At 42.9% G+C, this 123,968-nt stretch overlaps 4 protein-coding genes across 6 annotated transcripts; 1 reads left to right on the forward strand and 3 right to left on the reverse strand.

The window, feature by feature from the left end:
- The first annotated feature begins 6,434 nt into the window (after window positions 1-6,434).
- Window positions 6,435-36,393, forward strand: LOC111953048 (ELKS/Rab6-interacting/CAST family member 1-like). 3 transcript variants are annotated; one of them, XR_002875805.1, is made up of 20 exons: window positions 6,435-6,625; window positions 12,455-13,226; window positions 13,473-13,661; window positions 19,575-19,866; window positions 19,957-20,084; window positions 20,239-20,313; window positions 20,393-20,548; window positions 20,813-20,980; window positions 21,073-21,240; window positions 21,364-21,501; window positions 22,372-22,512; window positions 23,782-23,922; window positions 24,015-24,208; window positions 24,708-24,843; window positions 26,205-26,336; window positions 28,021-28,181; window positions 28,398-28,545; window positions 29,115-29,210; window positions 30,799-30,876; window positions 31,440-31,528. XR_002875805.1 is itself a non-coding variant. In XM_023972135.2 (20 exons), exons 2-20 carry the CDS (start codon window positions 12,681-12,683, stop codon window positions 31,975-31,977), a joined length of 3,333 nt encoding a protein of 1,110 aa, XP_023827903.1. In that variant the 5' UTR covers window positions 6,435-6,625; window positions 12,455-12,680; the 3' UTR covers window positions 31,978-36,393. The 3 variants fall into 3 exon arrangements, 2 of the variants coding, with proteins under 2 accessions (XP_023827903.1, XP_070291340.1); XM_023972135.2 differs by lacking the exon at window positions 30,799-30,876 and adding an exon at window positions 31,840-36,393 and having other exon boundaries at window positions 31,440-31,625; XM_070435239.1 differs by lacking the exons at window positions 6,435-6,625; window positions 30,799-30,876 and adding exons at window positions 8,012-8,207; window positions 31,840-36,393 and having other exon boundaries at window positions 31,440-31,625.
- An 874-nt stretch (window positions 36,394-37,267) lies between these two features.
- Window positions 37,268-39,971, reverse strand: LOC111953051 (F-box/LRR-repeat protein 14). Its single transcript, XM_023972137.2, has one exon. It carries the CDS (start codon window positions 39,401-39,403, stop codon window positions 38,192-38,194), a length of 1,212 nt encoding a protein of 403 aa, XP_023827905.1. The 5' UTR covers window positions 39,404-39,971; the 3' UTR covers window positions 37,268-38,191.
- Window positions 39,972-65,731: 25,760 nt separating this feature from the next.
- Window positions 65,732-69,592, reverse strand: LOC111953049 (E3 ubiquitin-protein ligase TRIM47). Its single transcript, XM_023972136.1, has 6 exons — window positions 68,964-69,592; window positions 68,463-68,558; window positions 68,059-68,217; window positions 67,646-67,720; window positions 67,383-67,542; window positions 65,732-66,928 (listed from the first exon to the last, which is right to left on the reverse strand). Exons 1-6 carry the CDS (start codon window positions 69,540-69,542, stop codon window positions 66,339-66,341), a joined length of 1,659 nt encoding a protein of 552 aa, XP_023827904.1. The 5' UTR covers window positions 69,543-69,592; the 3' UTR covers window positions 65,732-66,338.
- A 23,278-nt stretch (window positions 69,593-92,870) lies between these two features.
- On the reverse strand, window positions 92,871-115,673 carry LOC111952100 (putative adenosylhomocysteinase 3). The gene is made up of 17 exons (XM_023970577.2): window positions 115,249-115,673; window positions 102,290-102,395; window positions 101,638-101,781; window positions 101,153-101,253; window positions 100,918-101,020; window positions 100,637-100,731; window positions 100,412-100,518; window positions 96,838-96,954; window positions 96,659-96,722; window positions 96,471-96,558; window positions 96,143-96,214; window positions 94,422-94,516; window positions 94,067-94,165; window positions 93,918-93,986; window positions 93,662-93,740; window positions 93,441-93,561; window positions 92,871-93,302 (listed from the first exon to the last, which is right to left on the reverse strand). The coding sequence occupies exons 1-17, from the start codon at window positions 115,321-115,323 to the stop codon at window positions 93,296-93,298; spliced, it is 1,542 nt and encodes a 513-aa protein (XP_023826345.1). The 5' UTR covers window positions 115,324-115,673; the 3' UTR covers window positions 92,871-93,295.
- Between the last annotated feature and the right edge of the window lie 8,295 nt (window positions 115,674-123,968).

A 123,968-nucleotide genomic window follows, 5' to 3' on the forward strand; every position in this document is an offset into this window, starting at 1 on the left:
AACGCCTTAGGATCACTTAGAGGTCAGAGGGAACGCCATTTTCCTTCGCCCAGACACCATCCATGAAGTTACCTGCGGCTCCAGAGTCTACCAAGGCTTGAAGGGGAAGCTCGTGGTTGTCCCAGGAAAGGGTAACTGGAATGAGCAGGCGGGAGTTGGATGGATGGGAGGAGGTTATGTTTCCCGTTAACTACGTTGGATGGAAGCCCTTTGGGATCTGGACTTGTCACTCGTGTCACTACCCCCTTGCGACTTTCAGTTTCCCAACACCAGGAAGTGATGAACTTTCATCTGACCTCGTGTTCCGAGTTCCCTCTCGTCCTTGGATACCCCTGGCTTCACAGCCATAACCCTCACATCGACTGGTCTGTGGGCACTATCAAGCAGTGGGGTCCTACGTGCCAAGCCACTTGTATCTTCCCAAGTTCCCCGAGTTCCCCTCCCGAGTCTCTAGAATCCATCGACCTGTCCCGAGTTCCCGAGTGTTACCATGACCTCAAACCGGTATTTAGCAAACAGAGGGGTGAAGACAAGAGGCTTCATCCTTGCGCCTTCTTCTCTCACCGGCTTACCCCGGCCGAGAGGAATTACGATGTGGGGGATCGTGAGCTCCTAGCGGTTAAGATGTCATTGAAGGAATGGAGACACTGGCTCGAGGGGGCTTCTCAACCGTTTCAAGTGCTTACGGACCACAAAAATCTGGAGTATATCCAGCAGGCGAAGCGGTTGAACTCCAGACAAGCTCGATGGTCTCTTTTCTTCAGCCGATTCCAGTTTATTCTCACCTATAGACCCGGGTCGAAGAATCTCAAACCGGACGCCTTGTCACGAATCTACTCTCCTGCCATTCGAAAAGATACTGACATGACTGTCCTTCCGGCCGCTAAGATCGTGGCTCCGATCTCGTGGCAAGTGGAGGATACCGTGAAACAAGCCCAAGCCATCGAACCGGGCCCTGGAGGAGGTCCTGCTAATCGGTTGTTTGTTCCCAAGGCAGCAAGGTCCCAAGTCCTTCTGTGGGGGCACTCCTCTCGCCTCACCTGTCACCCGGGCGTAGGTCGCACCTTGGAGTTCATCCAGCGTAAGTTCTGGTGGCCCACCATAAAAGAAGACGTTGCCACTTTCGTCAAGGCCTGTTCCGTGTGCTGCCAGGGCAAATCTTCTCACCTCCGCCCTCAAGGACTCCTTCACCCTCTATCTATTCCCCAKKGACCCTGGTCCCATATCTCATTGGACTTTATTACTGGCCTTCCTCCGTCCCATGGTAATACTWCTATCCTAGTCATCATCGACAGGTTTTCTAAGGCGGKCAGATTCGTTCCCTTGACTAAGTTACCTTCTGCCAAGGAAACAGCTGAGTTGGTGATTAACCATGTGTTCCGAGTCTTTGGTATCCCGCAAGATATGGTTTCCGACAGAGGTCCCCAGTTCGCCTCAAGGTTTTGGAAGGCCTTCTGCCAACTCATAGGGGCCACGGCCAGTTTATCTWCAGGGTACCATCCGGAGTCCAACGGCCAAACTGAGAGGATGAATCAGGAGCTGGAAACCACCCTCAGATGTATGGTTTCCAACAACCCGTCCACATGGTCATCCTTCATTGTTTGGGCCGAGTACGCGCACAACACCTTGTGCTCCTCCTCCACTGGTATGTCTCTGCATGAGTGTCAGTTTGGCTATGCTCCGCTATTGTTCCCGGACCAGGAGGCAGAAGTCAGAGMGCCTTCAGCCTCGAGGTTCATCAGACGCTGTCGGCTTACGTGGAAGAAGGCCCGTCTTAATCTTCTGCGTTCCTCACAGCAGTACCAGCGACAAGCCAACAGACGTCGCCGTCCCGGTCCTACCCTGTACCCCGGCCAGAGAGTATGGCTCTCAACAAAAGACTTACCGCTAAGGGTGGAGTCTCGCAAGCTGTCCCAGAGATTCATCGGTCCCTTTAAGATTGCCAGGAGAGTCAATCCCGTTACTTTTCGCCTGCACTTACCCAGATCCCTTAAAATCAATCCCACATTTCACATTTCTTTATTAAAACCTGTTGTTTTTTCTCCCCTTATCCCGGCAGGCAGACCTCCCCCTCCGCCCCGTGTCATCGGAGGCCAGTCGGCTTATACCGTCCACCGGATACTGGATTCCCGCCGGGTGCAGCGGTCCGGGCAGTATCTGGTGGACTGGGAAGGCTACGGTCCCGAGGAGCGCTCCTGGGTTCCTGCCAAGGACATACTGGACCCTGACCTCATTCGTCAGTTCAGGGTCCTCCACCCTGAGAAGGCTGGTAGGAACGTCAGGAGCCGTTCCTAGGGGGGGGATTCTGTCAGGTTTTGGCCAGGACTGTTTGGTTTTGTTCACTAGATGTCCCCCTTGCACCTTTTTTGTACCTTTTGTTTTTCTTGCCCTAATTATTGTTTGCACCTGTAAGTCATTCCCTTGTTAGTATTTAAACCCTGTGTGTTCCTTAGTTCCTTGCTCAGTGTTTGTATGTTAGCACCCAGCCCCAGCCTTTGTGAACATTTTTCTCTTGTTGGATTTTCCAGAGGTTCTCTGGTTTTGTTCTCGTGTATTTTTGGATTGGTCTTTTGAGGTTTGTTTTTTCCCTTGCTGTTTTTACCACTTTGTGGATTTTCTTTTGTATTTTGGAAGATATCTATTTTTTATTAAACCACCATCTCTAGTACTGCTGTGTCTGCCTCATCTTCTGGGTTCTGCCAATTATTAGTGACTGTTTCTCGCACCGGGTCCTGACAACTCTGTGGTCCAACTCATCCCAAACCATCTCAATTGGGTTGAGGTTGGGTGATTGTGGATGCCAGGTCATCTGATGCATCACTCCACCCCTCTCCTTCTTGGTCAAATAGCCCTTACACAGCCTGGAGGTGTGTTGGGTCATATTCCTGTTGAAAAACAAATGATAGTCGCACTAAGCGCGAACCAGATGGGATGGAGTATCGCTGCAGAATGCTGTGGCAGCCAAGCTGGTTAAGTGTGCCTTTAATTCTAAATAAATCACAGACCATCACACCATGTCCTCCATGCTTCACGGTGGGAATCACACATGCGGAGATCATCCATTCAACTACTCTGTGTCTCACAAAGACACGGAGGTTGGAACCAAAAATCTCTAATTTCGACTCATCAGACCAAAGGACAGATTTCCACCGGTCTAATATCCATTACTCGTGTTTCTTGGCCCAAGCAAGTCTCTTCTTATTATTGGTGTCCTTTAGTAATGGTTTAGTAATGGTTTCTTTGCCACAATTCGAATGTAATGGCTTCTGTCGGTAGAAGGAGAGGAGGACCAAAGCGCAGCGTGGTATGTATCCATATTTATTAGAATATTTCTTCTATAATGAACAAAACAAACAGACGAAAAGCCAACGAAGCTACAGTCCCGAACTAGAGAACACAAAAACAGATTGTCACGATCGTCTTTATGTGGACCAAGGCGCAGCATGATACGAATACATCTTCTTTAATTATAACGAAGACGAAACAAACACTTTTACAAACTAATACAAAAACAACAAACGTGAAGCTACAAACCTACGTGCACACATGCAACATAGACATAGACAATTACCCACAACCTGTCTAATACCTATGGCTGCCTAAAATATGGCTCCCAATCAGAGACAACGATAGACAGCTGTCTCTGATTGAGAACCACTCAGGCAACCATAGACATACCTAGACACCTACACTGAACACAACCCCATAAACTCTACCAAAACCCCCTAGACACTACAAACACCCTCGACTAGACAAAAACACACAAACATCCCCCATGTCACACCCTGACCTAACTAAAATAATAAAGAAAACAAAGATAACTAAGGCCAGGGCGTGACACAGATGAACGCAAGAACAGGAACAATCACCCACAAACCAACAGTGAAAACAGGCTACCTTAATATGGTTCCCAATCAGAGACAACATAAAACACCTGCCTCTGATTGAGAACCATATCAGGCCAATAAGACAAACCTAAACAAAGAAACACATAATATAGACTACACCCACCCAGCTCACGTCCTGACCAACTAAATAAAGACTAACCAAAGGAAATAAGGTCAGGAACGTGACAATGAAGGCCTGATTCACGCAGTCTCCTCTGAACAGTTGATGTTGAGATGTGTCTGTTACTTGAACTCTGTGAAGCATTGATTTGGGCTGCAATTTCTGAGGCTGGTAACTGTAATGAACTTATCCTCTGCAGCAGAGGTTACTCTGGGTCTTCCTTTTCTTTTGCTGTCCTCATGAGAGCCAGTTTCATCATAGTGCTTGATGGTTTTTGCGACTGCACTTGAAGAATTGTTCAAAGTTCTTGAAATTTTCTGGATTGACTGACCTTCATGTCTTAAAGTAATGATGGACTGTTGTTTCTCTTTTCGGCCCTTCTCCCCGATTGCTCAGTTTGGCCGGTCGGCCAGCTCTAGGAAGAGTCTTGGTGGTTCCAAACATCTTCCATTTAAGAATGATGGAGGCCACTGTTTTGCTCTGACATGCACTCTCTACTGTGAGACCTTATATAGACAGGTGTGTGCCTTTCCAAATCATGTCCAATCAATTGAATTTACCACAAGTGGACTCCAATCAAGTTGTAAAAGCATCTTAATGATGATCAATGGAAACAGGATGCACCTGTGCTCAATTCCGATTCTCATAGCAAAGGGTCTGAATACTTATGTAAATAAGGTATTTCAGTTTTTTATTTTTAATACATTTGCAAAAATTTCCAAAAAACAGTTTTTGCTTTGTCGTTATGGGGTATTGTGCATAGATTGCTAAGGATTTTTTATTTATTTAATCACCCTACCACTGAGGGGATTAGATTAAGCTGCCCCTCCTGCCCGTGTGGGTGGAGTTTGCACCGGGTGGACAAAAATATAAACGCATCATGTAAAGTGTTGGTCCCATGTTTCATTAACTGAAATAAAAGATCCCAGAAATGTTCTATATGCACAAAAAGCTTATTTCTCTAAAATGTTGTGCACACATTTGTTTAACTCCCTGTTAGTGAGCATTTTTCCTTTGCCACGATAATCCATTCACCTCAAGAAGATGATTAAACAGTATGATCAGTACACAGGTGCACCTTGTGCTGGGGACAATAAAAGCCCACTCTAAAATGTGCAGTTTTGTCACACAACACAATGCCACAGATGTCTCAAGTTTTGAGGGAGTGTGCAATTGGCATGCTGACTGTAGGAATGTCCACAAGAGCTGTTGCCAAATAATTTAATGTTCATTTATTTACCTTAAACCATCTCCAACGTCGTTTTAGGGAATTTGGCAGTATGTCCAACCCGCCTCACAACCGCAAACCACGTGTATGGTGTCGTGTGGGCGAGCGGTTTGCTGATGTCAATGTTGTGAACAGAGTGCCCCATGGTGGCGATGGGGTTATGGTATGGGCAGGCATAAGCTATGGACAACGAACACAATTGCATTTTATCGATGGCAATTTGAATGCACAGATATACCGTGACGAGATCTTGAGGCCCAATGCAAGGCCCATTTTTAAGCTATTTGTGACCAACAGATGCATACCTGTATTCCCAGTCATGTGAAATCCATAGATCAAGGCCTAATGTATTAATTTCAATTGACTGATTTCCTCATATGAACTGTAACTCAGTAAAATATTTGAAATAGTTTCATGTTGCGTTTATATTTTTGTTCAGTATATTTTATGGAAAATAGATATTAGTATTTTATGGAAAATAGTATTACCGTGCGGCTCAGATTACTGTTCGATTTAAACTGGGAAGGCCTCCCTCACCGGTTTTGCCCCCTTACGTTACAGGCCATAGCCCAGTGCAACACGGGCTAGCTCAACAGAATCCCCTCAGTGCCTCGGCATCAGTTGAGTCGACCCCCTCTATCTTACTCTTTCTGGTTTTTCAGATGTCCATTTTAACCTGCCCTAACAAGCAGTTCATGAGGCAGTCCATCTGCCTGTTTGCCACGCTGTACTTGGGCCCCCCAACGTACAGCTGCAGGGTCCGCTCCATGCCCAGCCCCTCACACCATCTATCTAGGACCATGAGCGAGAAATAGAAGGAGAGAGAGTTAAACAAAATGTCAAATAAGATGTACCTAGCATAGGTCTAGACCTATCCAAGGAGAATGCCCACTGGCTTCATAACCAAACTGAGGAATTATGTCAGGTATCAAACATCTGACTCAAACATTTATTTAAAGGAAATTAATTCATTTTTACCATCCTCCTCTTGGTGATTGCAACCCTAAAATTGGTTCTCAAACACTTTAGGCCTATCTGGTGAAACAGTTCTAGGCTACACAAAATAACACACTTAGGTAAAAAGGCTAGTAAATTAATTGTAAAGTAAACCGACTTTCTGTACGTTATGGTATGTCGTCGGGAACACGCCTTTGGGATTAAAGTGTAGCGATGACAGTCGTGAACGCGCATCGCGGGCTTGACGTCACTGAAGCGCCCAGGCTCTCCAGAGCGAGAGCCGCTGGTTGTGTTGGCAAAAAATATGGGAAAATTAGATAGAGGTATGCTGGGGAAATAAGGGAAAATGTCCGTATATGTTGCCGTTTTCCATTTGACGCAGGATACAACAAACTGACTTGACTGACCCCCATCAGACAGAGCTACAGCACGGTAGGCTAGTTCACTCTATAAGTGATTTTCGTCATCATTGTGTTCATTTCTAAGGATTCTGCTTGACCATATCATATTTATGAATATGTATGCATCAGAATATTATGACATTTTTGGCAAAGAAAATAACGGCATTATTGTTAGTTTTTTTTAGGGGGGAGCAAATTTCTTTAAATGAAGGAAAACCCCGTAAATGATGTTCAGCCCTACAGCAATGGAGGAGGAAAAGAAAGGGATATTTGAGAGGGAGCGATTGGGTGGCTCCTGTATTTAACGAATATATATATTTTTAGATGTTGTCCATTACTAAAGATTTTAGACGTCTTGCAACCCAAGTTGACAATCGTATTACCTTCAGACCATTTATCAGTTTTGTTAGCAGTCTATCTTGCATCCATGAGGTTTTTATTCCCCAATGTTTAAATGGCCAGCCCTTTCAGTCATAGCTAACGTAGCGAACAAGAAACAATGTAGCACACTACCTTGCGCGAAATAGGCTAGTGCAAGATCCATCAATCTACATTCAATTTCGGAACAGTGTTACGTTGCAATATTTCTTTTTCGATATTGCAGCAAAACGTTACATTGTAACGCTTGATAAGTCACATTAGCTTTTAGCTAGGCTGCCATTTGAAACTCCTACTAGCTATGGATACATTTATGAGGAGTCTACAATCGAAATGGTCCGTGGTGAAATGTATCACGGATAAAGATAGTAAGTGGGGTTTCTTAGGAAATTCTGTACTATCGGTCGCATTTTTGGGCCCACAACTCGCAGTCATTGGATACAATTGAAAAGGGGCGCTCCTCCCTACATTAGCCAGGTGACGTGACACATACAGTACCATAACGTACCAGCGTCCCTACATGAAATTCTATCTTTGACGCTGAACGTAAGGGAAAAAATCTAAATTATCTATACAAAACGGTCTTTGCAGAGCCTACTATTGAACTGTAGGTGTAGCGGATTTCACATATGTATTGATACAACTGTCCATTCATTCATAGGAGCAATAGGCCTACATTAACACGGCGATATGGGAATTATTCCATAGTAGCCTTTATACATTGGCTAGTAGAAATAAAAATGTTCAACTAACCTGTTCTTGCCTATACTTTCTTCGTCTATTGGGAAGAAACGTATTTTACATGTACGTGTTCAGTTGCAGGTGGTTCTCAAAAAATCTGAGAATATTCAGAAAGATAGTGAAATTCATATTTTTCCAACAAGTAACGGGAGTTCCCTCCTTTAATCATTAGGACATCTCGCATTTCCCAAAATATTTTCAGGAACAAGTCGGCGAGAAGTCGGAGCAAAACAGGAAAAATAACATGTAACAGCTTTATGAAACATAATACACAACATCCGGGACTAGCATTAGCCACTGTAGCATGGTGGGGGAAAAGGGTGTTTCATAAAGAAAGTATGCATATTTTCCCCGTTTCTTTTTGCCTTCTCGCCATTAAGTCGAATGAAGGCGAAAACCAACGCCTTTGCAGCCTGAATGGACAATGTTTTATGTACGAACCGGTCCAAGGGGGATACGAGTGTATAGCTGGCTGCATACATTCCCTTTGAATGGTAAGATGACATGACTATCGACATCGTTTCTATGCGACACAGCCGTGGCCATGTGTAGAAAGAAGTAGATGACAGTGCAACCAAAACAAAAATCAACACAAATGCAAGAGGGGCGCCCTAAAGCTCAGGTGTGAGTGCTACGCCACTGCTTATAAGTTAATTTATTTGCCACATCTTAGATAGTTATCTCCAGTTCAGGGTTCCAGCTATATGGTTTGCTAACGTTCTATCTAAGTGGCAAGCTTGCTAGATCAAGTGTCTTGGTTACAGCAAATCCCTCTTGGATCAAGATCTCTGCTCCCTAAATTAGTTTTGTGTGCACTACTGGTAATACTGTATACCCTGGTATGGTAAAGGAATGGTATGAATATCTGGATACCGCCCAACCCTATTTCTCACTCCATACAAAATGTGGATTTGACAATTTTTCTTTATATTCTCTTGTTTTTGGAGAACCYCCTGCYACTGAGCACAGACAAGATACATGCTTTGTTCTCGATTCGGTAGAAAAGTGTATCGGCTAAAACAGGTTCATAGAAAAATTGCTTTAAACACTTTTTACTAGCCACGGTATAATGGCTACTATGGAAGAATTCCCATATCACTGTTTTAATGGATATCTACACCCAGTTGGTGGGCTGTCTATATGGGAATTTCTTACTGGACACGCTCAAAGCATCTGCCAAAATGCATTGGCCCTTTGAAAAACCTTAGAGCAGGTTTTATTGCAAGATTATGCCTATGGTTGGTAGTGTGGTTTCCACTCTGGTTTCTCCTTTAATCAGCTTGTCTTTGTTGTATTTGGAAAGGCAACAATGTAGTGTTGTTGAATGCAGAAACATGAGTATGACCTCTTCTGGAGTGTATGGTACAGACTCATCTAGAGTCTGCTTCTTCCTAGTTCCTGCCTACTAAGTTTTCTTTTCTTGCCACTATAACCTCTGCTTGCTCTTTGGGGGTTACGGTCTGCATAGTTGTGACATTTGAGGTACTCATCCTACACACTTGGTGTAGGGACCCTGGATGTACAGTCGTGGCCAAAAGTTTTGAGAATGACACATATTAATTTTCACAAAGTCTGCTGCCTCAGTTTGTATGATGGCAATTTGCAAATACTCCAGAATGTTATGAAGAGAGATCAGATGAATTGCAATTATTTGCAAAGTCCCTATTTGCCATGCAAATGAACTGAATCCCCCAAAAACATGTCCACTAAATTTCAGCCGTGCCACAAAAGGACCAGCTGACATCATGTCAGTGATTCTCTCGTTAACACAGGTGTGAGTGTGGACGAAGACAAGGCTGGAGATCACTCTGTCATGCTGATTAAGTTCGAATAACAGACAGGAAGCTTCAAAAGGAGGGTGGTGCTTGGAATCATTGTTCTTCCTCTGTCAACCATGGTTACCTGAAAGGAAACACGTACTGTCATCATTGCTTTGCACAAAAAGGGCTTCACAGGCAAGGATATTGCTGGCAGTAATATTGCACCTAAACCAACCATTTATCGGATCATCAAGAACTTCAAGGAGAGCGGTTGTTGTGAATTTTCAATTGTTGTGAAGAAGGCTTCAGGGCGCCCAAGAAAGTCCAGCAAGCTCCAGAACCGTCTCCTAAAGTTGATTTCAGCTGCGGGATCGGGGCACCACCAGTACAGAGCTTGCTCAGGATTGGCAGCAGGCAGGTGTGAGTGCATCTGCACGCACAGTGAGGCGAAGAATTTTGGAGGATGGCCTGGTGTCAAGAAGGGCAGCAAAGAAGCCACTTCTCTCCAGGAAAAACATCAGGGACAGACAGATATTCTGCAAAAGGTACAGGGATTGGACTGCTGAGGACTGGGGTAAAATCATTTTCTCTGATGAATCCCCTTCCCGATTGTTTGGGGCATCCGGAAAAAAGCTTGTCCGGAGAAGACAAGGTGAGCGCTACCATCAGTCCTGTGTCATGCTAACAGTAAAGCATCCTGAGACCATTCATGTGTGGGGTTGCTTCTCAGCCAAGGGAGTGGGCTCACTCACAATTTTAGCTAAGAACACAGCCATGAATAAAGAATGGTACCAACACATCCTCCGAGAGCAACTTCTCCCAACCATTCAGGAACAGTTTGGTGACAGCTTTGCGTGACGAACAATGCCTTTTCCAGCATATGGAGCACCTTGCCATAAGGCAAAAGTGATAACTAAGTGGCTCGGGGAACAAAACATCGATATTTTGGGTCCATGGCCAGGAAACTCCCCAGACCTTAATCCCATTGAGAACTTGTGGTCAATCCTCAAGAGGCGGGTGGACAAACAAAAACGCACAAATTCTGACAAACTCCAAGCATTGATTATGCAAGAATGGGCTGCCATCAGTCAGGATGTGGCCCAGAAGTTAATTGACAGCATGCCAGGGCGGATTGCAGAGGTCTTGAAAAAGAATGCAAATATTGACTCTTTGCATCAACTTCATGTAATTGTCAATAAAAGCCTTTGACACTTATGAAACGCTTGTAATTATATTTCAGTATTCCATAGTAACATCTGACAAAAATATCTAAAGACACAGAAGCAGCAAACTTTGTGAAATTAATATTTGTGTCATTCTCAAAACTTTTGCCCACGTCTGTACAGTACCAGTCAAAAGTTTGGACACACCTACTCATTCAAGGATTTTTCTTCATTTTTACTATTTTCTACATTGTAGAATAGTAGTGAAGACATCAAAACTATGAAATAATAAAAATATATTTGAGATTTGAGATTCTTCAAAGTAGCCACCCTTTGCCTTGATGACAGCTTTGTACACTCTTGGCATTCTCTCAACCAGCTTATTGAGGTAGTCACCTGGAATGCATTTAAATTAACAGGTGTGTCTGTTTTAAAGATAATTTGTGGAATTTATTTCCTTCTTAATGCGTTTGAGCCAATCAGTTGTGTTGTGACAAAGTAGGGGTGGTATACAGAAGATACCAATTCCATGTTATGGCAAGAACAGCTCAAATAAGCAAAGAGAAACAACAGTCCATCGTTACTTGAAAACATGAAGGTCAGTCAATACGGAAAATTTCAAGAACTTTGAACAATTCTTCAAGTGCAGTTGCAAAAAACCATCAAGCGCTATGATGAAACTGGCTCTCATGAGGACCGCCACAGGAAATTAAGACCCAGAGTTACCTCTGCTGCAGAGGATATGTTCATTAGAGCTCCCAGCAAATTGCAATCCAAATAAATGCTTCACAGAGTTCAAGTAACAGACACATCTCAACATCAACTGTTCAGAGGAGACTGCTTGAATCAGGCCTTCATGGTCGAAATTTTGCAAAGAAACCACTACTAAAGGACACCAATAATAAAAAGAGATTTGCTTGGGCCAAGAAGCACGAGCAATGTACATTAGACCGATGGAAATCTGTCCTTTGGTCTGAGTCCAAATTTGAGATTTTTGGTTCCAACCTCCGTGTCTTTGTGAGACGCAGAGTAGTTGAACGGATGATCTCCGTATGTGTGGTTCTCACCGTGAATCATGGAGGTGCGGGTGCTTTACTGGTGACACTGTCAGGTGATTTAATTAGCATTCAAGGCACACTTAACCAGCATGGCTACCACAGCATTCTGCAGCGATACGCCATCCCATCTGGTTTGCGCTTAGTCCCACTGTCATTTGTTTATCAACAGGACAATTGTGTGCTGCCCTATGGGACTCCCAATCACGGCCGGTTGTGATACAGCCTGGAATCTAACCAGGTTCTGTAGTGACGCCTCTAGCACTGAGATGCAGTGCCTTAGATCGCTGCGCTACTTGGGAGTGAAGGAAAAGCAGCCAARAAGTGCTCCGCATATGTGGGAAGTGGGAACTTCTTCAAGACCGTTGGAAAAGCATTCAAGGTGAAGTTGGTTGAGTGAATGCCAAGAGTGTGCAAAGCTGTCATCAAGACGAAGGGTGGCTATTTTGAAGAATCTCAAATATAAAATATATTTTGATTTGTTTAACACTTTTTTTGTTACTACATGATTCCATATGTATTATTTCATAGTTTTGATATCTTCACTATTATTCTACAATGTAGAAAATATTAAGAAATAAAGATAAACCCTTGAATGAGTAGGTGTGTCCAAACTTTTGACTGGTACTGTGTGTTAGTGATATTCAACTTGTTCCTCATTTCATGCATCATGGCTAGACCGATATTACAGTAAAGCAGCGATGGTATGCTTTTGCCTTTCGGTGTATGGACTTTCTCATTTAGCCAACTCTGTTCCTTCCAGATCAGTCTCCTGTGTATCGACCCTCTGAATGGTCGTTATCTAACTCCAAGAGCAGCTGTCACTCAGTCCCTTCTGAGATTGAGAGAGCGCTCAGCTGTTTCACATGAAACAAGCGCTCACTTACTTCAGTTGAGTCCGTTACACACTAGACAAGGCTACATCTCCACGTTTCGGACACTGCACCTCTTCCCACCATCCAGCCGTCCACTCCTCTGCTTCAGCAAACATGTACGGCAGCGCCCGTTCCGTTGGCCGAGCGGATGCCAACCACAGCGGAGGAGGGAGAGATGGGGGGAGCAGCCAGGGTTCTGGGCGCTCCCCTCYTCTCCCCCGCTCACCACGGATGGGCCACCGTCGCACCAACAGCACGGGGGGCAGCGGAGGATGTCCAGGCGGAGCMGGGGGTAAGACCCTCTCCATGGAGAACATCCAGTCCCTCAATGCAGCCTACGCCACCTCAGGACCCATGTACCTGAGCGACAACGAGGTCGCCATGTCCGACCGCGTTAACAAGAGTGGTCGGGAGATGACCACAATGGGGCGACAGAGAGTGACATACGGGTCGAGGGCGAGCGCAGGTGGGGGTGGAGGCGTGGCAGCCAGCACGCCAAACATCGCCACGTCGGCCCCAGCCAACGCTGGGCTCCCTGGGGGTATGATGGCAGGTGACTCCCTGGCTTTTGGGGATCACCACATGGCCTCTACGGTGCCCCACTCCCTGAGACAAGCCCGGGACAACACCATACTGGACCTGCAGGCCCAGCTCAAAGAGGTCAGTAGCCCCAGTTGCAGCTATCTAATTTACTTATTTGCATATTTTAGTGAGATTGGAAGCTGTGATGTCATAAGGACATTTTGCAATGACACGTTTGACATGACCGTATTTTGAGCAGCGCATCCAGTTGGACTTTTACGGAGTGTCTGCCATACAAAGGTTTGTGTGAGAACGATTCGGTGCAGAGTGTGTGAGTGAAAGTCAGATTGTATGTTTGACTGACTGAGTCTCCTGGTCCCTCAGGTACTGCGTGAGAACGAGTTGCTGTGTCGTGAGGTGGAGGTGAAGGAGAGCAAGCTGAGTTCCTCCATGAACTCCATAAAGACCTTCTGGAGCCCTGAGCTGAAGAAGGAGAGAGCCCTAAGGAAGGACGAGGTGTCRAAGATCACTGTCTGGAAGGAACAATACCGCGTGGTGCAAGACGAGACACAGGTTGGTGTGGGTGATATTTTTCATCCATGTAATTGTTAAAGAAAGAATTGGGGGTTAGATAATCTGATCCCAGATTTGTGTTTAGGGGCAATTTACTACCACGAGCAAAGGGCAGGTTAGAGCCTATTGGCTGTGTGTGTGACAGGGGAGAGATGTAGGCTCTAACCTATCCTGTAGCTATCGGCTGTGTGTGTCTGGGGGAGGATGTGTAGCTTTAGCAACATCAGCTAATCCTCTTATATGCAGCTATGTGCTCATGCTACATACTGCAGATGAAAGAGGGGTGTTAGTTTAATGGCTGCATAAYTCTGTACACAACATCCCCCTTTTGTTAAAGGAATGGGAGGATGTAGTGAGCAGATATGAGAGGAAACCTGTGAAAAATGAGCTTCAGATTGAGCTAGGGGGATGTTACAACGCTACTGTACTGTACCTGCCATAGAGAGAAAATAAATAATGGAAACAGCAGAACAGCCTCTTGGGGATAAGACATAAAGTAAATAGCAGGCTCTTGGGGGAAAGCATATAAAAGCAAGCGTTTAGTCCCCCCCCCCTGTGTGTGTTGTGTGTGTGTGTGTGGTGTGTGTTGTGTGTGTGTGTTGTGTGTGTGTGTGTGTGTGTGTGTGTGAGAGAGAAGACTTTTAGTTTCCTCACATTGCTGTCTTATGTGGTGACGGCTCACAACTCGGCATACTGAAGACGAACTTGCTAATCAGAGACCAAGGGCTCTATTTTTGGCTGCCGCTACGGCGGTGTGAGTACCAAACACACGTTAGTTTGCATTTTCAGCATGTAAAAACTGGCCCCATGCACCAGGTTCATGCCTAATATCAGCTCACTTGTGCTGAGGTGGGAGAGATGGCAATATTTGAGGTGTGTCCTTGAAAACAAGCACAAAACGGAATTTAATGCGGCGCATATCGGAAGATTTAAGACCAATGAAAAGCAGGTAGCTCTTAGCAGTAACGCGGTTGTAAGGGCATGGATTTTGTGAGCGGAAGGGCAACCAATCTAGCCGTGACGCACAGTGCCCTTATGCTCATTGAACAAGAGAGGGGATGTGCTTTTTGTTCCGGTAACCCTCGGGGCGGTAGGTAGCCTTGTGGTTAGAGCGTTGAAAGGTTGCTGGATCGAATCCCCGAGCTGACAAGGTAAAAATCTGTCGTTCTGCCCCTGAACAAGGCAGTTTACCCACTTCCCTAGTAGGCCGTCATTGTAAATAAGAATTTGWTCTTAACTGACTTGCCTATTTAAATAAATAAAGGTTAAATAAATAAAATAATAAACCAAGCATATAGCCTCCCCTCAATTAATTCTGCTTTCAAGCCTGAAAGGGTTTGACTCGTGAGACTGCTTTGAAATGAATCTTAATCTCCAACGCTTTATTCAAATATCAAGTTTGGGAGCAGCAAAACAGTGAGCGAACGTCCCCTTTTTATGTATTGTGTAGGCCTACATTATTTTAGCCAGCTCTCGTTTTGGGTGTGCGTAAACCACCTCCAAATAGGCTACATGTGTCCATATGCCCATCACGAAACGAGATATGAGATGATGCTGGTGCCCCTTGTGTTTAGAACTTATTTTCCTCGAACAATTGCTTGTTTTCCTTTTCACATGATTAAAAACCATTCCCTCCGTAGGCTACCCTTACCCTAGACCTATACGCTGTAACAAAGGCTGGTTCAACAGCCATCCTTCATGTCTTTTTTTATCCTGTTGGTTTTATGATATCATGGTTCTGACCCCAAGCTATTTAGAAATATTGTTGTAAAAAAAAAAAACAGTGATTTTAATTTGATTAAAAAACCAACTTATTAGAATGATTCACCGTRCTAGCTTTGTGATGAGATCGTCCAGCTCGCATGCAGTGGAATTTAGGAACCGTCTGCTATTTCTGGAGAAGTGTGAATTCCATCTGTAAAATGGCTCCATTATGTTTCTAAAACATATTTGGGAGCAGTATAACGGTTGACATTCTCTTTATATTGGAGCTTTGTCCAGCTTCTGTGAAAAGTTTGGATGTGTGTAAAACCTTCCATTGTCTGCATTGCCTTATATTATGCTCATGGGAACAATTATGGTGCCTGTAACTATATCTATGCATAGCCTATTTTAAAACAAGTTTTGATTTTAATTTAATTAAAATGTTTTGCTCTTTTTAGGCCTTATAGTGAATTCAATCTTGCTTATTGACTACGTTTGGCATGTCCTTGGCTCAGACATAATGCAATTTACAGTAGTCTTATCCCCTGATTCAGAGGGGTTGGGTTTGTATTATGTATTTATTTATAGACAACAATAATTTTTTTGACCACACTGACCTTACGAATTCAAAAGTACAATTCTTGTCTTTCATAATTTGGTCCGTTATACTTGGATGTGTGGTGTCAACGTTTGTTGCTGGCATGTCATCCCTAAGTTTGCTTATCTTGCCAATGAAAAAAGTCATTAAATAGTTTGCAATATCAGTGGGCTTTGTGATGAATGAGCCATTTGATTCAATGAATGAAGGAGCCGAGTTGGCTTTTCTCCAAAAATGTCATTTAAGGTGCCCCAAAGCTTTTTACTATCATTCTTTATATAATTTATCTTTGTTTCATAGTGTAGTTTCTTTTTCTTTAGTTTAGTCACATGATTTCTTAATTTTCAGTATGTTTGCCAATCAGTTGGGCTGCCAGACTTAATTGCCATACCTTTTGCCTCATCCCTCTTAACCATACAATTTTTTCTCATCAATCCAAGGGGATTTAACAGTTTTTACAGTCATTTTCTTAATGGGTGCGTGGTTATTAGTAACTGGAATAAGTAGTTTCATAAATGTGTCAAGTGCAGCGTCTGATTGCTCCTCAGACCAGCAAATATTCTTTACATCATCAACATATGAATCACAACAAAACTTCTTGTATGACCTCTTATACACTATATTAGTCCCAGCCTTTGGAACTTTGGTTTTCCTAGATATGGCTATTATATTGTGATCACTACATCCATTGGATTTGGATACTGCTTTAAAGCAAATATCTGCAGCATTAATAAAGATATGATCAATACATGTTGATGATTTAATGCCTGTGCTGTTTGTAACTACCCTGGTAGGTTGACTCATAACCTGAACCAGGTTGCAGGCAATGGTTACAGTTTGAAGTTTTTTCCTGAGTGGGCAGCTTGATGAAAGCCAGTCAATATTTAAATCACCCAGAAAATATATCTCTTTGTTGATATCGCATACATTATCAAGCATTTCACACATGTTATCCAGATACTGACTGTTAGCACTTGGTGGTCTATAGCAGCTTCCCACAAGAATGGGCTTTAGGTGAGGCAGATGAACCTGTAGCCATATTACTTCAACGGTATTTAACATGAGATCGTCTCTAATCTTTACAGGAATTTGGTTCTGAATATAGACAGCAACACCGCCGCCGTTGGCGTTTCTGTCTTTTCGGTAGATGTTATAACCATTTGTTGCTACCACTGTAACATCAAAGGTATTATCTAAGTGAGTTTCAGAAATTAATCAGAATATGAATGGCATCTGTTARAAGTTATTGACTTCATGGACCTTGTTTCTTAGGCTACATATGTTAATATGGGCTATTTTTAGCGCTTTTCTGGGTTGTTTGATTGTTTTTAATGCTTTACTGGGACGCTTATCAGAGGTAGACTTACTCATGTTATTTACATTGGAGCTGATAGTGCAGGGTGAGCTGCATAAAGATATCTTCCTACTAGGGCACATCGCCTCAGTGCTAACAGTGTAACTCTGGTTTATAGGCTCATGATTAAATGCGGAAGACACATTTCAGTTGGACAACTGACTATGTATCCCACTTTCCTTTCCCTATATTAGTAGGAATGCTATGTTTTAACAATAAATTTCCATATTGAAGCCATTCAATTACTTAGAACAATGTGGACCGCAAACTTGGTCAACATATTATGCAAAGATGGGACAGGCCCACATTTTGTTTCTGTAGGCTATTTAACAAACTAGGCTATAAAAGACTAACATTCGAATTGGAGTTGATGACAACACGGTACATAAGACTGTAAATACACAAGTTGAAGCAACTGCATATTTAGCCAAGGAGCACATTCTGATTGGCCAGTGAGGGGTCAAGCCTCCAACTTATTTATTAATCAAAACTCCTACTTTAGCAGTCAATGGCATTTGATTCTTACCCCCTCCTGTCTCCTTTGGGGTTGTGCCAAGTTCAATTCCACATCAGGTGCTTTAAACACAGGTACCCACCTCTCTGTCTCTCCTGCTCTTCAGAGTGAGTGAGAGGAGACGCTGCCTCTGCGTTTAGGATAATGCTCAGCTCAGCACCCCATCACTGCGTGTGTATAATGTGTGAATGCTGGCAGGGGGATTTTCTGCACTCCAACCTTCTGTCATCGTGTGTGTGTGTTAACTAGCAACAGGATATTAACTGTATGAGAAATGGGGATCAATTCTGTTTCAGAACTAGTGTATTTAGGAAATCATCTATAATCCAGATGTCTGGAAAACATCGATGATTTTTCACTTCATGTTTTGGACTTCACTAATCAAATGAATGTATTTCCCCTCTGAACACTGGCATCCTGACATAAGGCATGTCTTTAATGATTAATGGCCTGATCTGGATAATTTGGTGTTTCTTTTCCTGCCCATTATGCCCTGCTGAGTCACACACACACACACTACGGGAGAGTGGCTGTGTGAGGGGGCTGACGGTTAGACGGACAGGGTAATTACCCAGATGCCTGTGCAGTGGGGGGCTGACAGTCTGAAAACAGCCATCTTTAAATTAGAGCACCCGCTGATTAGCCCTACAGTAGTGAGGCTACCTCACACAGCCACTCTCCTTGTGTGTGTGTGTGTGTGTGTGTGTGTGTGTGTGTGTGTGTGTGTGTGTGTGTGTGTGTGTGTGTGTGTGTGTGTGTGTGTGTGTGTGTGTGTGCGCGCGCATTGGTTGCAGCTCTTGTCATCCCAGTAGAAAATAGAAGACATTGATCCCCTTCATCCCCAGTGATAAGTGACTGCTATTAGTCTCAGAATGTGACGCGAGCGCTGTAAAATGGCTGTCATCTTCCATCTCCTACAGTAGTACGACTGATACTCAGCTATTTAACATCGCCTGTTACTCACTAAACACCACTCCCCTCTCCACTCAGATACACCATTTGTCATGTCAGAATGTTAAAAATGCTTAATTGGCTCATATTAAAGTGGATGTATAAGATATTTGTGGTAAGATAGGGAATGAATACAAATGGGAGGGAGGGATAAATATATAAAGAGAGAGGGAGGTAGTGTCAGTGTTGATATGTTAGTGTTTATCGTACGTTTGACCCATATATAGCATTGTACTGCAGTGTGTTGTGCTGCAGAGCTTTGCTTACTGTGTGTGTGTTCTGTTTAGATCAGCTTGCTGTATCCAATCTCTTAAACGCCTCTCTGTTGTCTCTTCTCATGAGGGAGAGGAATGGAGCGAGGGATCAGTGAGTCAGACTTAGTCACTGGGTCTGGGAGGGGCGAGGAGGAGAGAAAGAGGATGAGGGAACGTGTGAGAGAAACGGGAGGGTGAGGAGGGGAGTGAAAGAGACAGAGCGAAGGAGAGCGCGAGTGGCAAAGGGATGGGGCGAGGGATACAGACACGGACTTGTCTTTGTGCTGTTGTCTGAAACACCTCCCAGCTGATCCAAAGCAGAGAATAGAGCACAGCATTGTATTTCTGTCACATAGCTACTCTGTCAAAGAACTGTGGCAGTACAGGCTGCAAACAATGAATGCTGGCTGATTGTGCTTTTGCTCTCTGTATTTCACTACATGGGAATGCCAGAATGTCCTGATTGAGTAGGTGGTATATTTGTTGCTGTACCCACCGATCCTTCTCTTCTCCCCCCTATCTCTTGCTCTCTCTCTAGCACCTCCACATGACGGTCCAGGCCTTGCAGGATGAATTGAGGATCCAGAGAGACCTGAACCAGCTGCTCCAGCAGGACCCTGCCAGCCAGGGTCGCGAACTGGCTCTGAACTCTGAACCAACGGAGGAGAACTACCGGCGACTTCATGGGGACCACGAGCGTCAGGCCAAGGAGCTGTTCCTGCTCAGAAAGACCCTGGAGGAGATGGAGCTGAGGATAGACACCCAGAAACAGACCCTGGGCGCCAGGGACGAGTCCATCAAGAAACTGCTGGAGATGCTGCAGAGCAAAGGTGGGTTACTGGGACACACACGCAGCGACCCATATTAGTCATTTTCCAATGTTAACGCATCTTCTAAATGACCATATTATTGTATTCCAGGGCCGTCGGCTAAGGCCTCAGAGGAAGACCAGGAGAGAACAAGGAGACTGGCTGATGCTGAAATGCACAGACACCATCTAGAGTCCCTACTGGACCAGAGAGACAGAGAGACGGCTGCTCTACGAGAGGTGAGGGACACTGGGAGAGATGAGGAGGAGAGAGGGGAGACGGAGGAAGGTAACACATAGAGGGGCTTTAGTTGGGTCACAATACAAACCATTTGGGATTGAGTGTTGTGTAGTAGACAATGTGTGTGAGGTGTGACAACCTTGTTCTCTTTAGGAGCTGCATCGTCGATATGAGGGAACCCCAGAGTCCACCAAAACCAAGGCTCTACAGACAGTCATCGACATGAAGGTACCCGTGTGTGTGGCTGTATCTGTAAGTGTGTTTATGTCTGTGGCTTAAAACCCCTTATCTCTCCGGTGTGTGTCAGGATGCTAAGATCAACTCTCTGGAGCGAGGTCTGAGGGACATGGAGGAGGAGGTGATGATGCTCAAGTCCAACGGCCTGCTGAGCTGTGAGGAGAGACAGGAGGATATGAAACAGATGGAGGTCTACCGCAGCCACACCAAGTTCATGAAGAACAAGGTTAGATGGTCACTTCCCCTCAGTTCCCATTGGTCTGAATTCAGTTGCCCTTGGTTCTGATAGGTCAGAATTCAGTTCCTTCCAATCAGCTCAATATCAATCTGTTCTATAGTTGTACGTGTTCTCATTATGTTCTCTTCATAGCCATGCACTCCTTCCTCTCCCTCTGCTCATCACCCGCTACTTCTCTACCATTCCTCTTCTCCCCTCTCCTGCTCTTGTTTTCCCTCTTCCTCCACCTCTGTCTTTCTCTCTCTCTCTCAGATGGACCAAGTAAAGCAGGACATGTCCAGGAAGGACACAGAGCTGCTAGGTTTACAGACCAAGCTGGAGACTCTGACCAACCAGTTCTCTGATAGCAAACAGCACATTGAGGTCCTCAAGGAGTCGCTGACCGCTAAAGAACAACGAGCTGCCATCCTACAGACAGAGGTACACACACACACACACACACACGCGCGCACGCACGCACGCACACACACACACAGAGCCAGTAGGCTGAGCGGTTCCCCTCTGCTGGCCAGGTGGATGCGTTGCGTCTGCGTCTGGAGGAGAAGGAGACCACGCTGAACAAGAAGAGTAAACAGATCCAGGAGATGTCTGAGGAGAAGGGCACGCTCAACGGAGAGATCCACGACCTCAAGGACATGCTGGAGGTCAAGGAGCGCAAGGTCAATGTCCTGCAGAAGAAGGTGGAGCTTGACTATATATCACGCTGTATAATGCAATGGGATACAAAGTCATACAACGTCCTGTTTAGTAAGCGTTTTGTGTATGTTTTTTGTCTAGCTCACCTAATTGTGTGTGTGTGCCAGATTGAGAACCTGCAGGAACAGCTGAGAGACAAGGAGAAGCAGATGAGTAGCCTGAAGGAGAGAGTCAAGTCTCTACAGACAGACACCTCTAACACAGACACAGCTCTTAACACACTGGAGGAGTCCCTCGCCGAGAAGGTACACACACACACACTAGAGTCCTACATTGGTCAGCCTGCCACATCAATTCCGATACCTACCTGACATCAGGACAGGTTGTTCTCCCCAAACCGACCCACGCGCTTAGAATTGTTCCCGAGAGCCGGTCRATTACCCGCCAAATTGCATCAATTTATTTAATTGTTTTTATGACTCCAGACAGTAGGCTATTCCTTTTCCCTGCTAGAATGAATTTGTCTGCATGTCTATTCAACAGTTGGATAAAAGAAACCATGCGGCACATTGATAACTCAAATATAACAAAACATGACCTTTGCATTCAATATTGTTTTGATTTTCAAATAGTTTAATTGAAACTTAAATAAATAATTGCCCGAATTTTTTATATAGACTACAAAAATACTTAAACCTTTACCAGCCATATTGGTCAAACGCTAATTATATGGCCAGTGTATGGTGAATGAAAGTCTGAATTTCGAAAGACTCTGCACGTGGACAAATTAAAGTGTTTCAGCCCCAATAACGGACAGTTCCCTGCTCCACACTCTCACTGTGGCTGGGTCTTGCACCGCTCACACAATGGAATTTACACCAATAAAACAAGCTGCTGGGTTTGTACAAATTGTATAAGCATGATTTAAAACATTTCCGACCCGCAATATAATTGTTCTGAACTGCGAGCCAACCCACGGGTTCAAGGAATGCTTTCATTCCACCCGCCAGCAGATTTTTGTTGTTGTTATGGGTCACCCGTGGGGAACCGTCGGTACCCGATGCAGTGCTCAAACACACACACTGTCCAACTCCGGCAGAGACTCATGAGCAGTGCTGTTTCTGTCCGGGGTGTTTGTACTCTCATATGGGCTCTGAAATGACACACGTCTGTAGGAGCGCATCATCGAGCGTCTGAAGGAGCAGAGAGACAGAGACGACAGGGAGAAGACTGAGGAGATCGACAGCAACAAGAAAGAACTGAAGGATCTGAAGGAGAAAGTCAGTCTGCTGCAGGGAGATCTGTCTGACAGAGAGGTACACACACACACCCAAAATGTAGTGACACTGTTGACACTTTAGATTTTTTTCTTCATTATTATTATTTTTTCAAAACGCTATATCAACAAATGTTTCACATTTTGTTTTTTGTTTTTTCATAAATGATTGCTTATGAGTACCTTCGTGTGTGTAAAATATTACAGATTTTTTATTAAAAGATTAAGAATAATTTTTTGTTGTTGGGAAAAACACTATATATCCATTGTTTAGCTGGAACGGAATGTTCATATCCTGTATATTTGACTGTGATACGTGGTTGTCTCACCTAGCTATCTTAAGATGCATGCACTAACTGTAAGTCTCTCTGCATAAGGGCATCTCCTAAATGACTAATGTCAAATGTAAATGTTTTACATAGAGGTCATATTACTGTATAGAATTATTATTTTTTAAATTTAAATATTGATGTCACAAATGTATCAAAAAACAAATGTAATGTAGTTATTTGTTACATTTTACTATGTAAAACCTAGCAGTACTTGTTTCCCTGAGAGTCATTTACACTGAGTGTACAAAACATTTCCATGATATAGACTGACCAGGTGAATCCAGGTGAAAGCTATGATCCCTTATTGATGTCACTTGTTAAATCCACTTCAATCAGTGTAGATGAAGGGGAGGAGACAGGTTAAAGAAGGATTTTAAAACCTTGAGACAACTGAGACATGGATTGTGTGTATCATTCAGAGGGTGAATGGGCAAGACCAAAGATTGAAGTGCCTTTTGAACGGGCATGGTAGTAGGTGCCAGGTGCACCTGTTTTAGTGTGTCAAGAACTGCAACGCTGTGGGGGTTTTCACGCTAAACAGTTTCTCGTATGTATCAAGAATGGTCCACCACACCCAGCCAACTTGACACAACTGTGGAAAGCATTGGAGTCAACATCCCTGTGGAAAGCTTTCGACACCTTGTAGAGTCCATGCCCCGACAAATTGAGGGCAAAAGGCGGGGGTGCAACTCAATATTAGGAAGGTGTTCTTAATGTTTTGTACACTCAGTGTATGTAGCATTTAGCAAAAAAACATGATTATTTGTCTGAAATGAAACCATCAAGTGATAGACATGTATTTGTTTCAAACCTGTCATTGAACAACCCCATGCCATGATTAGATAGTGAAAAAACACACATCCCTTTCATAATTTCTTTAAACAATAAAAGGTAATTTACCAACATTTCTGAAAATGGATATATAGCATTTTGGAATGAAACTCTTTAATTTATTAACCCCCTCTTCCTCTCTCCAGACCAATCTGTTGGACCTAAAGGAGCATGCATCATCCCTGGCCTCCTCGGGGCTGAAGAAGGACTCCAAGCTGAAGAGTATGGAGATCTCTCTGGACCATAAGAAGGAGGAGTGTCTCAAACTGGAGAACCATCTTAAGAGGGTGAGATGTTGCCTCTAGACAATGATCTAAGGCCACTTTTACTTACTTGTCTGATCATAAAAATAAAAAAATGTGTCTGACTGTGTTTTCAGGCCCAGAATGCGACGTTGGAGGCCAAGGCGAACACAGAGCTGTCGGAACGCATCACCTCCCTGGAGCAGGAAGTGACCCGARACAGAGAGGATTCTGGCAAGGCTCAGGCGGAGGTGGACCGGCTGCTGGAGATCCTGAGAGAGATGGAGAATGAGAAGAACGACAAGGACCGCAAGATCAACGAGCTGGAGAAGTATGTGTATCTTTCTCTGACCCAGACTCTACTTGTTTGTGACTAACGCAGCCTCTGTAAACAGCAGTTTATCTATATACATGTGGACCTGGTCTAATGTAGGTGTTTTCCTCTGAAATACCACACGGTCCTCCTCTTCTCCTTCCTTTCATCTTGTCTTCCTGCTCTCTGAATCTGTTTCTCTCTCTCTCTTGCCTTCTTGTCTTTATGCTGGAACTCTCTTGTCTCCTCTCCAGTCAGTCCTCCAGGTTAGTAACATGTTCTCTGCTCTGTCTACTGGCTGGACTTCCTACCTTTCCCCCACCACCCCCACTCTCTTTTAATCTCAATTGCTTTTGCTCTCCCTTCCCTCTCACTTTCACCACTCTCTTCACTTTATCCCACTTCACACCCCCCCTCTCTCTAACACACTCTCCCTCTGTGATGCTTTAGTGTTATGAGTGTAACCTTATGGGAATGTCTGTAACCCAGTCCTCTTGTGTCCCATGGTGCCTTGCAGGCAAACCAAGGACCAGAGTAAGAAGGTTGCATGCCTGAAACATAAGGAGCAGGTGGAGAAGAGTAGGAACGCCCGACTGGTGGACGAAGCTAAAAAGAGAGAGGACAACATCTCAGAGAGCTCTCAACAGGTCAAGGTAAGGCACGTGTGTGTGTATGTTTGTGTGTGTGTATGTTTGTGTGTGTGTATGTTTGTGTGTGTGTATGTTTGTGTGTGTGTGTGTTTGTGTGTGTGTGTGTGTGTGTGTGTGTGTGTGTGTGTGNTGTGTGTGTGTGTGTGTGTGTGTGTGTGTGTGTGTGTGTGTGTGTGTGGGGGGGGTCTATGGATGTGTGACTAATAACACTGGTAAAGAAAGCTCTTCTTGTTGGCACAATTTTCTTTCGACATACAGAACCAGTCAAAAGTTTGGACACACCTACTAATTCAAGGGTTTTTATTTACATTTTTTAATTTTCTACACTGTAGAATAATAGTGAAGACATCAAAACTATGAAATAACACATTTGGAATCATGTAGTAACCAAAAAAGTGTTAAACAAATCAAAATATATTTTATATTTGAGATTCTTTAAAGTAGCAACCCTTTGCCTTGATGACAACTTTGCACACTCTTGGCATTCTCTCAACCAGTTTCATGAGGTAGTCACCTGGAATTCATTTCAATTAACAGCCTTGTTAAAAGTTAATTTGTGGAATTTATTTTCTTCTTAATGCGTTTGAGCCAATCAGTTGTGTTGTGACAAGGTAGGGGTGGTATACAGAAGATAGCCCTATTTGGTAAAGACCAAGTCCATACTATGGCAAGTCAGCTCAAATAAGCAATGAGAAATGACAGTCCATCGTTACTTTAAGACATGGTCAGTCAATCTGGAAAATTTCAAGAATTGTAAAAGTTTCTTCAAGTGCAGTTGCAAAAACATCAAGTGATATGATGAAACTGGATCTCATGAGGTCCGCCACAGGAAAGGAAGACCCAGAGTTACCTCTGCTGCATGACCTCCAGGCTGTGTAAGGGTTATTTGACGAAGAAGGAGAGTGATGTAGTGCTGCATCAGATGACTTGGCCTTGACAATCACCTGACCTTAACCCAATTGAGATAGTTTGGGATGAGTTGGACCGCAGAGTGAAGGAAAAGCAGCCAACAAGTGCTCAGCATATGTGGGAACTCCTTCAAGACTGTTGGAAAAGCATTCCAGGTGATGCTGGTTGAGAGAATGCCAAGAGTGTACAAAGCTGTCATCAAGGCAAAGGGTTGCTACTTTAAAGAATCTCAAATATAAAATATATTTTGATTTGTTTAACACTTTTTTGGTTAGTACATGATTCCAAATGTGTTATTTCATAGTTTTGATGTCTTCACTATTATTCTACAATGTAGAAAATAGTAAAAAATTAAAACCGTTGAATGAGTAGGTGTGTCTAAACTTTTGGTACTGTAAATATCCTTTATGTAAAATATCTTTATCTACCTCAGTCTTCTCTCCCCTCCCATCTAGGACTCTCTGCGGTTGAAGACTGAGCGTATCGAGGAGTTAGAGGAGGCTCTGAGGGAGAGTGTTCAGATTACAGCAGAGAGAGAGATGGTGCTGGCACAGGAGGAAGCTGCCAGGAACCACCAGGAGAAACAGGTACACACACACTTAACACAAGTGTACACACACATGCACAAACACCTGGAGGAGGTGTTGGAGATGAAGTAAGACGCACACGCGCAACACAAGGGTACACACGCAAAACACACGCACACATGTGCAACACAAATACACACGTATGTACAAAGCTACACAGACACACATAGCTTCTATATCCTTTCTCCTCTCATCCCATCTACTGGCCACATTTCACTCTGTCCCTCCCTTCCTACCTGCTGTCCCTCCCTTCCTACCTGCTGTCCCTCCCTTCCTACCTGCTGTCCCTCCCTTCCTACCTGCTGTCCCTCCCTTCCTACCTGCTGTRCCTCCCTTCCTACCTGCTGTCCCTCCCTTCCTACCTGCTGTCCCTCCCTTCCTACCTGCTGTCCCTCCTTTCCTCAGCTTTCTTGTCTCTCATTTTCTCCTGTTTTCTCTGTTACTTACTGCCTCTCAGAAGCACTCACACAAACCAATGCATGAGTCCAACCACGTCCACTTTAAGTGGTCTAAGGTATGACGTAATGATCCTCCTCTGTTGTATTTCACCCTTTTGGATCAGTAGCTCTTTAGACCATGTTATCATGTACCATTTACCTACTATTCACTTCGAAATTACATGGTGTAAACTAAACCAGAACCATCTGATACTTGTTTCTCGTGACGCCAATCTGTAACTTGTTGGTAACCAATGATACCAACATTGCACCCCAGAGAAAGTCAATAGTTATTATTTAGCAATGTTGGGTTGTACTATTAACCATGTGACTTCTAAGTAAATGCCAGTTAAATGAAAGTACTACAGTGAAGTAGTACCTTTATTGCTGTTTAGATCTGTCATTGGAGCCCCTTGTTGTACGTTCAACACCTCAGTGGGGTTGGATCCAGAAACAACCCCTAGCCCTGTTCACCATATTGCTGGTCTATTACCCATCAATCCGTTCAGATTTACACTAGTACCTAGGTGCTATAGGGTGTAAGAGCTAGTGCCAAGGGGATAGGGTGTAAGAGCTAGTGCCAAGGGGATAAGGGTGTAAGAGCTAGTGCCAAGGGGATAGGGTGTAAGAGCTAGTGCCAAGGGGATAGGGTGTAAGAGCTAGTGCCAAGGGGATAGGGTGTAAGAGCTAGTGCCAAGGGGATAGGGTGTAAGTCAGGAATCATCAACTAGAGCAGCCGCGGGACCATTTTGTTTCTTGCGCGGATGTTCGGGGGGGCCGGAATCTAATTACAAATCATTTGTAGACTGCAAATTCACCACAAGAAGCCCAAACCGATGTAATGTTTGACTAAAACATAATCATTTCAGTCCTTGCTTATAGTTGTATATGATCATGTGTCTCTCTATTTTCCGTGGGAATACTTGGGAACAGATTTACAAAATTATATAACTTGGAGCTGATTTCCTGACTTTTTTCCAGTCTTTTATGTCCAACAATGAACATTAGAAAACGTATGGGTGGCAAATATTTGGCCTGCAGTCTGCCAGATGGGGAACCCTGGTGTAAGGGCTAGTGCCAAGGGGATAGGGTGTAGGGGCTAGGGGTTCTTTGATTGACGGCTCATCAAAATGGGGCTGTACTTGAGGAAGGTTATGTCTTTGAATGATAAACATAATCTAATACATTTTCACTCTCTCTGCTTGTCTTTGTATTGTCTTATTTTTATTATGTGTGCGTGTGTACAGATTGAGGAGCTGCTGGGGGCCATGGAGAAGGTGAAACAGGAGCTGGAGTCCATGAGGGCCAAGCTGTCGTCTACCCAGCAGTCCCTGTGTGAGAAGGAGGCCCATCTGACCACGCTGAGGGCTGAACGCAGGAAACACCTGGAGGAGGTGCTGGAAATGAAGTAAGACACGCACGAAGACACACCCATCATACACACGCACGTACACACACACACACACACACACACACTGTATATACACCCATTCCCTCCACTTTCACACTTTGCAACATGTCTGCTGACTTGGTAGTCAGGTAATGCTGTAATACAGTCAGGTAATAGGATATCCTGTAAATGACTCATTCTAAAATGCCACCCTGTAATACCACCTTGGTGCAGACAGGAGGCGCTGCTGGCAGCCATCAGTGAGAAGGATGCCAACATTGCCCTGCTGGAGCTGTCCTCGTCCAAGAAGAAGAAGACGCAGGACGAGGTGGCTCTGCTAAAGAGAGAGAAGGACCGTCTGGTACAACAGCTCAAACAGCAGGTAGGGAACAATCCCTTGTCATGTTACCTAGGTCCAGCCACATAGGCCTCTGTAAAGTCACTTCCTCTACTCATCTCCTTCACCTGAAATGGGGGGAGACTAAACAGACCTCAGATTGTTTATAGGTTTTAACTTTGCAGCAAGTGTCAAAATCAAACAGTAGGCAGCCATAAACTTCTCTCGGCACAGCTGTCTGCTCAATGCACCATGATTAGGGTGGCAGGTAGCGTGGCGGTTAAGAGCGTTGGGCCAGTAACCGAAAGTTCGCTGGTTCAAATCCCCAAGAAGACTAGGTGAGAAATCTGTCTGTGCCCTTGAGCAAAGTATTTAACCCTAATTGCACCTGTAAGTCGCTTTGGATAAGAGCATCTGCTAAATGACTAAAATGTAATGTAAATGAGTATGCTGGTCAAAAAATCCCTTTAGTCTCCCCCTGAAATCTTGTCCTCTCTCTCTCTCTCTCTCTCTCTCTCTCTCTCTCTCTCTCTCTCTCTCTCTCTCTCTCTCTCTCTCTCTCTCTCTCTCTCTTTCTCTCTTTCTTTCTTTCTTTCTTTCTTTCTTTCTTTCAGACTCAGAACCGTATGAAGCTAATGGCAGACAACTATGAGGACGACCACCTGAAGACCGCCCCCGACCAGACCAATCACAAACCTTCTCCAGATCAGGTGGGTACACAGTCAACCAAACAGAATCATATTTTTTGCAGTCGAAGGCTGTCTAGATGCTATTATTGTGTGAACACATGTGTAGCTTAACCAGAATAGACCATCTTTCTCCAGTATATAAAGTTATCACGGCCGGCCAGCTCATTAGGCAGGATTACACCTGCATGCTTGCTGTTTGGGGTTTTATACTGGGTTTCTGTACAGCACTTTGTGACATCAGCTGATTACAGAAGGGCTTTATAAATACATTTGATTGAAATTGGATTAGGCAGCCACCTATGGCGGCATCGTCTGACCTAGACACACCTCCAACAACAAATAAAACCTCACATAATTCTGCCCAAATACAATGACAATTTCTCTCAACCAGTGGCAAATGGGCTTTTTAGGTGATCGCTGATGCCGCCCTGTGATAAGCAGTGCCCCTTTGTCAAAGGCAGGGGCGCAAAATATTTWGRTTGTCCATTCCCAGCGTGCCTCTCCAGGGTGCTGTTGGAGAGARMCATRGCTGCGGCGCTYCACCAACGTTCCGTCAAAAAKAMWATCTAACATAAATCATGTAGCAGATATAGGGTAGGGTTTCCCTAACTCGGTTCTGCACCCCCCCGGGTAAACTTTTTGTTATCGGCCCCAGGACCGTGTTTGGGAAACTCTGATATAGGATATGGTAGAAAGAGTATGTGGCCTTTTCTGTAGCTTGCAGGCTGGAGATAAAATATATGACAATATAATGAGATGGACACTTTTTACATCATGCAAGTTTCTCTGGTCAATTTGCCTAACTAACTTAAATGGCGCCCAATCAAATAAAAAATGTGCTGTCATTTTAACAAACAACATATCCTAAAAATAGGACAGGTCAGACAATATGGAATGGACAATCACAACTGTTGTCCAGGAGTTTCACCCCTTTGATCAGTGGTTTAAAGTTTGTATCCGTCAATTTTTGACAAGCTGTTCATAGTGAAAAAGAAAATACTTCTGCTTTTCCCGCTGTGTAAACACATTGCAAATAGGCTCACGATAACTCCTGATAAAGTTGGTTAGCTGATATTCAGAGCTTAAATAGCCAAATTGATTATTCACAGGAATCAGGACTAATAAAGCCAATACAACAGCCGGCTTTACAAATGGTGGTCCTACCACATGAATGGGCATTCATAACATGCAGACATGGTAGGCTACACCTCAGTAAGCACGGACTGACGCAGATGCTTTGTGGACATCTTTTTTTGGCGCGGTTCAGACCGGCCTTGATTTCAACGTCCACAGACATTGATTTTTGGTCAGTTTTCTGTCTCGCACTCCTATTTTTCTCTGTCACTCTCTCTGTCACTCTCTCTGTCACTCTCTCTGTCACTCTCTCTGTCACTCTCTCTGTCCACTACCTCTCCTGTCTCTCTCTCTCCGTCTCTCTCGTCTCTCTCTCGGTCGTGTCTCTCTCTTCTCGTCGTCATGTCTCGCTCTCGCATCTCCGCTCGCGTCTCAGGCTCTGGCGCGGCGGGCTATGCTCGCTCTCTCTCACACACTAACACTAACCAAGTGTTCTTTTCTAATGCTGCAATTGGCTAAACCATCTGTCCAATAGGATGATGAGGAGGGTATTTGGGCATAGCCAACCCTGCGCCCCCCTCCCCTCTCTCTCTCAGCCATTTTGTTCAGAAGGGTGAGAGCACAAATGAATGTCCGAGTCATCTGTCCATTTTCACCACCTTCCTGGCATGTATGCCCGTCTCTCACTCCATCGTCAGTGTGTCCCGTTTTGCGCCTCCATTTTGTTTTGTCGTCCGTTTCTCCTCTCACCATTTTATGTTGGTGCAGTGAGTTGGTCCGTGCAGTGTTTGGTACATGTCATCTGTTCTCATATTTGTATTTTCTTACGGGAATGATATCTCTGTTGTTACTGTGTTACCTTGGATGGTGTTTCAGTGTTTGTCTGCCCACCATGTACTGTAGCTTGGACACTGTTTGTGAACAACTGAGTCAATCAAATAGGCAGACATACACACACACAAGACACACTTCTGTCCCACATACCAGACTCCACAATCGTTTCTCCTTGTGATCTAATGCATGTGAGATGCAGCCTTTTCCCTCCTCCTTCTGCATGCTCCATGATTCTGGTTTAGTCTCTGAAAACACACAGGGACCTAATGTCATTTTTCTTATCTCTCTCTTATCCAACTGGCTCTTCCCTTTCCTCTCCCCCCTTGCATCTCTCCCCTCCAGATGATCCCCCCTCTCCTGTCCCTGAGTGAGAATCGCAATAAGCTTAAGCTCTACATTGCCCACCTGACTGACCTCTGCCACGACCGAGACCCCAGCATCCTCAGCGTCCTGACCCCACCGACCCACTATCACCACGCCAACCCACCAGCCTGGGAGGAGGAGCTACACAAGATGACTTTGGAGCAGGTAACAGAGGAGTCCCTCCCTCTGGGGTTTTCTCTCTCTTGTTCCCCGTCTCTTTCTCACCCTCTATCTTTCTTTCGGTGCTCTGTCATATCTTCCTCTTAACAGGAATGAGTGAAGTTTTTATCGCCTCAAGGGAGATGGTGGGGGAGGAGAAGTATGCTAACTCATTATCTCTCCCTCTGTCCCTTTTTCTCCCCCCTCCCTTCCTCCTTAGTTGGAAATGGAGTTGGAGTTGTGTGAGAAGGAGAGTGGGGAGCTGCAGGAGTATGCCAACTCGGTGCTGCAGCAGATCGCTGACTACTGCCCTGACATCCTGGAGCAGGTGGTCAATGCGCTGGAGGAGTCCTGCTGAATTCTCACCTTTACAGACCACCCCCTGATGACCCCAGGACCCTGCATGAGCTTCAGACAACCTTCCTCCCATCTATCCACACATGATCTTGGCGGAGGGAGGACTGCGCGATCATACTACACCCCCACATGCTCAATTCTCATTCCTGGGGAGATTCACCAGCCTGAGGAGATGATGATGATGATGATGATGATTAACTGATGAAGAACAGTCACACAGTGGGCTAATGGTGGAAGGATGTAGATGCATGCTGGTCATGGGTTGTGTTCAGTAGTGCACATCGCACAAAAACGTTTTGAAAGAGAAAACAAAGTTAAGGTAGCACCTCCCTGTTTCATTTCTTTCAAAGTTTTCGCAGTTTTCGTCCCTACTGACACAACCGTAGTTGTCTCTTTGTATCTAAACCGGTGTTTTTTCTGAATGGTGGGGAGTCGTGGCATGGAAATGTTTAGAAACCAGTGACCATTTAAACAAAAACATTTAGCATATATTACGTGTTATTTCCTATGTTTGACATTAACAATCTCCTATGTGAGTTTCTGGACAACAAAACGTTTCCCATTTTCCCTCAACCACCCAATTAGATCCATAGAGAGAGAGAAACACTAGCTGGGTTTTAGGGCTTGTGGGGCTTTATCTCTGGCTGACTTACTGCATGTTCTGGGAACGGATCTTAAGATATAAGAGGGAGGAATCCTAACTCAATATCCTAACTTGAACTTCCACACACATCTCCCATTGACATCAGTGTCTGATTTACGTCAAATAAGGATTTGGACCAGAGGGAGAAGGGGAGAGAGAGAGAGAAACAGAGAGGAGAGGGGGGTAGTGGTTTGTTTTAGATGGTTTTGCACACAGCACCCTCTTCAATATGAGGTATGCAACATTAGTTTATTTTAGCCACGTACATTTCTAGTAGTGCATCACAGGAGGTTGGTGGCACCTTAATGGGGGAGGACGGGCTCGTGGTAATGGCTGTAGGGGAATGGTATCAAATATATCAAACACATGGAAACCAAATCCATTCCATTTACTCCATTCCAGGCCTTATTATGAGCCGTACTCCCCTCAGCACCCTCCACTGTAGTGCACTATATGGAATATGGTGTCATTTGGGACGGTACGATAGAGTGGCCTTTGAGTGTGCAAAGGGATCAGTACTGGACGTACACGAGGGACCTTTTTATTCCTCAGTTCTATTGGTGCTACAGCTTGACATAAGACATGAAGAGATCTACTCCACCAGTCATAGGATCTCATCCAAAGTTTCTATAGATATGACTTTATAAAACATTARCATTGTTTAATTTTTGATTGAATTATGTTCCCTGAGATTGATGTTGCCCCTTTTGTGCATTTTTCCAAAGCTTCAGGGCGTGTGGTTCTTGTAATGAAATTATAGTGAATCCTACTTAAAAGGATATGAAAGTCCCTTCCCAGTGGGTTTGAACCTTTTTTAAATCAATTTGTAAATGACTCATTAAATACGTAGTGACTAGGGTTGAATATTTTCCCGGTTTTTTAGAAATGTTCCATCCCGAAAATAAATCACTTTTCTCCTGGGTAACCTGGTGTTTCCCACCAAAACCGGAAGTTTCATTCAAAAGAATTATAAAGCATATATGTTTGGATTTGATTATAGCTTTGATCAGCATGAAAATTCTAACCTGAATCTACCTGAGCCTGATGAGCCATATATTTTTAAAACATTTATGAGCCCTACATTAACAACATTTAATGAGCCTAAGCCCAAAAATGCCCAAATGATTATGCCATTATCCAATACATGTATGATAAAGCCTACTGCACATTATCCGTGACAGAAAAACATAGAAGCTCCTAGATGTAGCCAGCTATAACCTATGCTCTCTTGGGTAAATAAATTAAACTAGCTCCAATAGGCTAATCTTTTTGAGTGTGAACTGTATTGTATTATATGGACTGGAATTAGGCACATCGTTGAAACCATGATGAAGCAGAAGAGAACATGCAATTCTGGTGCAGCACATGCGGCCTACAAAGTTAAAAGTATTGGCTAGCGAATTTGATTTTAATTTTGAAATATAATTGGGCCTATTTGTATAATTAATATGCTGACATATTTCTATACCTACCTTTTATATACCCTGAATGTTATCCTCTTTCTCTCATTCCATCCGCCCTTTCAACAATTAAATGAAATACGTTTCGTTGTCCTTATCTTCATCATTCTAATGACATCCTTGAATAATATAGGACTAGACTTAGATGCAGACTGCTTTCACTTCTCTTCATGAAGATTGAATGGTTATGGGTCTGAATAAATAACTGCCATCGCGAGTTCGCTCATCTTTCAAATTACCCATGAGTTCTATTGGCTTCTGTGTATAACATTCAGCTAAAAAGAGCTTGCATCCCTCTTCGAATAGTCTATTGGTATAAAAAATGCTCAAAACATTATGTCCAGCAAGCTATTGTGGTCTAGATTTTCCTGCATGGGACTCCAAGAGCTAAGGAGCGTTTTTTTAAGGAGGCCAGAGGAGCGCAGGTGCTTGCGTATTGGATAAGAGACAGAGGTTATAAGTTAGAAGCTTATTGTGCATAACCCATAATTAATTAGCTAAATATAAGGCTTATACGGCATTGAACGTATTACCCGTAGAAGGTAGGCTAGAACATCTCTATATATAGGGCTATATATCAATCTAGAACAGGATTATCTATTTTGGATGGAGTTGATGGAGAGCGACAGAGAAAAAACAAGACCCACGAAAGCCAGGAGGAGATGGGTAAATTAGATACGCATTAGATCTTTATATTACTGTAACATAGGCTATGCTGCAGCAAATGTAGTCCCACCTGTCACAAGAACAAAAAGTTGAGATGATAGGTCTACATGCATTATGAACTGTACTCCATACTGAGATGGGCTGTCTGTCCCCACCCTGAGCGTTGATTCATGCAGAGGCCATAGAGAAGCCAGATTTAGATATCGCATATAATATAACAGTTCCATTTCACACCATGCTGTTCATATAAATAATTTATTATAATTTACCGGTTTCTCGCAGTTATTTATCCCAGGGAAAAGCGAGTGATTTTGAGAGAGAAATCCCGGTAACCGGGTTCCCGCCGTTCAACCCTAGTAGTGACTACATAAATGTAACCCAGTGGAAGATGTTGTGAATTCTGTAAAAAACAAAGTGAGAAGCTAAAAGCAGTGCAGTTAGTTGTCTATTGTGTGTGTGTGTGTCTCAATTTGTCTGAAGACAAAAGATATGACCGTACTGCCATAAATTGCGGAAAGTCATGTTCTATAAATATATATACATATAAAGTATGATGTTGACCATATGGATATATATGCATTGAATGTTTGCACAGAATCGTGAGGAGCAAGACTCTCTGAACAAAATGGCGGACCGTTCTAGTGTCTTCAGCTAAAACTGGAGAAATATTTGTAAAAAAAAAAAAAAAAAAACTTTTATAAATGTCAAATTATGTGTAAACTTCAAACGTTTTCAAACTGTGACTGTGTTGAGGGAGAGTACTTTTTATTTTCTTTCATTTATTTATATTTCTTGAATTTTTTATGCATACTTTTTCCACATGATGTAAACGTATTACCCTGAGGTTCCAGTGTTTAGTTATTTCATATATCCGAGATGTTTGTGGGAATGACGCCCCCTAGACTGTGTTCCTCTGTTCTCCACTTGTCTCACACTAGTCTGACTGTTTAGGACAGAACGGTCTCCAACCATGGTTCTCCTGATACTTATTCAGTGGCCTGATTCAGAGCACGCTGCCAGTTTCTGGCATTTAGAACTGCTCTGTACAGTACATTTCTATTTCAATCTGTCCATGGTTGAACAATGATAAGCTACAAATCAGCTTGGTCTCCAGGACCAGAGTTGGAGACTAGGCTACTGTTTAGGTTCTATTATCTTGCCCCTTGTCCATAAGCCAGGATGTGATTCCAAAGTACTCTCTATGGCCATCTCCCTTTCCAGAAGTTATTACTGACCTGACAAAATCGTAGAGGTAAAAGCAAAGGGTTTCACTGGTCAGCTTTCACCTATCCAGGTCATGAGAACAGTTTTATTTCAGGAAGGAGGAAAAAAATGTGTCTTTCAAAAAAGTTGCAACAGGGCCCTAGCCTGTGTATCCCTGCCCTTGCCTTAATGTCTGTGGACTCACCAGTCTGTGATAACTTTGTTTTAAACTCTTCATTCAGGAACACAGTGCTGTTAAAGGGGCTACTTCTAAAGTCATGGTTCTAATTTTATTTTTTTACTTTCATTTGCATTTGTTAAAGAAATGTACTGCCTTCCGTCTGTGTTAATGATGAAAAAAGTTATCTATGAAAAATTTAAGCAGAACAGACACGTTTGAGTATTTGCATTTTGTATGTATGTAAATAAACATATCCTATCAGTCTTTCACGCTCTGTGGGGATTTTTGTTTACAGGACTACCATTGTGCATATTTATCAGCATAATTAAGTAACATAAAACAAAATGATTTGTCACACACCGGATAAAAGGCACAGTGATGCTGAAATGTTTTTTTTTACCCAATAAATTACTGGGAGGTTATACATATGAAGTGTGCGACTCTCTTTGTAACACACCGGATAGGTGCAGTGAAATGTGTTGTTTTACAGGGTCAGTTATAATAGTACAGCACACCTGGAGCAAATTAGGGTTAGGTGCCTTGCCTGACCCTAATTTGCCCAATCTTGTCGGCTCGGGTAATCGAACCAGTGATCTTTAATTTACTGGTCCAACACTCTAACCGCTAGGCTACATGCCACTCTAATAGCATATCTTGGAATACCTTAATACATGTCTGTCATTTTATACCTAATAGCTGTCTCAGTTGCCAAGAATGGGTTTCATGCCCTCATATTTGATTTGACTGTGTCCCGCTGTGGATTCGCTAGGGAGATGAGGTCAAATGTGATTGGCAACCCTTCGCCTCAACTCGACTTCTGAATGTGTGTAAAGAGTGACAGAAACTCATCCATGGTAGGTGCTAATCCACTATTTCACTTAATCTATCCAGTTCAGACCTGAAAACACCAGGGAGATAGAAAGAAAAGGACAGATTTTATGTCAATCTGGTTGTGCAACCCCCAAATGGTTGTTTCTAGACCAGCATAATTTATATTAGAGGAAGATAATGGAATGGCCCCTAATGTTCTGAACACCCTGCACCTTCTGCCATATTTAGTACCTGCTTTTTCATAGTAAGGCCCTCCTATAAACCTCAAATYGGCGACAGAACTCAAAATAAACCATTTCCCCAAAAAAACATTCAGCATTTTTATTAATAAATATCACTGTTGTATATAAAACCATTTTAAATTACCCTTTTTAAGAAACACACCAATGATCTTTCCTTGAAGGCTTTACAGGAGAAAATATGATGTAGGTTATTGATATGTTGCATACAGACTTCAAATACATGCTCTTGATAACCAAGGGCAAGATAAAGTCTATTTTTACACTCTCCATTCTAAAGTCCCCAGGGGGGAGAAGGCAGATAGTTTACCCCTGTCATATCCACACTGTTCATGTTTACCAGAAGGAATTAGGAAAGGCAGATTACAATGTTAGATACAGTACAACTCCTCAGGCATGGAAACTACCAATTCAAAAAGGTGTACTTCAAAAACAAACAATTCACTTCAATTTGAAGTACAATGTTCTGGCTTACAGCCATTCATTATAAAAACTATATTTATTAACATAAGAAAAATACTTCTTAGTCAAAACTTCAATCCAAGGCATTAAGAAGGCCTTAATGTGCAGTGTTAAGATGGACTGTGTTAGAACATAGTTGTTTTGCATGAGTTGTCTATCATCAATACTGGTAAACAGTTAAAGGGAAAGTTGAAAAATGTGGCATATATCCCATATTTTTTTTGTTTGCATGGAAAGACAGTGGGGTTGTGTCCCAGGCACTCCAGTTTCTTCAATGAATGAGGTAGCTAGTAAAAACCTTATAAATGTGATACAATGACAGGATAGTTAACATGGAAATAAGGGGTGGAATAATGCTATGACAGTGAATGTTTAAAAAGGGTTGATCCCTTCTACTAAAATTAAGGTCACAGTATTATAGTTATTAAAAGGTAATGTAATAGTCTACAAGCTGTTCCGCTCAAGTATTCTATGAAAAATAATACACCTTCCACGGTGAAAACCACAACTTCTTCCTCCCAGCTTGGCTTTCACCTCACTTTCTCACTCTCCGTCATCTGCCAGAGTCCCAGGTTTAACACTTTAAGGCACGGGAGCTGCGTTATCCTCTCCAGACCCCGCTTGGTGATTTTGGTACACCCGTACAGGTCGATACCGGTGAGCTGCGTCAGGTGGTCGGCGATCAGCTCCAGCCCCTTGTCAGTGATGCGTACGCACTGCCCGATGTTCAGGGTCTTGAGCTCGTGCATCTGGCGCACCATCCGGTTGATCCCGTCGTCACTGATGTGGCAGGAGCACAGGGACAGAGACTTGAGCTGGTACAGCCCCTGGGCGATGTAGGCCAGGCTCTGGTCACCTATCTTGTCGCAGAAGGACACGTCGAGGCCGGAAAGCTGTAGAGACCCCATTGCCAGGTGCATGATGCCCGTGTCACTTATGTTGTCACACGACCGCAGGTTGAGGCTCCACAGGTGAGTCATATTCGACAGGTGGATCATACCGGCGTCTGATATTCCTCCGCAAAAGCTGAGGTTGAGCACCTTGAGATTGGCCAGTCCCTTGGAGACGTGTTTGAGGGACAGGTCCGTCAGCTTTTGGCAGTCCTGCAGGGTCAGCTGCTCCAGAGAGAGGCAGCCTTCGGCAGCGCTTCGGGTCATCCCAGCCAGGTGACCGATGCCCACGTCCGACACATGCCTGCAGCTCCGCAAATTAAGGCTCTTGAGTTTGTGCAAGCCCCAGGCAATGAGCAAAAGGCCTGTGTTGGTGATGTTACTGAGGCCACCGAGTTCCAGGACCTCCAGATTTTTCAGGTACTGGGCAATCCTGCCCAGGCTTGAGTCTGTGATTGGTTTGCAGAGGCTGAGGTTGAGGATCTGCAAGGATGGGATGTCCTGAACAAAAGCATGTCCGAGCCCGTTGTCCGTGAGGTTAAAACAGCCGCATAGGTTAAGGCTTTCAATGTTTGGCATCCCCTGGATTACGTAGCTCAGGCTGCGCCGCAGGCTGAGGATCTGGACCTTCTTGATGCCCCGGGTATGGAGGCTGGGGAACAGGGACGGATTGGCCCTACGCAGATGAAGCTTCGCTTCCACCCCCCTCCACACAGACTTGTGGTACGAAGCGTCCCTCCAGGCCGCACACACTTGGGCCACCCTACCTTTGTCCCTTACGTCCAAGTAACTGAAAATCATAGCTAAAATCTCCGGGAAGAGGCCAGATATGTGTGTCTCCATTTCAAACATGTTTGGAAGGGGAGAGGTTAGCCAAAACTAACCAGGTATACGATTATTCGAGTAGGCTAGCTAACGTTATCTGTTTGCGAAGTTAGCTAATGTAACTCAGAAAAATAACATGTTCAAAGTCCAGGCATCCCAAGCCATCTTTACATAATACACATCTGAAATTCCAACACGAAGTTTTCAGGTTGTGTTATATTATTCCAAATCAACTGAGATAGTTAGCTAACTACTTCCCATGAAAACGTAGACAACTAGCTGACGTTAGCTTGCCTGGCTAGTAGCCTAGGCTAGCTAGCGAACCATAAGGCGGAAAACAGAGACCGTCAGGCGACTCTACCCATGTTCAAATCAGATGACGGTTGTCGTTCTTCAAATGGATCCAGTCGGTCGTTCATTTTCAAAATAAAAACTGAAAATTTATCTCTGAAACCCGCAGTATTCTTTTCTTCTGTGTAATGGGTAAAAAGGCACAGTTTATATTAGCATTTCAGTTCTGTTGATGGATTCATGGCGCTTCTTCCCGTGGCTGCACTGTGCTGCCTTTGTCTGGCCAACCATTTCAAACTGACGACGTAGGAACAGCAGTGCTTTGGGGGGGGGGGGGGGGTACAAAAACAATCCACAGAAACAATTGACATTAATATGAGAAGACGTAATAAATGTAATTGGCCGGATTTAATAACATAAATATTAAAAAGTTTGATATTTTATACATAATCACTTTTCTCAGAAATTATTTTAAAGATAATAACCTTTTTTAGGACCACCACATTTTTTTATTCTTGGTTTCGCCCAATTCGCTACAAGTTAGCGGTCCTCTGGAAGCGACTATAAATCAATGAAATCCTTTTTTGTATCCATTGTGAATGATAATATTTTCTCACAGTATTTAAAAAAGGCCTCGGTGTGAAATAGTATAATGTAACGCTCTGAGGATCCCATATAGCCTGTGGAAATTTCATAAAACACCTGAAAAATTTCCCCACAGATAGAAAGGGTAACTCAGACATGTCACGTGGGCTATTAAACGTTTAGAACGTTTTCTCACCATCAAATATGGTAGTGAGAGGAAGTTCAGTCGCGGGTAGTGGGAAAAGATGGAACTAGGTGAAACTTGGCCGATCTTCTGCACATTGTCTCATCGATGAAACATCTGATCTCAATACATTTTTCTCTTCCCAAAACTACAAATCTGTTACGAACACAGTGCCCTAAGTTTTCTAGACTTGACGCTATGCCAAAGATTTTTTTAGCAGTACAAGGTCGAATTGAGTTTGTGCGCACGCGCACTTCGCAGAGGAGGGGTTCCCTAACGGAAATATGCAAATACTTGCTACAACGCGCCAATAAACCCGTGCTTGGTTTTGAACCTCCTTGCTTGTTCTGTTCACGATGCTTCATTTGCTCCCATGTAAACGACAGAGATTAACTATCTTGGGTTAGTTATACATTTATTTGATTTCCCTTTTCAAAAACAGCTGTGTCTGTCCAGAGATCACTGGCGCGGGGAACTTTGAGGGCCCGGAACAGGCACATCAATATCCCGTTATTTTTCGGGATACAAAAGTATTCTGTTTTTGAGATAAGCCCAAACACCTTGTATCCAGGTTATGTTAAACCAGGACAAAATGCCTGGGGTATGCTGATTTTAACGGGATGCTGTGGCATATAAACATTTTATCCCGCGTACTGTTGTTATTCGCGGTCTGCGCAGGCTCAGTTGCGCATATCCTGGGTGTTGTGTTATGATGTTTTCATCTGATTGTCAAACAAATCACTTAAAAAAGTAGTTTACCTGCGCAGTTCGATCCACCATAATATACCATACTCGCTACTTTCAACCCTAATTTACACACGTTCTTGCTTATAATTTCCGACATTTGGTAGGCCATATTACAATTTTGGACATTTGGTAGTCCATTTGTTTGTCAACTACAATAGTTAGAAATAAATAATATTTCTCCACTTCTGTTCCTGAGACAAAATGTAACCTACATTTGTTGTTTCATTTTACTGCAAGAAATGCATAATTCTGCTGGAGTTAATACTATATTACGCTACATATAAGAGGTTATAGGCCTAAAGTCAGTGTTCAGTCAGTTACTATTCCATTTAACCCATATGAACTTAAATGAGGAATATTCTGTTTATTRAAGGTACAGGGATACTATAGTTAGATACGTGCAGCTTATTTTATGTCATAACTCCAAAACAGTGGAAAGTTTGGTCCTGTGCTAAATGTCCAATGTCATCCGTTTGACCAATTTTAAGGAAATTAAAAGCTGAGAAAAATGATTATTAAACATGTTTCTGATAAGACTTCAGTTCGTCTTGGGTGCATATTTTATGTGTTGAAATACTGTCTGCTTGCATAACAGTCAAAGATTACCCATTAGGCTACATGCACCTTTGCATTTTCTCAAGAGATGCTGATGCTGAAAGAAAGAAATCATATTTCTCCACTCCTGTTCCCGAGACAAAATTAACATTTATTGAATCCTTTTACTGCAGGAAAGGCATAATTCCTGCCTCCCAAGTGGCGCAGCGATCTAAGGCAATGCAGTGCTTGAGGCGTCACTACAGACTCGGGTTCGATCCCAGGCTGTGTCACAGCCTGCAGTGACCCAGGGTCACATGGGGCTGCGTACAATTGGCCCAGCGTCGTCCGGATAGAGGAGGGTTTAGCAGGGAGGGATTTACTTGGCTCATTGTGCTCTAGCGACTCCTTGTGGCGGCTGAGCACCTGCAGGCTGACTTCGGTCTTCAGTTGAACATCTTTTCACCAGCACTAATAATCGGGCTGGTGTAACAGAAGCGTGGTTTGGAGGGTCATATTTTGGAGGAGGCATGACTTGACTTTCGCTTCTCTCAGGCCGTTGGGGAGTTGCAGCATGAGACAAGATCGAGATTGGGGAGAAAAAATGGGGGTAAAATACAAATATATATATATTTTGCATAATTCCATATGAACTTCCATAAGGAATATTCCGTTTATTCACAGGTATAGCGATACTCATGAATGGGTTATCAAAGGTGCATGTAAACAGCTTATCCCGAATGAGACCTTAAGCAGGATATGAGCTACTATCTGGAATACTATGCGCATGTAAATGTGGTACCTGTTGCAAGTTCGCTAGCCACAGCATTGGGCTGGACCTTCACAGTCATTGGGCTGGACCCAGTTGATTGGATAGACTACAATGATGCACTTCACTAGTGATAGCTCAAGTTAAGACAGAGCCACTCTTAGAAAAAAGGGTTCAAAAAGGTTTCTTTGGTTGTCCCCACAGGAGAACCCTTTTTGGTTTCAGGTAGAACAATTTTGGGTTACATGTAGAACCCTCTATAGAAAAGGTTCAACCTGCAACAAAAAATAGTTCTTCAAAGGGTTATCTTATGAGGACAGCCAAAGAACACTTTAAGGTTATAGATAGCACATTTTTTCTAAGAGCGTAGAAAGGGAAGCAGACAGGCGAAGTAGAAAGATGAATGTGATTGAAAGAACCTGCATTTTCATCAGGATATTTCAGTTTGTATTTGTTGTTGTTTTTGTAGGCTATTTTTAATTAGTTGACAATTATAGGCCTACTACTACATTGGCCTAGGCTATCTCTTAGTTCCATGTGCTCATGGTGCATCAATGTGTCCATATGGCAGAGGCTGGTGCTCACCCATTAGTGGAATTTTAATTTTAACTTCATCATTTTAATTCGATTATTATTAATCAAGTGACAATGATTTTGAGAAAGAAAAAGTTATTATTGAAATGAAACTGTTCCAACAAAATGCACATGTGAAAATCATGACTGGATCGCAGATTGGTAGAAATTATAGAATAAATTAAATTGTAAGCTTCCCCAAACTTGAAACTCACAAACTTGAAACTAAGGTGCAGCCTAGGATTAGACAATTCTGAACAGAGCGCACATTTCTTTGTACTGCATAATTACAGGTGTACAGTTGAAGTCGGAAGTTTACATACACCTTAGCCAAATACATTTAAACTCAGTTTTTCACAATTCCTGACATTTAATCAGAGTAAAAATTCCCTGTCTTAGGTCAGTTAGGATCACCACTTTATATTAAGAATGTGAAATGTCAGAATAATAGTAGAGAGAATGATTTACTTCAGCTTTTATTTCTTTCATCACATTCCAAGTGGGTCAGAAGTTTACATACACTCAATTAGTATTTGGTAGCATTGCCTTTAAAATGTTTAACTTGGGTTAAAAGTTTCGGGTAGCCTTTCACAAGCTTCCCACAATAAGTTGGGTGAATTTTGGCCCATTCCTCCTGACAGAGCTGTCAGGTTTGTAGGCCTCCTTGCTCACACACGCTTTTTCAGATCTGCCCACACATTTTCTATAGGCTTGAGGTCTGGCTTTCTGATGGCCCTCCAATACCTTGACTTTGTTGTCCTTAAGCCATTTTGCCACAACTTTGGAAGTATGCTTGGGGTCATTGTCCATTTGGAAGAGCCATTTGCGACCAAGCTTTAACTTCCTGACTGATGTCTTGAGATGTTGCTTCAATATATCCACATATTTTTCCTGCCTCATGATGCCATCTATTTTGTGAATTGCACCAGTCCCTCCTGCAGCAAAGCACCCCCACAACATGATGCTGCCACCCCGTGCTTCACGGTTGGGATGGTGTTCTTCGGCTTGCAAGACTCCCCCTTTTTCCTCTAAACATAACGATGGTCATTATGGCCAAACAGTTCTATTTCTGTTTCATCAGACAAGAGGACATTTCTCCAGTGGCAGTGGCTTCGTCCTTGCTGAGCGGCCTTTCAGGTTATGTCGATATAGGACTCGTTTTACTGTGGATATAGATACTTTTGTACCTGTTTCCTCCAGCATCTTCACAAGGTCTTTTGCTGTTGTTCTGCTATTGATTTGCACTTTTCACACCAAAGTACATTCATCTCTAGGAGACAGAACGCATCTCCTTCCTAAGTGGTATGATGGCTGCGTGGTCCCATGGTGTTTATGCTTGCGTACTATTGTTTGTACAGATGAACGTGGTACCTTCAGGTGTTTGGAAATTGCTCCCAAGGATGAACCAGACTTGTGGAGGTAAAACATTTTTTTCGGAGGTCTTGCCTGATTTATTTAGATTTTACCATGATGTCAAGCAAACAGGCACTGCGTTTGAAGGTAGGCCTTGAAATACATCCACAGGTACACCTCCAATTGACCCAATTAGCCTATCAGAAGCTTCTAAAGCCATGACATAATTTTCTGGAATTTTCCAAGCTGTTTAAATGCACAGTCAATTTAGTGTATGTGAACTTCTGACCCACTGGAATTGTGATACAGTGAATTATAAGTGAAATAATCTGTCTGTAAACAATTGTTCGAAAAATGTATTTTGTCATGCACAAAGTAGATGTCCTAACCGACTTGCCAAAACTATAGTTTGTTAACAAGAAATTTGTGGAGTGGTCGAAAAACTAGTTTTAATGACTGTATGACTGTATGTAAACTTCCGACTTCAACTGTATGTGTGTGTGTGTATGTGTGAGAGAGATCATGAGTGGGGTGTTGTCGCTAAGATTGTGCCTATTAAAATTGAGCACAAATGTACAGCTATGCTATTTATCCCGGAGAAAATCGCAGAGATTTTCACCTCGATCCACCTCGATCCAGCACCAGTGGGAGGAAAGCACCTGGTGGAAAACAACACGCGGAAAGCACAACACACCACCCAGCACTGTGTTGCTTGCTACACTAGTGGGCTAGTACATCTACATGTTTGATATGGGCAGGAGCAGGCCTGCGAGCCGAAGTCGACATAATTCCATGTTCCTTATTTGATATTGTTCTCATTCCATTTTCGCCAAATTTAGAATTGAAAACTAATAGAAAATACAAGGGAAAACTATTGCAAGCACTGCTCCAGATCACTTGATATCCACCACATGGGGGAGATAAGAGAAGAGGGAGAGAGAAAGGGAGACAGAGAGACCCGACTTAACTCAAACTAAACTGTATATAGCAGAGCGTGTCGGACTCCAAAGCCCCACAACTGAATAGATAAGAGCATATCATGAGTGCACTACTTACAAAACAGAGCTGAGAGCTCCCTAAGGCAGAATGGGGCCCATATATAAACAGCCCATGTTTTATTTCTCTTCCCTACTCCAATACCATTATCATGTATATCAATAATGTATCAGAAAAATAGTTTAATAATTTTTTATTGTAACAACACAAATTCTTGCAGTTTTACCATCTCACTAACAGGGGGTGCTGTAGCACCTTCAGCACCAGTACTTCACTCTGCTCTGTCAATTGATGTTTACTGATCCAGAAAAATATGCAGTTACTTGCTTTATAATGATAGGCCTAGAGCTAAATGTGCGCAATTGTTTTTCATGAAATAATCGGAAATGTGTATTTCTGACTCTGCTCTTCAAGAGGTGATGATATTAAAAACCAAATAGTTATACAATTTATTTGTCATGTTTGCTCCCGCTCTTCCCTTCCCCTGGCGCTTGAGGGCGCCAGATTACCCTGCATCACACGCTCCTGCCATCCATCACCCACACCTGCCTTCRCTCGTCACTCGCATCAGCGTTAATGGACTCACCMGGACTCACTTATTACATGTTAATTTCCTCCCCTATATTTGTCTGTTCCCTTGCTCTGTTCCCTGCTGCTGCATTGATTGTTTCTTGTCTAAGTTTTTGTTTGCTGACGCTGTGCTTGTCTCGTTATATGTCCATCATTTATTAAATGTTACTCCCCGTACCTGCTTCGTCTCTCCAGCGTCATTTTGCGTGCAGAATGCACCAGCCATCATACGAAGCATCGGGAGTACTGGCGTTCTGGTTGAATGGTGGCAGCGGTTCGGGGTCGCCACCAATGGAACCGGGGATGCCTAGCCAGCTTATCGGCTTTCGCGCCCTAGCTGGCTCGAGAGGTTTCCTTGCCCGGTTGACTCGGATGCGCTCATCCACTTCGGGCCTCAGCTGGATCGTCAGTTTTTGCTTGCCCAGCCGGTCCAGGAGTTTTTTTTGTTTGTCTTGTGTTTTGTTGGTGACGTTGGTGGATTCCGCTGCCGATGGAACCGGGGTGCCTAAGCTAGCCCTTCAGGCTTTCACGCCCTGGCTGGCTCGAGAGGTTTTCCTGGCTCGGCGGTTTCCCATCCCACGTCACACTCCACTGGATCATCGGGCTCCCCTTCAGCGGGATCGACAGCGTTTTGCCTCAGCCGGATCGTCAGCTCCTATGCCTGAGCCGGCTCGCCAGGCTCCCACGCTCCTCCGGTTCGTCGGCTTTCACGCCCCAACTGGCTTGCCCTGCGCCATGTCTCGGCCGTTTGCCCAGGTGGGACGCCGGGTGGCGTCCCAAGAGGAGGGTACTGTCATGTTTGCTCCCGCTCTTCCCTTCCCCTGGCGCTTGAGGGCGCCAGATTACCCTGCATCACACGCTCCTGCCATCCATCACCCACACCTGCCTTCCCTCGTCACTCGCATCAGCGTTAATGGACTCACCGGGGACTCACCGGACTCACTTATTACATGTTAATTTCCTCCCCTATATTTGTCTGTTCCCTTGCTCTGTTCCCTGCTGCTGCATTGATTGTTTCTTGTCTAAGTTTTTGTTTGCTGACGCTGTGCTTGTCTCGTTATATGTCCATCATTTATTAAATGTTACTCCCCGTACCTGCTTCGTCTCTCCAGCGTCATTTTGCGTGACATTATTTAACAATCCCTTGAAAACGGCACACAGTTGTCAATGATTTTAATGGAACTTGGGGTCTCCTTGCCCTCCAGCAGGCAAATCGACTGCTCTGCACCTTATTGTGACGTTTGATAACGACATATTGTCTCCTGACTAATCAGAAATGTTGAAAAACCATGGAACATGGTGAAGCCCCAAAATTGCCCTCCTGAAAGCCTGTGTTTCAGACATAAGGAAGTGGATGCCGGCAAATGTTCTACTGTTAAACTCTGACAAAACAGAGATGCTAGTTCTAGGTCCCAAGAAACAAAGAGATCTGTTGAATCTGACAATCAATCTTGATGGTTGTACAGTCGTCTCAAATAAAACTGTGAAGGACCTCGGCGTTACTCTGGACCCTGATGTCTCTTTTGACGAACATATCAACACTGTTTCAAGGACAGCTTTTTTCCATCTTCGTAACAATGCAAAAATCTGAAACTTTCTGTTCAAAAATGATGCAGAAAAATTACTCCATGCTTTTGTRACTTCTAGGTTAGACTACTGCAATGCTCTACTTTCCGGCTACCCGGATAAAGCACTAAATAAACTTCAGTTAGTGCTAAACACAGCTGCTAGAATCATGACTAGTACCAAAAAATTGGATCATATTACTCCAGTGCTAGCCTCRCTACACTGGCTTCCTGTTAAGGCTAGGGCTGATTTCAAGGTTTATCTGCTAACCTACGAAACACTACATGGTCTTGCTCCTACATATCTTTCCTATTTGGTCCTGCCCGTACATACCTACACGTACGCTACGGTCACAAGATGCAGGCCTCCTTACTGTCCCTAGAATTTCTAAGCAAACAGCTGGAGGCAGGGCTTTCTCCTACAGAGCTCAATTTTTATGGAATAGTCTGCCTATCCATGTGAGAGATGCAGACTCGGTCTCGACCTTTAAGTCTTTATTGAAGACTCATCTCTTCAGTAGGTCCTATGATTGAGTGTAGTCTGGCCCAGGAGTGTGAAGGTGAACGGAAAGGCACTGGAGCAACGAACCACCCTTGCTGTCTCTGCTTGGCCGGTTCCCCTCTCTCCACTGGGATTCTCTGCTTCAAACCCTATTATAGGGGCTGAGTCACTGGCTTACTGGTGCTCTTCCATGCCGTCCCTAGGAGGGGTCACTTCAGTGGGTTGAGTCACTGACTGATCTTCCTGTCCGGGTTGGCACACCCCCTTCGGTTCGTGCCGTGGGAGAGATCTTCGTGGGCTATACTCGGCCTTGTAAGTTGGTGGTTGAAGATATCCCTCTAGTGGTGTGGGGGCTGTGCTTTGGCAAAGTGGGTGGGGTTATATCCTGCCTGTTTGGCCCTGTCCGGGGGTATCGTCGGACGGGGCCACAATGTCTCCCGACCCCTCCTGTCTCAGCCTCCAGTATTTATGCTGCAGTAGTTTATGTGTCGGGGGGCTAGGGTCAGTCTGTTATATCTGGAGTATTTCTCCTGTCTTATCCGGTGTCCTGTGTGAATTTAAGTATGCTCTCTCTAATTGTCTCTCTCTCTTTTTCTCTCTCTCTTTTTTTCTCTTTCTCTCTTTCTTTATTTCCTTCTTCCTTTTTTTCTTTCTCTTGGAGTACCTGAGCCCTAGGACCATGCCTCAGGACTACCTTGCCTGATGACTCCTTGCTGTCCCCAGTCCACCTGGTCGTGCTGCTGCTCCAGTTTCAACTGTTCTGCCTGCGGCTATGGAACCCTGACCTGTTCACCGGACGTGCTACCTTGTCCCAGGTAGCACGTCCGGTGTTGTAAATGTTTTCAACTCTCTAGAGACAGCAAGAGCGGTAGAGATACTCTGAATGATCGGCTATGAAAAGCCAACTGACATTTACTCCTGAGGTGCTGACCTGTTGCACCCTCTACAACCACTGTGATTATTCTTATTTGACCCTGCTGGTCATCTATGAACGTTTGAACATATTGGCCATGTTCTGTTATAATCTCCATCGGGCACAGCCAGAAGAGGACTTGCCACCCCTCATAGCCTGGATCGGCCTTTCTAGGGAGTTTTTCCTAGGCACCGTGCTTCTACACCTGCATTGCTTGCTGTTTGGGGTTTTAGCCTGGGTTTCTGTACAGCACTTTGTGACATCAGCTGATGTAAGAAGGGCTTTATAAATACATTTGATTTGAAAATTTGATTTGATGTTCCTGGGATCATATGGTACCACAAATATGATCCCAAAATTCTAAATCATCTGACTGAGGTTCACACCCGTTCCAGGAGGTTCCAGGAAGATCAATATGGAGTAATGAGAGCAGCAGCTGCCTGTCTGCCAGGGTCTAGGACTTTTGCATTTAAAGAATCACTGCTGGCCTCATGCAATCACTATCATATCTCTGTTGAGGATGCTGAATTGGCAGTGTTTATTCAGCAACTGCGTCGAAAGTGGTGGGAGGTCAGGAATTCCCATCCCTTATTGAAGTTTTGGACAGCTGCAGCCCTGACATTTTCCCCAACATCAATAGACTACTAAGGGCCATTCTCAAACTTCCTATGACTTCATACTGTTGAGAGACTCTTCTTTACTACAGGTCGTATCAAAACATTCGTCAGACCTTGCATGCTGACTGTATGTCTCAACAATCTAGTCCTATTGTCCTTTGAAAGGGAATACAGTGACTCTTTGTACTATGAAATAATCTCCATCTTCAACACCAAGTCTACGCCTTGTGCTGTAAAACGTGAAACACACAAGAAGCCTGAATGCTGTTTATTTATGATTTAGCCTAATGTTTTCATGCCTGCCTTTATGTGTTTGATTCAGAGTGAACTACTTTATTCATACCCACCGTGATATTAGGCTATGTATGATGATTTCATGTTTTCATGCCTGCCTTGGTAGGCCACGTTGATATTTGCTGATTCAAGTGAGATAGTGTATTCATATCCGTTGTATTATGTATAATGATTTTCTTTTTTCATGCCTCAATGCCTACAGAAGCGTTTGCTTATTCAAAGTAAGCTATTCATTTCATACTCGCCACACAGTTCAAGATATAGGCCCAACGTGTTTGTATTGTTTTGTGTGTGGCTGTTTCCATATGGCAAAAAAGTGTGCACTTTTGGGCTAAATTAAATTAAAACACTCTTTCTATTCTTTGTGCATTAAGCTGTTTGCGCATATTCCAATCCAGCGCCAAGTTGGTGTCCAGCTGATGCGCTGACCATGTCCCTGAATCTACCTGTTGTGCCTGTACTGTAGATCGCTCCTTTGAGTGGAGTGGTCGATCTGATCTGATAATATGTGATTATTTAATGAGGTTGTACTGTCGGATTGAAAACTTCATCCATTATCCGTATTTTCTGACAGTATAATCTTCCCCATTTTATCACTGCACCTGTTGCTCTCTCTCTCTCTCTCTCTCTGTCTCTCTCAACATGTGCATTTCATTATGTTTGTTGACTCGGACAGTCGGCCTGTTTTGTCAGCAGTGTTGTTGTAAGCGGTTATGTAGTTGCGCATGGAGCTTGTAGATAAGTGGAATATGTGGTGTTTTTTGTTCGCATTTATCCTGTTTTATGTGTTAAATCATGCAATGTGATTCCACAAATTTTCACTTAAATATGTCGGGGTAATTTTGCTGTATACTTGCTGGAGAATGTTTCCCCAGACATTTTTACTTATGCCCAGGCACACAGCAATTTCTGCCTACAATGTCATTCATTCTCTTTCCTCAATTCAGTCCCAGGAGAGAGGTATAAGGCTAATGTGAGAAAAATATATAGATGGTGTCACACCCTTTGTGATTGTCTCCACCCCCCTCCAGGTGTTGCCCATGTTCCCCATTATCCGCTGTGTATTTATACCCGTGTTCTCTGTTTGTCTGTTGCCAGTTCGTTTTGTTTCGTCAAGCCTACCAGCGGTTTTCCCTCTGCTCCTGTCTCTCGATTGTTCCTGTTTCCTTGTTTTCCCGGTGTTGACCATTCTGCCTGCCCTGACCCTGAGCCTGCCTGCCGTCCTGTACCTTTGCCCCACCTATCTGGATTACCGACCTCTGCCTGCCCTTGACCTGCTTTTTGCCTGCCCCTGTTCGATTAATCAACTGTTGTTACTTCGACGTTATCTGGGTCTTACCTGAAACATGATAGATGGAAATGAGTAAAACATTTACAACATCGATGAAACAGTCTTTGGATGCCCATTGACTGATAATGACCCGACACTTGGTCTAATTAATGAAATATACAATTGTAATAATATAACCTTTTTAGTGTGTATTATTGACTGATGATTAGAGTAAACATAATATCTGTGTATCTGACAGCACAGATGGTAGAACAAAAACCAGATTCCCTGTTATTCATCCTCCTCTCTCTCTCCTATCTTTTCTGCCAGTGCCTGTGGCAAGGACGAGGCAGATAGTGGCTATGTCCCAATTATCTCTCCTTCCTCCCAGTGTGCTCTTGTTCACTTCCCTTCACTGATTTGAAAGGAAATTATTGGTAGAAGAAATATGGTGGCATTTCGCACTAGCCCATGCCTCCACCAATCCACTGCTTTGTGGGAAGTAGTAAATGAGTGCACACCTTGGGTAAAAATACATATTATTGGGATTCCCAGACTCCGATCTTCACTGACCCTGACCTGGGGGAGGCCATCTTACAAACAATCATCTCCTTTCATGAAGCGACCAGAGGTATATACTACGTACCGGGTTTGAGGAGTTAGCGAGGCAACTTTGAGTTCAACTCGGGATAATCGGTCATACGAAAGTGGCTCACCTTTTTATCAGATACATTTCTATGGCAATGAATCCTTCGGGGCACGCACACTCGGCTAACTTCATTAATTGAGAATGAACTGTCTGAGCCATGAGTTGAGGACTAATGAAATCAGATACCTTCCCTCTCACAAAGATTGTGTCATCTGTGCCCTTCATTGAGGAAGACCACTTATTAAATATTTTATTAAGAATTTAAAAAATGCTGTGTAAAAAAAATAGTAATGTTAACATACCTATCACCTGACACCGTTACTACTGAAAGCATTTGCTTTCCAAATTGTACGTTTTTTGAGCAATTGTATTTAGAAAAAAGGCAAATAACAACCACAACCAACCATAGACCAATAATCCATAGATGGCAGTTCCCATTCAGGGTAATAGGGGGTAACTACCCCCCCCTAAGAACAATGTCTAATTGCTGACACAAAAAAGCAATGTTTGGAAAAATAATTGGTATATGGAGGAAGGTCATGTTTAGGCAAATAAACTATAAAGGGAAATAAATGGCTACAGTTTACACTTTTTTAGTTATTTCATGAAATGTTGTTTACAGGCGTTTTTTTAAAGTCCCGGGGGTGCCAGTTACCCTGGTAGAATATTATGGGATAGGGTTTCACACAAGTGTGTTAAAATCCATTTAATCATTTTATGTAGAAATTCTTTAGTAAGAGCTAAGTCTAGTTGTCTTATTTTAATGATTTAAATACAGTATGGGMYGYMGGGMGGGYGMATATGGTGTTGCACATATCACCATTAATATACACACTGTGAGGAGATTTGATGTAAAGTCCCACTTTTTGACTCACCTGCACATTAATTTGATTTGTTCTTTTCCATACAATCCATTATGTACCATCACACTAAATACTGTATGATTTGAATAATGCAAGATTTTAAATCCCAGCAGTCTTTAAAATTATATTCAGGAGCTAAAGGTTTTCAATAGTTGTTTCTAAGTCATAAAAAAATAGTTAATTGGAAAATAACTAACAACATTAAATAACATTGGAATATAACATTTAATAACAATAACTTAACTGATTAATTCAGTGTAACATTGATGTGGCAACTCTCTTATGCTCTGCTATTGCACGGTTCTAATTTACTACTTTACTCAAAAATGATCTACATTTTTTTCTCTAAACAAGTGGATTATTTATCTTAAGGCTTTCCTATTTATATATTTAAAAAACAATTATAGATCTAACTTCATTGGAATATATCTACAACTTTTTCACAAATTAAAAAAAATTAGATCAACGTACTGCAAAATCATTTTGATATTTTTTTTTTAGGTAGTTACCCCCTACTATTCAATTGCTAGTGTACCTACTCATGCGTTTAACAGTCAAATTGGCAGGTTTAGAGGTTCCAAAACCCTTTTATGGATTATATGTCCCTGGCCACCACAACGCAACAAGCTATTCTGTTGGTTCCACAGATAGCAGAAAGAACGATAGGAGTAGGGAAAAGGTGCTTGTGCATTGATAAGCACACCAAAGATGGCATTAACGATAAGTAATACAACAAAGACGACACTTCTAAAAGCCTATTTCACACCATAGCCTGCTGAATGGGCAAGATAACTTTTCTTTCATTTAGATTTTGGCACAAATAAACATGTGGCACTGACTCGCCCATGGATTGATGTTTTAGCACTGTCTCAATGAAGAGTTTGGCATTCGACTGGCCATGTGCGATATGCATGCGCAGTTACAAGCCTGCTAGAGTTAGTGGCAGGTGTATGAGCAAAGGGCACTAGGGGGTAACCCACCCTGTAATTCACAATAAGACCACAAGATATCACCAAATTATTTTCCCAACACTTTCCCTGGCTGCCACTGCTCTTGCACAAATATTTCCTCTGTGTCTTCACAAGTTTTGGAGATATTTCAACAAAACTATTTAGTGGTCATTTTATCACATTTTTTTAATTTGGAAAAAGTTTAGATATATTCCAACGAAGTTAGAGCTATAATATTTTTTTTAAATATACAAGTACTAAAGCCTTTAGATAAATTATTCACTTGTTTAGAGAGAAAAGTGCAGATCATTTAGAACAAAGTAGTAATATGTTGGATGAGTGTGTTGGGGGTAACTGGCCCCTGGGGTCTAGTTACCCCTTTATGGTTATGAATGTGTTTCTACCTGTCATTTAAAAAATGACTAGCCCAGTTAGTGCTAGTTTATGCTAACTTGCTAGCTAGCAACTTCACTAGCAGTAAATGCTAGCCAGCTAGCAAGTTGTGTGCTACCTAGCAACCTTACTACCAGATCGTCTGATGTAAAATACATTAAAAACATAACGTAACTTAATTGCATTTGTAAATGTTTCCGCTAGTGACTGATAGCCTTACAGTTAATGTTACTTTATAGCCTTTTAGCTATTTTAAACAGCATTTTATGTCACATAGCTAGATAGCTAGCTACGTTTTTAAGCGAGAGCTTTTCAATTGGCATCTCTCCCCCTGTTTTCAGTCACATGTGGGGACTGGATTACGTGTGAGCAGTGCAGGAGGGCGTCTTATGAGTTGTGCTCCAATTTTACTAGGGATAGCTGTATTTGTGACCTATGTACAAATTAGAATGCCACAATAGCAGAGCATAAGAGAGTTGCCACATCAATGTTACACTGAATTAATTAGTTACGTTATTGTTATTAAATATTATATTCCAATATTATTTAATGTCATTAGTTAGGCAGTGCGAATATTAATGGTGACATGTGCAACACCATCCCCCCCATATTTCTACATAAAACTGATTAAATGGATTTTAACACACATTTTAACACCCCTTTTTAAAAAACATTTCATGAAATAACAAAAAAAGTTTCAACTGTAGCCATTTATTTCCCTTTATAGTTTATTTGCCTAAACATGACCTTCATCCACATACCAATTTATTTCCAAACATTGCTTTTTTGTTTTAGCAATTAGACATTGTTTTTAGGGGGGACTAGTTACCCCCTAGTACCCTATCCATTTTGTAGTATGGATGAGGCCTGACCTGGAATGTGAAGCATATTCTATTAGCTAGAAAGGTATCTTGGCGGCGTAGAGAACATTCTGCTGTTGTAAAGCACATTTTCGGCAATTCTACAAATGTTTCCATTGAGTTGAGAAAATGATGCCATTTTAAAGCTAATTTACTGCAATATTATGTATTTTGTCATTGCTAATGCTGTGTTCCTGTGCTCATACATTATAACAACATCAATGCGTATGTTCCCTGAATGCTCGGATTTTTAAATTTTCTAGCTTTTATTTGATTTGTTAGTCCTCAAAGATGGTATTATAAAAAAATAGATATACACTACATAACCAAAAGTATGTGGACACATGCTCATCGAACATCTCATTCCAAAATCATGGGCATGTTAGTCCCCCCTTTGTTGTTATAACAGCCTCCACTCTTTTGGGATGGCTTTCCATTAGATGTTGGAACATTGCTCCGGGGACTTGCTTCAATTCTGCCACAAGAGCATTAGTGAGGTAGGGCACTGATGTTGGGCGAGTAGGCCTGGCTCGCAGTCAGCGTTCCAGTTCATTCCAAAGGTGTTCAATGTGGTTGAGGTTAGGGCTCTGTGCAGGCCAGTCAAGTTCTTCCACACCAATCTCAACAAACCATTTCTGTGTGGACCTCGCTTTTTGCTTGGGGGCATTGTCATGCTGAAACAGGAAAGGGCCTTCCCCAAACTGTTGCCACAAAGTGGGAAGCACAGAATCGTCTAGAATGTCATTGTATTGCAGGGTTCTCCAACTGGCGGACCGCAGGCCGGTGGTTTTATTAAGGCCCCCGAGTTTTCTGAGCAAAACATTTTTTGAAATGTATGTGGGATTTTCAATGTTGGACATAAAGGTCTATAAAAAACACCAGCAAATCAGCTCCAAGTGATTTTAATTGAAGAAATCTGTTCCCAAGTATTCCCACACATAATAGAGAGACACAGCGTGATCGTATAGAAATGTAAGCAAGGTTTGAAATTATGATGTTTTAGTCAAACATATCAGTTTGGGCTTCTTGCAGTCTACAAATTATTTGCAATTATGTTCCGACACCCCGACCGTCCGCCAGCCCGCAGATGAATCTAGTTCATGATCCCTGTTGTATGTTGTAGCACTAAGATTTTCCTTCATTGGAGCATGAAAAACAGCCCCAGACTTTTATTCCTCCACCAACTTTACAGTTGGCACTATGCATTTGGGCAGGTAGCCTTCTCCTAAAATCCACCAAACCCAGATTCGTCCATCGGAAATGCAAGATGGTGAAGCATGATTCATCACCAGAGAATGGGTTTCAACTGCTCCAGAGTCCAATGGTGTTGAACTTTACACCACTCCAGCCGACGCTTAGCATTGTGCATGGAGATCATAGGCTTGTGTGCGGCTGCTCGGCCATGGAAACCCACTTCATGAAGCTCTCAACTAACAGTTCTTAACAGTTCTGCTGACGTTGCTTCCAGAGGCAGTTTGGAACTCAAAAGTGAGTGTTGCAACCGAGGACAGACGGTTTTTGATCCCAGACGTTTCCACTTCACAATAATAGCATTTACAGTTGCCCGGGGCAGCTCTAAAAGGGAAGAAATTTGATGAACTAACTTGTTGGAAAGGTGGCATCCTATGACGGTGCCACGTTACTCTTCAGTAAGGTCATTCTACTGCCAGTATTTGTTTATTGAGATTGCATGGCTGTGTGCTCGATTTTATACACCTGTCAGCAATGGGTGTGGCTGAAATAGCCGAATCCACTAGTTTGAAGGGGTGTCCACATACTTTTGTATATATAGTGTAGGTCAATATCTTTTATGTATGCTTTCTATCTCATTGTAGTTGCTTAAGCTGACACTGAAACTGTTGTTCCATCCCAAAAATGTACACTTTGACGGCCCGCCTAAGAATGTTCTATACAGAAAACCCCTCTAATTAGCTAAAATGACAGTCATTTTCTCCATATGAAATGGATAGGTCACTGAAAGGTCACTGGTTTAAATCCCCGAGCTGACTAGGTGAAAAATCTGTTGTTGTGTCCTTGACTAAGACACTTAACCATATTTGCTCTTGTAAGTCGCTCTGGATAAGAGCGCCTGCTAAATTACTAAAATGTAATGTAAAAATGGTATACACAAAGGTATTCTGTTACAGCTAGCAATATTAATAAAAAATATATTTTTTCACATAAAAAATGTATTTTACATTCACAGACCCCCTGCAGTAGGCTATCTCCGCGGACATCTAGGGGGCTGCGGACCCAAGTTTGAAAACCCCCGACTTAATCTATTTAAAGACAAGTCTACTATACACAATGATTACATTGGTAGAGTTTGTTTGAATGATTTTGTGTAAGTACACAAGCGGACCACTGACATATATTGTTTTAGATTACTGTACATCTAACAGGTTCATTCAGGAAATCTGTTCCCAAGTATTCCCACAAATGAAAAGAGAGACATACAGTGCCTCCAGAAAGTATTCACACCCCTTTACCTTTTCCACATTTTGTTGTGTTACAGCCTGAATAAAACATTTATTAAATTGAGATTTTGTCTCAATCTCCTTGGCCCTCTCCTCCACTCCCTCTCTCTCTTCCACAATTGTTCTCTCCCTCTCTTTCCCCCTCTCCCTCCTTGTCCATCTCCATCTTGTCATGTTTTGTCTTTGATCATCATGTCTTGTCCCTGTGCTTCCCTCTGCTGGTCTTATTAGGTTCTTTCCCTCTTTCTATCCCTCTCTCTCCCCCTTCCTCTTTCCCTCTCTCGCTCTCTCTCTCTATCGTTCCGTTCCTGCTCCCAGCTGTTTCTCATTCTCCTAACGACCTCATTTACTCTTTCACACCTGTCCCCTATTTTGCCCTCTGATTAGAGTCCCTATTTCTCCCTCTGTTTTCCGCTTCTGTCCTTGTCGGATTCTTGTTTGATGTTTGCTGTTCTGTGTCCTTGTTCCGCCCTGTCGTGTTTTTTGCCTTCTTCAGATGCTGCGTGTGAGCAGGTGTCTATGTCAGCTACGGCCTGTGCCTTCCTAAAGCGACCTGCAGTCTGTGGTCGCGTCTCCAGTCGTTCCTCTCTATTGACGAGAGGATTTCAGTTTCCTGTTTTGGATTTACCATTGATAATATCCAGGAGAATCATTATTTGTTTAATACTGGAATAAAGACTCTGTTTCTATTACGTCGCTTTTGGGTCCTCATTCACCAGCATAACACATCTTCCTTTCTCTGTCTCCCTGTCTCTCTACATTCTTCTCCCACTCCTTCTTCCCCTCTTTCTCCTTCTCCCTCTCTCCCAATCTCACCTTCTCTTTCTCTTCTTTCTCCCTCTCTCTGTCCCCCAGCCTCTCTCTCTCCCGCTCCATCTGGCTTATCCTGCACTCCATGCAGGCTCTCTTCAGCTGCTCCACGGTCTCCTTTAGCCTCTGCACCTCCTTCACCGTCCTCTCCAGGGGTTATTCCTTTGAAAGTTGCATCATACAGCAGGTACTGGGTGCCGCAGAATTCTATGGCACGTTATTTAAGTGTCAGCAATTGTTGACATTAATGCTAGTTAATGCTGGTTTGACCACCAGAGGGCATCTTTGAGAAGTTAAGTTAATGAAATGACATGGAGCTGTAGACCTAAGAGTCCTGTTTACTGTACAGTAGCTGTTTTAGCATAACTTACTTATTGGCATACAGACCTACTTCAATATACAGTATATCAATCATTCATTCATTTGTCCATGTCATCACACAGCGTAGAAGTCATCCATGTCTTTAAATACATGCAAGCATTTTTGTTATAAAATTAAATAACAAAGGTAGCCTTGAATTTTTAAACAATGAATAAACCTCAATATGTTGGCTAAAGCGATTGAGTTCAGGAATACATTTGACTGTTTTTAATATTAAGAAAATATGGCGCTGTACAACGTGACCAAGCGGGAGTAGGACTTGGCTACTAAGTGACTGCGAGTGAAGAGCAAAATAATACTAACATTTCCACACCCTAAATGTAGGCTAAATAATACCCAAACTGAGATTCTGTGAAAATAAAAACCGCATTGATTTATTAAGACCAGTCCCCATGCTTGTCTCAGAGAAGCACAAAATCCTATTATAACAATTGGATGACATTGGGAGTTTCAGTAAGCAACAATTTGTTGCCTTCATTAGCCTACTTTATTCAAATGTTTCTGTCATTCAGTGATATTTATTCCCATAGTAATTCGTTATGGATCCATCCAGATGTGGTTAGAAAACAGTGCATTTCGTGGACTCAGTGTCATGCCTGCTCCCTCTCTGAAAGGCATCAGGCTGCCCTTCATTACGCCCTGTCACCATCATTACACGTATTAGCGCTCACTGGACTCACCTGGACTCCTTCACTTTGTTGACTGCCTTCCCTATTTCTGTCTGCTCCTCAGTCTGTTCCCTGTGTCAGCTTTAATGTCGTTATGTGTTCATGTCCAGACGCTGTCCTGTCATGTTCCATGTCCGTTGCTAATTAAATGTTCACTCCCTGTACTTGCTTCTCGTCTACCAGCGTCAACCCTTACAGAATGCTGACACCACTAAAAGAAGCATCAAGGAGTTTTTGTTTTTGTTTTGGTTGGTGACGTCTCTGGAGGCTCCGGGCCATGGATCGTCACTGGAGGCCCCGGGCCATGGATCATCACTGGAGGCTCCGGCCATGGATCATCACTGGAGGCTCCGGGCCATGGATCATCACTGGAGGCTCCGGGCCATGGATCATCACTGGAGGCTTCGGGACATGAATCATCACTGGAGGCTTCGCGGCCCATCGGATCATCACTGGAGGCTTCGGGCCATGGATTATCACTGGAGGCTTCGGGCCATGGATCATCACTGGAGGCTTCGGGCCATGGATCATCACTGGAGGCTCCGGGCCATGGATCATCACTGGACCGTGGAGGCGCACTGGAGGTCTGGAGCGTAGAGCTGGCACAACGCATCCTGGACAAAGGACCACCTTCGCATGGCAAGTGCAGGGAGCTGGCACAGGACGCACTGGGCTGTGAAGGCGCACCAGAGATACAGCGCGTAGAGCCGGCGCAGGATATCCTGTTCCGAGGAGGCGCACTGGAGACCAGAAGCGCTGAGCCGGCACCACCCGTCCTGGACAGATGCCCACTTTAGCCCGACAAGTGCGAGGAGCAGGCACAGAACGCACCGGAATGTGGAGGCGCACTGGAGACACGGTGCGTAGAACCGGAAAACATGGCACCTGAACGCTTACCAACTCCACACGGTGAGTACAGGGGGTAGGTTCTGGTTTAAAACCTGGCTCCGCCAACCACCCAAAKAWWTTTTGGGGCTGCCTCTCGGGCTTCGTGGTCGCGAACCCCGGTGTCGTCGTTGTTCCTCCCTCGCTGCCTCCGTCTGCTCCCATGGAAGGCAATCCCTTCCGGCTTGGATCTCCTCCCACGTCCAGGATCCCTTACCATCCAAGATCTCCTCCCATGTCCAGGATGTCTGCTCCTCCTGGCCACGCTGCTTGGTCCGTTTGTGGTGGGATCTTCTGTCACGTTCGTTTAAAGATGGATTGGACCAAGGTGCAGCGTGGTAGGCGTACATCATACATTTATTAAATGAACACCAAAAACAAGAAGGAATAAACGACACGTAAAGTTTTGTAGCGCTAACACAGCAACTAACCAAAAACAAGATCCCACAAACTAAAGGTGGAAAAAAAGCTGCCTAAGTATGATCCCCAATCAGAGACAACGATAGACAGCTGCCTCTGATTGGGAATCATACCCGGCCAACAAAGAAATAGAATAACTAGAATGCCCACCCAAATCACACCCTGACCTAACCAAATAGAGAAATAAAAAGGCTCTCTAAGGTCAGGGCGTAACAGCTAATGACTCTGGAGCAGGGGGAAAAGGTCTCAGCTTCCGGGGGGTGTAGCCGCGGGGCTATAGCGGCGTGCCAGTGCCCCCGGCTTAACATCCTTGGGTACCGGTCGGTGTTGTGGAAGTGAAGTGGCCCAGGCCTTACTGAACCCCTCCTGTAGGTCCTGGTACTCTGTGGGAATGGCGGAGAGTTTTGGGGCAATTTCCAAGCCCCCAGGAAGACGTCCCGGAGCAGGCAGAGCTGATTTCAGCAATGAGCGTGGTAGAACGGGCTCCAGCCCACATTGGCATCAGTAGATCAGTCAATCGAGGGATTGTATCGCTGGAGCCAAGAGAATCCCAATACCACAGATACCTGTGGAGACTCAATTAGCAGGAATTGGATCATCTCGCTGTGGTTCCCCGACAGACGTAGGTTGATGGGGTGGTATGGTGGGTGACCTGGCCCATAGAGCGCCCGTCCAGCGCTCTAACATTCATGGGAATGGAGAGGGGTTGAGTAGGGATGCCCAGTTCGGACGCCAGAGTAACGTCCATAAGACTCATATCGGTACCCGAGTCGATGAGTATCTGGAGTTTCTTGGACTGGTTTCCCCACCGCAGGGTGGCATGGAGAGGGGGGCGAGTAGGGGGAGTAGCAGATGGCGGATTGTTGCTTCCACACCGCCGTGGCCCAGGCGAGTGCCCTCCCGGACATCAGCTTAATAATGTACGCTATCTTTGAGCGTTCCGAGGGGAACGAAGAAGGCTGCAGCTCGAAAACGAGGGAGCACTGGGAGAGAAAGGACCGTCAGGTTCTGGAATCTCCATCGTAGCGCTCCGGGGAAGGTAAACGGGGTTCCCGGGAAACCGGGGTGACAGCGCTGCTAACAGCCGGGTTACTGAAGGGCTGGGACGTTACCGTCATTGTAGGCTGCCTGGTAGGCAACCCACGGGATTGATCCCGCGATGCGGCCAATGCTAGGTCGTGACGTTCGGCCATGTCCTGGAACCCTTCCATCAGACCACGAAGCATCTCCTCGTGTCTACTAATGGTGGTTCCTTGGGAGGAGATGGCGTTGCGGAGCTGGTCCAAATCCGCTGGGTCAGTCATGGCCAGTTCATACTATCACGTTTCAGGTAAGACCCAACTGCAGACTGTGTTGAAGTAACAATGTGTATTACATTAACAGGGGCAGGCAAATGACAGATCAAGGCAGGCAGGGGTCGATAATCCAGAGTAGTGGAAAGGCAAAGGACGGCAGGCAGGCTCAGGGTCTGTAGCAGGCAGAGTGGTCAGGCAGGCGGGCTCAGAGTCAGGACAGGCAAAGGTCAAAACCAAGAAAGTGAGAAAAAGAGAGACTGGGGAAAAGCAGGAGCTGAGACAAAACGCTGGTTGACTTGACAAACAAGACGAACTGGTAACGGACAAACAGAGAACACAGGTGTAAGTATCTAGGGGATAATGGGGAAGATGGGCGACACCTGGAGGAGGGTGGAGACAAGCACAAGGACAGGGGAAACAGATCAGGGCATGACAATTAGGGCTTTCAGGAGGAACAAAAATCTACTGGAGACATTTCAAAAATACTGTTAGATTTAGGGATTATGTAGCTGAGATGTACGGTAGTTGAAATAAACATCTGCATTTCAAAAGAGTATTTTTATCATTATTTTATTAACAAAAAAATTAAGATGTTGATGAAAAAATACTGTACATTAAATGCTTTATCCTACATTTTGCGGTTGTATGAGGTTTGGAGATAGTAATGTAAAACTTTAGAGTACTTAATACACCACTGTAAATAAAAACACAGCATCTACAGTGGTACAAATATATTCTTGAATTCGAAAAAAATATACAAGCGCACATAATTTTCAATGTTATACTAACAAGTGGTTACCATGGTAAATAATCCAATAATAATTGGTATGACATGACTCTCGGAAACTCAGGCGGCTTCTAAATGAAAATACCTGCAGATCAATAAAATGTAGGTCTAATTAAATTTAGAGGATTTGAGGATTCTAAATTAATATCTAAGAAGCATTTTTCGTTAGGACAAATCTGGTCTGTGAGAATATCTAAGGGTTTTTATATAATTATAATAGAGGGTTAATAATAATAATAATAATAGTTGGATAACAGATCGGCTCTCGGAAGTCATTAAGAGGCGGCTTCAATATGCTTTAAATGTTCCAGGACCACCGACAGTTTTTTTGCCTGATGCAGGACTCTAGTGCCAGAGAAGAGAGACTCTCAGACTGAAAACACCTCCATTAACACCTCCACCGATAGATCAGCGTTGTAACTCCACCTTGATAGTGTGGTTTAATGACAGAATGCCACCATCTACCACTAACTTTAAATGGAAGCTTCACTGTACACACAATACCCCATAATGTCAAAGTGGGATTTTCCCCCCAAAATTTGTACAAATTAATTAAAAATGAAAAGCTGAAATGTCTTGAGTCAATAAGTATTCAACCGCTTTGTAAGTTCAGGAGTAAAGATTCTGCTTAACTTCTCTGCGCTACGGATCCCTTTTCTACGGGATAATTTTCCTAAACAACCGCTGAATTGCAGGGCGCAAAATATTACTAAAAATATTTATAATCATGCAATCACAAGTGAAATATACCAAAACACAGCTTAGCTTGTTGTTAATCCACCTATCATGTCAGATTTTGAAAAATTGCTTTACAGAGAAAGAAATCCAAGCTTTTGTGAGTGTATAATCAATGCTGAACAGTTCGCAAATTAGCATGGTCACGAAAGTCAGAAAAGCAATCAAATTAATCGCTTACTTTTGATAATCTTCGGATGTTTGCACTCACGAGACTCCCAGTTACACAATAAATGTTATTTTTGTTTGATAAATATTACTTTTATAACAAGAAAACGCCATTTGGTTGCGCGTTATGTTCAGAAAACTACAGCCTCGTTCCGGTGCTGAAAGGCGAAGAAAATTCCCAAACGTATCAGATACAAAAATATCCAAAAAATATTTATAATCATGCAATCACAAGTGAAATATACCAAAACACAGCTTAGCTTGTTGTTAATCCACCTATCGTGTCAGATTTTGAAAATATGCTTTGCAACGAAAGCAATCTAAGCTTTTGTGAGTGTATCAATCAATGCTAGAACAGTTAGCCTTATATTAGCTTGGTTAGCTTGGTCACGAAAGTCAGAAAAGCAATGAAATTAATCGCTTACCTTTGATAATCTTCGGGTGTTTGCACTCACAAGACTCCCAGTTACACAACAAATTTTCTTTTTGTTCGATAAATATTACTTTTATAACAAAAAAACGCCATTTGGGTTGCGCGTTATGTTCAGAAAACCAAAGCCTCGTTCCGTTCGACGAAAATTCCAAAAGGTATCCGTAATGTTCGTAGAAACATGTCAAATGTTTTTTATAATCAATCCTCAGGTTGTTTTTAACAAACATAATCGATAATATTTCAACCGGACCGTAACCTATTCAATAAGAGAGAAAAAGAAAATGGGGAGCTACCCCTCTCGCGCGCAGGAAGTAATCAGAGGACACCTGACTATTTTTGAAAAATCTCGCTAATTTTTCAGAATAAAAGCCTGAAACTATGTCTAAAGCCTGATCACAGCCTGAGGAAGCCATTGGAAAATGAATCTGGTTGATACCCCTTTAAATGGAAGAACGACGGGCCAGGAAACACAGATAAAAAAAAAAATCACTTCCAGGTTAGATTTTCTCAGGTTTTCGCCTGCAGAATCAGTTTTGTTATACTCACAGACAATATTTTGACAGTTTTGGAAACTTTGGAGTGTTTTCTATCCTAATCTGTAAATTATATGCATATTCTACGATCTGGACCTGAGAAATAGTCCGTTTACCTTGGGAACGTTATTTAAAAAAAATAWAAAAAAATCTGACCTCTAGCGTCAAGAGGTTAATAAGTTGCACGGACTCACTCTTTGTGCAATAATAGTGGTCAACATGATTTTTGAATGACAACATTGACATTTTAGCAGACACTCTTATCCAAAGCAACTAGGGCTAAGTGCCTTGCTCAAGAGCACATCAACATATATTTCACCTAGTCAACTTGGGGATTTGAACTAGCAACATTTCAGTTGCTGGCCCGACACATTTTACCACTACGCTACCTCATCTCTGTACCACACACATACAATTATCTGTAAGGTCCCTCAGTCGAGCATTGCATTTCAAACACAGATTCTACCACAAAGACTAGGGAGGTTTTCCAATTCCTCGCAAAGAAGGATAGAATACGTTTTTAAAACCCAGAACCCCCGACCCCGCAGGAGGTCTTTTGCCTTTTGGTAGGCCGTCATTGTAAATAAGAATATGTTCTTAACTGACTTGCCTAGTTAAATAAAGGTTAAATAAAATAAATAAATAAAAAACACTGAGAGATGAATTCACCTTTCCGCAGGACAATAACCTAAAACACAAGGCTAAATCTACACTGGAGTTACTTACTAAGAAGACAGTGATTGTTCCTGAATGGGCGAGTTACAATTGTGGCTTAAAATCTACTTGAAAATCTATGGCAAGTCCTGAAAAAGGATCAACAATCGAGCTTGAAGAGTTTTCAAAATAATAATTGGCAAATGTTGCACAATCCAGGTGTGGAAAGCTCTTAGAGACTTTTTTTTAACCTTTATTTAACTAGGCAAGTCAGTTAAGAACAAATTCTTATTTTCAATGACAGCCTACCGGGGAACAATGGGTTAACTGCCTTGTTCAGGGGCAGAACAACAGATTTTTACCTTGTCAGCTCCGGGATTCAATCTTGCAACCTTTCGGTTACAAGTCCAACGCTCTAACTGCTAGGCTACCTGTTAAAAATACTCAACTGTAATCACTGCCAAAGGTGCTTGTACAAAGTATTGACTCAGGGGTGTGAACACTTATTTAAATGAGATATTTCTATTTTTAATTTTCAATTAATGTGCAAAAAATGTCTAAAAACATGTTTTCAAATTGTCACTATGGGGTGTTGTGTGTAGATGGATTCAAGCTGTAACACAACAAAATGTGGAATAAGTCTGATATTTATGAAGGCACTGTACATTTCACAATGACATAGACTTTCAATATCCCAAGCATTCATACATTTAAAAGGAATAACGTGCCAGAAAAGAATTCTTTCAGTAATTTCTAGGGCTGTGAGAGTTAATCAGTTAACTCAAGTTAACTGTTTGTAATTTTTGTGCACACATTATTTTTAATTGTGATTAATCGTATTGTCTAAAAGCGTTCATAATACACTGAAAACATCCAAAATACACAATATATTCAACTAAAAACAACACTGCAATGTCCAAACAGGTTGACATTGCGGTTAAAGAAAGTGTGCTTCATCTGTTTACCTGATTCTACTTACCATTACTTTGGAAAAAATCAAGATGTCAATATTTTTGTCATGCTTTTTGTATCAATTGTTTTAAAATACAGCTCAATTTGAGCAAATTCAGAATTTGCGATAAATCGCAATTAATCACAGCAAATCCTGCGATGAACTCAATTGCATTTTTGTATCATTTGACAGCCATAGTAATTTCATTATCTGTTATAATTAAACCCAGACTGTTTTATTTTGACCATTTTCCATTTTTGTCTGGAGATCTCTGGACCCAGCTGAATCAAATTATTTCCTTTCCTTTCATTTTTCTTGCCTGTTTGGCCTGGTGAGCCTGCAGCACAGTCACAGCTTCATCCACCTTGGAGCGGAGACACTCTGGAGACTCCAGCATGTAGAGCAGCTCAGAGTTGTCAATCTCCAGCAACATGCCAGTGATCTTTCCTGCCAGACTGGGGTGCATGTTCTGGATGAGCAGGTAGAGGCGTTGACCCAGCATTTCCTTCTGTTCCTGAGGAGGAGCAGCAGCTAGCGTGGAGGCAGTCAGAGGCTCCTGGTCCTGCACATGGACATCATGCTGCTGCTTAACAACCTGGGGAAGTGTATGAATGTATGAAGGGTTGCGCACTCCTGCAGCATACTTGTACTGAGGCATGTGCACTGGGGTTACAGTAGCTGCAGCCTGGGCGGCCATGCGATGAGGGGTCACCATGTGAGACACGTTGGGCCTCACAGTGCTGAAGGTCGCTTGCATGTTCTGAAAATATTGTTGTTGGGTTATCCAGCGAGGGTTGGGTCTCCGCCCTGCCAATTGGTTGGTATTGTAATAAGAAGTATGTGGAATGGCATCCATGAAGTAGTCAGATGGAGGTGCTAAGGAAGAGATGCACTGATTGATTTAAGTCAGCTTGATAATTGGTGTTTGGACAGTTATTTCAATCACAGGTTTATGTATCCATTCCTCAGTAACACAGAAGATTGAAATGAAAGTCCCCATAATAAAATGTGGGTGTATTTTATAATCTGTTATTATTCGGGCAATTACACGCCAGACCACCAGGGGCAGACAGATGGTGGCGGTAAACACACATCAGGTGATCTATAAAGACACATGTTTGAACCTATGGTGAGTGTGGATGGTGGGAGAGCTCACTGTTCTTACCACAATCAAACCAACGCAAATTAATGCAAGAAAACGCAAGAAACCCCAAACAAGATAAAAAGGATTACTACAGTCAACTCTATGGATCAACATTCATTCAAGGTAACCACTATTGCTAATTTTGAGGCATGTAAAAAACAAGTCTATTTGATACTTCTCACCTACCTTCCCATGATAGTTTGACAATTTCCTTCTTGCAGATATCCTCTAGTTGTTCTGTCACCTCAGATACAAAATTCTTCACAAAATGAAAAGATATGTGTGGATTGACAGATATGCTGGGTAAGGCATCAGATCCAGGAGGGACACAGAGAGACTGAAAACTCTACAGGGAGAAACAGGTTGAAAACAGAAATGTGGAGATGTTTTATCTAAAGTTTATAAGTTATTTTAGATTTTTTTAACTTATATAGACAGACTGATGTCACCTGGAAGAAATGGATGTGATCCTCTGTGTGTGAAAGCTGCTCCAGCTCAGCATCTCTCCTCCTCAGCTCAGCCACCTCCTGCTCCAGCTCAGCATCTCTCCTCCTCAGCTCAGCCACCTCCTGCTATCCAGCTCAGCATCTCTCCTCCTCAGCTCAGCCACCTCCTGCTCCAGCTCAGCATCTCTCCTCCTCAGCTCAGCCACCTCCTGCTCCAGCTCAGCATCTCTCCTCCTCAGCTCAGCCACCTCCTGCTCCAGCTCAGCATCTCTCCTCCTCAGCTCAGCCACCTCCTGCTCCAGCTCAGCATCTCTCCTCCTCAGCTCAGCCACCTCCTGCTCCAGCTCAGCATCTCTCCTCCTCAGCTCAGCCACCTCCTGCTCCAGCTCAGCATCTCTCCTCCTCAGCTCAGCCACCTCCTGCTCCAGCTGCTTCAGTTGCCTTTTAGCCCGACTCACTTCAGCATTTTCCTGGGCTGTTATCTGCTGCTTCACCTCAGAGTTCCTTCTTTCAATGGAACAGATCAGCTCAGTAAAAATCCTCTCACTGTCCTCCACCGCTACCTGTGCAGAGAGCTGTTAGAACACACAGAGAGAATGAGGGTCCATTTCATTCAGCCCAGGAGAGACTATAAGGACTTTTCTTACCAGCATTCCATTGACAGCCAACATCTAAAACTGATCCTTACCTTAACCCTAACCTTACACCAAACCCTTTACCCTGACCCTAACATAATTTTAACCAATTCTGAAATGAAATATTGGTTTGCTGGTCATGTTAATATATATTTAATTTAAATATAGATGGCCCTAAAACTCACCTTCAGAGAGACCACAGCCTGTCTCAGCTCCTGCATCTCCTTCTCTTTCTGCTGGATTCTCTGCTGGGATTTCTGCTGATTCTCTACCAACTGTTTCTGCAGAGAATGGTGACAAGACTTTGTAACGGCTCCTTTCATGATATTCATGTGAAATAGGATAGTCCTTCAAACCACTGAGACGCAGAGATGCAGCCAAAAGAAGGAGATATGTCTAAATATAATACCATAATGATTGCATTTTGTGATGTGTCAACGTATTATTGTTATTATTATTACTTATGAGAGTCACCAAATTACTGCAACAATATAATCAGGCAATTCTGTTCAAGTACTTTGACATCTCTCGGGGCGTTGGATGTTTTTCTTACTCTTCCAGTTATATCACCTTTGACATAAAACACTTCCATATGATATGAGGTACATCAACAATATGTTGTAAAGAGATTAACAAATGTCTAAATGCAGATCTATGATGTTTAACAGTGGAGTTATCATCCTTACCTGTTTCTCAGTCCTTTCTGCTGCAGCTGTATCATGGCCTTTATGTTCATTCATTGTACACAGATAACAGATACACTGCTGATCGGTACGGCAGTAAACCTCCAGTGGTTTGTCATGATGAGAGCAGATCTTCTGCTGTAGTTGTGTGGAGGCTTTGACCAGCTTGTGCTTCTGAAAGGCAGGGGATTCAAAGTGAGGCTGGAGGTGAGTCTCACAGTAAGATGCCAGACACACCAGGCAGGACTTGACAGCTTTGAGTTTCCTCCTAGTGCAGAAATCACACTCCACATCTTTAGGTCCAGCATAACAGAGAGCTGGAGGAGCAGATTTGAATCCTGTCGTCTTCTGTTTCTCCATTAATTCAACCAATAAGATGTTTTTCCTCAAAACAGGTCTTGGGATGAAGCTTTCCATGCACAGTGGACAGCTGTAGACACCTTTCAGATCTTCCTGATCCCAGCAGCCCTTAATACAGCCCATACAGTAACTGTGTCCACAGGCAGTAGTCACTGGATCCTTCAGTACATCCAGACAGATTGAACAGCAGAAGGGATCCTGACCCAAAGTTGCCTCTGCCATGTTGATACACACACTGGCGGACTGAACAGTTGTGGACAAGCATTGGGGTGTTGTCTGTCTGCTTACTTTCATTTCTCTGAAAATGTTTGTGACTTCCTGGTTCTGCCTGTCTAACCACAATGAGGGTTTGTTTGGCTAATGGCCAAAATATAGTCATAGATTTTATTTTTTAAATTTATTTAACCTATATTTAACTAGGCAAGTCAGTTAAGAACAAATTCTCATTTACAATGACGGCCTACCAAAAGGCAAAATGCCTCCTGGGGGACTGGAGCTGGGATAAAAAAAAAAATAGGACAAAACACACATAGCATGGCATCAACACATGACAACACAGCATGGTAGTAACACAACATGACAACAACATGATAGCAGCACAACATGGCAGTAGCACAGAATACAAACATTATTGGGCACAGGCAACAGCACAAGGGGCAAGAAGGTAGAGACAACAATGGTAGGCCTACTGAACAGAAGGAGACAATTAAAACATGTAATTTATGAAATTATAGTATTCCATATACAGAGATATTTAATTAGATAATCAACATTCTCTCTGGGGTACTTGGGGATAAGTAACAGACTAGATTGAAATCACTGAACAACAAATCTTAAGTTTTAGATTTATTATTTTCATCCAGTAGGTGGCAGAAAAGTTTAAAGTAGAAATTAGACTTGAACGTCTTTTCTCTCCAAGAAAAGGTGTACTCAACAGCGCGAGAGACAGAGGAAATGACAGGAAAGAAACATGTAGAAAGAACAGTGTTCTCTTTACTATGGTTTTACTTTTACATTCATTCTCTCACCTCAAGGAAGAAAGGATCATGTGCTAAAAATATAGGCTAAGAAATAAATGAAAACCTTTAAAGATTTAAATGAATAAAAAGTACTAATAAAATCGATGAAACAATGTATGGTAACGATTGACTCAACGCCTTGATTTGATAATTCATTCATTAATTATATTATTATCAATGTTATTATGATGGGCTTAGTTTAAATAGCGTACATTCTAGTTTAAGTAAAATTTTAAAAAGGCAGCCTCTAAGAATAGTCTAAATCAAGATGTATCTCATTTTGCTTTTCGATGTTCGAGTTTAACCAATAAAATGCTTAATTCGTTAAATTGTTTAGTATTTATGAGTCGTTCAATGGACAGGGACAGGCTAAAAGTCACAATTTAGAAATAAATCGATTTAAAATACATTTCATTAAAATAGTCTTCTTTTTGAACGATAAAATAGGGCCTATGTTGCTTTTTAGACAACTGGTAAACTCGGGGATTCTCATCAAAACGCTTAGGCCCACTGTATTCAGAGGACAATACTCCACCTCCACATCATTATTAATGCACATGGCCCGCCTGCACATCTACCAGCAGTGGTAGAGCACGAGCGGTGACCAGCCGGTTGCGTCTGTTCTATAATGTATGGTTTGGACAATGGGTGCGCGTGGACAGATTTCAGCGCAACTTTAGATGTTGAAAAGGTTTGAAATCCAAACCGCTCCTCTCTGACGAACTCAGCCCGGATCACCTGAAAGGGTGAGATCTCTTTTTCAAAGTAGGCCTCTATGTCTGTCTGTGTAATTATCAACAGCAGGTGAATGGGAGAAAATTGGAGTATGGGGGGGGTGTTCACCTGCTGTAGGTCTATATATTGAGGGGATGTGAGCCCCGATCTACAGTTCGAGCGGGACCTTTCAGTGACAGCGCCCCATTTCGAGCAACGGGACGGAACATGGTTTGGGAGGAAGATACATGCCACACCCGATGGACAGCACAGGTTGTATAAAATGTGTCTCTGAGCTGAAATGGCTTGGTTAATAAAAAGGAAAGCATGAAGCTTTTTGCTTGGGCTAAATAAATGGTTTTGTGTTGTTTATAAATATATTGTTTTAAGTTTAGGCTATAGGCCTATCCTAAAACTGGAAAGGCAAAGAACTTGTGAGTGGAAAACTAGATTAACACAAACTAATTATTTACCTACATCACATTTTTTCTAAAGCCTCCACGTCAATATGGGGATGAAGGTGAACGGCCGTGGAGTGCAACGCTTGCTGCATGGCATAGAGTGGGCCTAGGCTAGAGAAAGAACTGTTGCACCGGTTCACTATCCGCCATATGAGGAGCGTCATTCGATGCTGCCGCAGTGTGAGCGCAGGAGCTGCATGCGCACTCAACAAGCCCTAAAAAAACGGAGAAATCTGTGCGAACGCTTTAGAGGCTAAGGACATAACGCTTTAGAGGCTAAGGACATTAATACTATAATGAACATTTAATGCTCGTAACAGTAGGCCTATAGCCAATACACTTAAAAAACGGTAATACAATCAAATATAATCTAAAATTATTAGTATTGTCACTATCAGCAATCTTAATAGGCTATGTTCGCAATATCGGACAAGTGACACACGGCACGGGACTCCTGTACGCGCCGCACGCGCTAAAGAGGTCCGTGACACTGACGAACTGTTCACCAGCAGCAGGAGGAGAGGGATGAGGGCAGCATGGATTACTCCCTTCCACTGGGTTAAGATGCTTACCAACTAATTACCTTTCTATCTCAAAATCCCCGGCCACGCAGCCCCAACAGACGGAGTGCTAGGAGAGATGAAGAGATAGAGGGACGGGGAGGCCGGTGGTGGAGAGAGGAGAGGATGGGTGTTTGTGTTTCTTTTTTCATTTCAGGATGAGGATGCTGTCCTTTGGGTGATGTGGCCTTCGTTCAGGTATGGAGCTATTCCTCGAAGAGGGGGAGGTAGGGAGAGAGTGGTGAGTAAAGGGAAGAAAACAGTCCTTGACTAGACATAAAGTTGTATAGACAAAGTTGTATAAGCTTTATACACTGTATTATTTTTAGGTAGGTAAAGTGCGGTTTAATAATTTCGTTTCATGATTATGTAGAGTTATTGCGCAGTGCGCTTTATGGAATGTAATTTCAGTCACAGAAGTCGCTGCATTTTAAAAGAGAAAACGATAGGCCTATTTTTCATTACAAAAATAATAAAACTTGGCATTTGGTTCGAAATTAATGTTTTCTATGCGGTGTTGATTCACGTGCATAAATGTTTTATAGGCTATTGCATGTTAACTCTGTCATTGCAGCCTGATGCCTAATACAATTAGCAAATAAAAACTAGTAGCTTCGCTTTCTGAAAAATGTGTTTTATTCAAATTGTAATTGTATTTAACCTTAAAAGATATAGCTTCCTCCTACAATGCAGTTTAATCAAATACAATTACTTAGCACTCTAAGTAGCCTAATTCTAATTCGTTCAAGTTGGCTACTTATGCGTTATAGATCATTTATTTTTAGGCCTACAAAAAAACGATATAATCACTTTTAGTCCACATGAAAGCTAAAGAAGTGACTTCGCGGGTTAAACTGTAAAAATATATATCAAGGTCATACCTGGACAGCTATGGGCCTTAACTACCCTCTTGGCGAACCCTCTCGTACACTCCTTCAAGGGTTTGTATTTCTAAAACGGTCCTAAAATAACAGGAGGTGGAGGAGCGTAGACTACATAATCATCACAGACAAATGCGATTATCCACCAGCATCGAGGGCATTCTAAAGAAAGGTGAAAGTCGCTCCCGCACGCAACTAGGCCTGCGGCTAACCTACTCTTCACATCGTATTCCTGACTATGGGATTAGGTGACTGAATAATAAAAAAGTAACAGACTGTTTTCTGTAGAAATTTAAACAAAGCCTATAACCTAATATGTATTATTGCTGCTATATCCTATTTATTCGTTTAATTGAGGCGTTTTGATTTGCATATAGGCTACCCGAAGTTAACGGTTGTAACGTTTTTATAAAGTTATAAATTAGCATTTGCTTTTTCTAATAGAAAAGGCCTATAATACCAGTGAAACGTCTGTTGCTAACCATTTTCAGGGGCATTCCTCTCACCATTGCAAAGGGCCCACTCAACTTGCTTAATGACAGAGGTCTCTCTCCCTCTTTCTCTCTCTCTCTCAACCAACATTGCTCTTTAGGTCTATTGACGATTTCTTCCAGAAGCGGGAAGAGGAGCTCTGGGACCCATTTGGAGCATCTCAAAAATCACTTAGTGCATCATTCCACACAGCTGTGATCAATCTTCGAGCTGGGTAGTGGGTCTGCATGGCACAGAGATGAATGTCTGCCCCACACTCCATGTCCCGATAAGGGATGTTTGTTCTAACCTGTTTGTTCTAACCAGATGGACAGAAGGCATGTGCAACGCAGCCCATGAGGACATGGATATAAGAAAGTTGTTGCTGATTTGAAGTGGTAGTATTGAATACATGGCTAATGCTGTGTTGGACGACATGTTGGAACACATTCTTTTAGAACACATAGAGCATAATTCTTCTCTGTGTAGTGTGGAGTAAGGTCTAGTGTTTGCGAGAGTACTTTTGTCATGCATTTCATTGAAGCTCTGCCTTTCTCCCCCGTTCATTCCCCTTTTGTGGATCAGAGACAAGGTAGAAGATGTAAGCAATAACTTGACTTGAGCTTCTATCATATTTCTCTGACCTATCCAAGTTCACAGGGGCGGGCGGCCTGTCCATCTGGCATTTTGGGCAAATGCCAGATGGGCTGGTCCATTTTTAGCCCAGTAGGACTGTCTAACTTGTTGCTGTGGTTCTGGATTTTCTGTAACCCGACTTGCTGTTGCTAAAAATACGTAGATTTCTGCATATGCAGGATCCACTAGCCTACCTCCTTTCAGCTGCTGTTCAGTAATAATGGGAAGTTCTTACCAACTCAGATCTTTTTGACCCAGTCAAAAGAATGAATCAAGCTCATTCCATTCATTTGATTCAGTAATGCCCAGAGCATGCAGGACCCCTACCGGCGAATGATGAACTAAAAGCTCGAAGGAATCATGATTGCACAAGTCTCTCATTCACCATAGGAGGCTTATTGGAGCTGCCATTTGTGACTGAAACGTATAAAACTGTGCTTCATACAATGTACATTTGTGATTGCTAGGTATACAAATAAGATTATTTATTGATACATTTGAAACATGGTCTTGTTGCGGCCGCAGCCGGACTAGATTGTGTGAACGACTCTTGACGGAATGCTTGACTGCCGCGAGGGAGATCAGCAAGATATTGTTTACGAACTGCAGCAGTCCACCAAAACGATTTGTTTGAGTGTTGGGCAGAGTCAGGCTGTGTATGTTTTGATACTACAAAGCTGTGTCCATCGATAACATTCAATAATCAATTCATTGCATTAATTCTCGCACCATGCGATCACCTATCAGTTCTAAACATGTATTTCCTTTTCTGCTGCCTGTATTTTTCTGTGCACACATGATAGACAGTTGGTAGGCGCATATTAATCCTACTTTCAATTTTTTTTGCGGCCAGCAGGTCAAAAGAATGACTACAATGAGCGAGTCACTCGGAAAAACGAATCATGACTCTCGAGTCAGTAAAAAGAGTAGTTCAAAAAGAACGAATGGTTCACAAACTGCACATCACTACTGCTCAGTGCTCAGTCACTCCGTGACGCCACTACTGTTTGCACACAAAACAGGTAGTCAATAGCAATTTAATGGTTTAAAAAATAAATAATTATGATCATTGCAAACATAGGCTAACCAGGAGGGAGACTGCAGTGCTGGTAAAATGGCAGCATAGCTATAAAGATTACATCCCCACTCAAAATGCTAATTGTTTTGCACCAATGCAATGTGTAGACTGTGTCTTGCTTGTGCTATGGCAATATTTACATTTACATTTAAGTCATTTAGCAGACGCTCTTATCCAGAGCGACTTACAAATTGGACAATATCAGTTACAGAGAAGGTTGTAGCCTTCATATATATTTTTGGAACGCTCATTCAAATTGCAGTTGTTCAGAAATATCAGGCAGAGACATAAGGCTGGTTTACAGTTGGTCGATCGACATGTCTGTCAACAGTTATCGCAGTGACATCATGAACATTCTATTGTCATCCGACATCAAACTTGTTGTCGTCGTTATGAGTATAAAAGTATAAACACAAAACGACAACCTTTGCATAACATCAGCATTCTGGTGTCCAATAGAGTACTTGCTCTATTTGAACACCAATAAACACAAAAGTTTAAAAATTTATTTAATAAATGTCAACCTAGCAAGCCTTGCAACAATGTTTTGGTTCATTGTCAGCTAGCTGGCTAGCCAATTAAAATTAGGGCCAGAGTACAGCTGACAACATCTTAACTTGAGCTGCTTTTTATTCATTATTACAGGAAAATAAACCAACGACAACAACACACCACATTATTCACAAGGTAAAATTGCTTACGGTTGTGAGTGTAACAAAGGGTGCGTTCGTAAATTCACTCTGGAGTGCCAGAGTGTGCTCATAGTGCGCTCTGGGCATTCGTAAATTCAGAGCGTTGTCAGATTGTCCGTTTGTAAATTCAGAGCGTTTCACTCTCGGAGAGTTCAGAGTGCACACTGGACGCTCTGGCCGAGGAGTAGGGTTGGTCCGAGCGTTCTGACCACACAATGGCAGTCAAGCACCCAAGCTAACTGGCTAACGTTGGCTAGCTTGCTAGCTACCTCCAGACACAAATGAGAGAACACCTCACTCTGACCATTTTACTCACCCTAGCACAGCTGGTTAGACTGTTTTCATGTTATCCAGAGCGTTGGTGACTGCAACAGTGCTGCTGGCAACAATGTAAATACGTTTTTTTGCTGACGTTTACCGACACCGGCCATATTCAACGGGTGTTGAGCATTCGTAAATTAATCAGTTATTCTGTGCTCTGGCACACTCAGACGAGAGTGCCCTGACATTGGAGTAGATAGCCAGAGCGAAATTACGAACACGGCCAAAATAAATTAGGTCATTTTTTTGGAGAATTTTAGAACTCCTGTTGTCCTGCACCTTCTTGTCAGAGGGATTTAGTCTTGTTGCTGTAGCAGCCCAGTAACCACAACAACGGACATTGCGACAGTCGCAGAGACATTAACTTTTTCATGTCTGTGCAACGATGAAACCGAGTTGCAGCGACGGTCTACAGACAGTCCACCGGACTATAAATGAAATGTAGTTTTGACCAGCGACACATGTCGCGTTCAATTTGTCTACAGACATGTCGTTAGACCAAGTATAAACTGCTCTATAGGCTACATCATCATATTGATCAAATTTGTTTGAGGGTTCAGAAGAGGGTGAGTAAAGAGAGAAACGTGAATGTTTATGTAAAATAGCACATGCACAGAACGTGGTTCGGATCCTTAGTTTCGAGAAGTTTCCAGAGGGGTGTGGCAGGGGTGAAAACTCAGTATTTGTAGCCTCGGCCAAGAAAAAAAAGGTCCGGAGTGTTTCAACTGACAAGACCGATTTCTGATCCCAGTCCGCCCCTGTGGATCTGTGATGGGAATAAAGGTAGGCAACAACTTCCTGGATTGAAACACAGCTCTGCCATGTTCTGTGTTTTGTCCTGCCCTGCATGGATGTAGTAGGCTGCCCATGCAGCATGCCCCGGTGCTGGGCTGATGACTCCTCCTGTTCTGTGTATGGCACTGGTAGAATTCACTGTGAAGGCACACTATCAGTGAATTACCATAGGGCCATAAACAGAGTAGAGAAATAACCAAATTACCCAACATGCATCGCTGACACTGTCCCCTACCCTCTGCCCTCTTTACATTCTATACACCAACTGTGTAAAATTCAGTGTTGATGAAAGTCTATGACCATGATTGTGTTCTAACAGCTGTGGTGAGACAAACAACTTGTTATTCATCCAACTATTTTAGTTTTCTTCAGGCTGGTGCTGTTGTTTAAGACATGGCCTCCACTCGTCTTCTTTTCCCATTTTGGCACTAGCACATTTTTGCTTCTGTATATATCTGTTTGAGCAATCATGTGTAGTGCCAATATAGGAGGAGACAGACACTCAACACTTGTCTTTTTGGTTTGTTTGAACGGAGGTTGTATAGAACGTGGATTAGTGATACGTATGTGATAGGTCCTGTAATTGATGTGCAGTGTCACTGATTTGACAGAAGCTGAGGGTGGGACCAATTACTTTGTTTCTTTAGATTCATGAGTACTTGATCACAATTTTTCTTTATCTTTCCTACGGACAGAGAGAGAGACAGACAAAGAGATAGGTAAACTCCAGAGGGAATGAAAAAGAGAGCGAGAGACCGCAGAGGATGATCTATAGATCAATGGTCTTGGTCCTCTCCTATATCTCTGGTTGCTATGGAGGTCTATCCTCTGTTCCAGAGGCCCTGAACGCTGTAACCCGAGCTGTAGTCTCAGACACAGGCCTCATGACTCACACAGAGCCTTATGATGCTCTCAGACTTAATGCATTCAAACCATTCCACAGCAGTCAAGTTCCAGGGCCTTCTTAGGGTGGTCATTATTAACTCCTTTGTGACTCCTGGGCAATTCTACTGACCAATAATAATCAACAGAATGTGCTCCACCGGTGTATTTATGGTTGCCCCGCTCACCCCGCTTTTTGGCAATGGTAGAACTCACACTGGTGGGATAGATGGATCCGGTGGTTCTAGACTTGCCAACAACTGACTGAGAGCTTACCAGCCAGCCAGATCCACCCAGCAACCACATGGCAACCACCCCCTTCAGGCCAGATGTTGATGGAGTTAAACGACAAGAATGACACTGCAGCCTTTGATGACCAGAGTTCTTTTAAACCTGAGACACGACAGGAGTGTCAGGTGAGCGTGACTCATTGAGTGTTGATTGGATGAGGCAGAGAGAGGGGGGGTGTGTGTGACAGGTGTGTAAGTCACTGTGGGCGGAGCAGAGAGAGGGTTAAACAGACTGTCCCCTCCTGCACCCGTCAGTCTCAGAACACTCATCACCATGGAGGCTGGGAGGAACACAGCCATAACTGAGGTTTTGTGACCCACCTAAAGCCTTCTGGGGTTTAGACACACAGACAGACTTCTTCAGTGTGGCGACCAAATTATGGGCAGAAGAACAAGCATCACCCTTCCTCTTGTTCTGACTCTTCCTCTCTCCCCTAGGTCCCAGGGCTCTCAGTAGCTGTGTGCCATCCCCCTGGGGCATCTGCACTATGATTAGCTGATTATAACATACACTCCCAGAGTAACCTTACACTTGACAGAGGAGTGTGTGTGAGTACGTCTCAGCAATAGGGGCTGTAACAGAGATCCATACACACCCCCATTAACCATTAACCTCACTGGAATGAGAAGTGCATCCTACCGAGATTTGCGCCAATCAACGAATCAGTCAATCAATTTGATTGATTCATGTGCTTTCCAAGTCGTATGGATGGTTTTGGCTGGGGCTCGAGATGGGGCCGGGGCTGGGCAGTGCGTGAGTGTAGTGGAGTATGTAGCAGTGTAGCAGTGATGTGCAGTGGATTAGAACCTGCTTTGTCCCTGCAACAGCAGAAGGGCCTGCTGTAAATCCTGGGCTTTAACGTTAGCCACAGCCACCGCAGCTTATGATGCAACCAGCTCCCCCTCTACGGCACCACGAGAGGGGAGTGAGAGGGGAAGAGAGCAGGGGGGGATTGAGAAAGGAGAAGAGAAAAGTAGGGTGCAAAGTGGTCTTGATGATGTCATTTTGACACAAATCAGCTTTCAAACACTGCAGTTCATCGGGTTCAACACAGAATGGGGAGGTTCACACACACATGCACGGATGCACGCACACACATATCCATAGCACATGGTTAAACTGGTGGCTATAGCGAGAGGGCAGTGTGCTGCTGACACACTGACAGCTGCTGGTGGTGATTAGACCATGTAGCCATGATGGAGGGGATCAAAGACACACACACACACACACACACATGGTGTGCCAAAAAAAAACCTGGAAGGAGACCAGAGGAGGTTTAAGGTAAGTAGGAAGAGTGTGTGTGTGTTACATGTGTGGTATGGAAAATTTCGTTGGTCCCCACAAGGAAAAAGGCTATTTTGGGGTTAGGTTTAGTTTTAGGGATAGGGGTTTTGGGTTAGGGTTAGGTAAACGGTTAGGATAAGAGTTAGGGGTTAGGGAAAATAGGATTTCAAATGGGAATGAATTGTTTGGTCCCCACAAGGATAGTAAAACAAACGTGTGTGTGTTGCTAAGACCTGCCATGTCACTCATGGGTTATAGGTGGTAGCAGAGCAAGAGGAGAAGAAATGGGCTTAGGAGTGGTAAGAGGGTAAAGGATGAGGGGTGGTGGGTAAATGGATCCCATTATCAGCCACTTAGTGATGGTAGTACAGAGCAGGGCAGGGGAAATGACTGTACAGCTGATCACACTGTATTCATGTCTTAATGCTGTATGAATGTTGGTCTATGCTGCATGTAGTCCTAAAGTATGTGGAGGATGTAGGTACTTGTGCTCTCCTAATCCATTCTGAATTGTCCCCAAGAGGATTGATAAAGTTCTAGTGAATACATCTGTATTGTATTGTCGCACATTCCAGTATACTATGTGGTAACAACTGAACACAGAGCCTCTAGAAACAGGTGGTGGGAAGGTGAGAAAGTAAGAAGGAAAGGTGGGGTCTGAAAGATGAAGTGTGGAGGGTGACAAATAAAAAGAACAGATAACACACACACACACACACACACACACACACAAAACCACCTCCACTTCATCCTGTGATGGCTCTGTCTACTGGGTTTTGCTGGGCTTACTTGCTGCAGGAGATTGGTGGGCGGAGTAGCAGAGGTGGGCGGAGCTGGGAGGGTTGTCAGTGCTGATGGGGCACACCTGTGAAAGCTCAGCAGTGGCATAAAGCCACTGTTTCCCCATTCAGCCAGATATTCCTCTCTCCATGCATACCTTTGGTTGTTTCGTTGTGGCAGTTGACACCTTATTTACTGACCTTCATGCCTCATCTATTGTTGTGTGTTTACTTTATTTATGGAATAAATTCATTTTGTTATCCTTTTGTGTGGTTTCCCATTGTTTGTTACAATCTTGAGCCAGGTTGTAACAAGTGGCGGCTCATCCAGAACACACAACACAGTAATAAACAGGACACCATCATCTGGGCTAAGTAACCCCCCCTACTACCCCCCCTGCTGTCTTGGCTYGTTTTTATTGCTTTATTTCACTGTAGAGCCCTCAGTCCCGCTCAAATTGCCTTAGATAGCTCTTTCGTCCCACCCAACACACATGCGGAGACCTCACCTATGTTAATTGATGCCTCCAGAGACAAAACCTCTCTCATCATCACGCAACGCATAGGTTTACCTCCACTGTACTCACATCCTACATACCCTTGTCTGTACATTATGCCTTGAATCTTTTTACCACACCCAGAAATCTGCTCCTTTATTCTCTGTCCCCAACGCATGTAGAGGTTAACCCAGGCCCTGTAGCTCCCAGTTCCACTCCTATTCCCCAGGCGCAATAATTTGTTGACTTCTGTAACCGTAAAAGCCTTGGTTTCATGCATGTTAACATCAGAAGCCTGCTCCCTAAGTTTTTTTTTTCTTCACTGCTTTAGCACACTCCGCCAGCCCTGATGTCCTAGCCGTGTCTGAATCCTGGCTTAGGAAGGCCACCAAAAATTCCCCAACTATAACATTTTCCGCCAAGATAGAACTGCCAAAGGGGGTGGAGTTGCAATCTACTGCAGAGACAGCCTGCAGAGTTCTGTCATGCTATCCAGGTCTGTGCCCAAACAGATTGAGCTTCTACTTTTAAAAATCCACCTTTCCAGAAATAAGTCTCTCACTGTTGCCGCTTGTTACAGACCCCCCTCAGCCCCAGCTGCGCCCTGAACACCATATGTGAATTAATTGCCCCCCTCATAGATATCATCCTGACCAACCTGCCCTCTAAATACACCTCTGCTGTCCCTCTAAATACACCTCTACCAGGATCTCAGCGATCACTGCCTCATTGTCTGCGTCCGTAATGGGTCCGCGGTCAAACGACCACTCCTCATCACAGTCAAATGCTCCCTAAAACACTTCAGCGAGCAGGCCTTTCTAATCAACCTGGCCCGGGTATCCTGGAAAGATATTGACCTCATTCCGTCAGCAGAGGATGCCTGGTTATTCTTTAAAAGTGCTTTCCTCACCATCTTAAATAAACATGCCCCATTCAAAAAAAATTGAACCAGGAACAGATATAGCCTTTGGTTCACTCCAGACCTGACTACCCTTGACCAGCACAAAAACATCATGTGGCGTACTGCATTAGCATCGAATAGCCCCCGCGATATGCAACTTTTCAGGGACGTTAGGAACCAATATACACAGGCAGTTAGGAAAGCAAAGGCTGGCTTTCTCAAACAGATATTTGCATCCTGTAGAAAAACTCCAAAAAGTTCTGGGACACTGTAAAGCCCATTGAGAATAAGAGTACCTCCTCCCAGCTGCCCACTGCACTGAGGCTAGGAAACACTGTCACCACCGATAAATCTATGATTATCGAGAATTTCGATAAGAATTTTTCTACGGCTGGCTTTGCTTTCCACTTGGCCACCCCTACCCCGGTCAACAGCTCTGCACCCCCCACAGCAACTTGCCCAAGCCTCCCCCATTTCTCCTTCACCCAAATCCAGACAGCTGATGTTCTGAAAGAGCTGCAAAATCTGGATCCCTACAAATCAGCTGGGCTAGACAATCTGGACCCTCTCTTTCAAAAATTATCTGCCGCAATTGTTGCAACCCCTATTACTAAACTGTTCAAACTCTCTTTCGTATCGTCTGAGATCACCAAAGATTGGAAAGCTGCCGCGGTCATCCCCCTCTTCAAACTCTAGACCCAAACTGTTACAGACCTATATCTATCCCGCCCTGCATTTCTAAAGTCTTCGAAAGCCAAGTTAACAAACAGATCACCGACCATTTCGAATCGCACTGTACCTTCTCTGCTATGCAATCTGGTTTCCGAGCTGGTCATGGGTGCACCTCAGCCACGCTTAAGGTCCTAAACGATATCATAACCGCCATCAATAAGAGACATTACTGTGCAGCCGTATTCATCGACCAGGCCAAGGCTTTCGACTCTGTCAATCACCACATTCATATCGGAGGACTCAACAGCCTTGGTTTCTCAAATGACTGCCTTGCCTGGTTCAACAACTACTTCTCAGATAGAGTTCAGTGTGGCAAATGGGAGGGCCTGTTGTCCGGAACTCTGGCAGTCTCTATGGGGATGCCACAGGGTTCAATTCTCGGGCCGACTCTTTTCTCTGTATACATCAATGATGTCGCTCTTGCGGCTGGTGATTCTGTGATCCACCTCTACACAGACAACACCATTATGTATACTTCTGGCCCTTCTTTGGACACTGTGTTAACTAACCTAAAGATGAGCTTCAATGCCATACAACTCTCCTTCCGTGGCCTCCAACTGCTCTTAAATGCAAGTAAAACTTTAACCGATCGCTGCCTGCACCTGCCCGCCCGCCTAGCATCACTACTCTGGACGGTTCTGACTTAGAATATGTGGACAACTACAAATACCTAGGTATCTGGTTAGACTGTAAACTCTCCTTCCAAACTCATATTAAGCATCTCCAATCCAAAATTAAATCTAGAATCGGCTTCCTATTTCTCAACAAAGCATCCTTCACCCATGCTGCTAAACATGCCCTCGTTAAATGTACTATCCTACCGATCTTCGACTTCGGCGATGTCATTTACAAAATAGCCTCCAACACTCTACTCAGCAAATTGGATACAGTCTATCACAGTGCTATCCATTTTGTCATCAAAGCCCCATATACTACCCACCACTGCGACCTGTATGCTCTCGTTGGCTGGCCCTTGCTTCATATTCGTCGCCAAACCCACTGGCTCCAGATCATCTATAAGTCCTTGCTAGGTAAAGCCCCATCTTATCTCAGCTCACTGGTAGCAGCACCCACCCGTAGCACACGCTCCAGCAGGTATATTTCACTGGTCACCCCCAAAGCCAATTGCTCCTTTGGCCGCCTTTCCTTACAGTTCTCTGCTGCCAATGACTGGAACGAATTGCAAAAATCACTGAAGCTGGAGACTCATATCTCCTTCACTAACTTTAAGCATCAACTATCAGATCATTGCACCTGTACATAGCCCATCTGTAAGTAGCCTATCCAACTACCTCATCCCCATATTGTTATTTATATATATATATGTTTTGCTCCTTTGCACCCCAGTATCTGTACTTGCACATTCATCTTCTGCACATCTATCACTCCAGTGTTTATTTGCGAAATTGTGATTATTTCGCCACTACGGCCTATTTATTGCCTTACCTCCCTAATCTTACTTAATTTGCACACACTGTATATAGACTTTCTATTGTGTTATTGACTGTACGTTTGTTTATTCCATATGTAACCCTGTGTTGTTGTTTGTGTCACACTGCTTTGCTTTATCTTGGCCAGTTCGCAGTTGTAAATGAGAACTTGTTCTCAACTGGCTTACCTGGTTAAATAAAGGTGAAATTAAATAAAATAAATACACTAGACTCCGACATGGACTCAGAGCGGCTCATTGCACGAGTCACGGCACAAGCAGTAAACACTTTGGGGAAACTCTGAGCACTTTCATCCGGCACCTCTCTGAGATGGGCCGAAGGCATGGAAACCAGAGGAGGTGGTGATACATCTCGCCAGACCCTTCCACCGTCAAGATCCTTTCCTAGAATCACCACCTCCTTCGACAGGCAATGAGGAATGAACTCCTATGATGACCTCACCTTGTACCAGATCTGTGGAGTGCACAAGTTTGTGTAAAGGGACAGACACAATATACAAACCTATCCCTCGGATCAACAAACTGTGTTCTGTATCAGTCTCTGGAGAAAAAGGGAGCACTGACTGCAGACTGGAAGAATAAAGCACCAGTGTCTCGCAGGACTTTAACTGGGACCCTCTCTTCAAATCAAATCAACTTTATTTGTCACATGCGCCGAATAAAACAAGTGTAGATTTTACCGGGAAATGCTTACATACAAGCCCATAACCAACAGTGCAGTTCAAGAAGAGTTAMGGAAATATTTACCAAGTAGACTAAAATAAAAAGTTATAATAAAAAAGTAACACAGTATAAGAATAAAAATAATGAAGTTATATATAGGGGGCATAGTTACTGAGTCAGTGTACAGGTTAGTTGAGGTAATTTGTACATGTAGGTGGGGGTGAAGAGACTATGCATAGATAATAAACAGTGAGTAGCAGCAGTGTACAAAATGGGGGGTCAATGTAAATTGTTCAGCAGTCTTATGGCTTGGGGGTAGAAGCTGTTGAGGAGCCTCTTGGTTCTAGACTTGGCGCTCCAGTACCGCTTGCCGTGCGGTAGCAGAGAAAACAGTTTAACTTGGGTGACTGGAGTCTCTGACAATTTTCTGGGCTTTCCTCTGACACCGCCTATTATATAGGTCCTGGATGGCAGGAAGCTTGGCCCCAGTGATGTTCTGGGTGATTCTCACTACCCTCTGTAGAGCCTTAAGGTCAGATGCCGAGCAGTTGCTATACCAGGCGGTGATGCAACTGGTCAGGATGCACTCGATGGTGCAGCTGTCGAACCTTTTGAGGATCTGTGGACCCATGCCAAATCTTTTCAGTCCCTGAGGGGGAAAAGGTTTTGTTGTGCCCTCTTCACGACTGTCTTGGTATGTTTGGACCATGATAGTTTGTTGGTGATGTGGACACCAAGGAACTTGAAGCTCTCGACCCGCTCCACTACAGCCCCGTCGATAATAATGGGGGCCTGTTCGGCCTGCATTTTTCTGTAGTCCACGATCAGCTCCTTAGTCTTGCTCACATTGAGGGAGAGGTTGTTGTCCTGGCACCACACTGCCAGTTCTCTGACCTCCTCTCTATAGGCCGTCTCATCGTTGTCGGTGATCAGGCCTACCACTGTTGTCGTCAGCAAACTTAATGATGGTGATGGAGTCATGTTTGGCTACGCAGTCGTGAGTGAACGTGGGAATACAGGAGGGTACTAAGTACACACCCGAGGGGCCCCAGTGTTAAGGATTAGCGTGACAGACATGTTGTTGCCTACTATTAACCACCTGGGGGCGGCCCGTAAGGAAGTCCAGGATCAATTTGCAGAGGGAGGAGTTTAGTCTCAGAGTCCTTAGCTTAGTGATGAGCTTCGTATGCTCTATGGTGTTGAATGCTGAGCTGTAGTCAATGAACAGCATTCTCACATTGGTGTTCCTTTTGTCCTGGTGAAAAAGGGCAGTGTGGAGTGCGAATGAGATTGCATCATCTGTGCATCTGATGGTGCAAGCTGGTGTAACTGAGTCAGGTTTGTAGGCCTCCTTGCTCGCACATGCTTTTTCAGTTCTGCCCACAAATGTTCTATAGGCTTGAGGTCAGGGCTTTGTGATGGCCCTCCAATACCTTGACTTTGTTGTCCTTAAGCCATTTTGTCACAACTTTGGAAGTATGCTTGGGGTCATTGTCCATTTGAAAGACCCATTTGCGACCAAGCTTTAACTTCCTGACTGATGTCTTGAGATGTTGCTTCAATATATCCACATATTTGTCCTGCCTCATGATGCCATCTATTTTGTGAAGTGCACCAGTCCCTCCTGCAGCAAAGCACCCCCACAACACGATGCTGCCACCCTCGTGCTTCACGGTTGGGATGTGGTTCTTCGGCTTGCACGCGTCCTCCTTTTTCCTCCAAACATAACGATGGTCATTTTGGCCAAACAGTTCTATTTTTATTTCATCAGACCAGAGGACATTTCTTCAAAAAGTACGATCTTTGTCCCCATGTGCAGTTGCAAATCGTAGTCTGGCTTTTTTATGGCGGTTTTGGAGCAGTGGCTTCTTCCTTGCTGAGCGGCCTTTCAGGTTATGTCGATATAGTACTCGTTTTACTGTCGATATAGATACTTTTGTATCGGTTTTCTCCAGCATCTTCACAAGGTCCTTTGCTGTTGTTCTGGGATTGACTTGCACTTTTCGCAACAAAGTACGTTCACCTCTAGGAGACCGAACGCATCTCCTTCCTGAGCGGTATGATGGCTGCGTGGTCCCATGGTGTTTATACTTGCGTACTATTGTTTGTACAGAAGAACGGGGTACCTTCAGGCGTTTGGAAATTGCTCCCAAGGATGAACCAGACTTGTGGAGGTCTACTATTTCTTTTCTGAGGTCTTGGCCGATTTCTTTTGATTTTCCCATGATGTCAAGCGAAGAGGCACTGAGTTTGAAGGTAGGCCTTCAAATACATCCATAGGTACACCTCCAATTGACTCAAATGATGTAAATTAGCCTATCAGAAGTTTCTAAAGCCATGACATCATTTTCTGGAATTTTCCAAGCTGTTTAACTTCTCTGCGCTACGGATCCCTTTTAGGGGATCATTTTCCTAAACAACCGCTGAATTGCAGGGCGCAAAATATTACTAAAAATATTTATAATCATGCAATCACAAGTGAAATATACCAAAACACAYCTTAGCTTGTTGTTAATCCACCTATCGTGTCAGATTTTGAAAATATGCTTTTACAGAGAAAGAAATCCAAGCTTTTGTGAGTGTATCAATCAATGCTAGAACAGCTAGCCCCAATTAGCATGGTCACGAAAGTCAGAAAAGCAATCAAATGAATCGCTTACCTTTGATAATCTTCAGATGTTTGCACTCACAGAACCCCAATAAATGTTATTTTTGTTTGATAAATATACTTTTATAACAACAAAACGCCATTTGGGTTGCGCGTTATGTTGAGAAAACTACAGCCTCGTTCCGGTCCTGAAAGGAAGAAAGAAAATTCCCAAACGTATCGATTAAAAACTATTATACAAATATTTATAATCATGCAATCTGTCACGTTCCTGACCTTGTTTTCCTTTTGTATAGTTGTGTTTAGTGGGTCAGGACGTGAGCTGGGTGGGCAGTCTGTGTTGTTTGTTCTATGTTAAGTGTCAGTGTTAATTGACTCTTGTTGGCTCTCAATCAGAGGCAGGTGTTTGACGTTTTCCTCTGATTGAGACCTAATATAGGTAGGTTGTTTCACATTGTTTTTGTGGGTGGTTGTCTCCTGTATCTCGTGTCTGTATTCGTGCCACACGGGACAGTTTGTCGGTTCGTTTCTCTTTTGTCATTTTGTTTCGTTAGTGTTCCGTTTATTTTCTTAATAAATAATCATGGACACAAAACCACTCCGCATATTGGTCTGATCCTTCTCGCCTCTCCTCCTCGTCGAGGAGGAGGGATTACGATGACGTTACACAATCACAAGTAAAATATACCAAAACACAGCTTAGCTTGTTGTTAATCCACCTATCGTGTCAGATTTTGAAAATATGCTTTACAGAGAAAGAAATCCAAGCTTTTGTGAGTGTAGCAATCAATGCTAGAACAGTTAGCCTTATATTAGCTTGGTTAGCTTGGTCACGAAAATCAGAAAAGCAATCAAATGAATCGCTTACCTTTGATAATCTTCGGATGTTTGCACTCACGAGACTCCCAGTTACACAACAAATGTTCTTTTTGTTCCATAAATATTACTTTTATAACAAAAAAACGCCATTTGGGTTGCGCGTTATGTTCAGAAAACCAAATCCTTGTTCCGTTCGACAAATTCCAAAAAGTATCCGTAATGGTCGTAGAAACATGTCAAATGATTTTTATAATCAATCCTCAGGTTGTTTTTAACAAACATAATCGATAATATTTCAACCGGACCATAACCTATTCATTTTTTATTTATTTAACCTTTATTTAACCAGGTAGGCAAGTTGAGAACACGTTCTCATTTACAATTGCGACCTGGCCAAGATAAAGCAAAGCAGTTCGACACATACAACAACACATAGTTACACATGGAGTAAAACAAACATACAGTCAATAATACAGTGAAAAATAAGTCTATATACAATGTGAGCAAGTGAGGTGAGATAAGGGAGGTGAAGGCAAACAAAATATATATATAAATAAATAAAAATATAAAAAAGGCCATGGTGGCGAAGTAAATACAATATAGCAAGTAAAAAACACTGGAATGGTTGGTTTGCAGTGGAAGAATGTGCAAAGTAGAGATAGAAATAATGGGGTGCAAAGGAGCAAAATAAATAAATAAATACAGTAGGTAAAGAGGTAGTTAAGAGAGAAAAGGAAAATGGAGAGCTCCTCTCGCGCGAGCAGGAACTATTCGGAGGACACCTGACTACTTTTGAAAAATCACGCTCATTTTTCAAAATAAAAGCCTGAAACTATGTCTAAAGCCTGGTCACAGCCTGAAAAAAATATCACTTCCGGGTTAGATTTTCTCAGGTTTTCGTCTGCAGAATAGGTTTTGTTATACTCACAGACCATATTTTGACAGTTTTGGAAACTTTGGAATGTTTTCTATCCTAATGTAACGATAGTCGTCATATTCCTCCTCCTCGGACGAGGAGAGGCGAGAAGGATCGGAGGACCAAAATGCAGCGGGTTGTGAATACATAATGAATTTATTGACAAGACGAAAACGAACACGAACTACACTTGAAATGATACAAAATAACAAACGACGTAGACTGACCTAAACATGAGAACTTACATAGACACGAAGAACGCACGAACAGGAACAGACTACATATAAACGAACGAACCGAAACAGTCCCGTGTGGTGCATAGGCACAGACACGGAAGACAATCACCCACAAACAAACAGTGTGAACAGCCAACCTATATATGGTTCTCAATCAGAGGAAAACGTCAAACACCTGTCTCTGATTGAGAACCATACAAGGCTAATTACAAGTGACCTAAACATAGAAACACAAAACAATGAATGCCCACCCCAACTCACGCCCTGACCAACTAAACACATACAAAAATAACATAAAACAGGTCAGGAACGTGACACCTAATCTGTAAATTATATGCATATTCTACGATCTGGGCCAGAGAAAATGTCCGTTTACCTTGGGAACGTTATTTTAAGAAAATAAAAAAATTCTGACCCCTAGCGCTAAGAGGTTTTAAATCTGAATTTTTAAGGTTAGGGTTAAGTTCAGGGATTACCTCAAAAAAGTAAAAGCTTAAAACAAAAATTGAATTTTCTTTTTATATCGCTGGATTTGAAGATGAAACCTTTAGCGCTAGCCCTGATCTCCACGCGGCGCTGGCTGTCCAGCTTGTGGCTGGCGCACGGCGTGGTATGTGCACCAGAAGCATATGCTTACGCCCATCTTCCATCCCGGTCCACAATGCCATAGCAAAACTGAAACCTACTTGACATCGAATACTGACTTGTATGATGCGTGACCTGGCTGCTTCATCCAGGATACTATCATTTTAGCTTGCTTTAAATAACCACAATGCACTGGGGTTTTGGGGAAGGGTTCAATTCTAGACCAGTTTAAAAAAAAATCTAGAGTTGTTTCAGTGAGTGCACAGACACACGCATGCACATAAATACAGACGCACGCACACACACACACTGGATTACAGTAATCCAGGGACAGAGGGTATTTTTAYGCCATGATAGGCGTGGCGCACTGATCTAGGAAAACATGCAACAATTAGTTAATTCGTTTTGCCTTGGATTGCTTTTATGGTAAAACTGACAACTGTTGCTTTCATACAGAATAAAAAAAGGCAAAAGCAATTTGCTCATGTATTGAGATCCATCTGTGTAATACTACTGCAGGAGAGTTTTGTAATCTCATTGCATTGGCCAGAGACACTACGGAATACTGCCACCTGGTGCTTAGGATGACCACAGCAAACACATACATTTTCTTTTTTCAATGTTCCTGTCTGTGTAAGTGGGCGTTCTCTCTCTTACGTGAGCATGCTTTCCCACATGAGCTCACGGTTCCTCCATAATCTCTGGCATGCTCACACGAGAGAGGGAACGCCCACTTACACAGCCCAACAGCTGGCTCTGTCCTACTTATTGTCCTCTCCCTGCTCGCCACACCCGCCCCGCCCATAAAAAAATTGCCAGTGAGATGTCTCGCTTTCTTTACCGTCGCTGCACATATAGCAGCATACACTGGAGAAAGAGGGACGAGAGAGATACCCACCACTACCCACCTGTCGTAGATATGAAAAGATAGGAGGGGTGTACGCAATACGGTGGAAACCCAACCAAGCCCTCTGAGTTAGAGTAGAGTGCAGAAGAGGAGACCCAAGGGTAGTCCTGCTGTGTCTAGGTAATACTGTGTAATATTGAGGCTTCTAAAGCACTGCTTTCAAATGGCAGGTCACACAGCTATCTTACTGCCTCTTCTTCCAACATTATCCCATAAACACTTTAGTACGTAATATAATCATCTGCTCTGAAGGATCATTATCCATGAGTGATGATGGAGAGGAGAGAGAGTGAGTGGAAGGCGGAGAGAGAGAGGGAGGGATCAGAACCTGATTAGGGAGCAGTGAGTAGCCACTCAGATCTGAAGGAAAGGGGGGGAGGGGCTGAGTGTTGATGTGCTGACTGTGCTCTTCCCAAAGACAGACACACACACACACACTACACTCCACAGGCGGCCGTTGGCACCTTAATTGGGTATGACGTGCTTAAGTAATGGCTAGCACTAATGGCCGGAATGGAATAAATGGAATGTTATCAAACACATCAACCATTCCATTTACTCCATTCCAGCCATTATTATGAGCCGTTCTCCCCTCACCAGCCTCCTATGCTACACACACACCAACTTGTCGAGCGCCATGGAAACAGTTATTGGTGGAGCATCTCCTGGGAGGAGTCAAAGGAACACCCAGCTGCACTGAGGGGGGGGGGGTGGGGGGGAAGAGAGAAGAGAGAGAGAGAGAGAGAGAGGAGAGAGAGAGAGAGAGAGAGGAGAGAGAGAGAGACCCACAGAGCCCCAGGAAACAGCACAATTAGACCCACCAAAATCATAGAAAACAAAAAGATAATTACTTGACACATTGGAAAGAATTACACAAAAAAACAGAGCAAACAGAATGCTATTTGGCCCTAACAGAGAGTACACAGTGGCAGAATACCTGACCACTGTGGACTGACCCAAACTTAAGGAAAGCTTTGACTATGTACAGACTCAGTGAGGTAGCCTTGCTATTGGAGAAAGGCCGCCGTAGGCAGACATGGCTCTCAAGAGAAGACAGGCTATGTGACACTGCCACAAAATGAGGTGGAAACTGAGCTGCACTTCCTAACCTCCTGCCCAATGTATGACCATATTAGAGAGACATATTTCCTCAGATTACACAGATCCACAAAGAATTTGAAAACAAATCCAATTTTGATAAACTCCCATATCTACTGGGAGAAATTCCACAGTGTGCCATCACAGCAGCAAGATTTGTGACCTGCTGCCACAAGAAAAGGGCAACCATGTGAAGAACAAACACATTGTAAATACAACCCATATTTATGCTTATTTATTTTAACTTGTGTGTTTTAACCATTTGTACATTGTTACAACACTGTATATATATAATATAACATTTGTAATGTATTTATTGTTTTTGAAAACTTCTGTATGTGTAATGTTTTACTGTTAATTTGTATTGTTTATTTCACTTTTGGTATATATCTACCGTCACTTGCTTTGGGCAATGTTAACACATGTTTCCCATGCCAATAAAGCCCCTTGAATTGAATTGAATTGGGAGAGAGAGAGAGAGAGAGAGAGAGCAGGAGAGAGAGAGAGAGAGAGAGAGAGAGAGAGGAGAGAGAGAGAGAGGAGAGAGAGAGAGAGAGAGAGAGAGAGAGAGAGAGGAGAAGAGAGGAGAGAGAGAGAGAGAAGAGAGAAGCGAGGAGCAGAGGCGAGAGCGAGAGCGCGAGCGAGAGCGAGAGAGAGAGACCAGAGAGAGAGAGACAGAGAGAGTGACAGAGAGAGTGACAGAGAGAGTGACAGAGAGAGTGACAGAGAGAGTGACAGAGAAAAATAGGAGTGCGAGACAGAAAACTGACCAAAAATCAATGTCTGTGGACGTTGAAATCAAGGCCGGTCTGAACCGCGCCAAAAAAAGATGTCCACAAAGCATCTGCGTCAGTCCGTGCTTACTGAGGTGTAGCCTACCATGTCTGCATGTTATGAATGCCCATTCATGTGGTAGGACCACCATTTGTAAAGCCGGCTGTTGTATTGGCTTTATTAGTCCTGATTCCTGTGAATAATCAATTTGGCTATTTAAGCTCTGAATATCAGCTAACCAACTTTATCAGGAGTTATCGTGAGCCTATTTGCAATGTGTTTACACAGCGGGAAAAGCAGAAGTATTTTCTTTTTCACTATGAACAGCTTGTCAAAAATTGACGGATACAAACTTTAAACCACTGATCAAAGGGGTGAAACTCCTTTGCACCATCATTGCACCACCTGGTGGGCATAGTCAGAACTACAGAGACAGAAACACTAGCTGTTTGTCTGGGGAGAGGAGTTTATAAGACAAGAAAAAATACAAGAAAAAATGGTCAAATGTAACATTTTATTAATCTTTTACCTTTTGGTTATTGCTTATCTGCTTTTATTTACATTCAGAAAGTTGAAACATTGTTTAGATACTGTATCTTTGAGAAGATTTGTAACTGAAAGTAAGTCTATGAAAAAGTAGATAATCTGTGTTTCTCTATTACATGTTGACGTACACCTTCTCCAAACCCAGGATTTTGGGCACTAGAGTCCTCTATTTATCTCTATGGGTCAGATGGCTCAGCAGATGTCAGAGGTCAGGGGTTAAAGGTCAGTCAGACCGTCATGGTTGGGGTGTTACATCTCAGCGCTGGGCTACAGTTTTCCCATATACACTAATCTGAGCCAAGTCTCCCTGGTCTTCGCTTCCTCTGAGCCACATGTCTTTGGGGTGCTCTGGTGTATCTTTGGTCTTCACTTCCATGGATTAGTACCTGCAATGAACACTCTCACTGTAAGCCACAGGAACATACTGGAACGCCAAATGACATTACTGTTCATGTTCATTCCTGCTTTTAGTGTGTATATGTGCATTATATGCTTGAGATGTGAGTGTGTGTGTGTTTCCCCACCTGTAGTAGTTTGGTTTGAAGGGTCCAGTCTTGGTGAGGCCCAGGTATTTGGCCTGCTCATCAGTCAGCTCTGTGAGGTGGGCGTCAAACGTTGGCAGGTGGAGTCTGGCCACGAACTCGTCTGAAAACATGCAAACACACACACCCACCCAAACACAGTCACACTATACCCTGTCAAAACCGGAGTAACGAAGCAGTAGGTAGGTAAGGTGGTGTCTCACCCATCTTCTTTGGCAGGAGGTAGACATCTTTATTGTATCGTCCCTCTGGGGCATTGTACAGCTCAATCAGAGCCAGCGCCTGAGGGCATTACGTTACGTTATAGAAGTAGTATACCTAGAACATAATTAAATTACAAAGAGACTGTGGCTACAGAGGCCAGTTCCTTTTTATAGTGCATAATTGTAGCACTCCACAGTAGAGCTTGTGTGTTTGCTGCGACCATGACGTCGCCTGCTGTGTGAGAGACAGACAGACCTGTGTGGTGGCGGTGATGGAGAGAATGAACGTGGGTACCGTGGAGCAGCTCAGATTCAACAGATGACCCTGAGAGAATATACACACACTGTGAAACACACACACACCAGTGATCAGTGGTCACACACTTAACACACACAGGCGCTGACCTCAGCCAGTAAGATAATTCTCTTGCCATCTGGCCAGATGACATGGTCCACCTGTGACCTCACTCTCTCCCAGGTCAACTCTGGGCTCCGCAGACTCGCCTGACAGAGGAAAAACTCAGTGTGTCAACCGCATATATCACACACACACACACACACACACACACACACACACACACACACACACATCTCTTATACACATCTAGATGTGTATACACACACACACACACACACACACACACACACACACACACACACACACACACACACACACACACGTCTCACCACGTCTCTTATACACATCTAGATGTGTATAAGAGACAGCACACACACACACACACACACACACACGTCTCACCACGTCTATCTCAGTGTTGGAGTGACCCATGTTACAGACGATGCAGCCGTTCTTCATTCTGTCCAGATAATCTCTTCCCACCACGTTCTTGTTGCCTGAGGACAAAACTGAGGCTGTTGTATCCTGTTATAAGCTGTCATAACCTGTCATAGCCCATCATTACCTACTGTAGCGTGACAGGTTCAGGAGGAGGGGGTGCATTGGGACATGAAGCTAGGGTTAGGATTGTGGTTGGGGTTGAGGCTAGGGTAAGAGTTGTGGTTGAACCGGGATGCGGACATGAAGCTAGGGTTAGGGTTGTGGTTGTGGTTGAGGCTAGGGTTGAACCGAAATGTAGACATGAAGTTAGGGTTATGGTTGTGGTGAAGGCTAGGGTTAGGGTTGAACAGGAATAGTTCACCTAAATTACAAAATTACACATTTATTTCATTACTCTGTAAGCAGTCTATGGACAAGCTATGATAGCAATTGGTTTAGCTTCCCTGGCACCGTTTCCACATGCTAACATTTTAGCATTGGTGGCACAAATCCCTTGCAAGTCATGGGACCGATGTTAGCATTTTTCACACATCATTTCCAAATCATCTGTAAGTATCTCAAATTGATTGTGAAGCTCAACAAAGTCAGTTATAGATGATTTGAACATGATGTGCGAAAAATGCTACGGAGGATACACTGGCAATTTTTTAAGGCAATATTGCCAAGCAATGTTGCTGGGAACAGAGTGGGGTATGAGACATTGGAGCTATGAAGAGCAATGAACAACAATTGGCATTAATACTATTCCCCAGGTCGTTGATGTAAATGAGAATGTGTTCTCAGTCAACTTACCTGGTAAAATAAGGGTTAAATAAATAAAATTAAATAATAATATATTTCATATAAAGCATAGATAAATTAGAAACGTAATTTTCCTATTCATTTAATCATCTCCTATAGCTTGTTATTGACTGTTGACTGCCACGGCTGTATAACAATTCATCAGCTAACAAACAAGCAACAAAGAGGTGTTGCCTCTGCCCTGTTCATCCACTCAACCTGCTTCCAGGTTGCTAACTATCTAACCAATTTGGGCCATTGAATATACATGGGCTTTGATTAGCATGCTAATCAATTAGTACGCCCCAGCATGGATACTGTCGTCAGTTAAACTTGACAAACTGAACACAGTATGTATGTAGTAACGTGGCATGATCAAATATTGTGGTGAGGAAACATTTGATGGGTGAATGACCAACATTTCACTGCAAAACGTTCATTTTCGGACACTTCGGCTCAAAAACGGCCACCATGTTTCCAAAATGTTTTAGAACGCAGACTGATCACATGACCAATATATGCACTCTGATTGGAGGATTTCTAAAAATCGTTTATGGAAAACTGTTGCAGCAACCATTGCTGGCAACATTACTCCGCAATATTGCTTCAAAGAAATGTATAGTTTATTATCATCTTTAAGGTTAGGCTTGTGGTTGAGGCTAGTGTTAGGGTTGAACCGTGATGTGGACATGACGCTAATGTTAGGGATAGCCGGTCTCATTACAGCACACTGAAAGGGTTGGTAACATGAAAAACACTCTGGAGAGTACACATTTCAGGCAAAAAATGTACTCTACTATACTTCCATGTGTAACTTTTGTGAGCTATAGTTCGTGTGAGAGTTAAGCCCCTCTCTTTACTAGACCATTCACATTACCTCTGTGGGTGATGACATGTCTTACCCGTGCAGGTGATGACCATGTCCACCTGTCTGATGACGTCATTGAGCTTGACCAGTCTGAAGCCATCCATGCTGGGGCAGGAGAGGAGAATATACACAAATAGTTCAAGACACTGCTTCTGCCACCTTACATGTCTTACTCCAATTTTACACACACACACACCACACACACACACACCACACACACACACACACACACACACACACACACACACCACACACACACACAACACACACACACACACACCACACACACCACACACACACACACACCACACACACACACACACACACACACACACACACACACACACCACACGTCATACCAAAGGCCTGCAGGCACATATGGGGTCCAACCTCTGTGACGTTCACTACTGAGCCCATGGCCTTCAGAGCGGCATGAGCAACCTTACCAACCTGGGCCAGAGAGAGAAAGAGGGCGAGGGAAAAACATACGTACACACAGATGAATAAACTTTACACCTTGGTGTTTAATAGGTGCTAATAAAATACTGACCTCTCCATAACCACACACCACAACCTGCTTTCCCCCAAACATCACATCTGTCAACCGTTTCAACCTAGGGGGAGATGGGAGGCCAAAGGTCACACACACAAACAGTCAAAGGACACACAAACAAACACACACACACACACTCATGTTATTTCTGCATCTGTGTGTTTTAGTATATGTACCCGTCCAGTATGGACTCCCTGCAGCAGTAGAGGTTGTCAAACTTCTGTTTGGTGACTGAGTCATTGATGTTCATAGCAGGAACACACAGCCTCCCTGCCTTGGACAGCTGGTACAGCCTTGGGAAGAAGGGAAACACTGCTACCTTAGCACAACACATAGGCTGCGTCTAAAATAGCAACCTATTACCTATTGTTATGGATTAGGTAAGGTAGTTTAGACAGCACACTACAGCTCACTACCACTTTCACACTCCATTCCCCAGGGGGCAGCAGCAACCTTGTCCAGCTGCTGAGACTGGTTGCTAAGGAGACAGGTGCTGCCCATTAAGACGGTCAATCAGTGTCTGACCAATCGAGAGCTCAAGAGTGACAGAGTTGGCCCTTGACCAAGGTAAGGATGCTGTCTCCTTGGGCACATGCACACTTAACACCTAGGCACATATGCTGATTTCTCACATWGATGCACACATTCATTCGGGTTACAGACCATTTAACTAGGCCAAAACCCAAACAGAGTGGCCAGTTATTGGGCTTATAACAAATGTTAACACATGTTCGCATTTGTGGTTGTAGTCCAGGTGGTTGTGAACCGTCAGGATTTGGTGGTGTGCATTTGTTAAGAACATTTGTAGCAGGTGTTTTTGTCAAGTTTGTGTCACGCTAGCATGCTAGGAGAGGTTTGCAGCAGTGTTAGTGTGAGTTTCAGTTTCCTGGCTAGCAAAATAGCTGATGGCTTTAGTCAACAGAAATGTTTGGTGTGGCTGCACCCACAAAGGTAACCAATCATTTGCAGTTGGTAGCTGTTAACTACTGTAAGGCTGATGAAGTGTTTTGCTTGTGGGACGGAATATTTTGTGTTGACTGTTTTGCTAGTGCTGTTGGCAGGATAAGATTTCCGAGTTTGGAGTCTAGAGGAGTCTGTGGCACATGCGTTTGTGTTAGTGCTAGGCTAGTGGTTAACTGTTGCTATGGTTTGTAGCTTTGGTAAATAAGGCAGTGTTAGTGTTAGGCTAGTGGCTAACTGTGGCTATGGTTTGTAGCTTTTGTGCATGGCATGCGGGTTTGGTTTTTGCCTAGTAGGAGTGGTTATCTCTGGGGTTTGGAGCGCGTCCTGTATTTGTTAGCGTATGGATTTTGACTTTGGGGGTGTTTGAGCCAGCAGTGTTTTGTGCTGAGGTAGATGATAGTTGGGGTTTGCTCAAGCTAACAAGGGGTCAGTTAGGTCATGTGACAGAAATGCTGGAGGTTGAAATAGCAGATGAGTTGAGCAAGTTAGAGGTTGCAGTGCTGTTATTGGAGAAGTGGAGTGAGTTCTTGCTGTTGGTTCTGGTGGATAGCAGTTAGGAGGAAGAAGACTGGAAATAGTGAGGCTAGAACAGGAAATAGCACTCTTGAAAAAGCAGGTGAATGAAGGGCTGCATAGAGGGGAGAAAGTTTGTGTTTCCTGTCAGTCAGTCTTGTCACTAAACCAGTTTCCACCAGTGATTTGGTTTTTTTGTAACCCCAGTGAAAAGTCTCAGGGGGTAGAATCTCTCAAGGAGTTTTGTGGTATCCCCAGTTTGTGAAGTCACTCCGGTTCATCAGAGTGCTGATGACAAACCAGATAGGGAAGATGATGATTTATGTGGGGACTTGGAGGAAACATTCTTTGTCAAACTAGACTGGTTCCCAGGAAATAGTTCTCCCTAGTGAAACCTGGACTCAGGGGTAGACGTAACATTTTACTATGATATGTTGTATTTTGTATGGCATGTATTAATTTGGGGATGTGCATCATCCATTTCATATTACATCTTACAAATTACAATTTGTATGATTTGTTAAGAATTTGAAGTTGTACAATATGTTACGAATTGCAATTTGTACAATAGAATTTGCTAAACGTATAATATGTTACAAATTTCAATTTGTTGTGGCTAATGTTAGCTGGTTGGCTAGGTGGCTAACACTAATGTTAGCTAGGCTAGGGGTTAAGGTTAGGGGTTAGGTTAAAGGGTTAAGGTTATGGTTAGAGGAAGTTTTAGCTAACATACTAAGTAGAGACAAAGTATCTAGGAAGTAGTAAGTAATTGTAAAGTTGCCCGTGATGAGATTCGAACACGCAACTTTTCTAAATGCTCACGTTATACGCCCACCCATGCATCATACTTTCATTTTGCCTTTGTTAACCTTCTGTCTTATGTAATCACTAAAATGTCATACTAATTTACTATGCTACGTCTAGTCTATGAGACCAGACTGCCTAGAGAGAAAGGTGATTCTTGTATGTCTCTAGCTGAGACCTTCTGGGCAGAGATATGTGATGTAGTGTACCTTCTGCAGGTTGAGGATGAGGTTGATTCATGTGTCAATTTAGGGGAGACATTCTTTGTTGGGTTGAGTGACAATGGGCAACTAGGTTATGTTGGTGGTCTGATAGTGGATTTGGTTCGCCCAAGTGATCTGTTAGATTCAGAGGTTGTCAGTGATTCTTTTGTTCCTTTAGCTGACATAATCTTTGCCAAAGTACTTGAGGTTGTGGTTCCTCCGCAGGCTGACCATATGGTTGTTAGGGTGTCAGGTGTTGATTTAGCTGACACGTTTATTAATAAGCTGTGGGAGGGAGGAGATTCTTCCCAGTCACAAGGTGATGTTAGTGAGGATCCGCTGGAAGATCCGGTCTGGGTTTTGCTGGGTGACACTGCTGGGTTTTGTGACAAGAATCAGGAGCTTGAAGAAATCAGTTGAGTGGAAAAGCCAGATCCACCCGTGTTGTCACTTCCTGTTGTTGAGGAGAGGTTAGTTCCGGCATCATGTAGGCCAAGTGTGTCTCCTGTTACTTTCTTCCACCTTAATTGAGGAGGATCTGGCTAACAGTTCCCCTCCAGTGAGTGCTTAGGGCTGGAGAAAAGAGGTGTTTGGGAACATGATGGTGTTCCTAGTGAGTTGGCTGAAGTTGTGGTTGATGTTTACTTGTCTCTAGTGGTGGTTGCTTCAAGTCTCTTATAGCTGGCTACATATCAGATGGAGCTTGTTGCTTGTGACCATGGGCCGAGTGAATGGAGTTGGTCTCAGTTTAGAACAAGATGGGTTATTGTCCCTTGGTTTGGTCAAGTCAGAGACTTTAGTCAGAAAGAAATAGTGTGATGGTTTTGAATTTTGACTGGTTTCCGTTTGAGGGTTTCTGTAGTCAGGTTGTGTAACTGCAGCTCTAGTGTACATATTTTGTCTCTTCAGTTGAGGAAGTTTTATGGAAAATGAATAGAAAACAAAAGTATAAAAGTTCGGAATATTCTGGAAAATATAGTTTTTTTGGGGCTCTGGTCAAAACTAGTGCGCTATATAGGGAATAGGGTGTCAATTGGGGCACAGGCATAGTGTAGCAGTCTAATTATGTCACAAGTGTTAGCTTCTTTAATTAAATGTATGTTGCATGAGCTGTCCTTATTTACACAGGTGACTCACGTGACTCACACAAGTTGTAATGACTAAGTCAAACAATAGGCTTATCATACCTGAAAAATCCATTGTTTTAGATAGGCACGTCTTCTAATCTATCTCACAACAATCAGAGACATGGGTGCTCCAATCCCACCTGTGTACTCCTGTGACGCTCTCCTCCACGATGCCCTTGATCATCTTGAATATGCTGGGGTATTTCTTATCGATCCAGTGGGTCAGGTCTCCCCCATCATCCAGGATCTGAGAAATACAGAGAATCCATCCATAACTGGATTAATCTGGATCATAGCTGTCTAATGTGAGAGCTAGGCCTATACTGTACCATATTAAGAGGGAGACATGTAGGCCTATACTGTACCATATTGGGCTGCCAGGCCTCCAGGCTAACACAGTGGTCAATACACCACCAGTAGTCATCCTCCGACTCCCCCTTCCACGCAAACACAGGGAAGCCTGAGAGAGAGAGACAGAATACGGGAGAGGGCAAAGGAGAGTTTATTGTATTTCCGTAGATTACTGAGTTTGAGAGATAATGAGGAAAAAAGGAGGGACTTGTAAAAAGTAAAGAGAGAGCTGAGAAGACAGTGGTGAGAAAAAGTGATAGCGGAGAGAGCAAGAGTAATACTGTGTGTCTCTCACCTTCCTCAGCCAGAGCTGCAGCTGCAGCGTTCTGGGTGGAGTAGATGTTACAGGCTGCCCAGCGACACTGAGCCCCCAACGCAGACAGAGTCTCCATCAACACCTACAGGAACGCATATGTGCACGCACGCATGCGGACACACGCAAATACACACAGTCCAATTTCAGTTTGCGTGTGTGTACTTGCGTGATTCAGTGTCTATTTGTGTGCGTGTGTGTGTGCATGCATACTCACGGCTGTGTGAGCGGTGATGTGAGTGCAGCCCACTACTTTAGCTCCAGCCAGTGGCTTCTCTCCCTCTGCTCTCTTTCTCAGGGCCATCAGAGCTGGCATCTCTACACAGAGAGATGAGGGAGAAGGAGTGGGAGGGAGGGACAGAGAGGGAGGGAAAGAAAGGGGAGAGAACTTGACACACCTTGAGTCATGTTCCTCCCTCTCTCTTACCTTACTTTTTAACACACACACTCTTAGAAAAAAAAGGTGCTATCTAGAACCTAAAAGGGTTCTTCAGCTGTCCCCAAAGGAGAACCCTTTGAAGAACCCTTTTTGGTTCCAGGTAGATCCCTTTTGGTAGAAACCTTTCCACAGAGCGTTTTACATGGAACCTAAAAGAGTTCTACCTGGAACAAAAAAAGGTTTCTCCTATGGGGACAGCTGAAGAACCCCTTTTGAAACCATTTTTTTCTAAGAGCACACACACCTCTTCCATTCCCTCTCACCTTGCTCAGCGATCGCTATCTCCCTGCGTCCGAAGCTGGCCTGTCTGATGTTCTTGATGCAGAAGTCTTGATGTCCCTTAGAGCTCCTCTGCTGCCTGTCTCTAGGAGACGTCGCATCCTCTGAACTGTCTGTGTACAACGCAGCTAAGGATGTGTGTGTGTGTGCAAGCATGTGAGGGGTTGACAGAGTAACACCAGGCACAATGAAACAGGATGAGCAAGATAAACCATCTAGGTTTAACTGAAATCTACCATTGGACCAATAGTCAAATGGCAACAGGTTACAACTGTTATCAGCTAAAGTAGAGAAGCAAAATAAACCGTTATGTATACCTTCCAATGGATTGTAAATCTGGAAACAGCTACAATACTATGAATCAGCTTTGTTGTGTTTGTCTGTGGTTTAAGTACGTGCTATGTACAGTTAGGATTACTGCTCCCTCTCTGTCTGAGAACAGCTAACTAGACAGATAAGGAGTAAATTAAAGAGGTAATTAATCTGAAGACTTTCTCTCAATGAAAGTTTGGCTGAGGGAGAAAGACTCAAAATGTATCTCACTGTAACAACCTGCTGGGACAACAGCCAGACATGGGCAGCTATACACTTAGAGACAAAACACACCGTGCCGACGAAGCAGGTGTGTGTGTGTACCTGAGTTGTAGTTATCTGTGGAGGACTGGGAGAAAGAATGGGAGCGACGACCGGTCTTACTAAGACGTTTGTTAAAATCCTGCTTCTGATCAGAAAACTGGATTTGCTGTGGAGAAAGAGGGAGGGAGAGAATCACTTTTGAGACAAGCGAAACAAACCGGGTCAGACAGACACCAGGGTTACAGTACATCCACCGCTTTGTCCAAGGCATTATGTCAACTTTTTATCTCCACATAAGGAACAAAACACACAAAGGAGAGAGAAGATACAGGAAAGTTGGTGATCCTATCAAGAGGCTCACATCGTTCTCTCACTCTCATCATAGCTAACACTTGCACACCTTCTCCCTCTCCCTAACACACTCTCCATAACATGGTCACCCACTCTCATTCTCTTTCCCTTCTCCATGTTTCTCTCACCTTCCAAAGTTCTCTTTTTCTCTCCATCCCTCTGTCCCTCTCTCTGTCTCACCATCCATTGTGGTGGTTGGAAGGCAGGGCTGGTGGAAGGTGCCCACTTAGCCATGCCTAGTGTCTGCTCCCTCTGTCACAGTCTCAAATTTGATTTGTACACATACACATGTTTAGCAGATGTTATTGCGGGTGTAGCGAAATGCTGGTGTTTCTAGCTCCAACAGTGCAGTAATATCTAACAAGTCACAACAGTATACACATAACCTAAAAGTAAAATAATAGAATTAAGGAACATTTCCCGGGCTAATAATGTAAGAAATAACGGACAAAAAAAAAAWAAATACTGCGAAGTTTCTTAGGAGCTAGAAGCAAAATCCACTCCTGTGTGCGGTGAGCACTCAGAGAGAGACACACATAGAGGTACAGAAAGGCCCAATGTGTAACTTTAATCAGATATTTCAGTTATAAACCATTTGTATGTACTGTATTGTAGCCTACATGTATTTGTAGTGCATGGCTTCCTTGTCTGAGCAGCTGAACTGAGGCATTGGACGGTTCCCCTGCTCTGCCACACGAGGACAGTGTTTCCACTGGTAGGGTCTGCAGTTCTCATTTGTCCATCAACGAACTCACACATGGCACCACCTTCACATTAACCTTCTCCATGACAAAACAGCCCCAAGCCTGAACAGCCCCTAGCCCCTTCCACTAGATCCTTACAGCTTGTGTTTACAGCTTGTGTTTTGTTAACAAGCTGTCCTATGTGATCCCTTCAGGTGTGAATGCATCAGCAGGGTAGAGCCTTGGAGGGAGGGAATGGGATTCGGAGGTAGAACACTACACACTGTAGAAAGACTGTACAACTTACTGATAACCTGTACCAACCTGACCCCGGCTGTTGAAAGAGACTACACACTCAATCACTGACTTGTTTACATTGAACAGAAAAATATATACTGTAGGTAAATTCAGCCTGCCCTTAAAGATCTAATGCAGCCGTTTTTAATCTCGATATCAAATCATTTCTTGGTAACAATTAAGTATCTTACTGTGATTTGCTTTTAATGAAAGAAACAAAAATAGCTTCTTAGCAAAGAGCAATTTCTCAAGAGCAATTTTGTCTTCACTATTATTCTACATACATTGTAGAATAATAGTGAAGACATCAAAACTATGAAACAACACATATGGAATCATGTAGGAGCCCAAAAAGTATTATGCAAAGAAAAATATTTTTCTTCGCATCGATGACAGCTTTGCACACTCTTGGCATTCTCTCAACCAGCTTAATGAGGAATACTTTTCCAACAGTCTTGAAGGAGTTCCCACATACGCTGAGCACTTGTTGGCTGCTTTTCTTTCACTCTGCGGTGGAACTCATCCCAAACCATCTCAATTGGGTTGAGGTCGGGTGATTGTGGAGTCCAGGTCATCTGATGCAGCACTCCACCACTCTCCTTCTTGGTCAAATAGCATTTACACAGCCCGGAGGTGTGTTTTGGGTCATTGTCCTGTTGAAAAACAAAACAAATGGTAGTCCCACTAAGCACAAACCAGATGGGATGGTGTATCGCTGCAGAATGCTATGATAGCCTTGCTGGTTAAGTGTGCCTTGAATTCTAAATAAATCACAGACAGTGTTACCAGCAAAGCACCCCCACACCATCACACCACCTCCTCCATGCTTCATGGTGGGAACCACACATGCAGAGATCATCTGTTCACCTACTCTGCGTCTCACAAAGACACAGCGGTTGGAACCAAAAATCTAAAATTTGTAATGTACATTGCTTGTGTTTCTTTACCCAAGCATGTCTATTTTTCTTATTGGTGTCCATTAGTAGTGGTTTCTTAGCAGCAATTCGACCACGATGGCCTGATTCACGCAGCCTCCTCTGGTCAGATGATATTGAGATGTCTGTTACTTGAACTCTGTGAAGCATTTATTTGGGCTGCAATCTGATGTGCAGTTAACTCTAATTACCTTATCCTCTGCAGCAGAGGTAACTCTGGATCTTCCTTTCCTGTGGCGGTCCTCATGTGAGAGCCAGTTTCATCATAGCCTCTTGATGGTTTTTGCGACTGCACTTGAAGAAACTTTTAAAGGTCTTGAAATGTTCCGTATTGACTGACCTTCATGTCTTAAAGTAATGATGGACTGTCATTTCTCTATGCTCATTTGAGCTGTTTTTACCATAATATGGACTTGGTCTTTTACCAAGTAGGGCTATCTCCACCCCTACCTTGTCACAACACAACTCATTGGCTCAAACGCATTAAGCAGGAAAGAAAGAAATTCCACATTCACTTTTAACTGTCACGTTGCTCCCGCCACGTCTGCTCCTGCCTGGCGCTTGAGGGCGCCGGGCTGCCCTGCATCACGCACTCCTATCATCCATTACGCGCACCTGCCTTTGCTCGTCATGGGCATCAGCGATATTGGACTCACCTGGACTCACTCATCACCTGTTATTACCTCCCCTATATTTGTCAGTTCCCCAGCTCTGTTTCCCGCTTCTGCATTGATTGTTTTTTGTCTGTGTTTACTCGTATGCTGACGCTGTTCCTGTCTTGTTACATGTCCGTTCCTTATTAAATGTTTGACTCCCCGTACCTGCTTCGTCTCTCCAGCGTCATCCCACGTGACATTAACAAGGCACACCTGTAAATTGAAATTCATTCCAGGTGACTACCTCATGAAGCTGGTTGAGAGAATGCTAAGAGTGTGCAAGCTGTCATCAAGGCAAAGTGTGGCTACTTTGAAGAATCTCAAATTTGTTAAACACTTTTTTGGTTACTACATGATTTCATATATGTTAGTTACTATTTAATAGTTATTTTTTTAAACTGCATTGTTGGGAAAGGTTTGTAAGCAAGCATTTCACTCTATTCTGCTCCAGTTGTATTTGGTGCATGTGATAAATCAAATGTGATTTGATTTTGATAAGGAAATAATACTGACTTTTACAGTAACAGTTTCATCGGCTGTACAATATGATACAAAACATAGGAAACCATAGTTTTGACTGCACTGGGCTTTTAAAGTAGAACTAACAGCATTTTAGCAACATGACCTCTTATTCAAATCTGTTCATATACACCACTAGGAATTTTCTGAGAAGCGAACACTTAAATATGGTCGTTTTCATACTTTCATAGAATGTTTGGGAATGACAGAGTAAGGCATGTGTGAAAATTCTAAAGCAATATGGAGTGCGAAAGCAGCCGTGCGTTTGAACAATTAAGGGTGCTTTCACATATAGTCCTCTTAAAAAGAACCAATCTCAGTCCTCTTTAATAAAGTGAAATAACACATTTTTCTTTGTATTCACATTGCACTTGCCTTTGAATGACGACTCAACTCTTTTGCCAGTTCACTTCACAACACCTATTTTGTGGTCATCTTCCTCTTTGAGTTCACATTGCTATGTTTAGAAAGTAACCAATATCTAATTCCAACATTCACTCAATGCACACAGTTTTTTTTACAAAGTTCAGGACAAGCCATTCCATCAGAACGTGTTATCGAGAAGCTAGATATACCTACTTATATTTTGGAAGCTAATAGATTACATTTAGCTAAAAGATGAGACATAATAATTGTAATCAGAAGATACTATTAACATGTAAATATTATTGGTAACAGAATAAATAGTAGAAGAATAACTACAGATTAAATAATGCTGTAATTGAAAATTGTACACCCAATGTAGGCTACTGCCCCTTTAAGACCTAGAATAGATGTTGTACCCCATGTTGTGATTCTCACCAAATATATATTGTCTTCTCAAACTATTCAAACCGCACAATCGAATAAACAGCTGATGGAGCTCTCTTAGTCTGTAGATCACATATTGCAAACAAATAATCTAAACAAAAACTCCACACCCATTTGGGAATTTCTGTGCATCAATATCCAAAAACAGCAAAAAAAAAATCTGCGAACCTGCACATCATCCTCCTCTCTCTTTTGTGGCACCAATGTGAGGGGTTATTGCAGAGAAAACAGTGTTGCAGTAGTCTAGTGTGTGGTGCGGGAATGATGACAAGTGAACCTGGGGAGCTTTGTGTTCACATTGCCCTAAAAAAGAGAACCGAATCGCGGAATTCAAGCAAACCGAACTCAAACCAACTCTCGAGATGGTCGAGGGGCCTGAGTTCCTTTTGAGTGTTCACACTGCACAAAATATTAAGCGAAAAGCACTGAGTTCACAGCAATTGGGACCAAGTGTGAAAACACCCTTATAGACACTGCAGTAAATAAAACCTAATAACAATGTGTCAGTCTTGTCCAGGACTGGACTACACAGACCAGTGCACCATAGCCAATCAGAGCTACAGTAGACCGACATGCAAATAAGCTATTTGCCACACTGGCCTGCCATCATTCACTTTGAACTGGACTGTGTGTTTACAGGCAGTAACAACAGCACTAATTTAGATCATTAGAAAGTATTCCCCAAAATACACATGAATGGATTTCTGCAAATATGTGAATACCACGGGAGTCCTCTTACATTTGGAAACATTACAGGTCTATTTTTTTTAATTACCATGAACAAGGTAGGCTATCTCTCCCTCAGTTGTGTTTAAGATCAACAACTGTTAGCCAGAGCAAGATGAGCTAAAAATCTAACGAGGGAACAGTAATGTTAGATAAACCTTCCCAAACATTTTCAGCTTGTAGTTGCACTGATAAATGAGGGGAAATAGTAGCCTGCTCGCCCTGCTGCAGCCTGCCTGCCAATGTATGTTTGTCCCAACCCACGTTTTGACAACTGAATGGGAACTTGCCTGCCTTGCCCATTTGATCGATGCCAAATAGAGTACATTTGATTGACAATTAAGAGATAAACAGCTATCCAAAGTTAGCATAAAATCAGCATAGTTAGCTAGCAAAAGGATTAGCATATTTTGCTAGCTAACCAAATGACACCTGCATCTCTAGCTGTAACCACCGAAAAACTATATGGGGGGGAAAAGTTTCCCATCACCCACTTGTCCAATGACATGGCATCCTCCCAGCAGCTAGTTAGTTAGGCTCTGTGTTTTTAGCTTGCTAAATAAATGGCTACATAAATAGATAAGCTAGCCTATTCCACATTATGACTGACTTGAGGATAATGCCCTTGCTAGTTTGATTGTATTGACAGTCCCAGCCTTAGTTACATTTGTCAGTTTTTGTCCAAAATATTGTGTCATTGAAACTGAAAACAGTGCATCCAGGATGGCTGGAGGCAGTAAACAATGTACCAGGCCAGTTGTGATTTACGACCCGAGAGCAATATTTATTGTACTACCAAGAATTTTATTGGTGAATTAGCTATATTAGTCAAATATTGATAGTTACCATCTATTCTGCCAACAATGCCTTACTCTACATCATGGAATTTCGAGTCAAATAGAACCTATTTTTAAAACCTATTTTTTTAAAGTTGGTTTTGTAGCATAAACTGGGAATTTGACATTCTGTTTCATATCTGCAAAGTAGATATAAAGCTGTCCGTTCCACTTTAAGGGATAATCTGAGCTACTGTGATTAAAGGGATAGTGCAACAGTTTGGCAATTAAGAACTTTTTTTATACTTACCCAGAGTCAGATGAACTTATGGATACCACAACATGCTAGCTGTTCCTGTAGACTTCCAGTATTGCGCTAACGCTAGTTAGCGATGGCTCCAGAAACTACCTTCAAATTCCTCCAAACTGCATTCAGAGACATACAAATGTTATTCATGAGTTCATCTGACTCTGTGTAAATAATAAAAAGGGCTTGATTGTCAAAATGTAGCACTTTCCCTTTAAAGATAGACGTAAAGATGAAATGCTGCTCATAATATCTCGTAAATACCAGCATACCACTGGGAAAAATCCACATTACTAGTAGGAAACTCGTCTATCATCTCTGAGCGTCCGACTTCTCCAACATGCTAAACTCTGACGTCAAATACTAAGGAAATTACCTCTGTAACAGCATTTTCGGAAGTTATATGCAACAACAAAACATTATTTGTAAAAACTATTTATTAATATGGTTAATGAACACCTATTTCTTTGAGCATCTGTACTTTTAGTTTATGGTTGATGCAGCTCGCTTGCCTGCCATTAGCCAATCGACTTTCTTAACAAGGTCAAAACAGGTGAACACACACAACTCGTTGCTCCCAGTTTATACATTTCCCAGTTTCCCACATTTTAAAATATGGGTGAGTTGGGTAAGTTGAGAATTTTTTTTACATTCACCATCACTCTGTCAAGGGAAATATAGTATTATTTTGAAGAAAGAGATCTACATATATTTCAGGATGTTGTGTATCCCTGGAAATGATCAGGATTGATGTAAACATTACAGTTTTGAAAACATAGCTTGTCCAAAACAGTGGTCTCTTGGCACAACTTACCCCAGGTATGGGCCGCGGGACAGGGTAAGTTCAGCCGCCTACAAATGTCTGTACAGAATGAAATACCACTGTCTTTATTTCCCAAACACAATAAAATACAATCACTTTGTCGTTTTATAATTTTAAGCATCTTTTAACACAGGCTTAACACCTGACAAACATTTTTGTCTTTTTTAAACACTTTTAACATGCCCTGTTGTTACCTTCTATCCAAGCAATAATGCCTTGCATTACACCTGGGAAGAAAATACTTAAATTTCCTAAACTTTTCCCATGTCCATTGGTTAAATTTACCCCAAGACAAACATTTTTACTATATTAGCCCACACAGCTACAAGGATGCTCTTTCATGCTAGATTCAGGACTTCAAGCTTATAGAGACGTCAACTGATGTATAGAACAATCTTAAAATGTTGTACATGTTGTACACGGAAGACAAGATCAACATGCTTGTACAAACTTGTCTGTAATAGTATTGCAAACATAAGCAAGACGCAGACAGGCAGTCAAAATAGTGATTTAGTGTTATTTTCTCATCATCATTGCAAACATCGGCTAGTTATTGTTTCAGCAACTCTCGCTACACTATGGCAGCATAACTATGAAGATTGTCATCACACTTAGTAGGCAGCCTAAAGCAGTAGTTGACAAATTATGTAATGATTTAATAGCACCATCTGGTTACCTTTCAGGCAGATCCAGCTTCAATAGGATTATCATTGAGAGCCAAAATAGCCAGGGATGGATTAATGTAGGGCTTACAGGGGCTCCTGGGCCCAAGCCCCCCAAGCCCCTTTTTTTTACTGCAACCGCCAACCACAGGAACCTGCTCTAAATAATCAAAATAAAAAATCATGAATGCAACTGTTTAATATCAAATTGTTTCGTGTTCTAAATAAAATGGTAAACACTTCATTGTGAGGCTAAATCTAAGGGCTGGACATGCTGATAAATGAAAAGCACATTTTTGCTGGTGTCTCGGGACTGGTAGGGTTTTAAGCATACAAAAAAAKCCAATCTAAAACAAAAAATTAAAATGGCTTTCGGTTAGCATGCTACTTGGTTAGCATGCTACTGTCGATATTTACAGCAGTTAAACATGACAAACTGAACAAAGTATGTACAGTTGAAATCGGAAGTTTACATACACCTTAGCCAAATACATTTAAACTCAGTTTTTCACAATTCTTGACATTTAATCCTAGTAAAAATCCCTGTCTTAGGTCAGTTAGGATCACCACTTTATTTTAAGAACGTGAAATGTCAGAATAATAGTAGAGAGAATTATTTATTTCAGCTTTTATTTCTTTCATCACATTCCCAGTGGGTCAGAAGTTTACATACACTCAATTAGTACTTGGTAGCATTGCCTTTAAATTTTTTAACTTGGGTCAAACATTTCGGGTAGCCTTCCACAAGCTTCCCACAGTCCCATTCCTCCTGACAGAGCTGGTGTAACTGAGTCAGGTTTGTAGGCCTCCTTGCTCGCACACTCTTTTTCAGTTCTGCCCACAAACTTTCTATAGGATGAGGTCAATGTTTTGTGATGGCCACTCCAATACCTTGACTTTGTTGTCCTTAAGCCATTTTGCCACAACTTTGGAAGTATGCATTGTCCCTTTGGAAGACCKATTTGCGACCAAGCTTTAACTTCCTGACTGATATCTTGAGATGTCGCTTCAATATATCCACATAATTTCCTGCCTCATGATGCCATCTATTTTCTGAAGTGCACCAGGCCCTCCTGCAGCAAAGCACCCCCACAACATGATGCTGCCACCCCCGTGCTTCACGGTTGGGATGGTGTTCTTCGGCTTGCAAGCGTCCCCCTTTTCCCTCCAAATATAACGATGGTCATTATGGCCAAACAGTTCTATTTTTGTTTCATCAGACTAGATGACATTTCTCCAAAGAGTACAATCTTTGTCCCCATGTGCAGTTGCAAACTGAAGTCTGGATTTTTTATGACGGTTTTGGAACAGTGGCTTCTTCCTTGCTCAGCGGCCTTTCAGGTTATGTCGACATAGGACTCGTTTTACTGTGGATATAGATACTTTTGTATCTGTTTCCTCCAGCATCTTCACAAGGTCCTTTGCGGTTGTTCTGGGATTGATTTGCACTTTTCGCACCAAAGTACGTTCATCTCTAGGAGACAGAACGCGTCTCCTTCCTGAGCGATATGACGACTGCGTGGTCCCATGGTGTTTATACTTGCGTACTATTGTTTGTACAGATGAACGTGGTACCTTCAGGCGTTTGGAAATTGATCCCAAGGATGAACCAGACCTGTGTAGGTCTAAAAAAAAATATTCTGAGGTCTTGGCTGATTTCTTTTGATTTTCCCATGATGTCAAGCAAAGAGGCACTGKGTTTGAAGGTAGGCCTTGAAATACATCCACAGGTACACCTCCAATTGACTCAAATGATGTCAATTAGCCTATCAGAAGCTTCTAAAGCCATGACATAATTTTCTGGAATTTTCCAAGCTGTTTAAAGGCACAGTCAACTTAGTGTATGTAAACTTCTGACCCACTGGAATTGTGATATAGTGAATTATAAGTGAAATAATCTGTCTGTAAACAATTGTTGAAAATATTCTGTGTCATGTACAAAGTAGATGTCCTAACCGACTTGCCAAAACTATAGTTTGTTAACACGAAATTTGTGGAGTGGTTGAAAAACGAGTTTTAATGACTCCAACCTAAGTGTATGTAAACTTCAACTGTATGTGCAGTATGTATGTATCAACTCCCATGTGAAATGTTGGCCATTAATGTCTCATCTTTCTTCACGACAATATTTATCATGATTCAATAATATATACATACGGTGTTCAGTTTGTCGTTTTTAGTCCTTAATAAGAGTCTATTCATGCACCAATCTAAGTTTAAAAAAAAATGTAATGTCAGTTGCGTCCAGTGGTGTTTTAGCATATAAACAATCTGCTAACAAACTGTTAGGGCCTACATAAAAGCAGTCCCAACACCTTACCACTGCTACACCTGGCTATCAGCGGAGCCTTGTCTGGCAGCGAAACAATTCTTTCAGCCTCATTTACTGCCTTTTAAAAAAACATTGCTGATATGGCTGACTTGCTTAAATAAATGTGGCTTCTATAGACAATTGAGATGTACAAACTAATTTCGATTAAGACATTAATGAGCAAGCTAGGACTGACGTAGTCAATATAACTATTTGTTCAGCACTTTTGAAATGTACAGCGACAGAATTCAGAACATGGATCATTCTTACAGTATTCTCCTTGTACACCAACTTAGAACCATAAGATAAATAAAGGGGGCATATAAGCAGACAATGAAAGATCTTACAATATTCGATGATGACATTTCTCTAAAACAGGCTGGCTATAGGCTACATGTGCACCACCAAGTCAGAACAGTCGGCAATATTATGAGGGGAAAAGTGATCAAATTATTAGGGTGAGGCACATGGGCTACTAACAGCTTACTCACAACATACACTTATGTATACTGTCTGTAGCTAAGAAAGTAATACTATCTCCCTGGCATATTACATCATTTATACAGCAGCATACAAGACATTGTTGGACACACCTTGTTGTACAGTGCTCAATTGAACAGGAAGGTGGTGCGGCGGTCCTTTGTGGGACAATTTTATCAACAAATTTACATCAAAGTTTCTGGATTTATGGTGCTTTCAAGACAACTGGGATCTCTGGAAAAAACAAGGTTGAATCATGATGTCATCAGTGATCTTCAGGTCGGAGCTCTAGAAAGGCCGTGTTCCCGACTTGCAATTCCGAGTTGGATGACCATTCAAAATGTATTTTTTTAGTCGGAGCTCGTTTTTTCCCATGTTCCCAGTTGTTGTGAACTCACTGAAGTCAGATTTCTCAGTTCCAAAAATTCCAGTTGTTTTGAGCTTTGCAGAAGTCATGCTGGATTGACAGCATGGCCAATGTTCAATGTTTATCCTTTTTAGCTTGGAAAAGAGATCCTTAAACCCAGAATTGGGACCACACACCCAATCCACTGAATAGCAGGATAGTGATTGCTTTGCAATACTTGCAGTTAGCCACTGATTCCTTCCAAACCACTCATTGTTGAATTTGCAATTTCCAACTTGTTGTGTAATGTTTATGTCCAATGGCCGATGAGCACCGATACGTTTCATCTATAATTTCTCTTCATAATTTCTCTTCATATGACAAGGATTAAAAAGTATTTGCCAGTAGATTGTCAACATTGTCATTTTATCTGTGGCCAATGACCTTGAGCCTTCTTTGATGGGCACTTCTAATGTAACTATGGCAGCATCCAAGGGCTTGAACTTTCGAGCTTTACCCTTTGCGGTGACGTAGTGTCCCCAGAAGTGACAGAACACTGAGTCAATGACATACCAACCCCTATGCTCTGTATTTTCCCCTGGCTGCCCTACCTCCACAGCACTGAGCTAGGCTGAAACACCTGCATTTTGGAGCTGCCTTACTCAAGAAAGCAAAAAGAGACCAAGTTTGTATACGGCTTTATTAACTCAATGATTATTATTAGTTTTGTTTTTTTTACATTGTTTGCAAACTGATATGTGACACATATTAATGACAAAATAACATACAAGACAGGCAACAACTACAAAAGTATACTGTGTGTATATTATATATACATATATTTTAGGGGGGGCTAAACAGGTGGGGGCCGCACCTGCCCTGAGTGACGGGTTGCCACTGGCTGCGTCTCAATCCACCACATCCACGTATGTCGGCCTGCCGCATCTGCGGTGTTAGGTGGCCGAGCTACAGCAGTGTTTGTCTAACCATGATTCATCCAGAAAATCGGTCTTCTCACGAAAACATCTATAGCATACAACCCCCACAAGTGTCACGGGACTCATCTGAAGTCGGTAATGCTGATGTGCCAACTTCTTTCTGAAGCGTCCGAACCGTTTGAGCTACACACTAATATATAAATGGAGACTCTCACAAACACGATGATATTCTCCGTTCTTCTCTACAACCCCCACAAGTGGCATGGGACTCGTCTGAAGGTAACCCATACAAACTAATGGAGGTATGCAGGTAGTTTTGCGTCATCAAAAATAAAGGGCTAAATGTGTCCAAAAAAATGAACATTTCCTGAGCTTTCTTATATCTCCTAGATATAGAACCGACATTTCCAAACTTTATTCCTCATGATTTTTTTTTTGGGCTGTCTTTTTTTGCCATTTTATGTAACAACGAATGCTTGTTCTTGTTACACATTTTTAAGTTTACAATAGCATCCCAACGCACCACATTGGTCAGTGCCACCCGGGATCCTTGGGACGTCCTTACCCAAAACCCTAACGTTAACCCTAACGTTAACCCTAACCTTTACCTAACCTTAACCCTTAACCATTTTAAATGTCAACTTCAATGGGGTAGGGACATCCCAAGGATTCCAGGTAAACATAGAATCACATGGTTTATCCATCTCTCTGTGACCACCAATAACTTCAAAGTTGATTACAAATACAAAGTTGTCAATGTTTTTCTTTACAACTGAGATGATGAATATGAAGTAGAAAAATGTACATTTACCTTTTAATAACGATTGTTTTTGGAAACATCTGGGAGATTTAACGATGCTCCTATGAAGGTTCTAACGATGAACTTAGCCTTAAGATGCTTTAGGGAAAATGGGCCCAGACCGTTTAAAAAATGCTAGCTATTTCCTCATAGAGGATGACGTAACCTCCTAAGGAGGATGAGCTGGCCAATCAGCGGTCTACTCGCATTAATACTTTTAAAGACCGGTATACGCCCACACCATTCCAACACAACATTTTTTTTTTAACACTTAGTTTTCCTTCCAAAACATGACAATAATTTCACACATATTGTAATTAATTATAGGTAATATTTCAAAGACATTTGGAAACACTGGACAGTTAAAAGAAATTGCCACTTGTTCAAATGTTGTGTACAGCACTCCCTTAAAAATATAACACACCTGAACTCCCTTAATCATATAATTGAGCCAATGTGATCCTGTCATTTTGGCATAAGCAAGACTTTAAGTGTTCCAAAGAGCACCACTATCCCACAGAAAGGCAGAAGAAGAGAGACCAGGGGAGGATACAGATGGACTGAACTAGAGATAGCAAAGAGAAACTAGAACAGAGATACCTTGATACAGATGGACTGAACTGCCTCCTCTTCCTTGGTTTTGTTCAGGTTGAACATGCTGTACACTTTCTTCATGCTGTCCGGTTCACCTCATTATGTGAACACCTTCCACCACACGCAGAAAGACTGTATTTAACCGTGGACTGACCGTGTTCGACCGTGACCTGACCGTGTTTGATGAGAAGGTTCAGGGATTAAAGGCTGGCTAAGCTAACACAGTGAGAGGAGCCACGCCTTCAGCTCTCAGGCCCAGGTTCCAGGTGAGAGGAGAGACAGAAGAAAGAAAAAGATGAGGAGCCAGAGACAGGAGGAGGAGAGTGGGCCAAAGAAGAAGTGAGCCTTTGTGAGCTGAGAGAAGACGAGAGGAGCAGTTTCCAGGATGAACAACTGGGAAAGGAGGGAGCGAAAGAGGGGAGGGATGGAGGGCAGGAGTACATAAAGAACCACTTGAGGCCTCTAATGAATATGAATGACGTTTGGAGTGCTCTCTGATTCCCAAGGGTAAACAATAGAAACGCAGAGGTGCGTGAGTCTGTGAGAATTGTGTGTGTGTCCAGAGAAGAAGAGTGGAAAAACACATGCATGTACAAACACAAGAACCACGGACAAGTGTGTACACACACACACAACCACTGTGAGAGCTGTCTTGTCCTGGTAAGTTGACACAGCATTAATTTATAACAAAGGCTGACTTGTCTTTGTTGAGGTCAGGAACATGAGGGGGTGGAGTCCTAGTCATTGACTCATTGTTTTTACACAATAACTACACTTATTAATGGTAGAAGGGGAGCTAAATATATGTACTATGTACTCTCTGTCATGTGTGTGTAAAACATTCATATGGCCGGCCACGGACAATACGATGATTAACAAAATAAGGATATGCAGATGCACGCCTGCTACCTGAGTGGGAGTGAGCCTGAAGAGAAAGTACTCGTATTGAGAAACAAATTTCAGTGTTACATTCAGCACATTTGACTTAAGTAGAGATTAGTAGAAACTCAAACTATCCTGTACACACACATGCAAACACACAAATAAAGCCCATATAAATTAGGTATAGGTGACGATAGCTGCACACTCTGACCTTTAAAGGCTTGAGAGTGAACCTGTTCTTCTAAAGGCCCGCACTCTTAGTATAGCTTACCTCATGAAGTGTGTGTGTGTGGTGTGTTTACCTCATGAAGTGTGTCACTCTGGCACACCCTGAATGTCACCAAACTGACCTAGTACGGGTTCACAACTTTTAAACAACCTTCATACGCCCTGCTAACAACAAACATTCCCTTAAGGGTCTCATTAGGTCATTAACTAACATTTTCATAGGAATGTTCATGTGAAGGAATATTTCCATGAGACCATTACCTTAATGTCAAACAGAACTTACCCACAAAGTGGTTGCCATATAATCAGAACTTACGATATTAATGTTCTAGACAAGTTCCATAAGAAAGTTGCAAGAACACTTGTGTCAAGTTTTCTGTGGGTTAGGAGAATGTTCTATGAACTTCCCACCAAACATACACAGAACATGGCTGACATGTCAGAACATAATATATTGATGTTCGAGACACGTTTTATGAGAACGTTGCAAGAACATTCCAGTTTTCTGAGGGTTAGCATGCTAGCAGATACCCATAGACTTCCAGTCATTGCGCTAACGCTAGTTAGCATTGGCTTGTAAAACAACCTCTAACTTCCTTCATATAGGACACAGAGACTTAAAAATGATACCCACGAGCTCATCTGACTCCGGGGAAGTAGATAAAATCTCAAAGTATCCCTTTAACCACTGATCCATTCATAGCTATTTGTCTGTTGGCAGTGTTAGGGATACGCACACACACAGTACATTTAACATAGTGTTTTCAACTTACATATTTGACATACATGATTACATTGTGCATGTTTAGGAAATAATTATTATTTAACATGTATTCACTTGGGATTTAAACTCTCAACCTTTTTGGTTGACGGTACTCTGATCTTCCTGTTACGCCACCATGTCCGGTATCAGATCATCTGATTATTCTCATCATTGATTTGATTTACTTATTTCAACAATATAAGGGCTTTCTGTTTTAATGATACTCCAGAATCAATACGATCAATAACATTTTTTTTGAGTGTACTATTAACAGAGCTGAGATTTACTTCAAACTCAATTCACCTTATTGCTTACACCTATCAAGTTGTTTGAGATCTACACAAGTGCATATGGAAGAAGGTTTAGGGTTTCTTCTGGACAGGGCCTAACTATACTGGCCCAATAAGCACATGCCCTAGGTATATCCCTTATTGGGACAGTGGTTAGGGCGTTCGTCGTTGGTGCTGGTGGCCTGGGTTAGAGACCTGCTAGAGGAGTCACCCTACTCTCACATTCTTAGCAATATACTGGATGTTGAATGAAATAAAATCGTATTTGTCACATGCGCTGAATACAACAAGTAAGAAAAAAGTAAGAAAATTGTGATAAATAAAAAAAGGAAATGGTACTAAAATAACCAGGAGTACCGGTACCAAGTCAATGTACAAGGTGTAATTGCAGTAATATGTACATGTTTGTAGGAGTAAAACTGACTAGTCAATCAGGATAGATAATAAACAGAGTAGCATCAGCGTATGTGAAAGTGTGTGCTGTAGTGTCACTGTACATGTAGTATGTGTGGGTAGAATCCAGTGAGTGTGCATAGAGTCAGTGTTTAAAAAAGGGGGTCAATGAAAATAGTCCGGGTAGCCATTTGATTAACTGTTCAGCTGCCTTTTGGTCCCAGACTTGGCGTTCAGGTACCGCTTGCCATGCGGAAGCATAGAGAACAGTCTATGACTAGGGTAGCTGGAGTCTTTGACAATTTTTTGGGCCTTCCTCTGACACCGCCTGGTATAGAGGTCCTGGATGGCAGTGAGCTTGGCCCCAATGATGTGCTGGGCTGTAGCCTCTTTACGGTCGGATGCCAAACAGTTGCCATACCAAGCGGTGATGCAGCCAGTCAATGGTGCAGCTGTAGAACCTTTTGAGGATCTGAGGGCCGATGCTAAATATTTTCAGTCTCCTGAGGGGGCAGAGGCATTGTTGTGCCTTCTTCACGACTATGTTGGTGTGTTTGGACCATGATAGGTCCTTAGTGATGTGGACACCAAAGAACTTGAAGCTCTCGACCCGCTCCACTACAGCCCAGTCGATGTGAATGGGGGCGTGCACGGCCCTCCGTTTCCGGTAGTCCAGGACCAGCTCCTTTATCTTGACGACGTTAAGGGAGAGGTTGTTGTCCTTGCACCACACTGTAATTTCTCTAACCTCATCCCAATAGGCTCTCATCGTCGTTGGTAATCAGGCCTACGACCGTCGTGTCATCAGCAAACTTAATGATGGTGTTGAAGTCGTGTGCTGCTACGCAGTCGTGGGTGAACAGGGAGTACAGGACGGGACTAAGTACTCACCCCTGAGGGACCCCCTTGTTTCTTGTAGGCTAGGCTATAGGCCATACAGGCCTATCTGATACATACACATTTCATGCCATTCTACTACACCTTATATGAATGGAGACATTAGCATAATCTTTTTTAATTCTACCAACATTACAAGGTAGGCTACTCTGCGGAGACTGACAAACAAATCAATAAAAACGATGTTGTCTGATCCATATAATTGGCCTACGAAAAGGAGAGACAAAAATACAATATCTAACCTGGAGGAGGAAATTATTGTCCAAAAACAAACAAAAGTGTCACTCACTGAATGATGAAGACCGTGAATATGTACACTGACCCAATGATAAACACAGTGAATATGTACACTCACTGGGGATATTGCCGATTTTCTCCACTAGTGCCAATAAGATAGGCTACTGTTTGCTAAATAAAGTTGAGAATTTGGATAACTAAAAGAGAGATTGGAGTCTTTTCATTGTCATCTCTTTACAGCAATTTCCAAACTTTTTTCCGCAATTGTATTTTTAAATATTGCGAAATGCCTGACTCGCTCTTTTTGCAGTCGCAACTAAACAATCATCTATTTGATATTTGCAGAGCGTGCTGCACAAATTGCGGGCCCTTCCGACTGTAGGCTATGTGATTTAAAACAATCCAGTTGTTTTTTTAAGAAGAAGCTAATGATCCTCTATGGCCAAATGATGCTTTCTGGTGTAGTAGCCTATTTTGAATGAGTAATCTAATTAGGCTATATAATTGTGGCAATTTAAATAAATGTACTTTAGGGAAAGCTTAGCTTCCTCTAGCCTGATGGACACGCTGCCTATGCCTTTTTAATGTGGCATAAAAACAAACAGTCGTGATGTTTTCATCTGAATGTCAAACAAACACTTAACAAAGGTGGTCCTGTAGGCCATCCGCACGCATTCGTACACTCACAAAATAATTCCAGCATCCAAACCCCAACAGTGGTCCTGCATCTATTACAAAACACCTACAGTTGAAGTCGGAAGTTTACATACACCTTAGCCAAATACATTTAAACTCAGTTTTTCCACAATTCCTGACATTTAATCCTAGTAAAAATTCCCTGTCTTAGGTCAGTTAGGATCACCACTTTATTTTAAGAACGTGAAATGTCAGAATAATAGTAGAGAGAATGATTTATTTCAGCTTTTATTTCTTTCATCACATTCCCAGTGGGTCAGAAGTTTACATACACTCAATTAGTACTTGGTAGCATTGCCTTTAAAATGTTTAACTTGGGTCAAACATTTCGGGTAGCCTTCCACAAGCTTCCCACAATAAGTTCCGTGATTTTTGGCCCATTCCTCCTGACAGAGCTGGTGTAACTGAGTCAGGTTTGTAGGCCTCCGTGCTCACACACGCTTTTCCAGTTCTGCCCACAAACATTCTATAGGATGAGGTCAATGCTTTGTGATGGCCACTCCAATACCTTGACTTTGTTGTCCTTAAGCCATTTTGCCACAACTTTGGAAGTATGCATTGACCCTTTGGAAGACCCATTTGCGACCAAGCTTTAACTTCCTGACTGATGTCTTGAGATGTTGCTTCAATATATTCACATAATTTTCCTGCCTCATGATGCCATATATTTTGTGAAGTGCACCAGTCCCTCCTGCAGCAAAGCACCCCCACAACATGATGCTGCCACCCCCGTGCTTCACGGTTGGGATGGTGTTCTTCGGCTTGCAAGCCTCCCCCTTTTTCCTCCAAACATAACAATGGTCATTATGGCCAAACAGTTCTATTTTTGTTTCAACAGACCAGAGGACATTTCTCCAAAAAGTACGATCTTTGTCCCGATGTGCAGTTGCAAACTGTAGTCTGGATTTTTTATGGTGGTTTTGGAGCAGTGGCTTCTTCCTTGCTCAGCGGCCTTTCAGGTTATGTTATGTCGATTTAGGACTCGTTTTACTGTGGATATAGATACTTTTGTACCTGTTTCCTCCAGCATCTTCACAAGGTCCTTTGCTGTTGTTCTGGGATTGACTTGCACTTTTCGCACCAAAGTACGTTCATCTCTTGGAACGCGTCTCCTTCCTGAGCGGTATGACGGCTGTGTGGTCCCATGGTGTTTATACTTGCGTACTATTGTTTGTACAGATGAACGTGGTACCTTCAGGCATTTGGAAACAACTCCCAAGGATGAACCAGTCTTGTAGAGGTCTACAATGTTTGCCTGTGATTTTCCCATGATGTCAAGCAAAGAGGCACTGAGTTTGAAGGTAGGCCTTGAAATACATCTACAGGTACACCTCCAATTGACTCAAATTATGTCAATTAGCCTATCAGAAGCTTCTAAAGCCATGACATCATTTTCTGGAATTTTCCAAGCTGTTTAAAGGCACAGTCAACTTAGTGTATGTAAACTTCTGACCCACTAGAATTGTGAGTTGTTGAAAAATGAGTTTTAATGACTCCAACCTAAGTGTATGTACATTTCTGACTTCAACTGTACATGTATTGTAATGATGTAATGATGTCATTAGGCCTACACTTATAGACTGAATTGATGTGTCCAATGATGTCCGTGCATGCCTCGGTCTCGCCACTCATCTCTTCCTTGTCCTTGCGAGGCTTGGCCACTCATCTCCACCTTGACAAAATGTAAGTGTTGTAGTCGAATCACAACGCAATTTGGACCTTATACCAACCGGTTTCAAGTCAAATCACTCATTTTTCATGCGGCTGACATGCAGTAATGTTAAATAATGGTGCCTATAGCTTTTGGGGGGCATTTTAAGTTAATTGTTATAGGCTCACATTTTACGCCGTAAACCCACAACTTATTTTGCCAGGATGCCATACTGGCTTACTTTCACCACTGCATTTGACAAAAAAATGTTGTTCTCTTTCTCCTCGATTAACTCCAAATAATGGGAGCATTTCCACAAGGAAAAGGTTAAGCGGGGTAACAACACAGCTGCCATCTTTCTTTGATTTTCAGCTTTACCTATTGTAAACGGTTAGCCAACAGCATGAATTCCGTTAGCATGAGACAAGGCTTTAAAAAATATATACAGTGCATTTAGAAAGTATTTATACCCCTTGACTTATTCTACATTGTGTTGTGTTACAGCCTGAATTCAAAATGGATGAAATAGTATTTTTCTTATCCATCTACACACAAAACCCAATAATGACAAAGTGAAAACATGTTTTCTAAATGTTAACACATTTATTGAAAATTAAATACAGTATCTAATTTATGTAAGTATTCACTCCCCTGAGTCAATACTTTGTAGAAGCACCTTTGGCAGCGATTACAGCTGAAAGTCTTTCTGGTTGACACTCATCTTTTCCCAATGACTGCAACAAGGAACTAAAGTAATACTGCAAAAATTGTGGCAAAGAAATTCACTTTTTGTACTGAAAGCAAAGTATTTTGTTTGGGGCAAATCCAATACAACACATTACTGAGTAACAATCTCCACATTTTCAAGCATAGTGTTGGCTACATCATGTAATGGGTATGCTTGTAGTCTTTAAGGACTGGGGAGTTTTTCAGGATAAAAAAGAAACGAAATGGAGCAAAGAACAATCCTAGAGGAAAACCTGGTTCAGTCTGCTTTCCACCAGACACTGGGAGATTAATTCACCTTTCAGCAGTACAATAACCCAAAACAAGGCCAAATCTACACTGGAGTTGCTTGTTCCTGAGTGGCCGAGTTACAGTGTTGACTTAAATCTACTTGAAAATCTATGGCAAGGCCTGAAAATGGTTGTCTAGCAATGATCAACAACCAATTTGACAGAGCTTGAAGAATTTTGCACAATCCAGGTATGGAAAGCTCTTAGAGACTTACAATTGATGCTTCTGTTAATACATTGCATTCAATGCGAAAAGAAAAGTGTCACAAGGTTGACACTTATGTCAATACATCGCAGTCAGTAGGAAAAGATGAGTGACAACCAACTGATGGTTACAGTATGTCAGTACATTGCATTCAATGGGAAAATATGAGTTTCACAGGGTCAAAGATAGACAAACATGTCTTTCTCTCTCTCTATTCTCTCTCTCTCTGTCTCTCCTTCCCTCCCTCCCTCTCATTCTGTTTGACTCTCTTTTTCTCTACCTCCTCTTCACCCCACACCCTTTCTCTCTCCCCCTTCTTTCACCCCCCTCCACCCTATCCCCTTTCTCTCCCTCCAGAGAGAGAATGTACATTGCATTCAATGGGAAAATATGAGTTTCACAGGGTCAAAGATAGACAAACATGTCTTTCTCTCTCTCTATTCTCTCTCTCTCTGTCTCTCCTTCCCTCCTCCCTCTCATTCTGTTTGACTCTCTTTTTCTCTACCTCTTCTTCACCCCCAACCCTTTCTCTCTCCCCCTTTTTCACCCCCTCCACCCTATCCCTTTCTCTCCCTCCTCTCTCTCTTTCTCTCTCACTTCCTCTCTCTCTTCTATATATCGCTCTCCTCATCCCTGATTCACCTCTCTCCCTCCTCTCTCTCCACACCTGTGACTCTCTCTCCGACTCCCCTTCACTCTTTCCCTCCTTTCCTCCCTACCCCTCTTCTCATCTCTCTCTCCTCCTCTTTCTCCACCTCTCACCTCCACAGACAGGATATTTATGCATAAATATGCGTCAAGGGATTGATGCATAAGTCAACACATTGCATTCAAGGCAAAAAAAATGCGTGACACAGCTGCAATGGGTAATTGGTGAAAACTTATACAGACAGACGCAGGCAGGCAGGCAGACAGAAGGAGATGCAGACAAAGAGATGCAGACAGACAGATGCAGGAAGGCAGGCTGACAGGCAGAAAAGGGCACAATAAAAAAAATACCAATTCTCTTTCACAATTCATTCCAAATCTTGGCCATAATGCTTCCACAGTCAAAAACAGTTTGCACATATATTTGATGACGGAATTCTGTACGATTTGTTTGTGCATGCTTGCCTCCTACCTACCTACCTGCATTCGTCTGCCTGTCTATCTGTCTGCCCGCCGCCACCTGTCTGTCTGTCTTTTTCACCATTTTATCCATTGCGGCTGTGATCACCAACTTTTTTGCCTTCAATGGCCTTGACGCATATTTATGCATAAATATCCTGTCTGTGAGCTGGAAGAGAAGAGAGAGAGAGCGGAGAGAGAGGAGGGAGAGGCAGAGAGATGAAGAGGGGGAGGGAGGGAAAGAAGGAGGGATGGAGGAGGGAGGGGGAGTGAGAAGGAAAAGGTGAAAGAGGGAGAGAGGAAGGAGGGGAGAGAGTCTACAGACAGATCAAAGGGGGGAGAGAGGAGTGAGGGTGGATGA

This window comes from Salvelinus sp. IW2-2015, linkage group LG26 (assembly GCF_002910315.2).
Source record: "Salvelinus sp. IW2-2015 linkage group LG26, ASM291031v2, whole genome shotgun sequence".
NCBI lineage: Eukaryota > Metazoa > Chordata > Actinopteri > Salmoniformes > Salmonidae > Salvelinus > Salvelinus sp. IW2-2015.

Excerpts from the sequence above, each read along its gene's own strand:
- LOC111953051 (XM_023972137.2), bottom strand. The coding sequence starts at position 39,403 with ATGTTTGAAATGGAGACACACATATCTGGCCTCTTCCCGGAGATTTTA.
- LOC111953049 (XM_023972136.1), bottom strand. The coding sequence starts at position 69,542 with ATGGCAGAGGCAACTTTGGGTCAGGATCCCTTCTGCTGTTCAATCTGT. Across the intron at positions 67,721-68,058 it reads TGAAGCAGCTGGAGCAGGAG|GTGGCTGAGCTGAGGAGGAG; the intron begins GTGGCTGAGCTG and ends CTGGAGCAGGAG. Across the intron at positions 67,543-67,645 it reads ATCACATCCATTTCTTCCAG|AGTTTTCAGTCTCTCTGTGT; the intron begins GTGACATCAGTC and ends TTCTCCCTGTAG.
- LOC111952100 (XM_023970577.2), bottom strand. The coding sequence starts at position 115,323 with ATGAAGAAAGTGTACAGCATGTTCAACCTGAACAAAACCAAGGAAGAG. Across the intron at positions 93,741-93,917 it reads CCATCACCGCCACCACACAG|GCGCTGGCTCTGATTGAGCT; the intron begins GTCTGTCTGTCT and ends TAATGCCCTCAG. Across the intron at positions 93,562-93,661 it reads CCTCCTGCCAAAGAAGATGG|ACGAGTTCGTGGCCAGACTC; the intron begins GTGAGACACCAC and ends GCATGTTTTCAG.